This window comes from Sciurus vulgaris, assembly GCF_902686455.1.
Source record: "Sciurus vulgaris genome assembly, chromosome: 11".
Taxonomy (NCBI): domain Eukaryota; kingdom Metazoa; phylum Chordata; class Mammalia; order Rodentia; family Sciuridae; genus Sciurus; species Sciurus vulgaris.
The window spans coordinates 73,882,044-74,018,244 of record NC_136472.1 but is presented as its reverse complement, the minus strand read 5'-3'; the positions used below and the strand labels follow the sequence as shown (position 1 = coordinate 74,018,244).

Genomic DNA, 136,201 nt, shown 5'->3' with positions numbered 1-136,201 from the left:
CCAGGGGCTCGGGAGGCTGAGGCGCAAGGGCCTGGATTCAATCCCCAGCACTTTACACACACACACACACACAAGTATGTGCGCACACATGGAAGAAAGGGAAGGGCTGGGTGCTCAGGGCTGTGCCACAAAGACTCAAGGGCTTCAAATCGCCTCTGAATGACCTCCCATCCACCATCACCCTGTTACCGTTGGCACCTGGGCCATTGCACTTAAGCCCCGCTGCTCATGGACCTGTGACTTGGGGGTACTCTTGGTAAGGTGAACCCTTTCTGGCCTGGTTACCCCAAAGGCTGCCTCCACAATGTGCTCCAGGATCAAGAGGTCCAACAGGAGGCCTGGGGAGCAGGGCCTTGCCCTGCCTTGCTGGCTGGTGGAGGCGGCAGACTTAGAGAGTGACTTGAGTCCCATTCAGAGGGACTTGAGTTTCAGTCTTGAATCTTGGCTATGCTCTGGTCTGCAGTGTGACACTCAGCAGTGCCTGCTCATCTCTAGCCTCAGTTTCCCCATCTATGAATCCAAGAGTGGCGTCAAGGGCCTTCAGCTCTGACATTACAGGGTCTGTGTGCACATGAGTGATTGACATGCGCTCCCTGTAGCTGTGCCACACAGACATGCAAGCTAAGGGCCTGGGTGGCTATGATGAGATTTGTCTCGGGGTAACCATGGGAGAGGAGGTGCCTGAGCAGACACTTAAAAAGTGCATTTCTTCCTCCCCTTCCCTCCCTTCCCTCCCTCCCTTCCTTCCCCTTTTTTTCCTGAACCTCATAAGTCCAGGTTCTGGGCCAAGGTGCTCCCAGGCTGGGGAGGGGGCTGTGTGTTCAGTGTCACAGGCACACAGTCAAGGTCTGCATAGGGCACCACTGATGGAGCTGGGGGCACAGTAAGGGCCCAGTCCCACTATCGGGAAAATCAATGAGCGATGTGGGCCTTGAGGAGTGACACCAGAGAGAGGAGGATAAAAGAGCCTTGGGCAGACGGAGCTGGGGGACAAAGGCCTGAGGGACGACCCAAAAGTCTGGTTGGTGTGGAGAACGGCACCCGATGGGAACAGCGAGAGCATGGCAGCCTACCAGGTGAGCAGGAGCCAGCACGACATGAGGAAGAGCCTTCGACCCCAGGTGGAGGAGTCTGGGCTTTCCCGGAGGACATTGATCAGAACCGTGAGTCCAAAAGAGGTCTCTGGCCACTGCGAGGAGGTTCCCAGCCAGGTGGGTGGGACGCTGGGAAGGCACGGGGCGGGGGGTGAACCCGATCAAGGGCAAGGGGCGGGGAAGGTCTCTTTCAGAGACAAAAGAATGGCCTTGGTAAGCAAGAGGTTGTCAGGGGAAGGGGGCAAGGGACAGATGTCCCCACGATGTCTAGCTGGCGAGAGCACAGAGTGGGTGATGTTACCCATCACCCATGGGTACCAGAGGGTGGTGAGTAGAACGGGGGTCAGGTGACGGGCTTTGTTTAGGACACAGCAAGTGTGGTTATATGGTGGCTGGATCCTGGGCTGAAGACCAGCAAAGCCAGGGCTTGACCCTGACTCTGGGACTGCAGGCTCCAGGTTGGGAATCAGGAAGGGGGTCTGGGGTGGAGAGAGGGCCAGAGGGGCTGTTATGGGGGAGTGTGGGGTGGGGTGACTAGGATAAGGAATGGGATGTTGGGAAAATGTCCAAGGTATCTGAAAAAGAGGCCCTGGGGTTGGGCAATAGAGACCTGATGACCATTTCCTGTCACCCATCTGTCCAGTGTCTGCAGGCTGGCCTGACCCTATAATGGGAGATCTAAGCTTTTATGGCTTCCGTTAGTGCACAGTGTGGAGGTTGGACCAGAAGCCCTCCTCCCTCCTCCCCATCTGACTTTCGATGACGTCCTCTGCCCCTTAGCAACTGTGTGACCTTAGGTAGGGCTCTGGCTCTCCAGGCTTCAGCCCCCTCTTCCAGCCTAGCACGAATATTACCTGGAATGAATGACTCTGAGTTTGCACAGGAAGACAGTGTCGGATCAACGAACAAGAACAGACTCCAGCTGCGGAGACCTCAGACTCTGCGCCTCTCCAGAGTCCACATGTCCTTCCTCACTGTGCAGTGAGTCAGCGCCAGGGCCATGGACGCAGCCTTCCAGCTCCCAGCTCCCTCCCTCCCTGACATCCCCAAGTGCCCAGGCACTAGGAAGGAGCGGCCCACAGGTCTGGGAGTCTTCCCCTCCAATCTCAGGATTAGAGCCAGCTCCATCTGCAGCAAACCCCATCAACCACAGAGCGGGGCTGCGGAGCCCTGCCCACACAGGCCCTGGAACCCAGAAAGAAGGAGCCTGTGTCAGAGACATCATGACCTTTGAACCTTTCTTCACAAAGCGCTGGACACACAGCCCCTCCTCTCCAGGGCCCTCTGAGGAAAGGAGAGCAGGGAGGGCCGACTGAGTACTCACAAAACCAGAGTTCTGTGAGAGAGAAAAGCATCTGCCAATCACACAGTGAACTGCAGAGCTGGCACCTGAACCTCCACAGAGACTTCTGACAATTCTTGATGCAATTAGTTCCTCCAGAACCCACTTCCTGTCCTGGGGTCCCCCAGGTAGGTAGGCAAAGCCAGAAAGAAGGAAGTGCAAGACAGCCCGAGAGGCAGAAGCAAGCTACACCCCTGTGAGAGTCCCACAGCGCTTGCCTGCTTCCATGCAGCCTTGCTGGGGTACTTAAGGCCAGGCCCTCGACAGCCAGCCTACTGACTCTCCAGCCTCTCCTCTTGCATTTTTTTCTTTTACCCTATTAGCTGCTGCCACATGGTCTCCTTTTCTTTTTTAAACATGCCAGGCTCCCAGTCACAGGGCCTTTGCACATATAGTTCCCTTAGTTTCTTCCATATCTATAGTTAATACATCTTCATCAATCCATTGTCTTATTATTTGGTTATTACACTACTGGGGATTGAACTCAGGGGTGTTCTCCCACCAAGTTACAACCCCAGCCCTATTTATTTTTCGATTTTGAGACCTGGTCTTGCTAAGTTGCCCAGGCTGGCCTCAAACTTGCAATTCTCCTGCCTCAACCTCCCAAGTAGCTGGGATTATAAACTTGTGCCACCAAACCCAGCTCATCCATATTTTAAAAATAACAACTTTATTATATAATTACTCTCTATTTCAAATGTACAATTCAATTATTTTTAGCATATTCACAAAGTTGGAAAAACATCATCACAATCAATTTTAGAATATTTGCCTCACCCCTCACCCAAACTCCATGCTCATTAGCGGTCATTCCCTGACCCCAAGTAGGCATCCATTAATCAAATATGGGTCTCTAAAGGTTTGTCTATTCTGGACATTTCATATAAATGGAATCATACAACATGTGGCCTTTTGTGACCAAGTTCTTTCACTTAGCATAATGTTCTCAGGGTCCATCCACATTGTAACCTGTACCAGTACCCCTTTATTCATATTGCCTAGTAATATTTTATTGCCTGATGACATCACATTTTATTTATTCATTCACTCAGTTGATGGCCTTTTGAGCTGTTTCCACATTTTAGTTGTTATGAATAATGGTGCTATGAATATTCATGTACAAGTTTTTATGTGGGCATATGTTTTCCTTTCTCTCAGGAAAATTCCTGGGAGTGGAATTGCTGGATCATATGATAATATCGTGTTTAAGCTTTTGAGGAACTGATGGATTATTTACCACAGAGACTGTGTCATTGTACTGTCACCACACTTGTGTTAGGGTTCCAATTTCCACACATCCTCATCAACCCTTTTTACTTTCTTTTTAGTTACAGTCATCACAGTGGGTGTGAGGGGTTATCTCATTGTGGTTTGAGTGGCATCTGTCGCATGCCACTCGAGTGGTGAGCATCTTGTACATGCTTATTGACCATTCGTACCATCTTTGGAGAAATGTTTTTCCAGATCCTTTGCTTACTTTTTAATGGGATTGTCTTTTGATTATTGAGTTGCAGGTGTTCTTTTTACATGTTAGATACAAGTCTCTTATCAGATACATGATTTTCAAGATTTTTTTCCCATTCTGTGGCTTCTGACTTCGCTCTCCTGATGGCTTTTATCTGAAGTACAGAAGTATCCAATATGTGTGTGTGTGTGTGTTATTAGGGATTGAACCCACAACTTCAAACATGCTAGGCCACTGAACCACTGAGCTACATCCCCAGCCCTTTTTATTTTATTTAATTTTGAGACATGGTCTCACTAATTTGTCCAGGTTGGCCTTGAACTTGCAATTCTTCTGCTTCATCCTGTGGAATAGCTAGGATTACAGGTATGTACCACCATGCCTGACACAGAGGTATTTAATTTTGATGAAGTCCGATGTATCTACTTTTCTTTTGTTGCTCGGGCTTTTGGTGTGATATTCAAGGTCATAAAGATTTGCAACTGTATTTTCTCCTAAGAGTATTATAGCTTTTGCCCTTATGTTGATATTTTTAATATATTTTGTGTTGATTTTGCATATGGTGTGAGGTAGGGGTTTGACTTCATTATTTCACATGTTTATCCAGTTGTCCCAGCAATATCTGTTGAGAAGACTACTGAATGACATTTGAAACACTTTAAAATCAGTTACTCACTTTAACTCAAGCATTCCTCAGGGAAGCCTTGGCCAACACCTCCACCCCCCTGATCTATCATTCCCAGTTTCCCCTGTGTATAAGTAAAACACATAGATAGACTATATTTATCTATAGTGGAATACAAACTAGCTTGAACTCTGGGACCAGGTAGTCAAGATTCAAATTCCCAGCTGTACTACTTACCAGCTGCCTGGCCCTAGGCACATTGCTTCACCCATTTTAACTTCGGTTTCCTGATCTATTCATTGGGGATTTAGTTACTGACCAGGGTTGTCATAAGAGTTGGTACATGTAAAATATATGGCACTTGGAAATAAGTGCTAACATGTGGACTGTTATGAATCATGTCATCCCTTAGACTTTAAGCTCTGTGGACAGGGATTCTGTCTATTTTGGCTCCCACCGAATCCTCCTGGTCACCACCATGCCTGGCACAGTGGGGACATTTGATGCATGCTTGTTGAATTGATCAGTGAACGAAGGCACACGCTAATGAGCCCAGCAGACAGGGCTCTACTCCCATCCTCCCACTGTCTGGCTTGTGACTTCTCCAGAACTCTGTAAAATGAGAACATGGGATACATGTGTGGTTTTTCTCCCTTTCTCTATTTGGATGCGGATTCCTCTCATCTCTTGAAATAAGAAGAATCCAATTTATAATGTAGATACAGGGAGCTGCTGTGAGAAAAGCCATAGTGAGGCCCAGAGCCCCCTCCTCCTGGGCACCCCAAAGTTCCCCAAAGCCTGCCGGACACGGCGTGAAAACCGCCCTCCAGGATGTGATCCCTGCATGCTCCCTGGGCTTGAGCAGCCTGTGATTCAGAGGCAGCTGACGTCTGACGCTCCTAATTCAGCCCAAATGCTGGAGGTCTGTGTCTTGCAGCATGGCTCAGAACAGGCAGAGGGGCACATTCCAAAGGAGAGCACTCGCTTTTCCTCCTGCCCCCAGGAAGGGAGCAAATCTCACTCAAGTTTCCTGTCCCCACACAGTTTCCTGTCTCTTGCTCCCATGCACTCCTTCCTTGGCTTCCTGACCCACCTGATGGACCTGGTCTCACGGGTCAGGCTTCCTTCTGCTCAGCCCTCCACCCCACCACTGACCTGGTTCGCTTCCAGTAAGGCCAGACGCGCCTGCTCGTGTCACCTCCACACCCTCCTTTCATCTGTGAGACAGTCTCCAGGAGGCCTAGACAACTGAGTAACCCAAGATCACTGAACAGCAAATAAGTGACAAAGTGAAGACCTGCATTTCAGGCTTCTTCCTCAGTGACAACTTCCACACATCCATGGAGCACCACAATCCCTGTGAGCAGGGGCAGGACCAGACCAGGAGGTGCAAAGGGCCTGCTCAGCTCTCTGTCCCCTGGAAGAGAGAAAGCCCTGGGGGAGGCTCCAGGCAAGTCCCTGACCAGAGACCTAGTGCTTCCCCCACACAGAGGTCCCCTGGCCATGGCGAAGGCCCTGCCCTTTGAAAGGAAGTGTGGGGAAGTCCTTGGTGAGTAGGTTAAGAGCATGAACTTTAGAGTTAGGTAGAGCTGTCCAGGTCATAGACAACTTCTCTATGCCGTCCCCTCCAGTCCCTCACCCAGTGATAGAGGACAATAGTACCATATTGCTGAGCTGTTGTGATGAAATGAGGCAAAACCTTAGCGCTTTATTTGTCATGGAGTTACTTGGTGACCATAGATGTCATTGCTGTCCTCATGCTAGGGAAGTTATCATCAGGGTCAACAGGCAGTGCTGAGAGGATCTGAGGAGAACCTGGATTTCCATATTCCTCCCAGGCCTTTGGTGTTTTGTTTTGGGAGACGTCTCTATCTGAAGTTTACAGTGCTGGTAGTTTCGAGAAAAGAACTCTGGAGAAACACTGATAACTTCAGGTTAATTTTTTTATTTTTTAAGCTCACCCTTGAGGACATTAACTTCATTTGACCTCAGGGAGACTATGGAAGTGGTTGCGTGGGAAGGGGCCTTCACATCTCGCTCAGAATCCTAGGTCTGCAAATTACTAGGGGCAAGTTATTAACTCTCCCTGAGCCACAGCCTCCTAGTCTGCAAAATAGAGGAAAAGATGACCACTGTGAAGCCCCCCACCCCAACCCACCCCACTGAGCTGGATTCTTATTTAGGACCTTTACAGGATGCCTACAAGGTGCTGAGGAAGGTCCCTTCCAGGTAAGCAACCCGGAGACACTTCCTAGGGGTAGTGACTGGGTCCAGAGGGACAGAGAGGGCAGCCCAGGTAGAGGGAGCAGTTTAGACCTAGACGGGGCACTGGGAAACGGGACCAGGCAAATGTTGGGATCTGGGACAGTAAGATTCAGGGTGAGAGGCCTGGGGAGGCAGTAAGCACGGTGCCCTGGCCAGGAAGCTCAGGTGACCTCCTCCGAGTGACCCAGAGGCAGAATGACTGAGGCGAGGTCCTCATCAGGCCCGCTGCCCGAGGGCTGCTTCTTGGAAGGCTCCTGTTCTATTCCCGGGGCTCCCGAGAGATGGGGAGGGCGAGGTGATTCAGGTCTGCCCTGCTGTTGACGCTGGGCTTCCTGACATTCAGTGGAGAGGCAGGTTCCTGGAAGGCGTGGCTCCCCCAAAGCCCCCCAATCTCTCCAGCCCGAAGGAGGGGTGAGGGAAGTGGGCGTGGCCCACGCCTAGGACTATTCATCACACTGCCCCAAAACCCAGCCGCCCACGTTGTCGGGGATAAAAATAACAATTCCTTAAATGTGATCAGAAGCACAGGAGCCAACTCTGTCGTGGGCCTATGAGGTCACTCTACACCGTGCCTCTACCAAGAAGGAAACTGAGACTCAGGGAGGGGAAGTGGCTCCCTGAGGCTATGCAGGCTGGTCGTTCTGAGACCAGCACCTTCAGCTGGGGGTTCCCTTCAGCTGGGGCAGCATTTGAGAGTGGCTAGGGTCCGGTGGGCACAGTAGGGAAGGGACTACTGCGTGGGGACATTAACCCCAGAGTGAAGGAGGCTTATTCATGGGTCCTGGGCCAGGACTTCTCACTGTCTTTAGTCACAGGTCCTGCAGCAGTGGGAGGTCACACTGGAGCCAGGGCCAGTAGGGTAAGACCAGCAAGCCTGTGGGAGGGAGTGTCCCCACAGACAGGACAGTGTCCTGGAGGTGGGGTGGTGGGAGGCCTGGCCTAGCAAGGCTTTGTGGGTAGGGCTGGTGACTGGGCAGGGTCAGGGAGGTGGGCTTAGAGGAGAAGATGGGACGAGGTCTCCTGGGCAACCTGCTGACAGACAGTGGGGAGACTGAGGCCCAGGAAGAGAGGGAGTTGTCTATCCTAGGGTACACTAGACTATGCAGCCCCATCTGAAGGGAGCGGCCTTTCCTCTGTGGATCTGAGTCGACCTGCAAAGGGATCTTGTGAAGTGGAAGTGCAGTGCGTGTCCTCCCCAAGGCAAGGGTAGGAGCCTCCCCAGGGGCTGCGGCTGAAGCATGTCTGCAAGGCTGAGTTCTAGTTGTACCCTGAAGTCCCATCTTACTTGACAGGCAGGGACCCTCCCCCCTCTGCCTGCCACACACACTGAGCGTAGGATCTGATTTGCCTGCCGCCACATCACAGCGTGTGAATACACCACGGAGTGATGGGGGAACAGGTCCCTGAGGGGAGCCTCTGCGGACCCGGCTCTTCCTGTTGACTGCTGATTTACCCCCACTGGCAGCCACTGCTCAGCCAGACAATGATCCATCCCTGGACCACTCCCAGGCGTGTCCAGATTTGGCCCGCCAGGCTTTCCAGGGCCAGAGGGGACATGATGACCCCTTCCTGCCTAGCTCTGACTAACAGACCCCTGGCTCTGGGAAGTATCATAACAGAGCCTGTTACCAGGGCAACCTGCAGACCTGGTGGCCTGGGACCTGAGACCTTGGCCGCCCCACGCAGACTGCTGGCACAAAGCATTGTGAGCAGCCCTCCCTGCTCAGCTGGGCTGTGAGGGGACAATTAGTCAGGAGGAGGCCATGTCTGGCCTTTGGGGACATTTTAACCCAAGGAGAGAGCAGAGAGGAATCAAGTCCCTGGCTGCTCTTGCTGACCTGGGGCCCTACTCTCTGATTTCTCCCACTTGGGAGGGACACCTAAAAATGAACTGCCCCAAACCTGCTCCTCCCCTTCTACTGCATCCCCCACTTTAGTAGGGACACTACCACCATCCTGAGACACGGGACAGTGTCTCAGCCAGCAGCAGGGCACCTCCCCAGTTCTCCCCAGTCCCTCGGCCCCTTGGTTGCCATAGCCTGCTCTTCTGCCTCCTGAGAAAACCCCCTGCGAAAACCCCCTGCAGCCCCCCACCACCTGCTCTCAGCCCAGCCCGGCTGAGCTCCTTCTGAGCCATGTCTGGATCATTGCCCACCCTCCCCTCCAGACTCCAGGCCTGCAGTTTCCAAAGCGGCCTCAAATGTTTACTGTCCTCCTCCCAAATTGCTCCCTAGCTTCCCATCGCTCTCAGCCAAGGAGGAATTCCATCCTCCTACCAGTAAAGAAGAAAGGAAGGAAGGAAGAAAAAGAAAGCAAGCTTGCATAGTGAACCCAATATACACATTCATTTATATAGAAATATAAACGTGTGCTGCCATGCAAATAGATATGTTGGATAAATTACCAAAAAAAAAAAAAAAAAAAAAAAGGCTATATGTGCCAAAATTGCCACTGAACACAGAAAGTTTTAACATTTTTAAAGTTTTGTTTTTATTTTATTTAATGGTATTAATAATCTTTTTGCTCTAATACTACTAAAAATAGTGATTAAGCATGTTGCTTTTTAAAATAAAATCTCAGTTTAAAGGTGTGGTGCACTCGTTTGAGAGTCTGGTACTAGATTCCATTTATCTTTTCACTTGGTGAAATGCCCACTCTAAGTGGGACAATGCCTCCCTAGTGGCCAGAGCACCACCTGGAAGACTGTGCTTCCAGCGGCACTTACTAAATCACAAAGGCAACTGTCAATTCCGGGCACAGGTTTTTTTTGTTGATACTTGATTCAACTGATGTCAATCAGTTGTCCCTGGAAACTAATCAGAAGATGTTACTTTTTGAATATTTTCAACCATCTTGTTCACAACACACCGAAACTCTCAGAAAATTTTTAAGTATAACATTTGATCTCCCTATTTTTCCACGTGCTGATGTGATACGTAGTGATACACACAGCTACGCCTGCAACATCATCATCCCCAAGCCTGGCTCTGCAGACCGCTCTCTCCATAACGTGGGCTTCTTTCCAAAAGCAGCACCTTTCTTCTTCAGTCTTAAAATGATGCCTTTACCTAGGTGCCATGTATTTATTTGCTTTAAGATCTGCTGGATAGAATCAACTGTCATCACAGAAAGAGCCAGCACAATTGTATAATTTGCCTTTTCATAAAAAGGTGTATCTCATTTCTAAGGTGGCTAAGTCTTTGAAGGTTTTGTTGTGAGATAACTTGTAAATCTCTGTATGATGCTGAAGATTTTTATGGCCACTGCTTCTGTCAATAATACATTTCATGGAGATTCTACCATTTGTTTTCATAAAAGTAAATGCCTTGATGACATCCTGTGGCAGGCTCAGGGGTGTCATGGTCAACCAAACCCACGTGGCTTTTCTCATGAGCCTGTGAGAGGGGACACATGACTTGCTATGGTGTGGACAAGGTACGACATCAATGTCCATCTATTTATTGGTGGAGCATAAATCTTTCTTTTTAAGAAAGTAAAAATAAATCTGACTTAAAGTTCCAGAATTTTCTCCCTGTAGGAATGGATCACATTTTACGCCCCATGTTAACACGTCCAGGCTACTCAACAGGGTCCTTGGTTGCATCCACAGCCCATGAGAGCTGTTCCAATCTTTCTTCCATTTTGGTTCTCACATCAACTAGACCCAGTGTTCCTACATGCACCACATATTGTTGTGTCTTTCAGTTATTTGCTTCTGATATTCATGTCCCCAGTGGACTGGTTCAGATTTCGGTCCTGTCTCCAAGAGCCAACCCCAGGCCACCTCTCCATAAAGCCTGTTCTGATGCTCTGGGTAAAGTTAATCATTCAGCTATTCAACAAATATTTACTGAGGACCTCCTGGAGGCAGGCACTGATCTAAGGGCTGCTGGGTTCATATCAGTACACTAGATATAATCCATCCCTCTGGGACCTTGCATTCCCACTGGGGAGACATGGATGTTCTGGAGTGAGTCATTCCAGTTACCCACGGGTCAGCCAGTGACAAACTTGTCTCCCAGAGAAAGCCATTTGCTCCTGAGAGCAGGGACCTCTGAGTCTCAGCCCCAAGCACAAGTTCCCAGAGGAGGGAACGATGGATAACAGTTGGAATTCAAGAATAACACAGGGGATAACATAAGCCTTGACCCCAGCCATAGACCAAGATCTAATGCCAAGTCCAGACTAAGGTCCTTTCAGCATCAGATCCAGCCCCAGGCTGGGCCCAGCACACGATCTCAGTCAGTCTCTCACACACGCTGTTCCGGAGAGCCTCATCCCGCCCCAAGAGAAGGAACTGGATGGCCCCCTATGGCTGGCAGGAACCACTTCCACCTCCAAGTGTCCTATATTTAGCCACCTGCTGTGACCCTGCAGCCCTCTCCTCCCCATGGCCAGCGGGACTTGCCCAGGCAGCTTTGAAGGACTGTTTTCCCAGGCCTTGCTCCTGTGTCCCAGCCCCCAGCCCCCAGCATTTCTGCAGGAGGCCACTCCACTGGAAACTTCTGCAACCCAAAGTAGCATTAGCACTTGGCAAGGAGATGCAGCCACCTGTATGTAGGGACGGTGCTGCCTGAGGCAGAGGGGGAGAGGGGTGACCCCCATCATGGGTGGGGTGGGGCTTGGATAGAAAGGTAGTGCTGGGAATAAGACCTTGGGCCTCACCTCCCCCTTGTCCAGGACCCTTACCCACCAGATCTGGATGGCCCACTTCTGAAACAGCTCCACCTCCCCTCCCCGCTCCACAAATGCTTTATCTGTTGAAATCTAACCAGTTGGTGTTAACAAAGAGTCCATGGAACGGCATCTTGGCCACAGAGGCCCTCCTCCTGCCTGGGCTCAAGTGAACGCCAGCCTCCAGCCTTTGTTCAGGATCGGCTCACCCACCCTGGGACTGCTGCTCAGTTTCAAATGCCCCAGACTGATGGCTGGCAGGGTGGGTTGTAGCCTCAGCTTACTGGGTAACTCTGGGGACGGTACTCATGTGTGTCCTCAGTGTCTCTGCCCTGGGAATGGAGGTGCTGTGCATGATCTCTATGGACTCTCCCAGCAATCTGAGCTTGATCTGCTCTTTGGGGGAACAAGAACATTTTGGTAGCGGGAACTTTCACTGACCCTCGAGCCATTGGGGTGGTCCTCTCCTTTGCCCTGCCCCACATCCACAGAGTTAGTCACTGCTGAGGCTGGCATGGGCCTCTGAGGGGTTCTCTGGCTGCCACCAAGGGGATGGGAGGCTATAGCAAGGCCAGATTCCAAACCAGAGGGGCAGCCTCCCAGGCAAAAAGCCTCCCTCTGGCCCGTGCCACCAACCATCTGGCTGGGGTGTCTCTGTTTTGCCTCAGCTGGAGCAATCAGTCCTGTCGACTGGAACAAACCGTCCCCACCACAGCAGCCCCATGCTTCTACCTCAGCAGGGCACAGGCCCAGAGTTCTGTGGCGACCACGAGGGTCCCAGCACGCCAGGAACTCCCAGGAGAGGTTCTGGAGCACGGAGAAGCCAATCCGTGATGGGGTTCTAACAAGCAGCAAAGACTCCAGAGAGTGCCATGGCCACGGAGCCCTGCAGACCCTCAGGGCTGCCCTCCCTCCTTCCCGTGGGTAGAGGCAGCCACTAGGAAAGTCACCAACTGCAAGAGGCCATCTAAGGCAGACTGCATTTTCCTTTAGGGCCAGGATGGTGCTGATTCATTAAGTGTCCACTGTGGGCCAAGCATGGTTCTAGGCACTGGACCACAGCAGTGAATAAAGCTGGCACCATCCCAGCACACAGAGCTGACATTCTGGTGGAAGGAAGTGGACAGATCAAGTGCCACAAAGAAAAATGAAGTTAAGCGAGTGAACTATAGGAAAACTGGGAGTGGGGGCTGTTTTAAACATGCCGGCCTGGAAGGCCTCTCTCTGGGGGTTGACATTTGAGTCAAGAAGTAAAGGAAGCGAAAGAGAGAGAGACATACAGATATCTGGAGGAGGAGTATTTTAGGCAGAATGATCAGCCAGAGCAAAGGCCCTGAGGCAGCCATGTGCCTGACGTGATAAAAGAACAGCAAGCAGGTTAGTAAATTTGCAGCAGAGTGAGAGTAAGAGATGAAGTAAGGAGGTCACAGGGTCTGGGGGCCACCCATGCTGAGCAGTACTTAATTTTTATTTATTTCAACTAATATATGAATTAGGTTTTATATTGCAATCTAAGTATAAATATCCATATAGAAAAATAAACTGAAATAAACTATATGTATGTATTGTATTTTATTCTGTTCAGTTTTTTAAAATAATGCTAGTAATGATCTTAAATTGATTTCCTGACCTACTAAATGGTCCTGACCCAGAGTTTGAAAAATGCTGACTTAGAGCCTCACAGCCATTCAGCAGGTCTGGAGGAATATTCTGATCTATTTCCTTTGTTGTTGCTGCATTTTTGAATTAACATATGGTTTATATGTAGTAAAACACACCTGGCTGGTGTCCAGTTCTTTGGGTTTTAACAAATGCGTGGTCACATAAACATTGTGTTTTGTTTTTGAAAAGGGTCTCACAGGAGCCTGGAGTGGGGACAACAGCAGCAGGGGCTCAGCAAGGGCTTTTGCAGCAGCCTGTGAAATGGAGACAGGATTCTGGGTGTATTTCTGAAGGCTGGGCCAAGAGAATCTGCTGACATTTTGGACGTGGCATTCGAGAGAAAGGCACAAGTCAGGGGTGCCTGCCAGACTCCTGGCCTGAGCAGTGGGCAGCTGGAGAGACAGTCACAGGCTCCCGTTAAGGATCGAGGTCCAAGAGAGAACAGGCTGGGTGTGAGGAGGAGTCGAGGGCGAGGCCCAGCTAGAGAGCGATATAGGGTTTTCAGGATCCCCACAACCTTGAGACCCTGGGCCTGCCCTGGGGCACAGCCACACTAAGGGTGGATGAGGAGGCACTCACAGCAGAAGAGCGAGGGGAAGCTGCAGGTGGAGCGGGCAGAGATGCAGGGCCCCCCATGTTTAAGAGGGAGCCCTAGCTGGACCAACTCGAATAAAGGTGAGGACAGAAAATTGGCCCCTAGAGCTTACTTCACTTCAGTAGGCAGTGGGGAGCCATGGCAGGTTTCTATGCTTTAGAAAGGTCAGTGATGATTATTCCACTATTCATTTATCCATCATTGATGAGACCCTCCCTCTGGCCAGGCCCTCTGTGTCAGAACTGGGAAGACCAGGCCTCCCGTCAGCTTGGAAGCAAATGCTCTGATTTACAGGCAAAGACACTAAGAAGTCCACTGACTTGCCCAAGGTCACACAACCAGCACATGGTGGAGCTGGCCTGGAAGCCAGACCATTCAGACTCCAGCCTTATGGCCTATTTCCTAGTCACTGATGACCTTGAGAAGGTCACTGGTGGGGTATGGAGATTTCAACCTGTAAATCAGGCCAGGAGGATTTGATTTCCAGAGGCCCTTGTCCACCATCTTTGGCTGCCCCTGATCTGTGTCCTGGGAGCCAGCCCCCTGGTGGGCCTCTCAGCTCAGGAGCAGAATAGTCCTAACTGCCACATAAGACGCTCCTGGTGGGTTTGTTCCCAGGGCAGCCCAGGGCCTCTCTGTCTTGGGCTGGCTCTGCCCTCTCCAGGGGCTCCCACTTCTTTGCCCAGTGTTCAGTTTCTTGAGGATCGGTTTCCATCTGGTCCCCGTGTGCTGCCTGTCGGCCTGTCTGGGGCCCTGGAGGATTCCTTTCTAGCCCAGAGTAATTGTTACCAGAGGTGGGCAGGACGGGCATGGGCGGAGAGGAGGGCAGGGCGGGTGCTGCCCAGAGCTGCCTGCTGGGGCCCTGGGGCCTTGGAAAGAGGGAGGACGGGACAGAGGCCGACAGAACGCCAGAGACAGAAGGTGACAGAGACAGGACATGAGCAAAGATGGGAGATGAATAAAAGCAAGAAGGGGACAGGGGCTGAGTGACCACAGGAGGCGGGGTCAGCCGGAATGGCATCCACTGAAAACAAGACAGGTACAAAGAGGCATTGAGAGAGGACCCGCAGCAAGAGGGCGAGCCTGCCAGAGAGGCCACAAGCCACAGCAGAGAGGAAGGAGAGATGGCAAAGGAGAAAGTGAGGGAGAGAACGGGGCTGAGAAATGCCAAGCCAGCAGGAGCTGGCCAGCCAGCAGAACAGAACGTGGGCAGCCTTGGAGCAGCTGAAACCCTCAGGGCCCAAATGGTTGGTCCCCTCTGCAGCCAGCAGTCTTGGGCAGCCACAGTCACATCAGAAGAAGAAATCAGCTCTCGCCCACTGGCCTGGGCCAGGCCTCAGCAGCCTCATCTCTGAGCGGGCCCAAGGCCCCTCAGAGTCCCTGGTCTCCTCTCCAGGGCCTGTCTCCAGTCACCCCCCCCCCTCCCCACACACACACACACCTGACTCTAGGAGACGGTTCTCTGAGCATGGTCTTGGGAAGTGGGAAGAGCACTGGACCAAGAGCAGGGGATGGAAGCCCAGCCGCACCCCTGCCTCTATCCTCCCCAACCTCATGCCTCCTCCCTCCCTCCCAGAGCTTGGTCTCCTCGTCTGTGGAAGGGCTGGGCTTGGAGAATACAGGGGGCCAGCCAGCTGCAATCCCCAAGCCAACCGCAGAACAAGGCTACGTGGAAGGTGGACTGCTCCCAACACGGCCCTGCCGCCCACCTTGGTCCCCCATCACTCTCTTACTCACTCACCACCTGCCCCTTCAGTGCCTCTCCCTTCCCCATTAAGTCCTCCCTCCCTTTCAGCCCTCCTGTCTCTTTTGTCTTTGTCTTACTCCCTTCCTTCTCGCCTAATGCTCTCCTACTCAGAGTACTCTCTTGGTAAGGTGGGTCCCACAGGATCCCTGGTCTGATGGGCCCAGCACAAGGCCTGGAAAGGTCAGCTTCATGCATGAACAGGCTGCCCAGGCAGCTGCTCCAGCTCATGCCACCCAATCCAATCCCCAGGCTACACACCCTGCTTTGGGCAATTCCACTCTAGGCACTGACTGCAAGATACACAGGCGAGCACCAGGGCTATGGTCTGAATGTTGGTGTCTCTCAAATTTCCTGTGCTAAAATTCTAATTCCCAAGGTGATGGATACCATTAGAAGGTGTGACCTTCAGGGGCGACTAGATTAGACTGGAATTAGTGCCCTTAAAAGAACCTGCAGAGCTCTAACTAACCCTTCCACCACCTGAAGCCACAGCCACAAGGCACTGTAATGGTTAATTTGAATTGTCAACTTGATTGGATTAAGAGATGCCCTCGATTAAGAGCTTTTGGGTGTGTCCATGAGGGCGTGTCTAGGAATGACTGGAACGTGGGACAGTGAACTCAGGTGGAGCCCCTCCCTAAGCATGGGCAGCACCGCCCAATAGGATGGGGAAGGGAAGAAAAGTTGGAACAACAAGGACGCAGATGCACATGCAAGCTCAGCTCTTCTTGAATGGGTTCTTGATTGCTGCTTCAATCACCTGAGGATATCGGACTCTTGTTTCTTCACTCTTCCAAAGCGGACTCTGCCAGTGATTCTCCAGGTAGTTTCCAGAAGCCTTGGTTTCAGAGTAGGGTAGTACTGTTTATCCCTCTTGTTCTGGGGCTTCCACCTCTTGGACTGCACAGCTGCTGGTTCTTCCAGCTCTCCAGCTGCATACGGCCATTGTGGACTATCCAGCTTCTGGTCATGTAAGCCAATCTAATAAATCCCCTTATTATAATAATACTTCCTGTTGATTCTGTTCCTCTAGAGAACCCTGACTAATACAGGCACCATCTATGAGAAATCACACCAGATTTCTCACACAATCAGACTCCAGATCTGCAGGCACCTTTATCTTGGATTTCCCAACCTCCAGAACTATGAGATAGAAATGTCCGTTGTTTATAAACCACCCAGATTATGGTATTTTATTATAATAGCCTGAGTGGACTGAGACTATTGGCATAATCAAACACTTCCCATGTCAAAGTCAATGGAGAGCAAAGAACCCAGAATGGAGTGGGGACTTGACGAAGGCCACACAGCCAATCAGCCTGACTCACTCTCTGGTTTGCCTCCTGGGGGCAGGAGGCTGTGTAAATCTCAGACCCACAGGGAGATTTCCCCACCAGGCCAGGGAAAGTCTTGTGATGGCCAGTCAGAATGAGCTCACTGATAGGATCCATGTGTCAGGCCTTGTCCCTAGACAGACCTCCTCACCCAGCCCCAGGGGGCCTGGGAGAGGCTTCAGTGCATCCTCCTGGCACTGTGCCCCGAAGTGATAAACCCTGGGGCTGAGACCACAGGAGAAAGTGCCCTGCCACCTCACATCTGCTGGCAGGGGAGGGCCCCAGGAGGAATAGGCCTCAGGCTGGGTGCTACCAGCTTGACGCTGATGGATGCTTAAGCTCTGCTCTGTGGCCTCAGGCAGGCCTGCACCCTGCTCCCCAGTGAGCCCGGACTCTGGTCACCAGCACCCTGACAACATCCCCACATACATTTTGTAGTGGTCAGTTCTGGGTCAGCTCAGCCTGGCCACCATCCTGCTATCAAATAAGGTGCTGTTATGCCCTTTCAGGCGTAGAATCCAAATCCGCAGACTCACATTATTCTAGACAACCCAAGTGGACCAGCTCTGGTACACAGGATTGAAGAGCAGAGCTGAGGTTCCCAAAGAGGAAGACCACTCGGCTTATGGGCAGCAGCTTCAGCTGGTGCCTGAGGGTCCCAGCCCGCCTTCCTAATGGCTGGTGCTTCAGCTTTTGGGTTTGTCTCACCAACCCCACTACCAGGCAAGCCAGGTCCTGGCAACACATCTCTTACCATAGGTTGACGGGTCGGCTCCCCTGGAGCAGCCCTGACGGCCATGCGCTCCACGGTGGAGCTAGTGTGCACGCACCACATTTTCCTTGACCTTCCTTTTCAAACATTCTTCTGCCTGTTGCAACCATCTTTGCTCTTGGCTGAAGAATAGTCTATCTTGTTGATGCACCATAATTTACTAAGCCAATCTCCTCTTGCTGGAGAGAGAGAGAGAGAGAGAAAGAGAGAGAGATGATTAGATAGATAGATAGATAGATAGATAGATAGATAGATAGATAGATAGATAGATAGATAATAGATTATAAATAGATTAGATGATAGATACATTATATATATGTATCTGTTATATATATTTGTTAAAACTGCAGTGATCACTGTTGGGCAGGTTGAATGTTTTCCTCAAGAGGAATCTCCGGGGGCCAGGCTGAGGCTGACCCTGTGGACACCCGCCCATAACAGCCCAGCTTCCAGCCTCAAGTCCCATCTCTTTAAAAAGGCTTCCTCTAGCACCAACAGCACATCACCCTGAGCAGGGACATGCCAAATGCTCAGCACCCCAGGGGCAGACCTCAGTTGCAAGGGTGGCCGTTGGAGGGGCAGCCAGCCTCCAGCTCCTGGGTTTTTGGGGCTCACTGTGCTCAGCGGGCACCAGGACTGAGCCCACCACCCACAGCAGAAGCCTGCTCAGGGAAGCTCAGCATTGTGGGGCTTCTCCCTCCCTGTCTCTCTTGTCCACTCTTTCCTGAGTTTCCTGGCATCACCTCCTGAGCAAACAACCTGCCTCCAGTCCTTGGCTTAGGGTCTGTTTGGGGACCCCCCAGTTTAGAACAGGTTTTGTGGACACTTTCTTTCAAAGGCTGGAAACCATCTCAAGTTTCTTCTCACACCATCCTGAATCCATTTCCTCTGGACACCCTCTCAGTCTTCTCGATAGTGTGGTGGAGAGAAGACAGGCCTCAGAGACAGACACCCCCCAAACCAACCCTTGGGGCTAGCCTTGGGCCTCTAAGAGACCTGTAAGAGGCCCCATCTGCTCGATGAAAAGCTGTTGGGCAATGTACAGCCCCAGGCCTCAGAGGGACCCGAGAGCCCACTGCCTCCTTCCCACCCAGTCCTGCTCCATTGGCACCTGCCTCTTCCCGGCTGGCCTGAGCAAGGCTGTGACCAAAAGCCACATCCCTCTCCTTCGGGTCCTTCAACAACTACCACCTACAAGCGCACTGTGCTAAGGGCCACCGCTCGATGATATCATTTAACACACTAAGCTCCATGAGGCAGAGGCAATAATCACACCCATTTCATAAGTGAGCAAACTGAGGTGCAGAGGGTAGGGGCTTCCCCAGCCGCAGGGCGGGTGTGCGGCAGACCCTGGATCCACACCGAGGTCTCTGAGTCTCTGAGTTCTGCCCATGGGCATTGTGGGCCAGCTGTCCCTACAGTCCCTCTCAAGAGGAGAGGGGATTCCTTGCAGCTGACTCAGGCCCTGGGGTGAGGAAGCCACCTCCCTAGAGTCAGCTGGGAGGGAGAAAGTGACACTGGAGAAATTCCCACACAGTCTTGAGTTCTTACCCGCTGGGAAGCTGGGCTTTGTAGGGGTCATGGGCTTCACTGGTGATACTCATGTTAGCCTGGGGGGTGGGGACAACAGCTCCAGGCTATATCTCAGTTTCCTGGGAGGCTGCATGCTGTGTGGCCAGCATGGGAAGCGAAGGCGAAGGCGGCCACTGGGAGCCAGTCTGCAGCCCCTGCAGCCCCAGAGAACACACATTCTCCAGTGGCTGCTGGAAATCCCAAGTGCCGCCTTTCCTGGGAGCCACCAGTAATGTGTCCCGAAAATGACCTCTCAGGTTCTCTAACTGCACCTCCCAATCACAGAATGTGGGATTTGTGTCCACGTTTCTATATTTCTCCAGCATCCACATTAAGGAAGCAGGTGGAACTTAATTTAATAATTTTTATTTAACTTTAGAACATCAAACAGTCTTTCAAGGGCTGGGGTTGTGGCTCAACGGTAGAGCTCTTGCCTGGCATGCATGAGGCACTGGGTTTGATCCTCAGCACCACACAAAAATGAACAAATAAAATAAAAGTATTATGTTTATCTACGAGTAAAAAAATATGTCAACATGCAATTAATTTTTTAAATTGTGAATGATGTATTTTACATTTTTTTTTTTTTTTTTTTGGAATTAGGTCTTGAGATTTTGTGTGTATTTTACACTTAGCCACATTTCAAACACTCCAAAGCCACATGTGGCTACTACATGACATAACACGGTTATAGAGGCTCTAGGGTGATCTGGTCTTCCCAGGAAGGCATGAAGCAGGTGAACCTCAGTGCCAGGTGCCACCTGGCCTGGAGGACCAGAGGTAACAAGAGGGTTCTCAGTACCCAGTGTCCTATGTCACTTAAACTCCCCATTATTATCACTTAGGCAGATGAAAGAGCCAGCTCAGGGCAGTCAAGAGACTCACAAAATCACACAGCAGGATGGGAATTTAGTTGTCACCCAACGCCAAGAGAATTTTGCAGCCCAGCCCACCCCAGGATTGCTGAACTTCCCCATCTCATTGGCCCCTACATTAGTGAGTGAGGGTGGCACACGCAGGGGGCCTCAGCCACCTGTCCCTCCAAGGAAGCAGGGTCTGAAGGTGGGGGGCTGGTGGGTGGCAGCAACAGCCTTCTCCTTCATCTTGCCCTGGGACAGATGGGAAGGTCCCCAGAAAGGCCAGAGCATTTGATGGACACAGAAGTGGAGGCAGACATGCAGAGCTTGGGCCCAACTGCGGGCTCTGAAGTTGGATGCAGCAGTGTCTGAGGTCAGGGTTTGTGCCACTGATTAGAAATGGCACTGAGTCTACTGTCACCAAGACAGGTAGCTGCCCCAAACTGGGATGCTGCTCCTGATCTGAGAGGGCCGCACCTTCAGCCCTTGTGAAGGGAGCACTCCCCACTCCCAGGGATGGATAGGGTGAGCAGCAGGGCTCGAAGGCATCTAGCTGCATCCAGGTTTCTGGCTTGAGAGTGAGTGGTGTGGGGGGGTGCCATTTCCTGGGGTGTGAGCAGATGGATGGAGCACTTGGGAGAGACTGCTGGATTGGGCAGGGCAAATCCCAGGAGAGAGAGACTGAGGGAGCACGGTCTGGGGAGGTCAGGGAGGGGGCTGTGGCCAGGGGGTCCCCATCCCACACCTGCCCTGTTTAAATCCATACCGCTCCATACATCTGGTCTCTTCCCTGATTGATTTTCTCTGTGGCACTTACATGAGTCCTGAGCCTCTAGCTCGCTCACCGGCCAGGGTGTGGGGTGGTACCTGCTGTTTGTTTTTCCTCTGGGCCCTTGAGCTTAGAGCATTACCTGCACCAAGGATGCTTGACTGGGTAAAAGGGGTGATCTGAGGGCCAGGGCACCAGCTGCCGAGGTCCTCTGTACCCTCATGGGAAAGTTGCTCACAGCTGGGGCTTTGCCCCTCTGTAGGAAGAAGGTGGATATCTCCCCTGGGGCTTCTCTGACAGAGCCCCTCAGACTGGGCGGCTTAGACACCAGAAATGTCTTGTCTCAGTCCCGGAGGCTGGAAGTCTAAGGCCAAGGTGCCCGCTGGATGGCTTCCTTCTGAGGGCTGTGAGGGAGAATCTGCTCAGCGCTCTCCCTCAGCCTCTGCTGGTTCCCTGGCTTGTAGGTGCCTCACCTCCGTCTCTGCCTCCTCTTCATATGGCATTTCTTCTGGGCACGTCTGTCCCCATGTTCCCTTTTTACAAGGACACTAGCCACACTGGATCAGGACCCACCCTAGTGACTTCGTTCTAACTTGATTACCTCTGTGAAGACCCCACTGCCAAATGAAGTCACATTCTGAGGTACTGGGGGTTAGAACTTCAAATATTAATTTTGGGGTGTGAGGCGGGTTGCAGATCCATGTGAATTACCGTCCAGGCCCAGCACCCCCACACTGCTGTTACCATGAGGGCCACATTGAGGCCCACTGGGATGGACCTGGCTAATGAGCTTTCATAAATACGGATGCTAGGGCTCCACTCCCAGAGATTCTGGTTTGCTTGGTCTAGAGTGGGCCCTGATTTTGAGATTGTTGATAAACTCCCAGGGGAAGCAGATGTGCAGTCGGGAGGAGAACTTGGTGGGGGTCTATGCATACACTGTCTCTGCCGCCTCACCAGCAAACCCACACTTGGTTGGCAAAGCTGCCATGAGTCTACTCCAAACCTTGGCTGCTCATGGTGGGGCCAGGTAGGGACAGACAGACAATGGAACAAAGAGGCTTTGTACCCAGCCCCACACCCCAGGGCGGTACCCAGGTACCTGGGCTATACCTGGGTTGTATCTGAGGAGGGCCTTCCAGGCTGTCGGTCTGGGAGGTGTGGGGATCTCCAAGTCACCACTTTCCCATGGATTGCACCAAGGAAGTCCCTGCCTGACAGCTTGTAACAGGGAAGGGATGGAGATTTCTGTCCTGTGGTTCTAAGGCAAAATCTGGAGGAGGTCAGAGAACAGGGTGTTGGAATGGGAACTGGGGAGAAGAGGTGCTCAGAAAGGGAGTGAGGCCGTGGAGCATGGTGGTGGCCTTCGTCACATGCAGAGAGTCAAATCCCGACCCTGCTGCCTACCAGCAGCATGATCTCAGGCAAGCAACACAACTTCTCTAAACCTCAGCTTCTACATCTGCACCATGTGAAGTGAGGGTGTGGCAATGTGAGAAGCAGCGTTAGAGCTGTCCTGCATGGCCCTTGACTTTGATTTCCATCCTTCCTTCCATGAGATGGAGTCAGTCTCTCTGCTGCACACCTCTGCAGCCCTGTTGGGGCCATGAGGTCTCCCACACAGGGCAGGCTGCTTGCAACTTCGCACCTGTCTCCTACCCCCTAGACAGAGGATCTGGAGGGAGGGGCCTGGGCATCATGCTCTGCGCCCCAGACCCAAGGTTCATGCTCAGCTGTGGGTCCCTTCTGAGAACCACAACTGAAGTGGAGATAAGCATCTCTAAGGCTTCTCAAGAAGTCCCTCGCAGAACAGAGCAGCTGACTTCTGTGTGAAGTATGCAATGCTGGGCCTGAAGCATGCTTTGTTCCAACAGGTGCTAGGAAGTGTGAGGCTGAGGGATGGACGGATTTCCCCATGGAGTCCACAAAAAAACAGCTCTGTGGGGTGTTCGTGAGCAGCATGAGCATTTCCTGAGTGAAGGAGCTCAGTTCTTTATCGGCAGCCTCTTTTGCCCCTCTTGACAAACTCACTCAACAAGCTGCTGTTATTCATCCCTGTTTCGCTAGGAGAGGAGGCTACTGGGGGTACACAGACCACTCCTCCCCCCCCGGAGGGCACGGGGCCTCATCGTCCTGGCAGGTCCAGCACTGTACCACCATCCCTGTGCCTGGTTCTGACCTCCCAGCAGACAGAGAGTCCCTGGAAGATGGCCCTGCGTCTCATGCATCTCTGTGGCCCCCACACTTGGCCCAGCACAGAGCTGGCACACACAGTGGTTCACTAAGTGTGAGTGAATGAGTGAAGGAGGGAATGAAGGAATGAATGAAAACGAGCCTCAAGGCCTTGTGACCTGGTGGATAAACACGTAATCGTGTTCAGGAAGTAGAAGTCCCTAGAAGAATCTGTCTCCCCATCCACACTCACGACTGAACCTGCCGGGCCTCTGTGGCCAGGTGAGGTAAGGAGGTAGGTTGGGGAAGGAGGAGAAGGGGCTCAGGGCACCGTGGAAACAAGGGTCCTTTGGGGAACTCCTTCTGTGGACCAGGAAGAAGCAGAGGCCCAGGAGGAGCAGAGGAGTTGGCCCAGGCCACACAGGTACCCAGGGTTGGAGCAGTCTTAGGGTCTGGGCATCCTGGCTTCCTGGCCAGCTGGAGTTCTCTCTCCTCGGCTTTGATGTTATGATTATAACCATCACTATGTTAAGGAAGTGAGGGAGGTGGTCTTGAGGAGCTGGGCTCTCCCAGCTTGGGAACAGAGCAGCTCTTGGCTGCGCCTCCCTGACCCAGGACACGGCTCCCACTCACTCCATTAAACTTCCAGCATGGAGGCCGGGTGCACACTCCCTGGCCTGGAAACCAGACTATGAGGCTCAGAGGAGGGGAGTTTACACACCTGAGGGCACATGGCCAAAGAAAGCCTGAGGGTTAGGGATGATAAAGAGTTGGGAGCCAGGTGGTGTCAATGGCTGCACCACCGTGTGAATGTCCTCAATGCCACATAATCAACTGTACACTCAAAAAGAACCACAGTGGTAAATTTTGTGATGCAAATTTTTATACACACACCACACCCATGGCCAGGTGGTGACACATACCTGGGACTACAGGGCAGCACACCCTATTTTCTTTGCCCTCTCCTCTTCTGCACAGGGAGACGTGTTGACCACAGGACATTCTGCTAACCCAGCCCCACTATGCCCCTTCCTTCTTCAGCAAGCTTTTTCCTGGCTCCTGATCTGAGCTGGACTGAGCTGGACTTAGCTGGGCACTGGGTACTGAAGCAGGCTGGGCACACCTTCCAGGGGCTCAGCACAGAGACCACCCAGCTCATTTTGGCTAAGGGTCCAGGAAACCAGCCAGCAGAGTCCTCCAGCCAGAGGCAGAATAGGGACACCCGTACCTGCAAATATCAGTCTAGGCTGGAAACAAAAGATGAACTCATCAAGGATGAATGAAGTGTTAGAAATTGCAGCAGTGCACATCCAAGCAGGGAGGACTATCTCGAAGGTGGACCCCAGAGGCCAGGACTCTGTGAGAAAGGACGTGGAGGGCCAGGCAGATGCCACACAACCTCCCTGGAAGATGAGGGGCATCCCACGAGCCTGGATTGGAACGTTCGCGTTCCACTCACCTGCACCGCATCACTTCCTCTCTGAGCCTCTGTTTCCACAGGGTAAGTCAGAAGGGGTGACAAGTTCAGCTCCAGGCTTCTGGGAACTTCAACCCTGTGCATAACAATGCCCAGCTCAGAGCTCTTTCTCCCCACTGGCCACCCTATGCCTCTTGAGCTCCCTGTGCCTCCATCCTGGATTCTTACCTCCAACTACCCTCTGAACAGAGGACAGTGTTTTAGCTGTGCTGGCCTCAGTCCATGCCCCAGGGCTGACCAAGTATGCTCTGTGGCTTGAGCTGGGCTCCTACTGGGGCCCCTTGGCTTTGCGTCTCGTCCTCTAGTGAGGTGGGGATTATTAATATTCCTTCAACAGAAAACAAACTTGGGCTCTGAGAGCCCTTTGCTCAAGGCTGTCTGGCTCCAGTACCTGTGCTCCTCCCCTCCTACCTTCCTGCTCAGGTTGTGTGCAGTGGACCCCAGACCCCAGGGCATCCACCCCTCCTGCCACACCCCATTCTGAGCACCGGGCTCTGAGCCCTATAGCTCAGCCTGCTGTTGGGCAGGGCCTGTGCACCGTGCAAGCTCCCCAAAGCCCTCCTTTTCTGATACTACGTGGCTGGACCCACCAAACACACACCTGCAGGTGTCCCAGCCACCCAATGCCACTGCCGGATCCTCTGCTCCTGCCCTGGCGAGTAAGCCTTGTTGAAGCTAGGGCTTGTCCACCTTGACCACACTGTGTCCCCAGTTCCTGACACACCTGTTCCAGGCTCCATAAATGTTTAAGAGAATAGGGAATGAATGACCCACTGAAATATCCCTGGCAGCAAGATCCAATGTAGCAGGGCAGGACCATCCACTTAAGAGGCTGAACCAGGGCCCCGAACTCAGAGGAGCCACCAGGATGGTGTCAAGGTGGTTCCACTTTCGGTGAAGAATGTGGAAACCTGGAGCAGGCTCAGAGAAGGGGCAGGAGGCAGTGTCAGAAAGGATGGTTGGGGGTACTTGGGTTTGGCAGGGTCTTATGCTGGAGTCAACTCCTGATTCACCAAATCACTCAACAGCTCCCTTGAGCAGTCTTCCCAGTCACACCTGGGACACTGCCATGAATCTGGCCCATACCTGCTCTGGAGAAGCTTCCAGAAGTGGGAGGCAGAGCTGTGGCCAGGCAAGAGCTTCTTCCATGCCGTTGTGAGTGAAGCTCCTGGGAGTCTGGAGACAGCTGGAGACAGGCAGGGAACACAGGGATGCCCTTGGTTCTGATGGCAACTGGCGGGCTGGAGCAAGGTGGAGAATTGGCAACTCCAGGACCACCGTGGGGGGAGGAGACCTCAGATCCTTTGGGACCTGTGGAAATCGAGGTACTGGTCAGACCGCCAGGAGACTTCCAGGCCAAGGACAGAGCCCTGGAAAGTGTCAGGATGGAGTTGGTGCTGATGCCCCAGGGCCACTGTGCATGCTGGGGAGTCATCGAGGGACGCAGAGTTGACCACCCTGGCCCAGAGGAAGCTCCTCCCCATGGGAGCCCAGGCCACTTCCGCCCTCTGCTTGGAGTTGGGTGGTGGATAGCAGCTGGCCTCGAGCCTTGAGGCAGTGGGGCCTTCCTGCTCAGCACACGGAGGAAGTAACTTTATTAGCTGGTGGATGAAAAACAGGAAATGTATGCTGTGACTCGAGCACCGGCCGCGTTTCACTCACATCTAGTTTCTAGGAAACAGTTGTGAGGTCTCAGACTAGGCTGGGGTTTTCTCAGCCAAGTCTTTCTGGAAATGCCATGCTTTTCTCAGGAAAAACCATGCCCCCCAGACTAGGGGGGAACAGTGACATACAGCCCGACCCCAAGAAGAAGCCCTACTTTCCTTCCCAGGCCCCCATCCCCAGCCTCCATGAGGCTCAGAGTTGGCAATAGCTCATTTCCTGAGTACCTACTATGTGCTTATGGTAGAAATAAATTATTTACATCAGTTTATCACAATAAGAAAATGAAGATTGTCAACTTAAGCAAACAATAATAATTCCAAGAACCCAGAAAAGTTGAAAGTTAAAAAAATGAAACAAAATACTCCAAATATTGACTAAAAGAAATTTGATATTAATAACCAGACTTAAAGATATAAACATTATTATAATATTTATGGAAAGTGGTCATTAAAGATTCAATTAAGAAAAATAAAATTGCTTAATTCATGTATACATAATAGCATGACATTATATAAATAGTGGAAGGTATATCAGAATCCGAATAAACAAAAATCATCAGTGAGCTGCCAGGCATGGTGGTGCACACCTGTAATCCCGTCTCCAGAGGCTGAGACGGGAGAATTGCAAGTTTGAGGCCAGCCTCACCATCTTAGTGAGATCTCATCTCAAAATAAAAATAGCTGGCTGAGGATGTACGTAGCTCAGTGGTAGAGCACCCCTGGGTTCAATTCCCAGCACTTCAAATTAATTAATTAATTAAAATAAAATAAAAATAATCAGTAAGACTTTAGCAACCCCAACAAGAAGGGGCTTAATGCATATATATATAGAACCCCACAACCAATGACTAGAAAACATACCCAATTCTAAACACACAGGGGCCTCCTTTACACGTTAATAATGAACTAAGCTACGGGTCAAGTCTCAACAAATTCCAAAGACTCACATTCATACAAACCATATTCTCTGACCAGAGAATTTAACATTCAAAAAATTGATAAATTAACTGTTTTTATTAACAAAATGAAATTTTAAAAATCCATAGAATTATTTCAAAAGATACTTTTGAAATTTTGATAAAATGTTATACCCATTCATGATTAAAAAATAAAACTCTTAGCAAAGAAATAATATAAAGAAACTTTCTAACTCTGATCTCTAACCTTGCCCCCACCAAAAGCCTGTAGCAAACATCTCACTAAATTCTGAAACTTGAAAGTACCTTTTAAAATAAAAAATAAGACAAATATTGCCATATTTCTTCAACATCATATTTGAAGTTCCAGAAAAGAAAAATTAAGAAAAATCAATGAAAAGTTAAAAGGATTTCAAAGAAAGAAATAAGGCTGTCATATTTCTGAGATGGTATGACTTTCTACATAAGAAAACAAAGTAGTCTATAAATTATTAGACTTAGTAAGAGAGTTTAGCAATTTAATATAAAATTAATATACAAAGGTCAATTGCACTTCTAAACCCTATTGCTTTTTTCATCAGAAAATGTACTTTTAAAAGGACATGATTTTTATTAGAAATAAAAATACACAGTATCTTGGAACAAATCAAAAAAAAAAGATGTGCAAAATCTTGAATAAAAGGTCACTGAAAGACATTAAAGGAGTCCAGATAAACAGGGATGTATACCACGTCCATGAACAGGAAGGTCCACAACCTCAAAGATATCAGTTCTCCCCAAATTGACCTGTGAAGTCAATGCAACCCCAGATGAAATTCTCAGTGGTGTTTTTATTGGGAAAAATTCAGTGTGGGTTTGTTCCCTTGTGATTCATATGTATTATGGTTTGGATCTGGAATGTCCCCCCACCCTGCCAAAGCTCATGTACTAGCAAAGCAGTAATGTTCAGAGGTGAAATGATTGGATCATGTGAGTTACAACCTCTACCATTTGGTAGATTAATAATCTGAGTGGACTATTGGGTGGTAACTATAGGCAGGTGAGGCCTGGAGAAAGTAGGCCATGGGGGTGTGACCTTGGAGATTACATCTGTCCTTGGCCCCTTCATGTCTCTCTCTCTCTCTCTCTGTCTCTGCTTCTTGACTGCCATAAGCTGAGCAGCTCTCCTCCGCCACACTTTGCTGCCATGATGTTCTGTCTCACTCAGGCCCAGAGAGATGGAGTCAGGCAGTCATGGACTGAGATCGCTGACACTGTGAGTCAAAATAAATGTTTCCTCCTCTAAGTTATTCCTTGTCAGGAATTTCAGTCACAACAACAAAAAGCTGATTAACATAAGATGGAAGAGTAAAGTTGGAACAGGCTCCCACTGGTCAAAGATGGGACAATTTGAACACTGATAGAAATAATGGCAAATTGACATACATAAAATTAATAAGTTTATAATAATGTTAAAATTACCTTACTGATCACCTTCAGAGAAGGCTAGAAAACCACTTATTATCATGAAAAATGAGGAGTGAAAGGAACGACTCATTTGTCCTGACTTCTATTTAAACTGCACCTCAAGGAAATGAACTAGTGTAGTTGATGAAAGGAAGTTGTTATTGTTGTTTTAAACAAAGGAACTCTAGCTAATAAATAGAGAACAGTACAGTTAGAATATCACAATTTTGCCTTTCCTTAGAGAATGCCTGATTATAGGATAGGGACAGGAAAAATATAAAATCAACATGGGACATCTTATAATGCCAGAAAGTAAGGACATGCTCAAAGAACGATAGGGGTTTCTCAAAAGGAAGCAGGAACCAGCATGAAGGGATTCCCAGTGGCCAAGCTGCAGACATCTCGAACATCAAAATGAATAATGATAGCAAGAGACCACAACCCACTGAATCAAACAGTGGGTTATTATTTTCTGAATAAAACAGAAAACTATAAATCCAAACTCTAAAACAATGAATAAATTGAAGGTTTGTAGAGGAAAGAGATTCACATAGTTTCAAAGTATCTCTTTAGAGAATCACAAAGGAGCTGGGTATGGTGGTGCATGCCTATAATCCCAGCATCTCAGGAGTCTGAGGTAGGAGGATCGCAAGTTAAAACCCAACCTCAGCAATTTAGTGAGGCCCTAAGTGACTTAGTGTCTCTAAATAAAAAGGGCTGGGGGTGTGGGTCAATGGCTACGCATCTCTGAGTTCAATCCCCAGTACAAAAAAAAAAAGAAAAAAGAAGAAAGAAAAGAAAAGAGAATCACAAAGGAGAAAACAGTAACTTCACAGTGGAGAAGACTAGCAGATATCACCTTTATCATCCTCAGCAGGCAAACCCATCAAAATCACACAGCACCCAATAAGATGCAATGAGGAAAACCCAAGATAAGGTATATGCACTTGGACTGGGTCCTTGGACTGTAGGAGGCGCCGTAGGGACAACCAGCAAGACTCGAGAGGGCTGAGGAGTGGATGACCGCAACAAACCCACACTGCTCTCCTGGAGTGGCTAGCTGCGTGGTTGGTATAGAGCAAACTGTCCTTATCTGTAGGATGCATTAAAGATTTGCGGGGTGAGGAGGAACCAGGTCTGTAACTCACTCTCAAGTGGTTCCGTGTGCGATTATTTAAAAACAGTATTTTTAGTTTTAAGAGACTGATTATGTCTGGCTCTTATTTTGGATCTTATTCAAGTAAATTATTTTTGTTTTTTGTTTTAAATCAGCAAGTAAAATATATAAATTCACCATGTATGACGTGATGTTCTGATCTACATGTATGTCATGAAATGGTCACATCTCATACACTTTTTTTTTTTTTTTTTGAGGTGAGAACACTACAAATTTCACTCTCATGGAACATAATTCCTCCTGTCTAACTGAAATCTGCAAACTTTGACCAACCTTTCCCTAATCCCATAAACAAATTTTAAGAAAAAGACAACCAGGGAAATTGATTATATTAGAAAATCCTTAATTGTTTCAGTTGTGAAAGAGTATCTTTTGGAGAGACTTGCTGAAGTATTTATAGATGAAATGATACGATGTCTGGTGGAAATAATTCAGGGCTGGGGGTCTAGATGGAACATGACTAGGAACTGATACCTGCTGAAGTTAAGTGATGAGTGCATAATGATTTCTTACCCCATCCGGTCTGCTTTTAAATGTAATATAAACCAAATGTAATATAAGCTGCTGTAGTAACGGTGAGAAACATAGATGGTGGATACACAATGTCTATTACATCCTTTGCTCCATCTTACTTTATCTGTTTAGTTATTTTCTTAAAAAACACCCTGTGTTGATGCCCATCTGATCTCAAAGGCAGCATGATATAAAGCCAGTGGGATGCAGTGCAATCTTCCAGAATGGCAATTTGTTAATGAAAGCAAAGTCGATTTAAAAACTAAGCTACAGGAAACAACACAAAAGTATCTGATGAGGAATTGGTCGACTGTTATTAGAGTTCTTCCCCAAAATGGGATACTCTGCAAATAAGGCAGTTCTCTCTTTCCACGGCGAGAATATATCTAAGACCTATTTGTGAAAAAGTTAAAGTCAGACAGCAAAAGAAGAGTGATTTCGTCATACTGCATACTGTACACACAAATGCATTGTATATGTCTTGGTATATATACTGAAATTTTTCTAGAAGAATGTGTACCAAAATATTGAGCTTTCACTGCCTCTTTATATAAGTTTTAAAGTAAATAATTCAAAATCATAGTGACATCAGCACTATTTTAAGAGAACGTTTATATAAATGAAAATCTTCAGACGACTGTTAAAGATACAATTAGAGCACAAAGATATTCCAGAGGAAGTTGGGAGAATTTGCTCTACCTACTGTCAAGACTGACAAAGTAAGTTGGGCACAGTGGCAATCCCATTGACTCGGGAGGCTGAGGCAGGAGGATCACAAGTTCAAAGCCACCCTCAGCAAAAGCAAGGCACTAAGCAACTCAGTGAGATCCTGTCTCTAAATAAAATATCATGAATAGCTGGAGATGTAGCTCAGTGGGTAAGCACCCCTGGGTTCAATCTCTGGTACCAAATAAATAAGTAAATAAATAAAAAGTGACAAAACCAAATGCAGTAAAATGACTAAAACTCTAGAAGTTAAGACTATAGGGTGCTGAGCAAGGACAGACGCCAGGACTAAGATGGCACTGAAGATCAAGTAATGATGCTGACACAGATGTTAATGTATGCTTTAAAATGAAAAATAGAGCTCTTTCTCATACCCTACACTAAAATCAATGCCAAATTAATAAAAGATGTTTTGAGAGGCATTTAACTTTTTTAGAAAAATATAAGAGCATTTCTTATGACCTCAGGGTGCAAAAGGGTTTTTAAAAGCAGACAACAAAAGTTCAGAGCATAAAGAACAAGGATGGATAAATTTGATGACATTAAAATGAAGAACTGCTGTTCATCAAAAGACACCATAAAGAATGTGAAAAGACAAGTCCTAAACTAGGAAGCATATTTGCAACATACATAATAAGCTCATTACCCAATAGGCTAATGCATGTCTTTATACATTTTTATCTACGTATGCAGTTATAAATTCTCAAAAATCAATAAGAAGGAGACAATCATCCAACACCTCCACCAGATAGCTAGGCACTCCTTCATCCATACACCCCAGAAGCCACTTCTGCTCTAAGGACCCCTCTGACCCAGAGGAAGACCATTCCCTCATGGAGCTCAGAACAGAGCCCCGCTCCCTATGCCTCTCCTGGGTTCCAGTTCTCCTTGCTTCCTGAGAGGCAGCTAGGCCCATGCCAGTTGTAAGGGCTTCTAAGAGCTATGGTAAAGTTTGTGGTAAAGTACACAGTTGTGACTTTACAACAACAAAAACGTATTCTTTCCTCCTCTTATGAGAATGCCAGTCATCGTTGGGAATGGTGGGGCACACATTTAATCCCAGCAACTTGGGAGGCTGAGGCAGGAGGATTGCATGTTTGAGGTCAGTCTCAGCAAATTAAGGAGGCCCTCAGCAACTTAGTGAGACACTGTCTCACAAAATAAATAAATAAAAATAAAAAAGGACTGGATGGTAAAGCAACTGTGAGTTAAATCCCCAATACCAAAAAAAGAAAAAAGAATAATAGTCATGTTAGATTAGGACCTGTACCAATTAACTTCTTTTAACTTGATTACATCTGCAAAGATTTATTTCCAAATAAGATCACATTCATAAGCATCAGGAGTTAGGACTTCAGCATATGTTTTGGGGGGACAAAATTCAGTCCACAACCCCAGGCTCACTTCTGCCTGCCTAATCAGTTCCAGGACCTGGGGTTACCCCAATCCAAGGGAAGAGAGGGAATTTTGTGCACAAGTGACTCTTGGGCTCATTGAACCCACTGGCCAGCCTCCAACGGGGCCCTCCCAAAGCCTGCACAATGCCATGCGTGGCTTAAAGCCAAGTGTGTAAAATTAAGTCCTGATTATGAAACCTTCAACAGGCCATGCCTGTTCCAAGCCTCAGTTTCTTCATCTGTAAAATGGGAAGTGATTCTAGATACCTCCAAGGCTTGTTGTAAGGGTCAAATGGGATGATGTTTGTGGAAGTGCCTGGTGTGTGCCACGCACTTAATTGGCTCTCAGTAAGACTCCTCCCCTCCAGTCTCCAGCTATACCTCCAGGTGGCTAGCGAGACCCTGGGGGGCAGAGGTGTGTCATGAGCTCCCGACTCCCCCATGCATCCCTGCAGCTGTTTCATCAGCGTCACCATGTCTGAGGCATGTGACCCGAGGGAAAGGGCAGCATGACACCAAGAGCAAGCCAGGGGCCCCTGGGAAAGCAGTGGGAGTCTCCACACTCATGTCAGGAAGCAAAGTCTTGACCCCAAGAAAAGAACGAAAAGGACAAAACCGGACTTCTCAGTGGGCGGCCAGCCATGTCCTCGTTCCCCTTTGCTCGGCCCGGAGTCTGGCCCCATTGAGATTTAGGGATGTTTATTTTGTGTGTGGGGTGTGGGGGGAGAACAGAGTGGGTCACAGTCTTTCCTTGCGTCTGGCAGGCTATTTTGAGCCTGGTGATGCATTCGGTGATGGACACGGCTGACCCAGCAGGGCGCTGCCTTCAGGCCTCTCTCCCTCCCAGGACCCAGAGTTCTGACAGCAACACAGCCTATGGGTGTCTGGGTTCCGATCCCAGCCCCGCGGCTCGACCTGGGGTGGTCTGGGAGAGCCTTTGATGCTCCCTGGACCTTATCTCCCAAGGGGGAGCTGAGGTTTGTGCTGCCCCCTGCTGGTGATTTTCACAGGCGAGGTCAGAGAATGGCTATTTTGCTGTGGTGATATTTAAGGTTCTGACAAAACAACAAGATTGTCACACAGCCTGCTCAGCCCACATCCCAGAGCTGAAGGAACCCCAACGAGGAGTCCCTGTGACCCCCACCAGCCACCTCCCCTCCATTCCCATTCAGGAGCCGCTCTGGACCATCTGATTCAACCCCAAGCTCCCCACCCCTTTGCCAGTCCCACACTGTCCTCCAGAGAAGTCAACCCCTCTGGTGGTTTGCAGGGCTCCCTGAGCTGGACACCCGCTTCCAGCCCCCAGCCTCTTTTTATTATTATTATTTTTTAATGTGAATCCAGGCTGGCCTCCGTCCACTCCTCATACTGCTGACGAGCCACCCAGGAGTTTCACATGCTTCATCTTATTTCATCACCAGAATGACACTTAAAGACAAGCTACCTTAGACAAGGGTTGGCCAGAAGTGCTGTTTTCGAATGTGCCTGCCTGCCACACAATAAGATCTAAATAAATGTTGGTTTCTTCCTTCCTCACGAACACACACCCTCTTTTCTTTACAAAACCCCCATGGCATACACACAAATCTTACTCCAGCAGCTGCTGGTGTTGGGTGGGCACGGAGGGAGGGGCAGGAAAGCGAAATAAGCGAGCTGCTGGATGGGGAGACCTCCTGCGTCAGGCTTGCGCATCCCCAGCGCCTGCGCCATGGAGCCTGGAAGCTGCCCTGAGCTCCCTGCATCCTTTGTAGAGATGGGGCTTCAGCTCCTACAAAAAGCGAGAGGAGGGCCATCCCACAGGCAGGGAGAAAGGAGCAGCCAGAGACTTCCTGGCCCTGAAGTTGAGGCAGGAGGGGGGAGAGTCCCTGAGAAGGGAATACACCCTCCCAGGGAGCAGTTTCAGGAACCTCAGTACAGTCCACTGGCGGGATGCAGGAGGGAGGTATCTTGGAGCCCCAGGAGCCCTCAAATATCTGACTTGGAAGCCCTTAGGTCTCTTCCAGGCCCTTACTCTTAAAATCTGATCCCAGGACCAGATGCATCAGCAGATCCTGGAAGCTCATTGGAAATGCAGACTCTCAGACCCAGTCCCAGACCTGCTAAGTCAGAATTTGCCTATAAACAAGGTCCCAGGAATTTGCAAGCACATTAAAGTTGGAGAAGCTCTGCTGTCAGACTCCTCCACTTTACAATAAAGGAACCAAGTCCCTGAAAAGGAAATCCTCTGCTCAGTTTCCTGCAGCGAGTCAGTGATGGTGCTAAGCCTGGAGACCAGGATGCCAGGGCTCCATCCTGGGGTCCTTGAACTAGTTCCGCCCCAGCATGGCTCCCAAGGAAGGAAGCCATCCTCCTTCCTGTGTGTTTTGAGCCAGAAAGAGACTGAAGCTGGGGTAGAAGGGTCCTGGCTGGGGAGGGAGGAGACCTGGAGGTCAACTTGAGGTATGACTTGTGCTCTGGGAGCCTCAGTTTCCCCTGTGATTCTTTGAGATGGGCTGAGGCAGGCAATGTAAACAGGCAGTGCAATCAATCACATTTATTTATTCCCACCTGCTTGGTGAGGCAGAGATCCAAGAGATATCATCCATATTCTATTGATGGGGAAACTGAGGACTGCCAGGCAGTGGCTTATCTGAGGTTGCCAGACCCAGCTGCCTTACACCGTCTGCACAAACCAAGTCACTCTGCAATTTGTCCCTCAACCCAGCTTTCTTCTCTCCATGGTCTGTCAGCTCCTGTCAGTTACCAGGGGCCCTGGCTCGGCTGACAGCCAGGGAGCCTGTCTTGCTGGTGCTTGGATGCCCACATTCCTGGGCTGTGACGGGTGTACACCCAGGACCCACGCTGGAGGCACCCAGAGAGGATCCGCTTGGCTGAAAGCCCTGGGGCCTGCTTGTCTGGGTAATGTCAGGAAGCAAAGAACTTTCTCTCCTCACTGATGGGGCAGAGGAGATGTCTCCAGTTGCTGGTGTGGTGGGACTGGAGAGAGGATAGATTGAGCCGGGCCTTAAGCTGGGAGACTGGGAGGAAGAGACTGGCAGGGAAGAGCTCAGAGCCCAGCCGATCAGGGGAGACCTGACCAAAAAGCAAGACTGAAAAACCTCAGGCTAGGAAGTCAAGCCTAGCTGGGTTTTTATCCAAGTTCTGTCACTTTTTAGCTATGTGATTGGGGGCAAGAAACCTGCCATCCCTGACCTCAGATTCCTTCCTTCCTTCTTTCTTTTTGTATGTTTGTTTGATCTGGGCCTCTGACATTCTACCACTAAGCTACATTTCCAGCCCCCAATTATAACTTCTCTTGAATCAGAGCTCTGAGGTCAGAGGATAACGAAATACCCTAAATCCCAAAGAGGGGCAGGTACCTTTGAGGAGAGACAAAACTCTGACAGAACACAGGAGGATGAGGCCCTGGCCACCAGACAAGCAAATAAGAAGAAAACAACTTAATGCTTAACAAGCTGCTAAACACAGCATTGGCTAGCATGGCAGCTTGAAGCCCCACACTCCAGAGGAGTTTTAACATACTTTTAATCTCTTTTCTTGGAACAGACATTGGAGGAAGGGTGAATGAGGCCCACAGAACAGAATACCTGTCTTGGAGCATCTGTGTGGGGTGGTTTTCAGAAGTAACTAGCACGGCCTGGTCCTCCTGCCAAGACCCTTCCTTCTCTCATATGAACACAAACTTTAAGCTGCCTGGGGACAGGTAGCAAACCTGTTGCTCCAAGGGCACAGGCAAAATCCTCTTGCTGATAGCAGGGTGTGGTGGGGAGGGATAGAGGAAAAGAAAACTGTCCCAGACACCACCGGGAATCTCTTATTAAGGGAGGAGTGTGGAAAATCCTATCCAGCACAAGAACTACCATTGATGTAAGGCAGAAACTAGTTTGTATTCAAAGAAGGTGCAGGAATGCTGAGAAAGCCCCTCCCCATCCCTGAGCCAAGGACTGAGGGTGAAACATAACAAAGCAAACCTGCCTGGACCCCACTAGAAGCCTGCAAGCACCTGGCAGCAAGCAGCATCAGCCCACCATGGAAGAACATGGAGAGAGCCCCTCTGTGGTACAGGAGTGCAGGGATCACTGAGAGACTGGCAGGGGTCACTAAGATAGGTCCTTCAGCTCCCAGATCCAGCTCTAACCCAGAAGTCATTCTAGAGGAATCTGAAGCCTGTGATGCACTGAAGAAGACCATAAACCAACAAACCCAAACCCAATTCAATTCCTGATACTGACTCCTCTTCATGTATTCATAGCCTGATAGGATAGGAGACACACCTATTTCCAGATGTAAGTACTATTTATTTCAGTCTCCATACTGTTCTATAGACAGTATCTGATATCCAATCAAAAATAAAAGACACACCCAAAATTCAAGAAACAATCTATTGTAGAGACAAGGTAATCAATAAATCCAGAGTCAGAGATGATCCAGATGTTGGAATTTCCACAAAGGGGCTTTTAAACAACTGTATTTTCATAACTGGAACAAAACACCTGAGAAAAACAACTTAGAGGAGGAAAGACTTATTTAGGCTCATGGTTTGAGAGGTTTCAGCTCATGTCTGCTGTCTCCAATTGCTTTGGGCCTAAGGTGAGATAGAACATCATGGTGGCAGGGCATGATGGAGGAAAACTGCTCAGCTCAGGAAGCAGAGAGCGGTAGGAAGGAGCTGAGTGTTAGGGGTCGCTGGCTCAGTTGTGGCTCGCGGATAGCTCCCAGAAAAAACGCTCCACAGACATGAGATCTCACGCAAAAGACTTTATTTGTGCAGGACAGATAAGGTCCACTCGGGGTAGAAAAAAGAAAAAAGAAGAAGAAATGGCATGGCTTCTCCCAGATATTGGAATTTCGGGGGCTGGGAGGAACCAAACTTGGTGGAGAATTCTTGCAGACTGACTGATGGACCAATAACATGTTAGGTCATATTGTGGGAGACAGGAAGAGGACGCAGCTTAAGCCGGAAATTCCTATAACGTAAGAGGCGGGCAGAACTCAGACTGACAGGTGATGGGGAGGCCGGAAATTCCTGTAAGGGAAGAGGCAGGCGGAGTGCAGATTGACAGGCGGTGGGGAGGCCAGAAATTCCTATAACGGGAAGAGACGGGTGGCTTTATACCTTACACTGAGGACAAGAGATACTTGTCCAGGGCACACCCCTAGTGACATACTTTGTCCAACCAGGCCCCATCTCCTACAGTTTCTACCACCTCCTGATAATGCCATCAAATTAATAATCTATCAAATGTATTGACCCATTAATGAGGTCAGAGTCCTATGATCTAATCACTTCCCAAGAGCCCAGCCTCTGAATACCGCTGCACTGAAAGCCAAACCTTCAACACACCTTTTAAGGGACATTCTATATCTAAACCATAACAATAACAAAGAAGAATATGTTACAGAATTTAGTGGAAAAGGTGGATGATATGCAAGAACAGCTTAAGTTAAGAGATACAAAATTATATATAATATTGAGTCAAACTGAAGACCCAGAAACAAAAATCACAATGAATCCCTTTAATAACTTTTCAGAAGACTCAAAATAGCTGAAGAATAAATCAGTGGGCTTGAAGATTGGTCAGTAGAAATTATTCAACCCAAAAAAGAGAAAACAAGAGTAAAAACAAAACAAAATAAAAAACAAGCAGAGAATCCAAGAGTGGGACGATACCAAACAGTCTAAATAAGTGTACTTGGAGCTGCAGAAGAAGAGTATGGTGAACAAGAATGATAAAGAGCTACTGACTGAGACTTTTCCAGCATAATGAAAAATACACATACATCAAACCACAGATCTAAGAAGTCAAGAGAATCCCAAGACAAATACATATAAATAAAAAGAAAAACAAGCCCCCAAACCTAGATACTTCATATGTATATATGTACACACACACACACACACACACACACACTCACACACACACATAAAGAGAAAATCATGAAGATCAACAAATGAAAAAAGAAGATACAATACTGTGAGAGAAGCTAAGCTAAGGTATTGTACCAGACTACTTGTTATAACCATACAAACCTGAAGACAATTGCATGGTATCTTCAAAGCACTGAAAGAGAAAACCGCAGCAACAGCAAGGATTGCCACCCAAAAGCCTATTCTCAGTAACGTAAATAAATATATTTTCAGACAAAAAATGCTGAGAGACACCATTGCTAGAAGACCTAGACTACAAGAAATGCTAGAAATTCAGACAGAAGGAAAATACTATTGCTATATATTGCTATATATATTACTAATTTGGATATGAAATGTCCACAACGGTCCAGGTGCTAAGGACTTAACCCTCAGCATGGCTATGTGTTCTAAGTTCCGTTTATTGCTTGAGAAGAAAGAGGTAGATACTGACTACATTGGATTTTGGTAAACTCAGGAGAATCTTTTAATTTCTAAAGAAACCACAAGAAGATACAGTAGAAGGAAAAGGAAAGATAGAAAGGAAGGATTTTCTTCCACTTTTTCCAGTAGAAGGAAAAATTGAAAATACAAAATAGTCCAAAGGAAGGTAAGAAAGGGAGAGCAAGAAATAAAGCAGATGGACTAAATTGGAAGCACAAAATAACAATAAATACATAACATAAATATCCAGGATATCCATATTTAAATGCAATGTAAATAGAGCAAATGCTCTAGTTCAAGAACAGATTTTTCCATTCATTGAAGGGCATTAAAACGAGTGAAAACCAAGTCACAAAGTAAGGGAAAGCATTTGCAATACACAGCATCAAAAGAAAAAAAAAAACTTATACCCAGAATACATAAAGAAATAATAAACAGCCCAGTATGGCGGCACACGCCTGTAATCCTAGCAGCTTGGGAGGCAGAGGCAGGAGAATCGCAAGTTCAAAGCCATCCTCAGCAACTTAGCAAGGCCTAAGCAACTTAGCAAGACCCTGTCACAAAATAAAAGATAAAAAGGGCTGAATGTGGCTCAGTGGCAAAGCACCCCTGGATTCAATCCCTAGTAATGAATACATAATTAAGAAAATAAGAATCATATGGAAAAATGGACAAAATCTCGAACAGGTATTTTATAAAAAGAAACATCAAATGGCCAATAAATACATGAACATAAAATCTACTTTTATAATAATGAGCAAAATTAAAAATACAATTAAGGGCTGGGGTTGTGGCTTGGTTGTAGAGCACTTGCCTAGCATGTGTGAGGCACTGGGTTCAATTCTCAACACTGCATATAAATAAATAAATTAAATAAAGATCCATTGACAACTAAAAAAAAATACAATTACACTCAAAATCATTTGTCATTAGAGAAAATGCAAATTCAAACAATGAGGTTCTACTGCATGTGTATTAGAATGCATAAAATCAAAAAACCTGACAACAAATACTGATGAGAATGTGGAGGAACAGGAACAGTCACCAGTGCTGGTGGGCATGCAAAACAGAGTTTGGCAGTTTCTCATAAACACATATTTACAATACTACCCAGCATCACACTCCTAGTTATTTATTGAAGTGAACCAAACACTTAAGTAAATACAAAATCGTGAGCATGAAATTTTCTAGCTTCTAAGTGATTGGATGAGGCCACGCACATAATAAGGTGATTTAAAATCAACTGATCATAGATGTAAACCACATCTACAAAATACTTTCACAGCAACACCTACATTAGTGTTGAATTAAATAACTGGGCCTATTGCTTAACTAAGTTGATACTGTCACATTGTGGTACAATAGAACACTATGCAGTGGTAAAAAGGTGAAGTCATTAATTAATGGAAAAATTGTGAATCTGAAAGAGGCTACATATTGTATGAATATCGGTATGTGTATATTTATTTTTTCCTGAAAAAGAAAATTGATAGGGATGGAAAACAGTTCAGTGGTTGACGGAAGTTTGGGGAGAGGAATTGACTATAGAGGGGAAGGAGAGGGGAATTTTTAATGATTGAGCTACTCTGTATGGTTCTGGAGAGGTGTGTATGTAACATTATGCAATTGTCAAACCCTATCAAAATTTACAACAAAGTGAACTTTAATATGTGTAAATTTTGAAAATCAATCAACCAGAAGGTCAAGGGCTCTCAGATGGAATGCAGACGGCGACAAAAGAAGCTAACTGTATTACAAAGTGTGAAACAACATTTGAAGGGGGTAAAGAAAAAAAGGAGCTGAGTTAAGTAACTTTTTGAAAAAAATGTTTGAAACTGTAAAGGATAAAGACAGAAGGGAATTATTCACAGACAATTTTCTCTAGTTGGTAAAGTTTCTCGCAGGGATATGGGTTCACAATTGTGCATGTATACTGAGGTTGAACAAATAGATAAATGGATGGTGGATGATGGGAGCAGATTTCTCACTGTTGGGGCAGGAAGTTACATCTAAGCAAGGGGGAAGGCCAGAAGAGGCATCAGCATAGTTAAGATAGATGGACATATACAGAAATGATTAGAGATGTGTGTATCCATGAATCAGTGTATTTCTCAGCTCAGGCCTGAAAGCAGTGACACCCCAGTAGTAGTGATCACACTCCTCACTCAGATCTTGGTTTCTAATACCACTCTCCATTAAAAGGAACCAGGGCTACCTGAAGAAATGACTGCTTCTAGAGCAGGGAGAGAAAACATGCAAGATGAGCCTGGAGAAGTTAGTAGTGCCAGGAAATAAGGAAGTATTACAAAAACAAAAGTATGGGGGACATGCCAAGGGACAAAGTTGCCAATCTGAAAGTGTCCAATGATCAAAGTTAAAACAACAAAATAATGTGATAGTATATTATAGTTCAAAGTATAAAAAAATTCAAGTCATATTGATATAAATAAATTATTTGCTACAGTTGAAAAATAGGGAAAGGAGACAAATATCTCATACAGAAGAATTCCAAATAACTTATGTAGATATGCCGTGTCTCCCGAAGTGGAGCATAATATTCTCCCACTTTGAGTGAAAGGATGGGGTGTGTGAAATTTTCTTCCAAAGAGTATGGAAGGGTCATCAGCAGTGATGAATCACACTGATAGCAGGTACACTCAATCAAATATGATGATAATTTTGTTTCTCTGGTACTCTTCCCCCAAATTCATAACCCAAGTCTAACCATGAGAAAAACATCAGACAACACAGACTGAGAAACAACCTTCAAAATAACTGACCAATATGCTCCAAAATTATCAAGGTCATGAAAAACCAAAAAGACTGAGAAACTGCCATAGATAAGAGATGACTAAGGAGACATAAATGGAGTGTAGTATCCTGGACGGAATCCTGGAACAGGAAAAAGAACATCAGTTGAAAAATTAACAAAACCCAAATAGAGTGTACGATTTAGTTAATAGTTGGTTTCTCAGTTATAATAAACCAACCATGGTAATGTCAGATGCTAGCAATAGAGAAAACTGTTTTATAACATTTCTCTCCTATCTTGGCAATTTTTCTCTAAATCTACTCTAAAATTTTTTTTTGCATATGATCACCACCAATAAATGGAACTTAGAACACATAGCCATGCTGAGGGTCAAGTCCTTACCACCTGGGCCTTTGTGGGACATTTCATCATATTGCAAAATATAATTCATGTAAAAGCATTCAATTTTGCACAAGATGGGGAACATAGTTTGCTGCTAGGATTGTAAACTAATCAACCACCTAACAAAAATTATTTGGTATTATTTAGTAAGGCTGAATCAATTTATGTAAATCCCTGAGCCTAGTAAAATTGCACATGAAAAAAAAAAGATTTCTAGCATAATTTTCATAATAGAAACCCTAGAAACATCCACCTACAGTAGACTGGAAAATAAATTGTGGTATATCTATTAAAAAGAACAATATATATATACAATAGCAATAATAAACAGCCATATCCACCCATGCACGAGTATCTTATGAATATAATGTCAAATGAAAAAAGCAAATCATGGAAGAATACATTCAGCATACACAAAGTTCAAACATTTGATTAATATATTATTTAAATATGTACAAGTAAGTAGATGGCAAAGTATTTTTTAAAAGCAAGGGTATTATAACAGAAACCAAGAGGGTGGTTTTGTCTTAAGAAGACAGGAGGAATGGCACCAAGGAAGAGCACACGGACTTATGCAGGAGCTGATAATGTCTGTATTAGTCAACTTTGCATCACAGTGACCAAAATACCTGATAAGAACAACTTTGATGAGGAAATATTTATTTTGGCTCACAGTTTGAAAGGTCTCAGTCCATGGTTGACCAATTCCATTGCTCCAGGTCTGTCACTGTTTAATGTACTGTGTATACAGCAAAAAGCAAGACAAGAAACCACTTTCTGGACAAGTTAACATGATGAACATGATCAAAAGATCATGACTGTGATAATGATTGCTAGTCTTATGAGTGTGAAGTTGCGTATTATTGTGGATTTGAGTTGCATTTTCCTGATGGTTAACATGCTTAATTGGCTTTCTGTATATCGATTTTAGAGAAATGTTTATTCAAATCCTTCGCCAGTTTTTAAACTGGGTTACCTTTTTATTATTGTGTTCTAAGAGTTCTTTATATATTTTGGATACTATGTCTTCATCAAATATTCGATTTGTAAATATTCTCTCCCATTCTCTGGTTGTTTTCTCACCTTTGTTTTTGCAGGGGCGGGGGTGCAGATACTGAGGATTGAACCCAGGGCCTTATGCATGCTGAGCTACATCCCCAGCCCTTACTTTCTTGATAGTGTCCATTGATGCAAAAAAGTTTCTTAGTTTTGATGAAGTTCAATTTATCAAATTCTTTCTTTTAGATTTTGTTTTTGTTTTTATCACCTAATTCAATATGACAAGTTTAAGCCTTTTTATTTTATTTTTTTAGGAGTTTCATGGTTTTAGCTCTTATATACCGCTTTTAATTCATTTTTTAAAACGTTTTTTGTTACTGGAGTTGAACATAGGGCACCTTTCACTGACTCACATACCCATCCCCTTTTTTAAAATTTTGAGACAAGGTCTCACTAAATTATTGAGACTGTCCTTGAACTTGTGATCCTCCTGCCTCAGTTTCCTAAATTGCTGGGATTACAGGTGTACACCACTGTGCCAGCTGCTTTTGAATCCATTTTGAGTTAATTTTTGTATATGGTGTGAGGTACTGGTCCAAATTCACTCTTTTGGGAGTGGATATCCAGTTATCTTACCATGATTTGTTGAAAAGAGCAATTGAGTTTATATAATTCATCTTGTATTCTACAAGTTCAAAAAACTAGTTCTTGTAATTTATTTGTAGTTTTCAATGGATTTTCTACAAAAATGTTTATGTCATTTGTGAATACAGTTTTACTTCTTTTTAAATGTGAATGCATTTTATATCCTTTTCTTGACTTATTGCATTAACTGTAACCTCCAGTGTCGTGTTAAGTAAAATCGACAAGAGCAAACATCCTGTATTTGTTCCTGATCTAATGGGAAAACTATTCAGTCTTTCACCATTAAATATTATGTCCTTTATCAGGTATAGGAATTTCCTTTCTGTTTGTAGTCTTCTCAGAGATTTTATTGGGCATGCATGTTGGATTTTGTAAATTTTTTTCATACACCAATTCAGAAATATATCATTCCTTTTAAATTTAATTTTAATTGTATTGATTGTTTTTCAAGTGTTAAGTAAACCTTGGAATAAATTCCACTAGGTCGTGATGTTTTTGTCTTTTTAAATTAGATTTGGTTTGCTAAAATTTTGTTTGGAATTTTTACAACTATGTTTATGAGTAAGATTAGATTATGGTTTTCATTCTTGTAGTGTGTTTGTTTTGGGTATTAAGGAAGCACTATTTCATAGAATGAGTTGGGAAGTATTTCCTTCTTTTCCATTTTGTGTAATGGTTTGCATAGAATTTGCCTTATTTTTTTCTCAAATGTTTGGTACAATTCACTACTGAGCTCATCTAGGACTGGCCTAATCTACGTGGGAAGCTTTTAAACTACAAATTCAATTTGCCATTTCTCCATGCAGTTCTATCAAATTTCTCTTTGATAGACGTTGAAATTCTATTATTAGGCTCATACAGTTCTAGAACTATGTTCTCTTGATTAATTGATCTTTTCTTGCTGTGAAATAATGTTCTTTATCCCTGATGACATTCTTTGCTCTAAAATCTACTTTATCTGACATTCATATAGTCACTGCAACTTTCTTATTGTTAGTATGGGATATATTTTAATACATTTACTTTTACTTATTCATGTCTATTTTGAAAATGTGTCTCTTGTAGACAGCATATAATTGAATCCTTCTTTTAAATCTAATTAAGGATCAATGCCTTCTTATTAGGAAGACACCATTTATATTTAATGTGATTTAAGTTCACCATCTTGATCTTGGATGTCTCTCTTCTTTATTCCCACATATATACCCATCCACTTTCCCTTAATGACAACATCCTATATAATAGTGTATTATCAAAATCATCTCTAGTTTTGGAAGATATTTTCAGTGAACATAGAATTCTGGTATGGATTTATTTTAGTGCTTTATAGATACTGTTCTGTCTTCTTGCTTGAATTATTTGTGAAAGGAAATCTAATTCTTATCTTTGTTCCTTTGTATGTAACATGTTTTCTCCCCATAGACCTTGTTGCCCTTAAGACTTTCTCTCTACCATCAATTTTGAGCAATTCAACTATAATATATCTTGGCTTAATTTCCTTCATGTTTCTTGTGCTTGGAGTTTATTGCACTACTTAGATATATGGGTTTATAGTTTTCATCAAACTTGGGGAAATTTTCAGACATTATTTTCAAGCACTTTTTCTGTCCCATATTCTTTATTTCCCAAGGCATCCACTTAATGCATATATTAAACTGCTTGAAGTTGTCTCCCAATTAACTAAAGCTCTCTTCATTTTAAAAATTATTCTTAGTACTCTTGGAGTCTCATTTTGGGTAGTTTTTATTATTATGTCTTTAAATTTACTAGTCTTTCTATTCAGTATATTTATTTGAAGTTCAAACATTATAGTTGTAATCTCTGGAAGTTTGATTTGGGTCTATTTTATGTTGTTCATATCTCCTTAACTTGTGAATATATTGAACTGGGCAGTTGTGATAACGGTTTCAGTGTTCTTGTCTGCTGGTTTTCAAATTTATGTTAATCCTTGGTCAGTTTTGATTGAGTTTTCTCATTATGGATTGTATTTTCCTCCTTCTTTGCAAGCCTAGTACTTTTTATTCACTCTAACATTATGAATATTACCTTGAGAATTGGACGTTTTTATATATATAAATATATTCTTGAACTTTGTCCTGGGATGCAGTTAAGTTACTTGGAAACAATTTGGTTCATTTGGTATTTCTTTTAAACTTTGTTAGAACTAGAGTAGCATTTAGTGTAGTGCTGGCTATTTCCTGCTACTGAAGCAAGACCCTGCTGAGTACTCTACCCAATGTTTTGTTAGGCATGAAGTTTTCCAGACTGGACTGGTGGGAAAAGGCACCATTCCTGGCCAGCTATTATTTACACTAATTCTCTCTGGTGCATCTCTCCTTGGCTTTGGATAGTTTCTTCGTATGCATGCACAGGTCTATTCTGAATACTTGGGGTGTTGCTCTGCAGGTGCACTGCACATTCTTGCTACCTTGGTCTTTCTGGACTCAGCTATCTGCTCAATCCATGGAGTCCACCAGGATTCTTCTCCCTTTGCTAGGGGCAATCACAGGTTTCCCCTTACTTGTTTCCCATCTCTCAAGAATTCTGGCCTTTTTTGCTTGATGTCCAGTGCCTTGAAAACCATTGTGTCATATATTATTGTTTCAGGCAGAAAAGATAATCCAGTCACTCTTATTCCATATGGCCAGAATTAAAAGTCTATGACCTGAGAGGTCATATTGAGGTATGTTTGCAAGTTAGAAAGATCTAAGAGGGAGAGGGGGGAAGAAAAAGGGAAGAGGGGGTGGGGGTTGGAAGGGGAAAGAAGAGAAAGAGGAGGAGATGAGGATTATGTTGCATAGACAGGGGGCAATGTGAGGAGGAAAATCCTTGAGAAGCCAGGTCCTTGGTGGAGGATGTGACCTCACCAAGGAACTGGAACACTTCTCCACTGTGACTAAAGTCAGGTGTGTGGGCTCAGATGTAAGTAGGTCAGTAGAAACAGTGGAGTGATTGGGAGAAATGGGTTCCCCAGTAGACTTGGAGATAAGTTATTGGGTGTAAATCACTTGTTCAGGAAGAGATCCAGGAACCCAGATAATGGGAAAGAGGAAGTGAAGGAGGGAGAAGGCAGCAAATACAGGAAACACACTCAAGCAAGTTGGCACTGTGAGTGAGCCTCACCAGAGTTGAAAACACTTCAGAGTGGACCCAGCTTAAGACAGTGGGGTTAATTTTACTCCAGCTTCCATTAGCCCTTGGTTGAATGAAGGCCATACATTTCCCCAGCACTTCAGTGCTTTGCACAGGGCAAGATGGCCCTTGTGGCCAGAGAAAACCCTTAGGCAGAGAAGCAGATGCTGGCAGGTCAAGCCTGACCAGCCTGCCCCAAGGTGGCTGTGGCACCAACAGCATCTCAGCAAGTGCTACAGGTGGGCTTCCCTGCTACTTGCAATGACGTATAAAATATGAGGCAAGGACACCATCTGGGGTGGAAATTCAAGCAGAGAGGAAATGCCAGTCCCAGGGTATCCCAGGTGAGACTGCGTAGGCCCCAGGTGCTAGGGCTGCTGCTGGTGATCAGTCTTTCGCGCTAGCAGAGGTACACACGTGTGCACAGGCAGCCTTGGCCCCATGTTCCCACCATGCTGACAGTCCACAGTCTGTCTATGCAGTCAGCACAGATAGGCCAGGAAACAACCAAAACCAGTGACACAGCACTGAGGAGGAGCCCTGATTCTGCACCTGGTGAGTTGCATCAGGTAGGGACTTGGTTTCCCAGTTGGTAAGTACTGCTAACCAAACTTCCAGGAGCAATAGGAGAGTGAAGGGAAACAGGAACTTTGTAAACTTGAGAGCAGGCGCACGTGGAGGAATTGTTACTACTGGTGGTGTGTGTAGATGCCTCAGAAGCAAACCCTAAAGATCAGCCTCCCAGTAAAGTCCACCCAAGATCACAAGAAAACTCCAGAGGTCAACTTAAGATTTGATACCAAAAGTGCAGTCTGTGGTCTCACAGCACTAGCCTGGCCTGGGACCTTGTTTAAAGTGCAGAAATCAGATCCCAGCCCAGGATCAAATCCAGATCTATTGAATCAAAATATGCATTTCAGCCAAAATCCCAAGGTGACTCAAAGGCGCACTGAAGCCAGGGATTCAGGGCCCCTGTGTTTGGAGTCAGGACCAGCCTTTCCCTCACTTGCTCCTTTGATTTCTGGGGCAGCTCAACTATCTCCACCTTAGACTCTGGCCTATATCCAGATTCTGCTCCAGGGAGAGACTGAGCTGCCTCCCAGGTGATAGCACGAAATTACCCCTCCTCCTCGTCCTCCTCCAGTAAGTCTCTGCATACTCATTGCTGGCCTGGAAAATTATTAGAACTATGTTCATTATGATTCTGAAGACATAAGAGCTGGTAGGATCATGGTCAGGAAAGTATGATAATGCATGTCTGAAATTTACCATCTAAAATGGTTAAAATTAACAACAACAAAAACAACAACAATGTCCTGTTGCTTAATTTATTTGAACTGCAGCAATCCGGAAAAGTCGTCAATGCAAAATGAGTCATTCACTGAAGGTTCTGAATAAGATTCTAAAATCACCACCCGTGGTTTTCCTGTACTTTGAAGTAACAGAACAAATGACAGCAGAGATGGGCACTGTCCCCCGAGTCCAGAATGAATGATACAAAAACATCTCACAACAATAACATCCTCATCTAAAAACAACCTGAAATAAGGATGTTATTTCTTCAATTTGCTTGTGCATTTCAGTTAGTAAGCATCTGTGCACCTGTGTGCAGGGAGACCTAAAACCAGGATGGCTTGTAGGTTTTTTTTGTTTTTTTTTTTTGTTTTTTTTTTTTTTTTGTACAATCAACAAACTTGGTGAGGCTTCCTCCATGCAGACCCCTGGCTAAGGACAGAAATGAATTCAACTCTCAGTGTGAAATGCTCATGGAGGAAGAACTGGGACTTCAGGTGAGAAAGGCCAAAAAGAGGTGTCAGTGAGGAGGCTAACGAAGAGGGAGTCTGGCAATTGTCCCAGGAAGTGATTTTGAAGATGGTCAAGAGGAGTTTGATGAACAATTAGAGGTAAATCACCATATGAGGGAGGAGCAGTCTGTGCCAGGTCCAGAGGGGGAAAGGGCTTGTCAGGGTTCTCCCAGCAAGATGACAATCCAGTGCTACGCTGGAAAATTCAAGCAGCTCTTAGGATCATGTAACAAATAATGGGTAACTCTACAGATCCTGACAAAGCTTTGTTGTGTGATGGCTTCTAGGTGACTGCTCCCTGGTCACCCTACACCCAGCCCGTTCCCCACCTCACCTTTGGGGACTCCATCCACACCATTCTTCCACATCTGAACCCATGTAGTAAATGTCTACTCATCCTCCAGCCTCAGCTCTGGGTTGCCTTTTCCTCAAGGTCTCCTCCTTGCTCAGAACACTGACATCAGAACACTCGTCAGGATGGGAGGCCATGGACAGGTGGTAACAGCAGAGAGCTAGAAAGGAAGGAGTGGATCTTGGTTTGGAACTTAAAGCTGGAATACTTTTAGGAAATCTAGTCACGGGTGTCCCAAGGTTTTGACTCAAGGAAGCGGTAGCAGTTGTAGATATGGATTTGGCAGTCAACAGAAATGGAAGCAAATGCATCTGTCCACCTACCAGCTTCTATCCCCACACACCACCTTTTTCCCATCACCCCTACCAGACTTCATCCGCTCTCATTATTCAAGGACAGTCACCAGTAATTCTCTTTCCTGCATCATGAACTTGACATTTCCTCTCCATTGGATTAATTCTACCAGGAATCCCAATTCCTCACATTAAAACAAAACAAAACTCTTTAGTCCCAGCTACTTAGGAGGCTGAAAGAAAAGAAAATTAAACAAATGAACAAACAAGCTACGACAAAAACACTTCTTGATCCTATCTGCCCTTCTAGCAACTCTCATTTCCCTGCTCCTCTGTACTCAGTCTCCAATTCTCTTCCCATTCCTACTTAGTTTTTGCTCCCAATTCCATCAGAACTCATTTTCCCAAGGTCACCAATGACTTCCATGTGGCCAACTCCATGAACCTTCTGATTTGAATTAGCTGCAGACACTCTATAATAAAGACACCACAATCTGCAGCTTCACCTCCCACCCTTCTGGTTACTCCTTCTCAGTCTCTTTCCAAGTTCTGTCTGATTTTCTGGACCTGATGTGTTATCCTACCTCAGGACTCTGTCCTTGGACCTCTTTTCTTCTCTGTCTACCTGCATTCTTTATTTGATGTCTAGTAGGCATCTTGAATTGGATATATCCAAAACTGAACCCTTGATATTCTTCCTCCAAATAAAATCTTCTCACAATCTTTCCCATTTTTGCTAATGACCATTCTACTCTTCCAAGGTGTTCAGGAATAAAACCTTGCTGTTGGGCAATGTCAGTAAAATGGCAGAGTAGGCAGCTCCAAGCTCCCATCACTGCCAAAAGAATCATTAATAAACTGAATAAATGTCAGAACCAACTGTCAGATTTCAAAAAACAGTCAATGGTTCACAGCAACATCCAAACACTGAATCAAGAAGAAAAACAAATTCAAACTAGATTTTGGTTACCAGGAACAACTGGGGCAGGCAGGAATGGAGAATTAACATTTAATGAGTACAGAGTTTCAGTTTGGGTTGGTGAAAAAGTTCTGGAAATGAATAGTAGTGATGGATGCACAACACTGAACATACTTAATGTCACTGAAGTACCCATTTAAAAATAGTTAAATGGTAATTTTGCTACATATATGCAACATATATTGTGGTATATTTTCCCACAATAAAAAATGAAATGAGAAAATACTTTGTGACATTATTAATAGGCTTTGCTCAACTCCCAGATTCGACAGTCTTGAAGATGTTAGCCCAAGTTCACACTGCAGGACCATGGTTTTTAGTCTGGAAGAGCAGAACAGACTTTATTTACAAATCATTGTGCAGGTGTATTCTAACCTATCTCAGGGCTATTTGAAGGACAAGTGCAAGATGCTCATCTCTGTTTCATCTTAACTTCAACTCACCTAGATCAGAAAAGTACCAGATAGCATTCTAGGACACTGTAAGGCTGACAAAAAACTGGCAGATGCCTGAGGCAAAGGATTTTGGTTGGGATATGTAAAAGATCACCTAAGGCCAGAAAGGAAAAGTCAGGGAGTTTCCTTGGGAAATTAGGACATTTAAGAGCACCTTTGAGTAAGAGGGAATTTAGAAAGTCTCATCCCAGAAGACCTCAAACTTTCACCTCTGATTCAACCTAGGCTCATGAAGTCTGCGTAAAGTTAAAAGAGGTCCAGAGCACAGAGGCCATCTGCAAAGACTGGGAGAGGCATTTTTGTTTGTCTGTTTAGCTCCTGACATTCAAGATCTGTCAGTCACTAACTGAACACAAGCCAAAAAACAGAGATCTCAGGAACCACATTTGAAAAGAAATATATTCTATGAAAAAAAAAGAAGGAAAAGTCACTAGACAAACAAATTACTATAACCTCCAACAAAAGCAACAACAACAAAACCCCAGAAAAACCTGAAGCAGGGTCTAAAAGATGATTTACATGATTTAAAAGACAAATGCATTAAAAAATTCTTATAAATCTATGTTATTAGACACATAAAGATTACATCTACATATAAATAACAGAGATTTATAATTGGGGGGGGACAAAGTTATATAGCTTTTATAAGCTATTTAAGTTGTTATTGGTTCAAAGTGAACTGCAATAAATTTAGGATACTTGATATAATACCCATGGCAGCCACAAAGGAAGTACCTAAATATTTTAAAAATATACACAAAGAAAATGAAAAGGGAATCAAAACATCTGTGTGTGTGTGTGTGTGTGTGTGTGTGTGTGTGTGTGGCGCAGGTGGGGGGGGGAGAGAGAGATAGTAATAGAGGAAATGGATTTAAAAAGATTAAAAAGGTGTAAGACAAATAAACTGCAGAAGGAAGTCTTTCCAATCAGTAATACATTAAATGTAAATGAATTAAAATCTTCAATCCAAAAGCAGAGATAGCAGAATGAATTTTAAAATTGTGATCCAATATGCTATCCACATAGCATAGTCCCAAAGATACAAATATACTGTAAGTTAAAGGTGGAAAAGGATATTTCACACAAATTTTACCCAAAAACAAGTTGGGATGGCTGTAGTAATATGAGACAAAATAGACTTCAAGTCAAAATGGTTTCAAGAGACAAAGGACAATATATACTATTAAATGGATTGATTCATCAAGAAGAAATAACAATTATAAGTGAATATGCACCAAACAACAAAACCCCAAAATATATAAGACAAATATTAACAGAATCAAAGGGAGAAATAGTTCCATGATAATGGAAACTTCTGGAAATTTCAATAACTTCTCTCAATAATGTATAGAATGCCTACATAGAAGATCTATAAGGAAATAAAAGACAACCTTATAGACCAACTAGATGTAAAAAAGTACATATAGAACACTTCACCCTACATTAACAGCACACATCCTCACATGCGCATGCACACACTGTATCATTAGCCAATAGGCCATATATAGGCCACGAAGCAAGTCCCAGTAAGTTTGAAAAGACTGAAATCACACAAAATATCTCTTCTGACCACAATGGAATGAAGACAAAACAGAAAGAAAACTGGAAAATTCACAAATGCGGATATTAAACAAAACAGTGGGTCAAAGAAGAAATCATAAAAGAAATTAAAAAACACTTTGAGAGAATGAAAAAAGCACAACACACCAAAAGTTATAGGATGCAGTAAAAGCAGTACTTAGAGTAAAATTTAAAAATGGAAGTGGGGGCGCAGGCGCGAGCCGGCAAGATGGTCACGGCTGGAGCGGCCGTCTGGGGCGAGCTGCATCCGCCCTGCTGCTCCGGAGCCCACGCCTGCCTGCTCCGGAGCCCGCGCCTGCCTGCTCCGGAGCTGTCAGCTCCGGCCCGGCTCTATCACAAGAAGGTTGTGGATCATTATGAAAATCCTAGAAATGTAGGATCCCTTGACAAGACTTCAAAAAATGGTGGAACTGTATTGGTAGGTGCTCCAGCGTGTGGTGATGTCATGAATTTACAGATTCAAGTGGATGAAAAGGGGAAGATTGTGGACGCAGGTTTAAGACATTTGGTTGTGGCTCTGCGATCCCCTCCAGCTCGCTGGCTACTGACTGGGTGAAAGGGAAGACAGTGGAAGAGGCCTCGACCATCAAAAACACAGACATCGCCAAGGAGCTCCCCCCTCCCCGTGAAACTGCACTGCTCCATGCTGGCAGAAGATGCAGTCAAGGCTGCACTCGCCGATTACAAACTGAAACAAGAACCCAAGAAAGGAGAGGCAGAGAAGTCAGCCCTCGCGGCAGCTCCAGAGGCGCCTCAGCTGCTCACACCACTGCGTGCGCACCTGGAGATGTCAGAAGCCTCCCACATCCCAGGGAAGCCCTGTGAGGTCCGCACAGTATTTGCCATTCACATTGTGACTGATAAAAGCAAAATACACCCTTTAATTGTCCTGAGCCCTGTGATTTCTTTCAGCTCACTTTTGTTGCCTTAATGCACTTAAATGTCTATTTTAATTGCATGTATGGCCTCAGAACTGAAATCAGCAACGAAGTCTTAAGTTTTGAAGCCTGTGATACACATAAAATACCTAATTTTACCTAAATCTATTTTAGGGAAGATTTACCAATAGAATGCCTTGGTCTGATTATTTGATAGAAACAATTATACATAAAACAGATCTGCATGTGTAGACATGTGTGTGTGTAATAAAGACAAAGAATGAAAGAGTGAAAAAAAAAGATGGAAGTAGGAACATTACCACCAATCTTATAGAAGTAAAAAGGATTATAAAGATACTATGAGCCAGACACAGGGGAACACACCTGTAATCCTAGTGGCTCAGGAAGCTGAGGCAGGACTGCAAGTTCAAAGCCAGCCTCAGCAACTTAGCAAGGCCCTTAGCAACTTAATAAGATCCTGCCTCAAAAAAAAAAAAAAAAAAAAAAAAAAAAAAAAAAAAAAAAAAAAAAAAATAGTACATCAACAAATTTGATTGATAAGGGCCAGACATGGTGGCATACATCTGTGATCCCAATGACTCAGGAGGCTAAACCAAGAGGATCCCAAGTTTAAGAGCAGCTGAGGCAACTTAGCCAGATGCTGTCTCAACATGAAAAAATAAAAAGGGGTGGGGATGCAGCTCAGTGACAAAGCTCAATGTGTTCAATCCCTAGCACAACAAAAGAAGAGATTGAATGAGTAATCAAAAACCTCCTCCAAAAGAAAAGTCCAAGACCAGAAAGCATCACTGGCAAACTCCACCAAATATTTAAAGAATTGACACCAATCTTTCTCAAATTGTTTCCCCCAAAATAATAGAAGGAACACTTTCTACGTAGCTCATATTACCCTGACCCAAACCAGATGGACACCACATGGAAGGGAAGTTACAAACCAATATCCCTTATGAATATGTAAGCAAAAATCCCCACAAAAATAGCAAACTGAATCGAACAACATATTCAAAGGATTATGCACCATAACCAAGTGGGATTTTATCCCAGGAGTGAAAAGATGGTTCAACATAAAATCAACATAACACATAATAGAACAAAGGGGGCAACCCACATGATCATCTCCATTGATGCAAAAAAGCACTCGACAAAATCCAACACCCTTTCATGATGAAAACACTCAGAAAACTAGGAACCATATTTTTATATTGTGTGTACGTACGAATATATAACAAGTCCCACCATTACGTACGACTATAATACACCAATTAGAAAAATGGGGGGAAAAAACTAGGAAACAGCTCTCCTTCTCCCCTTATGTCCTTCTGTTCCCTCCCTCTCTCTTCAATCTAGTCCCCTTTATCCTCCCTTACCTTTTGTGCACACTCCGGGTGCATAACTGGGGGCCTCTGCGTTTGCCATTCCTGCACCTGAATGCTCCTCCCACAGACACCTGCATAGCTAGCATCTTTCAAAAAGGGTTGTCCTCCAAGCTTTTTCAAACCACTTTCTCAGTGAGGCTTTCCTTGTCCACTCTATCTAAACTTTCACACAGACCTTGGAATTTCATGTTCTCCTCCCCTACTTTATCTTTTTTTCTTCTTATTGTTAAGAGTCTATGCGTTTTAAACTTACATTTACTGCCTCTTTAGAATGTAAGTAACACAGGGTGGCATTTTTTGCCATTTTGTTTGCTACTATATCCCTAGGAACTAGAACAGTGCCTGGGACTCGGGCTGTCAATAAACACATTTGATGAATTAATCAATCAATTCATGTGTAGGTGGAAGTTGAAAGTCCCAGGAAAGGCCGAGAATCGAACTCGGTGCCTCACACATGCAGAGTGAGAAAGGATGAGCATAAACTCTGATGAACATCAGCCGCAATGCAAGAAAACAGGTGATCCTGTGCAGGACTAAATAGGAATGCAACTGAGTTGAATGTAAATGAATCTTAACAAGATTAATGATCTCACTAACAGTAAAAACTGAACACTGACCTAAGAAAAGAATTGAGAAATCTCAGGGCCTATCACTTCATGCTGAAAGAATTTTTTAGAATGACTCTCTATAATATTGTATTTCAAGGACTCTGAGAGGTATGTTGTGGGGGATTAAAAAGGAACACTCATATTGTTATGATGCACACCTAGAATTTCTTTCAGGTGTCGTATGAGGGGTTGGGTAACTTCAAAACATTTTTCCAAAATGTTTTAGTTGTCAATGGACCTTTATTTTATTTATTTATATGTGGTGCTGAGAATCAAACCCAGTGCCTCACAGGCCAGGCAAGCGCTCTACCACTGAGCCACAACCCCGGCCCTCAAAACATTTTTTTAAAGGCAATCCTCCCCTATTCAGAGAATCCTTGTGTACTGCAAGTCATTCACAGAAAGTAACTTGGGTAAGTGCTACGCAATCATGTGTTCCTCCCCAAATGCTAGAGGAACCCAGCAGTGGGGAGGGATGGTTCCTCACTGAAGAGATCTGGGCAGTCTTGCTAAAGGAGGGGAATTCAAGCTGAACTTTGAGGAATAAGTGAGACTCTCACTCATGCAGAGGATAAGGCATGTGTGGGTGGGGGGAGGTATGCAGTAGGCAGAGGTAGTGAAATGGGATATGAATCTAGAAATTCAAGTTGAGGCTTTGGCTCAGAGCCTTAAATGCCAGATTCATACTACTGTCTTAGGAAACTATTGAAGATGTTCCAAAAAATGACAAGGAAATAAAAATGACATCAAAAAAGACATGGCAATTTTTTTTCCTAACAAACCAACATGAATTAGTTCATTTTGACAGTTCCAATGGCTTAAACATTTCCAAGAAATTACCATTGTTCTTAAATAAAGGCACATCTTCCTGGCAGAGTGGTGCACACCTATGATTCCAGCACAGTGGGAGGCTGAGGCAGGAGGATCACAAATTCAACGCCAGTCTGAGTAACTTTACCCTGTCTCAAAATAAAAAATAAAATTAAGAGGGATGGAGATGTGGCTCAGTGGTAGAGCTTCTCTGGGTTCAATCCCCAGGACAGAAAAAAAACAAAACAAAACAAAAAACCAAAAAACAAACAAAACAACAACAAAAGAAAACAACGCACCTTTATCATAACCTGCAGGACTGTTTGGCTTCTGCTTTCTGCTTCTGCCATTCCCTTGCTCCTTGTGCTGCAGTTAACACAAGCCCACATGAGATTTTCTCCCACCAGGATTTTGAATCTGCTGTCCCCACTGCATGGACAATTTTCTCCCCTCCTCTTTGCCTAGTTAAATTCTGATTCTTCCTCTTCCTTCAGGTCTCACTCCTTCTTGAGACGCTCTCCCCAACCTCCCCATTCACATGTTATCATGGTACCAAGTATTTCCATCACGGCTCTTACCATGTAATACATTAAGCTGCCATTTTTGAATAATATGCCTCCTCAGTAGGCTTGAAACTCCCCTAGAGGCTTTTCGCCTGGCCAGTGTCTGCACACAGAAATTGCCCAACGACTCTTTGCTGCAAATGGTTCTGGGCAGAACCATTTGCAGGGAAGAATGCTTATCATCTATTTTAAGGAATCAGATAATGCAATGCTACTCTAATGCTACTCTAACCCCTGCTGTTTCAAGCTTTTTAGAGCTTGTCCAAGTTCACACAGATTGTCAGCATTCAAACCCAGGCTTCTCTGGTTAAAAAAAAAAAAAAAAGTATGTGTTTTCAGTTAGGGTTATTTATGAGCAGGGAAGAGGGAAGGAGGCAGAGTGAGCCTTCTCACAAGTACAAATCTGATCCTACTCTTTCAATTCTTCTTTTTCAATATATAGGTTGATGCCTCTAAAAGGCTTGCAAGTCTTCAAGCAGAGGCAGCAGACTGTTTTTTCACCATCTTTTCTGGGAAAGGTCTTTCTTATATGGTGCTTTTTCACTTCACTTTCTTTTACATGGGATTTGTGACACACAATTGAACACACACACACACACACCTGAACTGAGCACCTGTGTGAAGGCACTAAGGTCAATGAACAGACATGCTCTAGAGTGCCATACCAAGTTCCTCTATCCTTCCAATGACTAGTCTTCTTTGGTGGCACAAATGTGCCTTTCTAGAGACAGCACTAACTCAATGGTTCAGCATGATGCCATTTGCATTTAACCTGTGAGTTCTGGTAGTTTTTAACTTCTCTGAGTCCTTGTTTTCTGTTTATAAAATGGAAGTGGTATAACGAACTCCAAAAACAATCAAAAACCAAAAAACTGATACTTTTACATGCACGATTCACCTAGTCTTCACAATACTCCCATGGAGTCGGAAATACTTTGGGCTATAGGGAAACTAATGTGGGGAGGGAATGTGACTTGCTCAAGTTTACATAAGCAATAATCAGAGATGCCTAGGATTCAAATCCAGATCACCTAACCACTATTTCCTTTATACCATCTTCGATCCAAGGCAGGCGATTGTAAGAACCTTACAGAAAGAAATGCATTTTACAACTATAAAACTATGCCATTTAAGAACACTAAGTAATTTGTTACATTACAGAGGAAGAACTAGAACCTAACCTAATATTTTAAGGATGAAAAAATTACCAAAGAACAGATAAGAGACATTTCTTATACTTCAAAAATTCTCAATTTAAAAAGAAAGAAAATAATTTGATCAAAAAACGGGCAAACGGTCTGAATAGGTAATTTCTCCAAAGACATACCAATGTCTAAGAGGCACCTGAAAAGATATCCATCATTAGTCATCAAGGAAATATAAATCAGAACCACAATGGGGGACCACTCTATATACTATGATAGCTATAATGAAAAAGACAGCAGCAAGTGTCAGCAAGGATGTGGAGAAAGTGGAACTCTATACTGCTAGTGGAATGGAAAGCAGGCAGTCTCTGTGGAAAACAGTCTGGCAGTTCCTCAAAAGGTTAAACAGTTACTGTATGACCCAACAACCCCACTCTTAGGTATACACCCATAAGAATAGAAGACATCAGTAAAATTCATACATGAGTGTTCACAGCAATATTACTCATAACAGCCAAAAAGTGGAAACAATGTATGTGCCCATCAACTGATGAATGGATTTTTTTAAAAAGTGTCATATTCACATGATGGAATGGTCATAAAAAGTCACTGGTACTGCAATATAACATGGGTGAGTCTTGACAATATTATGCTAAGTGAAAGAAGTTAGTTACAAAAGACCATATAGCGTATGATTCTATTTATATGAAATGTCCATAAGAGGCAAATCCACAGGCAGAAAGTGAAGTACCACTAATGGGCTGGAGTTGAGTTTCTTTGGGGGTTGTTGAAAATATTCTAAAACTTGATTATGGCAATAATTAGTACTCTGGAAATGTACTAAAACCCACTGAACTGTTCACTTTAAAAGGGTGTGTATATGGCATATGAGTATCTCAAAAAAGCTGTTTTTTTTTTCCTTTAAGTTCTCTAAATTCACCATAAGCACCATCAGCAGTACTAGGCACTTATTAAAATATACTTTAAACCACATGGCTTTATTTTAAACAAAATGGACTTTTCTTATCACTGCTTAAAAGTTCTCAGAATTCTAATAACTGGGTAGAATTGATCATAATCTCTGAATATCCTTCACAGAGATGACTTAGAATTAAATTTATGAACATAAACAAGAAATACTAATAGACACAATGCTAAGACTTTCAGTAAAAAAATGTCTGGAGATCCAGATATGGCATCACCATCAATCATTCAAGAAACCTCAGACTCATTCTGGTTTTCTCCTTCCTTCAGTCCTCACAGTCATTTCATCAGCTGGAAGCCCTGTCTATGAACTTCTATAAGGATAGGGTTTTAGGTTTGCTTACTATGGTATCCCTGCTTAGAACAGTATCTGGCACACAGAAGAGGCCTAATTAACATTTGTTGATAAATTAAGTTGATGGTCTACTAGGAATTAGCACCTTTGAAAGAAAAAAATCTTGAATCTCTTATTTGATTTTATATATAAATATAGACTATAGCAATTTCATTTGCCATTTCAGTTGCTGAAACATATTAAGGCTAAATTCTCAAAGGGACACAGGTATGCTATGCTGTTAGAATATTCAGAACATAACTTTATTAAAGTTTGCTCTTATCTAACCCATGAATATTTAAAAGATTTTATTTTATAAAAATTTACATCTGTAAGTAATGGACTGACCACAAGAGAGGGCTTAACCTGGAATACATGGATACGGTTAGGGATCCAAGCGTCCCTAAAATTGTCTGTGAAATCTAACATGTATATTGGCATGTGTATCTTTTTGGTGAGAGAGTTCATAGTTTAATCAGATTTTCAAAGAAGTCTATAACCCAAGAGAAGTTAAAAAATTACTTAACTAGAAACAGTCACAAAGTTTTTTGAACATGAATTTGTACAACGAAATGATATCCAACAGCTCCATCTATGGGTAAGTCATTATCACCTAGTAGAAATATTGACAACCACCATAAACCAGTGCATCTATTTATGAATGCTTGTGTTGAAACCTTCAGTGTCATTCTAGGGAGAATTTATTAACTACAGTATCACAGCTTTTTTTCTTTCCTGATGTCAACGCAAAAATTAGGAGACTATAGATGAATTCTACTTACAGTACTTCAGCACCAAAAAATTGGGCAGTTATGCTGATTTATGTATGTACAGTTCAACATTTGTCAGTCTTAAAATGCTTATTTATAATGAAATCTATATAAAACCGTTAAAAACTTTTCTATTTACATTTTTTTTAAAAAAATGAAGTTTCCTTTGCCACAACTTGTCCAAATTGATTCTTACCCACTACCCCTTGAACCCTCACTCTACTTGTGACAGTGACCACAAGACTTTGCTTAAACAAACTGTGTCCTAAAAAGGTAGAAGACTTAAAATCATTACATTTAGAACTATAGATGAACTTTTTATACATTTCAAAGGGATTTAAACAAAAGTATGTAAAAATTATTTTCAAAGTCTCAGTCCAACATGAATGTGCAATTTCAACATTAAGAAAGCATCATATGATTGAATAATTTGTTTTCCTTAACATAACTGAACATTTCCTTTGGGCCAGAAAATGTTTCTTTTCCTCTGTTTCACAATGAAACATTTTCTAATAAATTTTCTTAAAGCAGGGAGTCAAGGGAGGATGGGAGGTGGAAAGGGTAGACAGTTCTGGTTTACAAGAAATGTGTCAGAGGGAATATGGTCTGCTTTGAAAGGTTTACACTTAAATAAATAGAAGGCAGTGTGCCACCTAGAGCACAAAGGAACAACACAATAAATTAGCATACAACAGATGAGAACGTACAAGCTACCCAAAAAGCACTTCTCACTGGTTAGGGATCTGGTTTCTACCATCCAACAAGGATTCTTTAATGCCAATATTTTCCTAGATATTTATAAACTAATTATGAACTGAGCAAATGTAAAACATTAACCAATTCAACACTTCCAGGGATTTTCAAAAGCATACAAGGTTTTTTAAAAAATTGCTCCTGACACATCATTCCAAAATACAAACTATTCACGTTCTCTTTTTTTGATGGTATTTTTTATGACATTTTGCTCAGTGGAAACCAGTTGAGAAACATTCACAGGAAAAGTCTCTTTCCACTGCAACACAAAACTTTTCCATTGGCCATGGTCCAACAGAAAAAGAATATCAAGTCTGAAGTCTCTGTAGATGTGCATCTTTTTCTTTTTTTTTTTTTCTATATTTTTTTTTTTTTTAAAAAGTACATTCCCCTGTGAGTTTTATCTTGTTAAAATACTGCTCCTGCAGCAATATCTTGTTGAAACACTGCTGTTTCAGGGTCCACAGCTTAAGTACGGGCAAAGTGCTTTTTTAGACATCAAAATACAAGTTTCCCTGGACACTTGGTAACCAAGCAGGTTTTAAAGTGCACTCCTGTGTCCAAAACACTAGGACCGTTCGGCAGAACTCTGAGAGGGGCTGGGCTCAGTTCCATCCTCCGTGCTACTGTCTATGTCCTGCTCCATTGCTGTCTCATCATCATCCAGCTGCTGACTGGTGAAGTTGTTTAGCTCCAGAAGCCCACTGGGCTCCACGACCACATTGGAGCTGGAGTGGCAAGGAATAGCATACTGGGGAATAGCCTGGAAGAGAAGACGCAGGAGAGAATCTTTATGGTAAGAAAACGTGACAAGGATTTCCCTAACAACACCAAGGAAAGAAAAAAGAAAACTGACATCTTGGCATCAACATGCAAGGCACTGTGCTAGGTGCTTTCATATATGATATTTTATTACATCCCTATAACAACATTATAAGGAAATTATTATTCTCATTTTACAAATGAGGAAACTGAGAGGATAAGAGAGACTTAATCAGTCACACGGCTGTCAGGGTTAATGCCAGGATTCAAACCCAAGTCTTGTACAACTCAAAGTAATCTTTCCTCTTTTTTATGGCACTTCTTCTAACAAAGGAAGTTAAAGTATACTGACAAATTCAGGAAACGGACTTCAAAGGATACTTTCATTTGATCATTAAGTCAAATCTTAAGTCTTTTATTATCTGAAAGATAAATAATTGCTAACTCCACAATATATTTCAAGCCTCTTGGGCAGTTCAAAGGGAAATAATTTGTTTGGGATAAGGATCTTTATTGAAAATAAAAGTAGTGAAAGCATTCAGGTACAAGAGAGGCCAAAACTTGCCTTTTAAACAATAAAACACTGGTAGATGAACACCCTGGCTATAGGTCTCTGGGTAAGTAAATATACACACATTACCTTGTCATATTATTTTTTCTCACCTTTATCAGATAACTTTTAAGAGGATTATCAGTTCACATTCTATTCCTGCTAAAAAACTCTGTAATCATTACCTTTGGTATGGCTCACCATGGCTCCAGCCTCTGGTCAAACTCACTTTACCTTAGAATTTTGTACTAGCTCTTCCCCACTTCCTGGAATTCTTTCCATCAAAAACTCCAAAAGGTTAGCTATTCTGTTATCTGCATCTTAGCTCAAAGGTTTAGAGAAAGGCCTCACTTTCATGACCATTGACCACTTAACCAAAAGTAATGTGCTGATATCCCTGCCAACTCAGCTCTCTTAAATTTGGTTACATTTTGTTTATTGCATTTATCACTTATTACATTGATCCTCACCCTTGAAATGTGACTCCGAAAGCACGGATGTTGCACAGACTTGACTATCTTATTAACTTCTAGATGCCCTGGCCCTGACCTTTGGCACATATTAGATGCTCAATAAACATCTGACAAATTAATAACATTATTCACATTAAAAACCCCAGAGCAAAATTGAATATCACCACTTTACAAATATGCCTGACCAAAACAACTTTCTGTTTGGGAAATGTAAATTTAATTTTAACACTATCAAGAAAATAATGCAAGAGGCGTAGATATTAGATCCAGGTAGTGGAATTTTGGTTTTTTCCCTCCATTCCATATAATTAATCACTGTTAAAAGGTATTAGACGGGGTCAGATGTAGATTTCAGTTCAGAAGCTCTGGCTATCTTCCTGTGTGACTCTGAGTAAGTCACTCCACTTCCTTGAGCCTTAATCTTATATAAAGTATGATGGCTGGAAGATATATTCTCTAAAGATCCTTGCAGTTCTGAGAGTCTATGAACTCCACATATAGATTTCTTTGTGAAAGATGATATATCCATCTTGTTTATTGATTTATTCTCAGCACGTAGCACATGGCTTATAAACACAGTGGTTAAATAATACATGTGGAATGAACCAATGAATGAAGGAAATCAAGATTGTCTACAAAGAACAATCCTTTTCATTCAAACATTCAGTACCAAAAATGCTGAATTTTAAATGAGCATTCTTCAAGGAATCAAAGAACTTCAGACTTTCTTCTCTCCTCCCCACAGATATTACTGAATCAGTAAAATTAGTTCTTTAGGCTAAAGCTAAGCATAATCAGATTTGAAATGTGTTAACAATATATTAATGATGAAAATAATAACAGAAGCTAACTTTATTGAGCATTGCTCTGTATCAAATACTTGACCGGTGCTTTATAGCTTTTTTTTTTCCCCCATTTAATCCTCAAAACGACCCCTATGAGGTAATCTTAACTGTCTCCATTACACAGGTAAAGAAACTGAGGTACAGAGGTTAACTCAGTTGTCCAAAGCCACAGTGCTATTATGTAATGAGTAGAGGTGGAAATCAAATCTGGGGAACTCTGGCTCCAAAAGTGTGCTTCTTAATCATTCTGCTGCCTGTCCTTATGACACAGAATACCTGGCACAAGAGACATGCTATAAGTTAAGTGCAAGTTCTCTAGAGAACCTACTCATTAGCTATCATCCTTGATGTGAAAAAAATTATATTTTCATTCCTGTTCATAAAGTGAGAAAAATAATTTCCAAATAAGTTATCCAAAATGAATTTCAATCTAAACCTCCCAGTAGCCAACAGTAAATTTTAGTAAAATTGATAACAGTTACCATCTGTTGGATATTAACTATGAGTCAAGTACTAGGCTAGGTTCTGAATTTTGTGTAATCTTTATGTCAATTCTATAATGCGGGCATTACTTATCCCTATTCCTAATAAGGAAACCAAGGTGGAGTGTTTAAGTAGCACTGCCCAAGGGGTGAAAGGTGAAGGCACCAAATCATCCCTTTTCCACTGTCCCCTTCCTCTTCAAGAAAACATTTTTAAAAAATCACAATAAAACCTTTTGTCAATAATTAACTCCCTGAATTTGTTTTTAAAGAAACAAATTATTTGAATATTAAATGGCTATTTCTACTCACCTTAATTATTATTAAGACCCCCATACTTAATTATGTCTCAATTAGTTTAACAGTGGTTGATTTGCATTCTCTCACAGCTTGGCATCACAAATAGGAGCAAGTTTACTACAACTTCCAAGTCACATAACAGTGAATCTATGGTAAATCTTAAAGCTACATGTCAATAAATCCAAATTCTCAATTAACTAAAATGTGCTGCTCTGATAACTTCCAAGCTATACAGCAGTTTAGCAAAAAATGACAAATGTCAAGAAGACAACCTAATACCTTGCAAAGAGAGAGGGAAATAATAAAACACAACTTCTAAGGGCTAGCTAGTCTGGACTCAGTAATTCTTCAGTCTTGATCTGCTATGCAGGATGATAGATGCATGATTTTTAGAATGAAGAAAATGTGAAGTATAGGAAGCTATACTATCAACAAATAATTCTATGATGTTAATTTACCAATGCATGACAATAACAAGATTATTAGAATAAACTGATTAAAATAAAAAACAAAGTTTATGGTTAATTTCAAATTAGATAAAAAGTATATTAGAAAAATCTCTGCACATGTTTCTCCAGCTATTCCAGTTAATTGGGTTTTCTTTGTCCTAAGAAACATAAATTAGATCAAGAACAAGAACAGTTTTTTCAAGGAAAAACAGTCCCTAAAATGAACTTGAATAGAAGTATCATTTAGTTAAATTTCAGGATTTTCTGAACAAATATTGGGATCCCAAAATGTGAACCCAGGACACTACTGATATTCTGGGTTGATTTGCTGAATTAACACACTAGCAAGGATGGCCATAAAATCAAGCTGACAAACAGGCTTGGGGCCCTTCACTGTCTCTATGTGTCTTTTGTGGCAATATCCATCAATTTTCTATGATTCTCTCCCAGAAAATAAATATAAATTTGTAATTTATAATAAGTAGTAAATGAAATTTGTCAAATACCACTTCAAAGATAATCTCTGTCTTCTGGCCATCTTGGCTTGACTCTTTTCTGTAATATCCCCCAAATGCACCAAACCCACAACCTCCCATCTACCCAAGATTTCTCATTTTCCTTCCAATTCTTACCTGGATGATAATTTCTGCTGGGCTCTCTTCAGCTTTCTTTTGGCCTACATTCTGAATACGCATGAATTGGCCTGCCGTAGGCACTCCTGGTGCATCGATTTTCCTGGCCGTTAGGGGAGGGCCAACAGCAGATGGACTTGAACAGGACTCTCTACATTTCTGTTGCTGGGGAGTGGAATTCGCCATCCCTGCCACCACCATGTGGGTGGAGGGTAATGATCCTGCTTCACCAGTGAGCATACTAGTGGCAAGAGCCTTCTTTGGGGGATCCACTACCATATGCTCTACATTTGTATCAATCTGAGCTTCCATCAAAGACATTTTCAAAATGTCTGACACTGCTGTCTTCTCAGAGGCCTGAATGGGAGATATGCTTGTAACTGGTGATGTCAGCTTAGGCACAGAACTGCCACCAGTTATCTTTGTAACTGTGGGAGGCTGGCGCCCCTCAAAAGTTATCTTTGTAACAGAGGATCCTTGAGTTATAATTGGCTGCTCCACCTGAAAATAAATTGGGGTTGTGTGTGTTACAGCTACATCTCTTTGAGAAAAACTAATCAAACACCCCAGACAATATGGCAAAAGAAACATTCGTGCGGTATACTAGGAAGACATTTTGAAGCTCAGTGTTTTAGTAAGAAGGCTGGATGGGAAGGATCTGGTTACTTTTAAGGAACCTAGGGAAAGAGGAGGGGTTGAAAGAATTTTTGTTCAGCCAGCCAAAGTTTATAGTAGTAAAGGAAAAAAAAAAAAAAAAAGTAACAGCAGCCTAGTTTTCCTTTGGGATTTACATCCCTAAATAGTACACTTCCAACCTGGCTCAAATTAATTCATATAGTTTTCAGTTTTTTAAAATTAAAAAAAGGTAAGCATTTTTTTTTTCCAATCTTTTGCCTCAAGAAACATTTATACAAACATATTCTATTTTTATATATATATATATGTATATATACACACACACACACACACACACATATATATATATATATATACATACACACACTTATACACACACATGTATCATTCCAGGGCCACTGATTTTTCCTAATAAAATTTTTCTTTTGATTATCCACAAATAATTCCTCTGCAACCTAGAACATAAATCTAGAAGATAAATTTATTAACTAGATGGTGGTGATGTAAACTACACAGGAAGATGTTCTGTTTAAGGTAAAGTTCCTTAAAATACTGCAATTTACTTAGTGGTATTACCATAGAAATAGGAGTTTACAGGCATGGAGATAAGTTTTTATATCTAAAAAATAGAAATAATTTTGGGATACCGCTTCTATGCACTGTTGATCATTGCTGAAGAGATTTCATTAAAAACTGCCTGGAAAATCAAGTTCTGAGTGCTATGCTTTCTTTTTTTTTTTCTTCCTATGTTAATGAGTGCATTTCTTTCCTAATGTCAACCTTCTGACGGGCAAAGTAATACCAGCGTAATGAGGCTTTTGGTTTCCTCTTGTCAGGAGAAAGCACTGCTATCATGATAGGGTCCTGATGTTCTCATTTTTTTCCGGAAACAGAGAAGTAACTTTGCATGCTATCAATATTCCGTTACCTGGCTTGCCGGCTGTTTCTCTGACGAGGCAGGGAGCGACATTTGGCTCTGGGGGGTTTGGGGTTGCACGTAGATTTTTGGTTGGTTCGGAGCCTGCTGCAGTTTAGGGAGCTGCTGCGTGGTTTTCACTGCAAGCACCTGTACTACAGTTTGCGGGGGCTGTGCCATTAAAGTAGGAAGCTGCCTGTCTTTGGCCACCATGGGATGCTGTGTGTGCTGTACATCTGGCTTGGGCTGTGCTTGTTCTTGCTGGAGAGGGGTGAGTTTTTGATGCCTGATGGAAAGCTGGGGCATTTGCGGGAGTTTGTGCTGGAGCTGGTCTGCCTGCAGGTGGATGGTCTGCTTCTGTTTAGTCTGGAAGCACTGCAGAGTTTTCACTTGCAGCTGAGTCTGTTCCAGCTGGGACTGGCTAAGTTTCTGCTGTTTAGCTGACTGTGACTGAGTCAGGGCAGATCGGTAAAACAGACCTGTCTGAGGGTCTAAAGTGTCCATCTCTTCAACCTCGCCCTCCTCAGTTCCAAGTTCCTCGCTGTGTTTGGTAAAAGCAGTGTGACTGCTTAATGCCTAAGTAAAAGAGGTACAAAGTAAGAATAAGGAAAACACCTACATTGCTACATTTTCCTTGAACTGGAGAAGTCTTATGAGATTCATTCAAAAATTTTCACAAGAGCCTAAAAAAACCAAGAAACCTCAGGGGCTTTAGATTGAAACTCTTGTCATCTGAATTCTCACACATTAAGTACTTCAAAATCTAGTTTGCCCACTGCTTCAGGAAAACTCCTAGGGGGCCCAGAACTTATAGATCAGAATTAGAAGAATAAAGTGACCCCATAAGCACAGCCCCAAAATAAGACAGGCTCCCTGACTTAGCAAACAGCTCTGTGGCCTAACCATGAGAGACACTCACCTGTCTAAGGACAGAATATAGTAACTAAGGAGTGAGGTGTCCAGAGAAAAGCTACTCTGAAAAGCCCACTCTGGCCACCTGCATGTCCAGTGCTGTGCAGGTCAGGGATGTTGCCTGAGACATTCACAAAGAGGGCCTCCCTGAGGAGGATGGAGATGGCCCAGCAGGCTTCCCCAGGGTCTGCATGTGCTCAGATTTCAGACCTACTAGGCAACAGCTTCCTAGTGATCTGGCTCCCAGGAGGGAGGGAAATGGGAAGGGGACAGGAGCACTGCTGTCAGTGGAAAGGGAGACTGCCTGGTATAAGTTATAATTGTGCTGGTAAGAGATACCATCTTGAGTGACATGTTTAGGGACAGTCTGACTGACCTCTAAGTGCCTTGAGAAAGGTCAATGCCAGGACCTGCAGGGAGAGGGCCAGACTGAGATGTGCCACTGAGCAAAACCTCTGGCCAGCTGGCTTCCCTCTGGGACACAAGATCCACACTGGTCCCATCCTTCCCACTGCCTTGTCATATACTATACCTCTACTCTAAATTTTAAAACAGATTCAACTGGAACTCTTTCCTATATCATAATGACTTGACACATAGAAGCTTTCAATTCAACATCTACTCAATGCCTTTTAAGTAGTGTGCCTACAATTAGGTTCAACTGCTACCAGCTGAGTGATAAAAGATTCAGGTGACTATAGAAAAGTCATGCTTAAAGCTGATATCCATAATATAACTATGTAACAGAGGCAGTTCACTTCGAGTTTAAATCCTGGCTCTGCCACCCGGGGTAAGTTACTTAACTTCTGTGAGCACGAGTTTCCTCACTTGTAAAAGAGGGATAATTCATCTTACATTACACAATCATGGTTGAGAATCAAACAAATGAATGTACTTAAAGCTCAAAGCACAGTGTCTGATTCAAATCAACTTATCAACATATTTTTCCTTTTCCCATAATCCTTATTATCAGATGTTTCTGTTTAATATCAGATTACTCTCCTTCCAGTTGAGTCTCTTCCTTCTTAATTGATCACATATAAAGAGGTCAAATATTTATCTTCCTACTTGTTCATGTTTCCATGAGGATTCATTATACAAGTATAAAATAGAACAAACAAAACAAACTATAGCAAACAGCTAAACAAGTCAAATACTATTTCATTTGAAAATCTTATTTACCTTGGTGATAAATGCTTCCATAACAGTAAGACACACATAAATAGTGACAATACTGATACTGTAGATTCATCTAGACTGCCAACCCTTCTGATAAGCTAAGAGTTCACACAAGGTTCAAAAATACTGTTTCCTATTTTCTGGTGTTAAGAGCCCCCCAATTCAGTTTCTCTATTCACTCCTCACAGATGAAAGAATTATACAACAGTCTACAATTCAGTTATTTCTCCTTCTAAGGAGATGAAATTGAACCTTATTTCAGGATTGAGGCAGTTACAGAAATAGGAAGAAAAAGAAGATATACAACCTGCTGCATAATGTGGGTGATTGCTCCTGGGGAAGATGCTGGGATGGACTTCACCACCACCGAAGTCTGCGTTGCAGTCTGTGACTGAGCGACATGTTGGAGCAGGGTCCGCTGGGGCTGGGAGGGCTGTTGGGGCTGGGATCGATGGCTGACTGAAAATAGAGGAGGTGATGATATTTCTCCAGAAATCACCACAGCATCTGTAACCAGTAGTCATTTTAAACAAATGTCTGTGAGCTTGGATCACAGAGAAAGAGAGTGGTATTTCGAACTAAGAGGCAGAAGAGCAGAATTTGCCCATCTATGAGCAGTGTAACTCTAAGAAAGTCTCTTATCTTCTCTGACACTCTGTTTCCTCATCTGTAAAATGGGAATAACAGAGTTATTGTAAGGATGAGAGAAGAAAAGTATACAGAAGTGCTGTGAAAACTATTATTGCCAAGGAGGAACAAATTCCTTAAAGTTATATCCTCCTGGGAACTGTCTCACTTTCTCCAATGACTGTTTTCTCATTAAGGGAACAAAGCAATGAGTTTTTGTAATCCCAGACACATCTTTAAGGAAAGTAAGGCAATATAAGTTCTTTAATCTCTTGGTTCCAATTCCAAATGCAATCTGAGCATCAGAAACATTTGACTACATGATGTGACAATATCTCATAGCCTTATAGTTTCTAAAAATTTAAGAGGTCGGGGGTAATGCAGAAAGAAAATTAGACAAAGGGTCACACTGGGATTCTGTCCTACAATGTCACCAACCATTCATGTGAATCTGAAGAATTCACTTTCCTCTATCAACCTCTAAAAACCCTGAGGTTTTGTTTGATTCCCCCCCTCAATCCCCGGTGCTGGGAATTGAACCCAGGGTCTCACTAATGCTAGACAAGTACCCTGAGCTACACCCCTAGTCCTATTTGATGTTTTTAAAATAGGATAATAAGAACTTATTATTTCTATACAGAAGATATCAAACCAAGTAATGGACTGAAAAATGACCCTTAAGAAGATATAGAAAAATCTGTCACTTCAGATTTAGCTCATCTGACACAAATGGGTTGAGAATGCAGTATAGGAAAACACTCCACTTCTTATTCTCTTGCTGAAAAGGTCCCAGAGAATAACCAAAATTGTGTCTATATAGGTGCCAATCTATCATCTTTAACCTGCCTCAATTTGAATTTTTAAACAGTATAACATCTGTCAATTCCAAATCTACAGTTTTAAAAATGACTTATGATTCAAACCAACTCTTTGACTCGGGAACAGATAAAGTAAAATAAATCTGTAAATTAGCTAAGGATTTTGAGATTATCAAAACTCAATAATCCATGATTATACTGTTCATATACCTTTAAGTAGCACTGGTCCCATGCTTAGAAAACAGTGAAGTGTCTACTAGTAAACTGGTCACTAAAGGAATTGATGTAAACATGCCATTTATGTCCTAAAAGACAGAACTTTAAAGCTCTGTAGTAAAACATAAATAAGCTCAATTATTGGTGACCCTTTCTACCTATATTCACAAATGTACTGTTTCTCCTGTGCTACACATATGATATGAAATTACAGGTAGTATTTTTATAAATGTACTGCAGTACCTTACTATAGTTCACAGCATGCTTTATTTGTATATTTTAAATTCTATGTGTTAATAAAATCTTCCATTTGTGCTTAACAGAATTGCAAAAAAAGGGAATCAGGGTCTGCATTAAAACAACTACTGAAAATAAATTATAATGTGACTGAATAGAAGAAAAAACAAATTATGGAAGTATCTAAGCAGGCAAGTTATTTTTAATGGAAACATCATTGGAAATGCATGGCATTTGAAAAATAGTGAGTTTCTGATGAAATTATCAGATTGTATGAAACATTTCTGCTACCCATACTAATCTTCATAACTATTTTTTAAATAAAAAATGAATTAATAAAGTAACTATTTAAAAATAATCTCCTTCAAGACATTGTAAACTTCTTCATAGCAAGTCCCCAGAGATTAGGAAACTGAAGTTTAAGAGAGAAAAAAACTAAACATCCTCTACAGAATTATATGGCAGGCCAGGGCAGCAGCCTTTAAAGTCAAAGCAAATGTTCAGTATGGCTGCTTGTATGATGGATGGAGATATTGTGGAAGGTGGCCTCAGAATGAACACTTGGAAATCAGATGAAGTGACCTTAATTGGGCCATAGAAACACCACAAAACAATTATTTATTTATTTCAACTTATTCTAATTTTTCCAGCATCAAATTGCTCATTTCTGAGAAAGGATCTTGTTATTCTGCAAAAGGAAAATTTCTCTCCCTTTCACTAAGTGGAGCTTACCTTTCCTCTACCAGATCAGAGTAGAGCGCATCCATTTAAGTGCTCACCCCACCCTCCAAGCAATCATCTTTACCTTCAATTACACTACAAATGGATGCACACCACTTACCTAGAAGGGGAAAAGCAACCTCTGTTCCCTCATCAGTGCGTTCTGAAAAGGATAAGTAAGGGAAGAAATCATAGGTCTTTTCATCTACTTTACAATTTGACAAATCTAGACTACCCCAGAGGTTAATACTCAGTTTCCCAACATACTGGCCTCTGCATTAATTAGCTTTCTGCTAAGTAACTCTAAAGTTTCTACATGGCTTTCCATACTATCAACTGGATTTTCCTTTTGGGCAATTTTAACCCATTAGCCCTAATATATTCCCTAAATGATGCCAAAGAATTCCCTTTCCTCTATGGTATTTATATCCTTCAAATACTTGTAACTTTATGTTCTCCTTTAATCTCTCCTTATGAAAACTTAAGACAGGAATTCTCTACATATTGCCTCGTAAGTCATCTCTCCTAACCTTTAATTATTCATATGACTCTCTAAACTATTTCAAATCTTAAGGTAATGAAGTGTTCAAAACAGAAAGCAGTATTCCAGGTGTGGTCTTGCCAGAATATGAGAAAAAGAATCTATTATCCTTCCTATTTAACTTCTCCATATGTGCCATCCCAAAATCTCATTAGTGTTTTGCTGCCAGACCACATTTTAAACAAATATCTAATCTGCTTTCCACCAGAACTCATAGAGATTTAAGGTTTTCCACATTTTTTTCTTTATATAAAAAACAAAAGCAGGACTGGATTTTTTATCTTCTTTCTTTCCTGACCAAATCCCCAGCCCCAAACTAAAAAATCCAAATACATAAAAATATTTATTCTTAGACAAAAGATATTTTATCCTCTTCTGACCAGTGTTGCTCTATATTCACAAATATTATTTATGGCCAACTTGCAGTTTTATATTACTTGCAATCTTTCTACACTCTATGAATATTTTTTCCACTAAAGGCAGACAAAATCCCAAGGATGATGTGAATTTGCTCTGAAAACGAACAGGAAAAGACCTAGAAATATAAATAATATATTCTTTCCCAAATGACCATCCCATGAAATCCAGAAAGGTAGCTTTCCTACCTTAGTACTACGTTTTAAGAAGACACCTACCAGTAGTGATGTATTCAGCAACTAGTTCTGACTCTACCACAGCAATTGATGGACTCTCAGGAGAATGTCTCTTTTCCTGGGTCATCTGAATAGGCACTGCCATTTGACTCAAGTCAATAGTGGGTTGTCTTGGTTTAGATTCCAATTTTTCCTTTACTGCATAAAAAAGTCAGGGGAAAAGTTAACTTTTATTACAAACACGTACTAAAACCAGAGTTGTCCACAGGAATAATGAACCAGACCTCTGGGGTGCCACACTGGCCGCAACTACAGAGATAATGAATTGAAAACAGCGGACTGCTATGTATGGCTATCTAGTGCATAACTTACATAACCATATCCAGCAGCCTAGCAAGGGCTCAGATGCAATCACCCCCCCCCCCCCCGCCCCATATCTCTAGGTCAAACAGCTGTTTCTTTTGCTTCTATTCACTCCCTTCAGGGTATTTCCTTTACCCTTCAAGGTCCCTGGAGTTCTCCAACCTAAAAATAAGGGGTAAATAAGCAGCACACAGCATGATTTGCTCTAGGGCACATCTACTCAGAAGAGTACAATCCACTGACTGATTTAATTAGATCTATTAAAAATTTATGATTTCTCCAAAGAAATGTTACTAGGTCTTTAATGACAAAGAATAAAAACTTTCATTGATAGGAAAAATGAACTGTTAAAGCAAAAATGTCTCATAGAATAGTCTGGAGTCAAGTATGGTTTCTGAGTATAGAATCCCTTTCTATTATCACTTTTTCTACAAAATCTATTCATTTAAAGTTCCTACCTCTAGAAACATTAACGGAAATGGCTGAATTTGTCAAAGATAAGCATCTATAAGGCCAAAAATAACACCAAAAGAAGAATTAAACTAAGATGTACATTAGATGCTAGTATTCTTCAGGTAATACACACTCAAAGTTGTAATAAACAGTAACCAATTACTAAGTCCACTGAAAGATTATTCCCTGCAAAGGACATGTGACAAAATTAAAAAGTCATTTTAAATAAATAAAGAAAGCAAAACAAAACAAAGTGAATACAAAAGTCACCCATAAGCAGAGAGGGACTTTGAACTAGTAATCAAAAGATGTGGTGTCTCATTCTGTAACTAACCAATTGGGTAAACTCTTGTGCTCAGCTTACTTATCCATACAATAAAAGATTATATGAGGTCATTGTTCTGGTCCCTTAAATATGCTGATAATCTTTGACTTATATTATAATAGAACACTCAGTATCACTTATATAGTTTTGTCCTAGAGCTTATTAAAAATATTTAGTGACTAGAAATAATGATAGAATCTTGTTATATAAATCTAGCTTTGCATGGAAATACAAGTGGATAAACCATACAAAGAGATCTGAAAATAAAATTAAAAAAACACATTAGAATGTTAGCAAGAGCATTAATGGTGTTTTATGAAAGCAAAACTGTATTACCAAAATTAAAGAAGATAGGAGGGGGTCCTTCCATCTGCCTCCTGCTACTCTTAAATGTAAGTGGCAACCATACTCATCTATCCTTGTGCTTAGAAGTGACAGACCTACTTTCTGGTGGCAAGAGGACTGTCCATTTTAAGCAGGAGATGGAGAAGACAGTTCTGCCAACTTCTTCCCCTTTCTACTGACTAAAGTCCATCTGTGCTCCAGTATTCCTATGCACACCTTAAGAACTAACAAGTAAACAGACTGTACCAATGGTTATAGACAAGTCCAGAGGGGGAAAATGTGCTCAAATAATAGCAAATAATATATAACAGTGATAGTATTTTAGTACAACCTGTCTCCAGAAAAAACATGCTTCACTCAATTGAGCATGTGAATTCATACCTGTTGTCTGTTGGAGTTCTAAAAGAGCTTTGATTGTTGAAGTAGCTGATTGTGATTCACTGGATACATCCTGATATATTATGGTGGGGCTAGTCTCCATTGCAATCTCATGCTCTGACCAATCCTGACGCCGGGAAGCAATTACATGAACTACAGGCTGGGAATCTGTTTTGTATTAGTTAAAAAAAAACAAACCCTATAAACAAAGTTTGTCTTTAAAATAAAACAATTTGTTTGTTTTTTGCTTTATCTTTGTATTTACTGTAAAGTTCATGCTTTATCTCCCCAAGAAGACTGTAAGCCCCCAAAGAATTCCTTGGAATTTCACTTCTGAATTGCTTATTCTTTCATTCATTTATATCATAAACTGGACAGCTATGTGTAAGAATCTATATTTGGCACTGATGATATAAAGAAGCTTACAGAATTATCAGAGGATGCTCAAGAAGTACACAATCTAGTTGTGAAAATGAACACGTAAAAAGACAAAGTACAATTCAATGTGATTATTGTGATATAAATAAGTGTGCATTTGCACAGGTGAGGGTGTGTTTGGGCATAGTAAGAACAAAATGTTGTAGGAGTCTTATTTTCCCCAATGTACCTGAAAATGTATTTTTTATTACAGCTGAGCATTCAGTCAACACTCATTAAATGGTTGAATTAATGAAAGGAAATCCTGTCCATTGATAACAAAAAAAGATAGATGTTCTGGAAGCAGCATGATTTAACAGGACAGGTACAACATTTAAAAGTCAGTCTTGGGGTATAGCCCCAACTCTACCAATTATAAACGAGTTGATTCTTCGGGTCTTAGCCTCACTATTTCTAAAATGGGAACAATAAAATTACCTACTTCAGGATTTCTGAGGATGTGATAAAATGATATATGGTCACATGTCACTTAACAACAGGGGTATGTTATGAGAAATGCCTTGTTAGGCAATTCTGTCACTATGTGAACTTCATAGAATATACTTAGACAAACAGATGACAGAGTTTACTACAATATAGGCTATATAGTAGAGCCAGTTGTTCCACTATCATATATGTAAGCCATGATGTCTAAGTCAAAATATGATGCAGAGCATGACTGTATGTAAACAAGCTTTATAAACTATAAAGAACAAATGAAATACTATTGTTGTCATTGTGATCTAGAAGCTCTCAATTCTAAGACTTTTTGTTAGTTTCAAAATAAATTAACACCCTAATCCAAAGGTTTATTATATTCACAGTATAAAGGTACACATATAAATACTAAATGTGTATCAAATCAAGTAACAAATTACTGAGTTTTCTAGCTATAAACTAAGCAGGCTGGATTAGACCATGATTTCCTGAACTCCTCTATGCAACATACCACACAGGAAACTGAAAAGATATAAAGACATGACCCTACTCTCAAATTTAGATTTTGTAAGGAGCAAAACATAAAGTAAATGGTTTTGTATCTCAAGGAAAATATCAGATTTTTAGGGCAAACAAGATAAATATATATGGAGAAACTACTTTGATTTGAAATAGTCAAATGAAAGCATTATAGAAGAACAAAAAGAATTTAAATAGCCCCAAAACCAAGAATAAACATAACAAAAGTTCAACACTCTAAGAGCTCCACATTTTTGAAAGTCACAAAGTTGTCCAAATGTTGGGGTAAAGGGAACAACTCTTCAAACAAAACAGTCTTCCTGAGGAAAACAAAATTAATATTTGACAAATTTAGAATTTTTAAATAACATTAACCAACAGTATTTCCCCCCATAAAATACTGAGTGAATATATACCACATCAGGGATATAAAATTTCCACTAAACTTCAAACAACAAAAACAGTAACAAACCCAAATGATTTAAGGACACTATCCTGTAAGACCAAATGCTGGACAAAGCATTTAACAGTTTTTCTTTACTCATTCTAAACCGATATGCAGAATTTAAACTTAAGATAACTGATGATATTAGAGTATTATTACTTTCATATAACTTAAGCTCTCAAATTTAAGAAATTATCACAATGATACAAAGAATGACTTTGCAACCCAACTCTGTGAGACACACTGAATATTCAGAAGGAGGCAGGAATTTGTAGAGATATGGTAGAGATAGACAAAGGGCAACAAATTTCTAAACAGGCAACAGAGACCATCATCCCAAATAATCACCCTATAGGGACTTGGAAATTGCACCATCTCTTTCTGTCCATACTCAGAAACAGGAGTTGACCCTCACTAAGTATCACAGCAGCAACTCCAACAGCTGTGACACAAAATTAAAGTGTGACTGTAAATAAAAATCATTGCTTGAATGATTCTCCACCCTACTTTTGGCTTGTGGCCTGAGCTCAATAGTATCATCTGTTTATGCAGCATGCATCCAACTAGACTTCCCTGCCTCTCCTGAGGATGGTGCCTGCTGCCCCCTACCCCCAGATTCTTTCCCCATAGCTCATTTAACAAATATTAATTGTACATCTACACATTAGGTAGTATTATATCCAAAGGGAGACTCGGGCACCTCTATGGGAGAATACCTCCTATGTCATTATTACAAAAGGTCTATATGCACTTTCATATAATGTAAGATCTCCGTTAGAAGGAATCTTAAAGTTTGTTGAATGCTATCATCAATCCTATCTCCAGTCTGTGAACTCCAGCACCACAGAACCTACTTGCTGCACAGCTATGAAGCTTAGAAAGTTTTCTTATACTTTTACTCAAGTAAAAAACAGGTCTTCCAGTGGTTTCTACTCAATGGTTCCAGTGTCTGTCCATGTATCAATTAAGACCGAATTCTTTTTCCTCTTCTACATCATAATCCTCAAAATAACTGACAATAGCTCCCATGTTCCTGCCAGCTCACTCCCATTTTCTCTTCTCTATGACAAATCTCCTGTCTCCAACCACTCCTCACATAAAATGATTCCCACAGCCAGGCATGGTGGTGCAGGCCTATTAACCCAGCAACTTGGAAGGCTGAGGCAGAAGGAATCCAATTTCAAGGCCAGCCTGAGCAACTTAGGCCCTAAGCAAAGCAAGACCCTGTCTCAAAATAAAAAATAAAAGGGGTTAGGGACTTAACTCAGTGGTAAAGTACCCCTGAGTTCAATGCCCAGTACCCAAAAAAAAAAAAAAAAAAAATTCCAGATGCCTTACCTACCTAAACCATCTCTTCTAAACTAGACTTAAGATGTCTACATTTTAGAATATCATGCTAAGTGAGATAAGCCAATCTCAAAAAGCCAAAGGACGAATGATATCGCTAATAAGTGGATAATGACACATAATGGGGGGAGGGAAGGGTTAGTGTTAGGGTTAGAGTTAGGATTAGGGAGGGGGGCCAGTATGGAGGAAGGAAGGACTGTATAGAGGGAAAAGAGGGGTGGGAGGGGTGGGGAGAAGGGAAAAAATAACAGAAAGAATCAAACAACATTACTCCTATGTAAATTTATGATTACACAAATGGTATGCCTTTACGCCATGTACAAACAGAGAAACAACATGTATCCCATTTGTTTACAAAAAAAAGATGTCTACATTCCCTTAATGACATACTAGGTCCCTTTCTTCTGAAGCACTGTTACAAAGCTCAAGGCCTTCACAGTATTTGATTGCCTAGGCAGCAATGCCCAAAATATTTCATTCGAGTATATTATTTTCTTAAGATGTTCTGCAAAAGAAGGGTTTCATGTTCAAAAAAGTTGGGGAACAGCTTATATTCTTCACTCTTTATCTCTCACAACACAAATGAGCACATAATGGTTCTGAAAGAGCCTACAAAAAGTATATTAGCAGTTAACCTGAATTTAATCCCCACCTTCATTCTGACCTACCAAGACCATGAATCTTTAGGAAAAAAGAGTTATGACTTACTCCAAGCAATGTTTTTACATTATTTTTGTATTTGCTTCATGCAATGCTCCATTTTAAAATTCTACCCTTGATTTTGTCTCCTTGTTCTCTTCCATTGACTTAATATAATCTTCTATTTAACCCACTTTATAAACCTTTTGGGAATAAGGCTGAATATAGATGAAGAAATCTTTAAAACTTTGGAAAAAAATCTAGAACCCAATAAGGTTGGCCCATTCCCAAGGGAAAAAGGGAAAAACAGAAGAGCTACTTGGGGAGGAAATAAAGCACAGGTCCTATAGGAAGCACATGATCCAATCTTCAGTAAGTGACCCAGCCAAGTAAGGCCTTGATCCTTTAGACTTGGTCATCTAGCTATTTATCATTATCTCAGCAAGAGTCCAAGAATTATACCACTTAAAAAACCCACCCATGAAGTTAGGGGGAGCAACACAAAGTAAATGTTTTGAGTTTAAGGCTGCAGTTTAACCTATGCCACAGTCAATTATGTGTGCTCTTCAACTGTTTGTTCATTCTGAGAAACTTTTATTGGGCACCTACTCAGTGGTACCTAATTTCTTTGCCAAATACTAGATACACAGAGATGAATATGATCCTTACTTGCCCTTGAGAAGGTGGTAGACTAGTAGAGAAGAAAAAATTAAAATAAACCCAACGAAAGGTAGAGTGGTCAATGATAAAACAGCTGGCAGAACAAAGCAATACTGGAAACATAAAAATGTAGAAAGAGTGATAAATCAACCTAGATGATCAAGGCAAGCCTCACATCAGGGTAATGATGAAGCTTTTATTCTAGCCTGTGAGGAGACAGTTCAGGAATAAAACATGAGGCCTAAACTTCTCTTTGGGGAGAAGTATAGGAACCACAAGTGAAATTGAAGTCATTTCTTTGGCATAAGATATTCTTATAGGACTCAATTGTGTAGGGTCCCCAGAAAACAATATCTGAAGTCAAGAAAAGGTTGTTTTCCTTGGACTAGAATGTCAACCATCAAATGTATACCATCCCCCTTCTGGAAAATGGACTTTAGAAAATCATCTGTGGATGTTAAGACTACTGGATAAGCAGTTTAACTTCAAAATGGTGAAAACTGTAAGACATCATCTTAAGTGATTAATGTCAATATCACTAATACTGGGACAAACTGACATCATGTGTCTCCTGATAAAACTGAGGATACGATATCTATCTGCGGAATTCCTACTCAATCTAATCAATGGAACATCAGAAAAAACCAAATTGAAGAATATTCTACATGGTAACTAACCTACACTATTCAAAAATGTCAAGGTCAAAAAATACAAAGAAAGGCTAAAAGAATATTCCAGGCTACAGGAGAATAAAGAACAAAAGACAGTTACATGTAGCTATATGCAATGCATGATCCTGAATTGGAATGTGAACAGGGTAAAAGCTACAAAGAACATTATTGGATAATTGGTAATATTTGAATATGGATTATAAACTAGATGATATTATTATGATGACATTAAATTCTTGATTATAATTGTATCTTAATTAAAAAGAGAATAACCTGTAAGAAATACAGACCTACAAATATGTTTAGGGTTAAAAAAAATACCTATAATTTACTCCAAAATGATTATGAAATTTTAAAATTACATACAATGGAAGAGAAAAGCAGAGAGAAAGTAAACTATAAAGCAGGCTGGAGGTATAGAGTGTAGAGAGTGTATTTAGCATTCGTAAGGTCTTGGGTTCAATATCCAGTAAGCCCCATCCTCCAAAAAAGCAAATAGGGAAAAATGTAAACAAACAGTGGCTCTAGATAAAGAATATACACTATACACAGGAGTCTGTTTTACTATTTTTGGAACTTTTCTGTGAGTATGAAATCATATCAAAAGAAAAGGTGACCAGGCACATGCCTGTGATCCCAGCATCTTCGAAGGCTGAAGGAAGATTCCAAGTTCAAGAAGAGCCTCAGCAACTTAATGAGACCCCATTTCAAAAGCAAGGGTGGCATGGGGGCTGGAATTATAGGTCAGTGGTCAATTCCTAGTATTCAAACAAACAACAACAAGAAAAGGTGGCTAACAACGTTGAAAGCAGCAATGTAGTGGGAAAATGGTTACTATATAGTACTAACATTCCCAATAGGCATGGCCCTCCTATACTTTAAAAGTCAGGATGATTCTTGAGTGATTAAAACCTTAATCCCTTTCTTTTTAAATCACAGCATATATATTCCCAGCCCTTGCCTGTGTGAGAATGTATTCAAGGGATTATATAAGGCAAAGGGGAGAGGGGCAAACAAGAGTATTAAAAACTGGCTTTATAGTCAACTCTAAAACATACACTTATTCTAAATTGTGAAAACTTTCTACTACAAAATACTTTCAAAAGAATTAATATGCAATGAAAGATATGGAACAAATAAAAATATATGAGGCCAAAGTGAAGACTCAACTAAGGGAATGGCATATTTGGGAAGTACTAACTGTCCTACAGCTCCCTCAGGAAAAGACTAGCAATTTCAAAGGATAACCTGTATAGAAACATCTACTATTCATGTTCCTCTTTCAGCACCAACTCACAAACTAAGTATTTTACCTGCCTTCTATGAAAAATTTCTTATGGGGGAAAAAAAAAGGACCAGTATCACTCAAAGAACTACCTGAAGCCTTAAAAGAGGAAAAAGCAGTTGATTGATTAAAAGGATAGAATCTGTAAATACCAATTAGGAGGCACAAAAGAAATGACTAGAGAATAAACATCTCTCCACAATAACTAGTATATACAGTGATTTATAATCAATACAGAATGATAGAGTGAATCAGAGCACTGATTCACAACTACTATCTTTGATAATATGCTGAAAGAAACCATATACTTTCTAAAATGAGTATCATACTCTGTTAAAATCAACATTTGCATTTATTTTTAATCTATGAGTTTTCAAAGACTGTTTCAAATGCTACCTCCTTCACGAAGCTTTCTCATCCTCTCCTCATTGGGGTATGCACTTTCAGTCTTTGGCATTTTTTTGTTGTTGCTTATTAATAAAACTGTTATACTGGAGTTGTTTGTGTATTTTCTTTTTTAACCTCCTCTTCTAGATTTTAAGCTCCTGGAGGGCAAGAACTATATTTTACTCAACCTCTACAGGATCTATCACAATGCTTAGTACACAGTATACTAATAATTATCAAATTGAATTAATAAAATAATCTACAAAGTAAACCATATAAAACTAATTTGTGAATAGTGCAATAAAGAGTTAAAATATTCAAGTGTTACAGGCATGACGAAACATGCTCATAATCCCAGCTACCCAGGAGGCTGAGGTTGCAGAATCACAAGGTTGAGCCTAGCATGGGCAATACAGTGAGACTGCAACTCAAAATAATGATGATGACAAAGATAAAATGTTGGCACAATGTGAAGAATATATATTAGAAAAGTGATGATGCTAGGAAAGCATGCTAACACATATAATGGGGAGGCAGAAAGAAGAAATGGAACAAGGAAAGAACAAGAGGAAAAACAAACAGCTTTGCTTAGATGCATCAAAATGCAGAGGTACACAGGCTGAACAATCCTAATCCTAATGAAACTTTTTGAGCACTGACAAAGCATCACTGGTGGAAAATTCCACACCTGATCTTAATGGTCCCAGTCAAAATGCAGGTACACTAAAAATAATGTATAAAATTATTCTCAAGCTAAATATATAGATGTATATGAAATGTAAATAAATTTTATGCTTAGACTTGGGTTCCATCTCCAAGATATCTCATTATGTATATGTATTATTCCAAAATCTGATAACTCCAAAATCCAAAACATTTCCGATTTCCAAGCATTTAGGATAAGGGCTACTCAACCCATATGATCTGACAAAAAGGGCAGTTAAGATAACTGAGTGATCTGTGGAAAGTCTCAAAGCTATGACATGAGTTTGTTTCAAGAGACTTCCTAGAAAAGTAACACACTTAAAAGAGCACTGAGGACAAAGAGCCTCTGGGTTGTGGAGCCCAGTTTCAAAGTTTCTTCCTTAAAATTAGGACAACCATAGTATTATCACCTGGGATTCTTTTGACAGTGAAAGGAAGCATTATTAATTATGCTAAAAAACCAACATAAACTAGGTCTTATCCCATGCAAACTGAAATGTAAAAGAACCCCACTTAATAGTTCACCTCTGAACATCTCTGATTCTTTTTCAAGGCTCATCAATAACCATTTCAAAAGGTATATTCAGTTTCTCACATACTTATTCTCCTACATACCCAAACCAAATAGTAGAATATGAAAATTACCATTTAGGAATCAGAATCTAACATTACCTACCTGATGAAATTATCATCTAAAGTTTACCAATTATTTGATGAATATATGCATGTAGGAAAGAATGGTAAGCTTTACTAAAACTAAAATTTCAGCCTACTGATACTGATTAAACATCAAACAAAAGAAACTAAAATCAAAAGAACTGACATACTGAAGTGTACAAATGTGGTTTGAAATCTCTGAAGTAATGCCTATTTTGGAACTAGGGTATTATGTCAGGTAGTACTCACATAAATCAGAAGTAAAATGGATCTTACCTTGGGAACTTTGAGAGGACTCTGTGGAAGAGGAACTACTATCTGTATAACTCTGTGGTTCTTCTTTTCCTTCCTGAATAGATGAATTACCAGCCTCTGCTACCCTGGATGCTTGCTGTAATGTTTCTGTTACCAGCTGTCTTGTTTGTTCACTAACAACTGTGGCTTGAAATGTTACTGGTTTAGGCTTAATAAGAACCTAGAGGAAAAGCAGAAACAGATAAAATTTTAGAGCACTATTTAAAATGCTAAATTTCTAGATTATGAACTAACATTTTTCCTGATATGGAAAACATCATTTATTATGCTTTGGGCACAGCATTGCTCATCAAAGACGAATTCAATTCATGGACAAAATTAAGAGTTGAACCATGTACATAAAGTAGTACATGCCAGACTTCAACAGTCATGATTATGACAAGAGCTTTTGTGTCTATTTTTTCTCATCTATTATGATTTCAGAAGTCATTTTATAACCAGCAGGCTTATAGTAGAATAATGGCCACAAGCTAAAGGTAGTAGAACATAAAGACACAAATAGCCTAAATTCCCAAAGAAATTTTTGAACTATAACATCAATCTAGGATTCCTCTCTCTCAATTTTTAATAATATAATAAAAATTAAACCTTAACTTGTTTATTATTATTAATTTTTCTTGTAGTTATAGGTGGACACCTTTATTTTAATTAATTTATTTTTTGTGGTGCTGAGGATCAAACCCAGTGCCTTAACATGCCTGGTAGGTGGGGGCTCTACTGATGAGCCATAACCCCAGACCCAAAACCCTAACTTGTTGAAGCCACTATTTTTAAAGTTTCTTTTCATTAGGAAGTAAATGAAATTCTTAACTAACACACCCTTACAAAGTAAATTTCTTAAACCTAAGTAATCTTTGAAGAAACCCCAGAGAAACACTGATTTAAACAACTATCAGAAGCAACATGGAAAGTATGATGGGTTAACTCCTGGCAAAAGTAAAAACAGAAATACTGAAACAAATGAAGTGGGGAAAAAAAATTTCAAACTGGACCATTTCACTTCAAAATAATATTGTTACTGTTGAACTCAGTGGGCAAATTTGAATTTACCATAAAATTAATTTTTTAAGGTATGTAAACAATTTGGCTACAATCTGAGGGAATAGATCCTAAAGGCAAATTATGAGTTTATAAATCAACTAATATCTTTTATAAAAATTCTACCAGCATTTCTCTACCAAAGTCAATATGGCTTCCTTTGTAGTCTCAGAAAAGCAATTAAATTATCTACAAAATAAACACTAGCCCAGCAACAGAAGAGTCTTAAATTCCTAGGCAAATTTTCAGACAAGTTCCTGTATCTTCTACTAGTATCTCTGCTATAAAGGGTTCAAGTAAAGCAAATTATACAACAAGCAATGTTAGCATAAAGAAAGTCTTTGCAGTCGGCACAGCGGCACATGTCTGTAATCCCAGTGGCTCGGGAAGCTGAGGCAGGAGGATTGTGAGTTCAAACCAGCCTCAGCAAAAGTGAGGTGCTAAGCAACTCAGTGAGACCCTGTCTCTAAATAAATTTACAATGTGGGGATGTGGCTCAGTGATCAAGTGTCCCTGAGTTCACTCCCTGGTACCCCCACAAAAAAGTCTTTGAGACATTCTGCACAGCTACCATCCTTCCTCAACCACCAATCCCTCAAATTGCAACATAAACCTCTGTTAAATTTTATTCCAAAGGGATTCTTTCCCCTAGTCTTTGCTCATGACCGAAATATGCAGATATCTAAAAAAGAGTATTAAAGGGAAAAAAAAAAAACAGGTTTTGAGATCAGATTAATAATTACACACTTTAGTCCAAACTTTTCACAATTTTTTTTCTTTTTTTTTAAAAGACTATTAATCTTTTCCTTCTAATTTCTAACTGGGAATTTTAGGAATTTAGGAGCAAAGAAAAAAAAAATCACTGTATCTTATAGCATACCTGTGTTTTCCCTTGCTGCCCATAAACAATTTTTGTTGGGATAATTTTAGCTGCTGGTTGAACTGTGGAACCTATTCCTTTTGGCTGAGTTACAATCATTTTGGTGATGGGTCTTGTAGCAGTGATGATAGCTGGCTTTGCTCCTGTTGGCACTGTCTGAATTGTCTTTTCTCCCTAAGTTGAAATCAATAGTTATATAAGAGATTTATATGCATTTAAATGATAAAAACTGTCCTCTTATGAAAAAGCACAGAAAGATTTTAGCAGGATAATGGGAAAAGGACTGTAGATTATATAACAAAGTACAAAGTTTCTATGCAATTAAAAATCCCAGACCTAAATGAAATGATCTTAGAAGTCATCTGAACAACTTTTTACCAAAGAAAAAAATTATAATTATTTCCTGATGTGTGAATTTTTTAAAATTATGACATCTAAAAATACTTATTATACTATCCCATTCACAAAATGTACATATTAAAATAGAGCTAGAAAATTCTGGAAGAATATATGCTAATATGTTAACATGTGAGTTGGGATCATATGTCTCATTCCCACATTCATCTTTACCTTTCCATGTATCTGAAATATTTATGAAATTTAAAAATACTGTGCAATATACTATAAGTAAATATACAAATACAAAATAAACTCCCCTAAATTCTACGTATATGAAATCATAAGAGTATACAGCAGAATATCTATGTGAAAAAGTATGGGCAATGGATGAAAGGAACAAAGATATTAAAATTCTTTCTAAGGTTATATAGCAAAAAGAAAAAAAACAAAAAACAAAAAAACAAGGTATTGCCTAGGTCTTATTAGTAGTAAGTTACTAATATCACTTATTACACTAGATAAGGTCCATTAACTTTTCATCATTTTTTACATTTTCATTTACCTTATTTTTAAGTATCATGTTCCTGTCATTCATGATTTCAACATCTTTTTACTTCAAGTTAGCTAAGTTAATTTCAAATACAGTAATTTTACTATTATCAAAAATTTTTAAATTAAGTTGGACTCAGTGGTGTATACAGTAGTCCCAGCTACTTAGAAGGTTAAGGTGGGAGGATTACTTGAACCCATGAGTTCGAGACCAGCCTAGGCAATACAATAAGACTCTATCTCAAAAAATTTTTTAAAAAGTTTTAAAATTACATCCATGAACTAAAAAGAAAATAAAAGAACCTGACAATTTTTACCTTATCAGTTTTTCTTAATTTCTAACCATCATTATCTAGATGTTAGGCCTTCCAAACTTAGCAGCCAATAAAAATACAGTGCCCCTGAAGTCACTCTGTGAATTCAGAGCTAAATATATTTGCATTACAAAAAAGGTTAAGTTTAACTTCTGTGATAATTATATAAGGGAAATAAAGTGTCTGCCAATTGTCTGATTACTTATTTCAACACACATATATCCTCGATAGCATCTCTCTAAAGTAGCTAATATCCGCTAGATTGCAAGTGGGCAAGCCTACCTATTCAACAGCTTGATGGTTCCTGTCTAAGTACAAAAATGTGAACAAAACCAACTAGCAGACTTTTTAAGAAAAGCTATTCTAATGTGTGTTGTGGGCACAGGTGAGCAAGTGGTGAGTGCAAGCGCATGTTCCTATGTGGGGAAGATGTTCTTATATGTTGATCTGCTTGTTTTATTAGCATTGCCGACATCGAACTGTTGCTCAGGTATATCTAGTAGATAGCACTCACCCAGGACTCAGATCTCTGACCACACAGGACCTATAGTATTTGGCATCCCCATTTATATATGAAATACTATCAAACTATAAACTGCAATGAAAAGGATTCAGAAAATCTGAATTCTTTTGCTGGCTCTATTTTTGGCTTATTATGTGAATTCAATCTAGAAGCAATCTGATTTCCCACATGTTGAAAGTCTGCTGCTAGGCCTCTTCCAACATTCCAAAGACCATGATGCCTAAGAAGCTTTTATTAGATCTACTTAAATGGAGGACAGCATTCCATTTTCTAGAAAAGCCAGGAAAGGTAAGGACATTACCAACTCTAAATGGTTAAATACCAAGAGTAGTAACAATAAAAACAAAACCAAAGATTGATGTCATCCCATGTGCTAGACACTGTTTTAAGCATTTTTAAAATAGCTACCATTATCCCCAATGTACAAATGAGGAAATAAAAATTTGAGAAGCTGAATAAGTCACCCAAGATCAAACAAGCACAATATTGAGACACAAGATCAGATCTAAGTATGAACCTCTTAACAACTGCCTTCAGAACTATAAATAGTTATTTGACTTTTTGAAAACTAGGTCAAAGAGGTAAAAATGAAAAAAAATTAAAGTAACATATCCCCATAAATTAATTTCATCTTACACCCAAACATTTCTCTCTGCCTAGTCTACACCAAACACTAATCTGATATCTAATGGCCATAAGCAGGAATAAATTGTGTTCCAAAAGAAGTCTTTCTGCAGTTAAGCCAATGGAATTCTCCATCTGGACCATGCTAAGCATATAAATCATGGTCACAAGCAACTAGCTATGAGCAAATATGAGCAGTATGCTTTAGAAATTATTGTGAAAAATGGCATCAGCTGGTGATGTTTTAACAGTTATTATATTACAGTAGTGGTAAATCAAGCTGTTCTGGCCATTGTAGAGTTCAGAAGTCCTTAGGCAAATATTAGTACAGCTAATCTTTAAAATCTTCAGTGGATTATTGAATCTGCAGTTCAAGCTCTTACTTACTCCAGCATTTAGTAATGTTGTGACAACATTTTTGCCAGGGAGGCCTTGAATAGTCGTTCCTTTTCCTGTCGTCTTTTGCACAACAATCACATTAGGCTTGGAAGTCATTGGGATTGTAGTGATTTTGGTAGTTGTTCCTTAGAAAAGGGGGAAGAAAAGAGGCCTGAGTTAAGAACTAGTGATGGTTATTTCTATTTATGTTGTACACAATTAATACATGTAGTCAATGTTATCTCTAGATGGTGTGAACACTGTCATGAAGAAGTTATAAGTCATCCCAGAGAAAAGAATATTAAGAACTGACTCTTAAATCAGACATCTTTTCAGAATCTATACACCAAACTCAGAATCTAAAAACACCACTGTTTTGTCAATATTTCTGACTGGTTAAATCAAACAAATCAAAGTCTCTGTTCTATGACATATTATTTTCCTCAAACCCAGTATTATGCGACCAGCATGATTGGAAAATTCTTCAAAAAATATTATGGTCGGTTCAGTGTGGTGGCACATGCCTGTAATCCCAGTGACTCAGGAGGCTGAGGCAAGAGGATAGCAAATTCAAAGCCAGTGTGGGAAACTTAAAGACCCTGTCTGAAAATAAAAAATAAAAAAGGGGCTGGGGATTTAGTTCAGTAATAAAGCACCGCAGGGTTCAATCTCAAAACAAACAAAAAAAAAAGTAAATATCAAAATTCACACAACACTAGAAAAAATTTATTGAAAGAAATGTCATTAAAAAAGGCAAACAAACACAGACACATAGACCAAGCTGCAGATTCAACATGTACTTTTCTAATCTGCAGAACTCTAGAGTGTAAGAATGAACTTCTGATTTATACTGTATATTTATATAGGTAAATTTTTATTTTTAACCATTAAGATCTACTGATACAAACATAGTATCACCTTGCCCTCTTCCCTACATTCTTCCATGATATGCTTCTCATCAACCTATCAAATCTAACCACCTATCAAACTTATGCTCTATATTCTAACTGTCCAAGTTGAAAATTCTTTTGTAAATCCTTGATTCATGCCTTGTCTTGACTCTGCACCTGCTAACAAAATGAGAGCCCATGAGCTATGCACTCTTTATGTCACTGATTCCTTCAGTGCTTAGCACAGTGGGATGCCATTACTTTTTAACAGTTGTCCATTAAATATGTCAATGAACTCATTTTATTGGCAAAGTCTTCTTTTAAAATGTTATCAATGTTAGTTCAATAGGCAGGCCCTCATCTTTTCTGATTTCCATATCGTCTCCCTATTTCAAGTTTCTCTATAATAGAAACAGCTCTGGTGCTCCCTGACATATCCAACATCCTAAAAAATACTAATTTTGTCATGTCAAGAATCTGGAACATATTAAGTTGGTTAAAAACCTCCCTAATCTCCATTGTATCTAGTTCTAACTTCCTCTCTTGGGTTTCAAAATCCAACATGATCTGGTCCTACTAATTCTACTAATATGATCTCATTAGTCCCAACTCCCTGGTAAATACCATAAATTCTAGGCTAACAAGTAATATTTTTGTTATGATTTTCTACAACCTACCACACAAAGCTCCAAACTCCTCAGCTAGCTTTCAAGGTTCTGTCAGATTTTAATTATTGGGTTATCTAACATGTATCTCTCCTTCAGTGCTGGTTTCCATGGTGAGCACACCAACTGCAATGCTACTTTTGCTCCTGTAATTCTCTCTAAGAAAGCAGGCATGTCATATTCTTCTAAAGGTCTATACATTACTTATCAGATGACGAAGTACAGAATAGGTACTTAATAAAAACATGACTCTTATTCTTGAAAAGAAAAATTAAACAAAATTTTATTATTTTCCACTGGAAAAAACAGTAGCAATCTTTACCAGAGTTTTAGAAATAAAATTATACTAAGAATAGAAATATTCTAGTTGTTTTTATTAAGAATTATTAATATTCTATTAATTTTGTCAATTTTGATATAAAAATACCTTTATAACATACTTGCCATTATCTAAGATTTCATCAGTTTAAGGTAACACATTCAGTGAGTATATTAAAAAGCACTTTTATCCACAGACTAGCTTCACAACAGTTTTTCCCTTTATCTGCAGTCTGAATAAGCAAGCTGTTACAAGCCACAAAAACCAAGCTACCCATTAAAGTTAAAGTTAAACCAACTTTAATTTTTAAGTCCAGTCCCTCATATGTAATTAACTGTGAAGACCTCTTTGGACACTGAGGTCTCACCAAATTTTGATAATGAAAAAATGTAACAAAGTAAGACTAACATTTACTTCAACGAAATGTAAACCATGCTTCTAGCTCTACACCAAAACACAAGGACAATTTTTTGACAAAACTTGCTTAACCAGTGAATTTTATTTGTCTATCTCTTCCATTTCAAAGATCTGTCAGTTTATGAGAATAGTTGCAAGCCATGTCCACCAGCTTAACCAAAATGGGGAGGGTAGGGAAGAATGTTAGAAAATCAAAGAAAAAGGATTAGTATAAGGAAAAGCAAGTTCAACATTATATTAAAATAGAATATAATTTTTGTTTATAATGATCAATTATAATATGTCTGAAATTCCAGGGAGTGTGTTTCTGTATCTCAGGAAATACCTACGTTGTATTGAAGAAAGGAAGCATTACTCATTACTCATCACACACACACACACACACACACACACACACCGAGAAAATGAGGGAGATCACCTTCTATGCTTTTATCGTAATGAGTTTATAGTAGTTCTCATGATACAAAAGAATGTATCCCAAGTCATTTGTTTAGCATTCTTCAGGGCAGCGAATGAAACTCATGTATGAGTCTAAGTACCACAGCACCTAGCTCATAACAAATCAGAGAACCAACTCATATAGTCTGTACTTAAAAGTAAAGGCATAATGGGTGCAAATAACCGTGAATCACATTTAGTTCATAATGGGCTATGATTCTGATGCATTCCAATGATTCTTATTTTTAAAAAAGACACTTGGAAAAATTTGCACATTATGGTAGCTTGGCTTAAAAGGAACACAAATTTACTGGCTTATATTTTACTATTCACAGATTCTTAAAACCCAGACAATCTTGGTCTTTTAGGTAATGTTTTATGTTGTTTTTTTCAAAGAATAAACAATGAATAAATGAAAAAAGCATATAAACAAGAGCTCCTTGTCTGGACATTTTAGTAAAGATTTAAGAGAATCATAATCAAGTCTTGCCATTGTCACAGGTTCTTATAATGCTCTCAGAGTCAAGATAAAGTATTCATCTTGGAAGGATTCAAACTTCTGCATAAAACAGGTATGTTTCTTCAACCAACACTCAACAAGGCTCACAAAAAAAAGCTTGCAAATCTGATAGTTATCACATACATATAAATATTTGATTAATATATGAATTAAATGGCTGTAAGAATAATCATTGCTTCCATTTAATTTCTTATTCTAGTAAAAAGAAAAACATGACCTTTCTAGAAAGTACTGTAGAAGCATTAACTTGCCTTCTAGGGTATTATAAAAAAAGGAATAAAGAATTCACAAATAATTTATGTATAATAATACTCATCTCGGATTATTTATAACACCCGTAAGCAACCAAAAACATCCAACAATTTTAAAAAATGGTTAAATTATGGCACATCACATGAGAGAATATTATGTGGCAATCGGGAGAGATATTAAAATATATTTACTAGGCATGCAGAAATAATCAACATATTTTATGAAACAAGAATAAAAATTATGTCCTAATTTTCAAAAATATACATTCACAAAAACAAATGAGTAAAAAAGGAATGAAAATACACTTCAATTTTAACATTTCCATGACTGGCAAAAATTATATGATTTATCTTTGTACATTTCCCCCACAACGAAAGGGAAAGTTTGTTGTTGTTAAGTCTTCTATTCTTTTTTTTGTGTGTGGTGCTGGGGATCGAACCCAGGGCTTTGTGCTTGCAAGACAAGCACTCTACCAACTGAGCTATCTCCCCAGCCCAAGTCTTCTATTCTTACAGCTAAATGTCTGAGTGTATTTTAGGAAAAGTATTTTTTAGCGGGGGAGGGAATTTTATTTATTTTTCATTTTTTATTGGTGCATTATAGTCATAGTACATAACGGTGGATTTGTTGTTATATTCATACATGCACACAATTTAGCCATATGATTTGGCCAATATCGTTCCCCGGTATTTCTCCTTTCCCTTGGAGGGAGAGAATTTTGGAACCTATATCTGCTCATGGATGAAGGCAGAAAACAATAACTTCACTCAACCAGGCTACTAGTTTATGATAAATAGATAAAAGGGATTTAAATAATACTAATAAACTGATCTAAATCCTAATATCATGGACTAATGAGAATATTACAAAAGAGAACTGCCTTTATAAAGACTAGTGGTAGTGTAAATATAGGATCCATTTAGAACAATAAAGAATGAGAAAAGTTCTTTGGAATATATATGTCAACAGTGAAGGAAACATACAGACATCATAATCTTCATGCAATGAATAAAGTTGCATGTATACCAAGTAAGTATGTGCTATGTATACCAACGTATTTGAAATACCAACTAACTGAGTGGTTTTATATTAATATGAAGGTGGATAATATATATAAGATATAGATCTTAGATCACATCTCTGCTTCTAGGAAAATATGCTTGTGTATATTACTCTAACCTAGTACAAAGTAACTACATCATGAATAAGGCCTATAAAAAAGGCCTCATGACATCTAAACATTCCTTCAAGCTATATGGTATCATAAATTCATATATAAGTTTAAAAAAAAAAACCTAAGGTCATAAAAAGCTACCTACCAATGAAAAACACAATCACTTTTTGAAAAATGTTTAATTGAATAAGTGTTCTATACTATTTGAAGATATTGTCAAAAAATAAATTATAATTTGAGTTCTAACTGTGTTATTTAAATATCCTCTTAAAAGTTAAGAGTAGAATGATTCTTTCCCTACTGGTTTCACCCTCCTCAGTTTGGCAAATACTGAATTTTCTCACTTACACTTAAAGGTAGTGCCAAAATTAACAGCTTTAAATATAGTACTTGATGCCAATACCATGCTTTGCTTTGCTTTCTTTCATTCCCTGAGTTATCAGCAACATCAAATTACTGTCAGGAACTTTAGTCCCTTGCTTTTAAAATGTTAGAACAACTCACCTGGGGCATACAAAATACGTCTAGTCTACAAAAATGGTAGCAGTTAAAATCATAAGGCTTGCTTAATCAGATTATTTCGATCATTTTAATTAAAAAATAATAATCAGTGAAAACAGATGCCATGTTAACATTCTACTTCAGGGTCCACAACCCAAATATTGTAGGCCAATAAAAAACCAGGTAAAATTCCAAAGTACTAATAAAAAGGCAGATGGTTAACCTTCATTATCTGAGTAAAAAAAATTTTTTTTTTTTTTTTTTTTTTCGGTGCTGGGGATCAAACCCAGGGTCCTGTGCTTGCAAGGCAAGCACTTTACCAACTGAGCTATCTCCCCAGCCCAGTAAAATGTTTTAAAAAGCGAACAGTTAACATAAATGGTGAAAAGCAAATAAAGTATTCAAATATATTTATTTTAATAGGCTAAAGTGACATTAGTAATTGAAATGATGAGATATGTTCCTTCAACATAGTTCAATGTATTAATCTAGTTCTTCCACTGCTCTAGCTTGTACAACCATGGATAGGTCACTTTGACCCCTCTAAACCTAAATCTGTCTTCATTTGTAAAATGGGCATAATACCAACTACCTCAAGAGTTATTATAAAGTCTGACTGGGTTGATAAATGGGAGACTATTTTGTAAATTAAAAATCTCTATGCAAATAGAAACCATAATCTTTGCACTATGATTAAAAACAACTAAATTTGTTCTTTTAATTTTAGAATTATCAAAAATTTTTGATAATGTAAATGTTTAATGCTAAAACTAAGAAATATTCAATCACTAAACACAAGAACTGAAAACAAAGCTTTAGATTTCTAAGCAGAAAACTAAGATCAAACAATCCTTCAATGGTGAAAAGTTTTCCTCTCACTATAGGACACCTACACTTTTAATATATTTCAGATATACCTACCAGAAACTATATTACTGCTAATTATCTTGCCCCCCAAAGTAGCTAATGATTTGGGTACTACTGTAATGATGCTACCACTGGTAGTTTTCACATAGGTTGCAGCTCCAGGGGTTGCAGCCATCCGACCTATGGATGGGCTCACTGTTGGCCGGGTATAGGTTGCCTGTGTACCTATAAAAGGGAAAAAGCCAAAAGAAAAACTCATCATTACTTATAGAACAATGATAGCTTGTTTAACCATAATTCAATGTAACCTACATTGCTTTAACTTGAAAATGGAATTTTCAGGTGTCAAGACATTAATTTAGAGTTTTACAGTCAGTCTTCAATGCACATAGCAAGAACCAATGCCAAGTCAATTTGAACTAATTTTACACATAAAATTTTGTGATGTGTTGCATCAAATTACTAACTCAAGAAAAGGTAGAGCTAACCCTGGTTCCCTTCCTCCACTACCCTTCTTCCACTAGTTTTATGCCAAAAGAAACTTAAAATTTAATCATCTTTCCTGCCAGAGCATTTTAGATATTTCTGTTACAGATTTTAAGGTATCTGCATCTGTTTTATGCTGTCTCAGTGCCAAACCCAATGTCAGCACTCAGCAAATAAAGCAGTATTATTTGTTTAAAATTTTATAAACTTTTACTGTTTTATACTCTAGTGCCCTCTAAATATATTTCCATATTTTAAAGAGTTATTCCATCATTTTACTAGAGATTAAAGATGAAGCTGCCAAGAATTGCCAGGAATATTTCTCTGTAACTAAAAATTTTCTCTGCTTACATATTTCCTCAACTTTAACTGACCTACTAGGATATTTTTTCTTTATGTCTCTCAAAGGATTTTATATCCTTTCCCCCTATTTTTGGGACTTTTCTCTTTACCAAACAGGAATTAAAAACTAACCAGATGTACTTTCATTGTTTCTTACAAAGCCAATAGGATTATTATAGTATAGTCTCAGAAAGACTATCCCTGAACGAAAAACTATTACCCTTAGGGAAAACGGAAGAACAAAACAAAACAAAACGAAACAAAAACAAAAACAACAACTAAGATAACACCTTTTTCAACTAAGAATTTTTTTCATGATAATAATAATTCGATTCAAAGGCTACTCTGAAAACCATTTTTATATCCCCAACCTCGAAAAAGTTATTTTAGTAATTTATTCACCTTTTAAAAACACGACCACTACTCAAAAAAGGAAGGAGCAAAGAAATATTTAGTAGAATCAGTTTCAATGGGTTAAAAACATACATCTGAATTTAAAAAGCAATGACAAAAAATCTTAGTAGAAAGTATGGAACAGGAACAAAAAATTTGAATATTATGAATCATATAATCAATTTTGGCTTTTGTTTTAAAAAAGGAACTACTTATTCTAATATAGACAAACACTGGCACAGTATTATTTTTTACTGTCCTTCCCTAACATGAAGAATCATACATGTATATAATAGTATCTTTGGAGAAGAGTTTGGGCTAAGTATGATATATTTAACATGAGAATAACAGTGTTTAAAATAGAAACAAAAAGTAAAATGGTAGTTGCCAAGTGTGGTTGCCAAGATCTGTAGGAAAAGGGGAAATAGAGAGTTGTTATATAATGGGTACAGAGGTTCAGTGTGGGAAGAGGAAAAAGTTGTGGAGATAGATGGTACCCAATGGTTGTACAATTGACAAGTACTTAATGCCAATGAAATGTATATTTGATACATTTCATGTTACGTATATTTTACCAAACATTTAAAAAAAAAATAAAAGCACAAGTTTTAGAATCAAACAGATATATATGGGTTCAAATCTCAGTTCTCCTCTGCAAACTGCTTAAATGCAAATCACTGAAAATGGAAATAATAAAGTCTAAAGGAGATTAAATATAATGTTTGTACAGAGCTTTACATTCTGGTCGATAAAGTACAGCTTATAACACTTCAAATAGCATTTTATACTACTTAGATTGTGACATCTAAATACTGGCCCTCCTCAAAAAGTTTAGTTAAGAGTAATAGATGCTTGGGCCAGGGGTGTAGCTCAGCAATTGGAGTACCTGCCTAGAATTCATGAGGCCAAGTTTAATTGCCAGCACCACCACCAAAAAAAAAAAAAGTTATAAGACACTTAAAATATTAGTAATAGCTAACTCTAATATTAATAGTAACTGCTATGAGCACCATACTGAGGACTTTTTATACACTTGATTTCATTTAATACTTACAATAATCTATGACTTAGATATTGCTCTTCCCTTGAAATTAGACAAAGGAAAAGATTTAGAAAATTAAGTAACCTGGTAAAGGTCACAAAGGATAGTACTATTTACAAGGTCCTATAATATCACTTCCTCAAACACAGGCTAATTTCCTACTCTTTGGGCATCATAGCATCCTGTACTTCCCTCGGCCTCACTAACTATCCTGTAATGTAACAGATTCGTGATCTCATCAGAGTAAGATCCTTGTGGGTTGGCATTGCTTTCTTCTGCTCAACAAATCCTGACTAAGCTCCTATTTACAGGCCAACTCTCTACATACGGTGAATAAATATACATGATCCCTTACCCTCAGTGAGCTTATGATCTAATAGGAGGAAAATAAATCAACCACTAGCTAAGTAATTAGAAATTGTGGTAAGTTGTATAAAGGAAAAGAACAGAGGACCATGAGAAAGAATAGTAAGAGAGAACCAATTTTAAGGAGGTAGGTAGAAGGGACTCAAGAAAGGTCTCTGAAGAATTATCTCATTAATCTCTAGATCCCCATTGTAGAGGATATCACTGATACTGAGATTCTGATTGATAAATATATGAATGAATGGACTGATGCTCATAAGACTTACCTGTAGGAGTGGTTACCAGTTTAGTTGTCATAATTGCACCATTACTGCTAACCACCATAATAGGGGAATTGCTACTGGTGGGAAGAGTTGCAGTCACTGGTTTGGGTAAGATTTTACTTGGTTGGACCTGTTGTGTGATGATTTTAACACCTTTGAAAAAAGAAAGACAAATCTCAGTACAAATTATTTTTTAAAACATGTCCCTTGTACCAAACCAAGAGGGCAGTAGTCACATTCATTTACTCAGTCTCTAAAGAGAGGTTTTTTTCATATTGCTGAGACTCTTTCAACTTTTAGCCTCATATCCCTGTCTTTCCTAATTTTTTTTTAATTTCAGGAATGAAACTAAAACATTAACAAAGTTCATAAAGAAAAATAAATCTTGACTTTTTGTCTATGTTGGGAACATATAAGAGCTTTTAAATCAAAGTTAGCAAATGAACTTTTACAAGCAAATAATCTGTTCCACACAAATACTTGGGATGAAAGGAACAGCATAAGAAGTCAAAAACAAGTCACAGTACTATTTTCACCAAATAATTCACAAGACAAAATATTTTGCTACAGACAACCACCAAGGATTATTACTTTTTTGGATGGTGACTTAGGTTGAGGCATTAGGAAGGAAACAGGTCTATGTATTTAACAGCCTTCATAATTAAATAATTCTTAATAACTTAATTCTGAAATAATACTAAAAATTTCTTATAGTCAATAAAAAAAGTTAAATTATGGTATCTAGGCATAATTAGGCAAGTTACTTAATCTCCATGACTTAGTTTCCTCATTTATGAAGTAAAATTAATGTTAGTTTATACCTCATTTGGCTGTTGTGAAGATTAAATAAATTCAAATTATAAACTCCCTAATGTGACAAGACTTCAATAACTGTTATTGTGAAAATAAACTTTGATTATAAGTTGTAAACACTGACGCTATGAGATAAAAAATGGTTTCTATTTCATTAATGACTTATAATTAATCACATATAAAAAGAAGCCACTAAAGAAATAACCACAGACACAGAAAAAATTAAGAGAATCATAAGAGATAATTCTATTCAATCCTATGCAAATAAATTGAAGATATAGAATGGCTAACATTCTAGGAAAATATTCTTTATTAAAATTGACCCTGGAGGGCTGGGGTTATGGCTCAGTGGTAGAGCACTTGCCTAGCACATTTGAGGCACTGGGTTCAATCCTCAGCACCACACAAAAATAAATAAATAAAAGTTATTGTGTCCATCTATAACCAAAAAAAAAATTTTTTTTAAAGTGACCCTGGAAAAGAAAGTAAACCAAAATAGACAAATTTACATAGAAGAAAAATTTTAAGACCTCTACCCCCTACCAGATAGTAAGAGACCCAGATACTTACACTGGACAATTCTATAGTCCTTTAAAAACTAGTAATTCCAAGTACTTAAAACCATTCCAGAGATACATTTCTGGTAAGACAGCATGAAGACCTAACCCAACCTATTAATCCAGTGAAAGTGGTGAAAATTATGAAACAATAATTATTAAAAGGTTCTGGAAATGGTTCCTAGGTCAAATAGCAAATGAAAAAAAAAAAAAAACCTACTCAAGAAAATCCACAAAAAGTTCATAAGAAAGGCAACATCTGTGATATCTGAACCAAGATAGTTCCTTCCATCCCCTCTTTCAGTTTCAGACTGTTGTAGTCAAGGGCACAAGGTTCCTCAGCTCCCAGCTCCAGTTGGAGGGCCTTCTTCTTAGAAAGAACAGGACTTCAGTTATCTCATTCTGCCCCTAGCTATTTGTTGTTAAAGCTAAATTCTGAGCAAGTGCAGTTGAGTGATGGGTGCTTCCTTCTCTGTCCAGCCCCCAATTCATGGACAAATGCTCTAACTCAGGTGGGGCATCACTAAGAATACTGAAGTACTGACCACCCTCAGCCTAACTTATGAGGCAGTGGCTCTACCACCAGAAGAGGCAAGCTTAAAGGACCTCACACTGCTCTCTAACTCCAACCTTCTCTGAGCACATAGAGCCTAAAGCATGTAGAGAGCGGCATGCCATTGACCCCACTCCCCTAGTTCCAGAGCCGTGGCTCAGAGACTATGCCTGAAAATAGAAATAAATCATAAAAACACATAGCTCCTCTTCTCTTCCCAAAGGAACTGACTTCATTTCTACCAGATCATAGAGAAATTCAAGCTTTGAGCATTCTCAAGAACACTGGAGCATGTGGTGAAAGGTAACTGGAAAGATATTCAAGAACTTAATGAAGATATAGTCTAGTTACAGGCTGGTTTATAGAAGAGAACTGGGGAGTAAGAAAACTGAAAGGAGCCCTCTTGGGGTCAGAACAAGTATCAAAAATGAACCCCAGAAACCATTCTGTCAAAGGAGTGAAAATCTGGATTACTGTATAGAACAATTTATGTCCCAGGGCATTCTTCAAAACAATAGAGAAATCATTCAGCAGTTAGTGGAGTTTAACAGCTGGATGTGGTCAGGGGAAAGAGCCATATTAATACCAATATTACTGTCATCCCAAAGTTTCCTGAGGAGCAGTATCAGAGTTAACATAGTAGGGGAGTCAGGGGAAGGGAGGGGGAATGGGAATGGGAGAGACAGTAGAATGAATTGGACATAACTTTCCTGTGTTCATATATGAATACATGACCAGTGTAACTCCACATAATGTACAACCACAAGAATGGGAAGTTATACTCCACGTATGTATATGTCAAAATACATTCTACTGTCATGTATAACTAAAAAGAACAAATAAAAAAAAATTAAACAACAACAATAAAAAGAAAAAACAAAACTGGAAGGGATCTCCTCACTGAAAATGGGGAGACCAAGGCCTACTCATCACTTACAAAGAACTGCAATGAGGTTATCAGTTTACTTCTCAGCAGAAAAAAAAACAGAAGTCAGCAGGGAGCAGGACAAAATAGTGTTCAAAGAAAAAACTAAATGGAAAATCCTACATCAGCAAAGCTATCTCAAAATGAAGGTAAAATAAAGTCTTTATCAAACAAACAAAAACCGAAAGAATGTGTTACCAGTACATCTACCTCACAAGAGACACTACAGGAAGTTCTACAACTAAAAGGAATAAGGACTAATAGAATAACGTCTGTTCTTCTCTGCTTTGTTCAATATTATACTAGAGGTTCTAGTCAGGAAAATCAAGCAAGAAAAAATAAATAAAAAAGTACTCAGATTGGAACAGAAGAAACTATCTTTATTTGCAGATGACATAATCTTTTATTTAGAAAAACCAAAGGAATTCACTAGAAACGGTAAGTTTGTTCTCTCTCTCTCTCTTTCTCCTTCCTCTTCCTCTTCTGCCCTCCCCTCCCCTCCCCTTCCCCTCCCCTGCTCTCTCTCTCTCTCTCTCTCTCTCTCTCTCTCTCTCTCTCTCTCCTGAAATCCTGATCTCAAGCAATCAACCTGCCTCATTTCCCCCCGCACCCCCTACTAACTGGGACTACAGGCACACACCAATCTACCAGGTTAGGAAACTCTAGATTATGGGAAAATATATCATGTTCACAAATCAAAAAATTTAATATTAAATGATAATATTCCTCAAATTAATCTACAGATTCAATCTAATCCCTATCAGAATCTCAGCTGGCTTTTTTGTAGAAATTGACAGGTGAATTCCAAATATCATATGGAATCACAAGGGATCCAGAATAGCTAAGAAAATCGTTAAAAAAGAGAACAAGAGAATCCACACTTTCAGATTTCAAAACTTACAAAAACCAATGGCAATCAAACCAGTGTAGGACTGGCATAACAGACAGATATAGACCAATGGAACACAACTGCGCCAAGAAATAAATTAATACACCTATCGTCAGCTAATTTTTTACAAAGTTGCCAGGATGATTCAATGGGAAAAAGTTTTTTCCAACAAATTGTGCTGGGATAATTAGATAGTACATGCAGAACAATGAAATAGGACCTTGTATTTGTCTGTTTTTCATTACTATAACAAAATCCCTGAGACAGGCTAATTTTATAAAGAGGTTTATTTAGCTCGCAGTTTTGGAGCATGAAAATCTAAGATCCGTTGGTCCTACTGATTTAGTGGTGAGAGCATTGTGGCAGAAGGGTAAGCAAGAACAAAAACATTACCAAAGAACAATTCAGGGGTTGAACTCAATTGTGTGTGTGTGTGCGCCTATGTGTGCGTGTGTGCATGTGCTAGGGACCAGATTCAGGACCTTGCACATACTAATGCTTTAACACTGCATTATATACCAATCCTGGGCTGTCTTATAACATATTCTCACAAGAACTCAGGGGTACCTACCACAAGAGCTTCTGAGGATAGCTGCTCCAATGACCTAAGGCTCTCCCACTAGACCCATCTCTTAAGGTTCACACCACCTCTCACATTACCACACTGTGGACCAAGCTTCTCACACATAAACCCTTATAGAATACACTCAAACCATATCCAAATAGCACTCTTCTACCTCACACCTATACAAAATTAAGTCAAAAATGATCAAAGACACCAAAGAGGTAAAACTATCAAATTCTTAGAAGAGAGGGTAAAAACTTTATGATCTTGGTCTTGGCAAAGAATTATTAAATATAACACTAAAAACACAAGCAACAAAAGAAAATGATATAAACTAGACATCATGAAAATTTTAAAAAACTTGTACTTTAAAGGCTATCAATAAGAAACTGAAGAAACAACTAAGAATGGGAGAAATGTATCATATTACATATGGTAAGAGTTTAATACAGATATAGAAATCCATACAATTCAATAACAAAAAGACAAACAATCCAATTTAAAAATGAGCAAAGAATCTAGGAAGATATGTGAAAGGTCCAATAGGTACATAAAAAGATACTCAATATCCTTAGTCATCAGATAAAAGCAAATCAATACCATAATGAAATACCACTTGATAGAGACTAGGATGGCTAGAATCAAAAGTAGTAGAACAACAAGTGTTGGCAAAAACACAGAGTATTTAGAATCTTCATGCATTCATTGCTGGTGGGAATGTAAAAATGGTGCAGTTCTTTGGAAAATAATATGGCGGTTTCTCAAGCAATTAAACCTTACAACCCAGCAATTCTACTACTATATAAACACACACACAAGAGAACTGAATACTCAAAAACTCACACACAGGGCTGGGGTTTGGTTCAGTGGTAGAGCATTTGCCTAGCACTCGTGAGGCCCTGGGTTTGACCCTCAGCACCCCATAAAAATAAAATAAAGGTATTGTGTCCACCTACAACTAAACTATGTATTTAAAAAAAGAAAAAAAAACCTCACACACAAATGTTTTTAGCAGCATTATTCATAATAGCCAGTAGGTAAAAACCATCCAAATAGAGGCTGGGGCTGTAGCTCAGTAGTACAGTGTTTGCCTCCCATGTGTGAGGCACTGGGTTTGATCCTGAACACCACACAAAAATAAATAAATATATTTTTAAAAATGCATCCAAATATATACAAATGTAAATTCAAATGAACAAACATATGAGGAGCACATACCCATGTTTCCAGCAGCACAACCCACAACAGCCAAACTAGGGATCCAGCCATTGTGTCCATGAACAGATGAATGGGCAAAGAAAATGTGGCATATGTTCACAATGGAGTTTCAGTCATAAAGAAAAATGAAATTATGTTATTGTAGGAAAATGGATAGAATTTAAGAACATTATGCCAAACAAAGTGAGCCAAAGGTCAAGGGTTGAATGGAAATTTTCTCTCATGTGTGGAAGTTAGACAGGAAAAAGGAAAAGAAAGTTGGATCAGGAATCTTATGAAAATCTAAGGGAAATCAGGAGAGTAGAGGAAAAGGTCCAGGGGGAGGGAGGAAGGGAGGGAAAGGGGAAAAACTGGGGAATGATACTGGCCAAATTATATTATGTGCATGTACAAACATGCAACAACAGATCCCACTACAATACATCGATAAAAATGAAGTACTAATATATGCAACATAGATAAACCCTGAAAACATGTTAAGTAAATGAAGCCAGACACAAAAGATCACATATTATATAATTTAATTCATATCAAAGCAGAGGTTATGAAAATCTAGAAATCAAAAGTAATAGGGAGCCAGGCAAGGTGGCTCACACCTGAAATCCCAGCAACTGGGAAAACTGAGGCAGGAAGATTGTGAGTTCAAAACCAGCCACAGCAAATCAGCAAGGCCCTAAGCAACTCAGCAATACCCTGTCTCATAATGAAAAATAAAAAGGGCTAAGGATTTGGCTCAATGGTTAAGCAACCCTGGGTGGTTCAATCCCTAGTACACATCCACAAAAAAAAAAAAAAAAAAAAAAAAACCATAATAGGGGATGCTTCTGGATGGGTACAGGGAGTAGGAGGCAATAGCTAGCTAAAGGTTATAAGGTTTCTTTTTGAGGTGATGGAAAATCATAGGTAGTAAGAGATGATCTGTGAAAGTATTAAACACCATTGAATTATAAGCGTTTAATGAATTAATTGAATGCTTTCAGAAATAATCTCAAGAAAACTGATTTTATTTTTAATCCACACAATAAAAGGAAATTTTAAAAATGATTTCTAGAAAGCACAGATAACATGAAAACAAAAACCTGACAAAGACTTCCACAAAAAAGAAAGACAACAGATAAATGTCCAAAAAATAAAGTAACTGAATCACAAACAAAAATGTAACCAAAAGACCTCAGAAACTAGAAGACTGCAAAAATAGGAAATACTGTATGTACATATAATAAAATCTCCTTTTTACCAAAAAGATAAAATTATTTCAAATACAGAGTAATATGCAGTGAAAAAAATTAATAATGATAAATTTTTTCAGTATGATATCAAATTATACTAAACAAACACTAAGGAAACAAAACAATATACTAAAAAATATTACAACTAAATCTTAATGTGATCTTAAAAAATTTTCAAACAAGCTAGAGGAAGACAGAAAACAGAAACAGAAAAACAAGCAATAGCAAACAAATAATAAAATAGCACTTAAGCTCTACCACATTAACAATTACCTTAAATGAAAGTGATCTAAATACAGCATTTACATGACAAGGACTGGCAGAGTGGATTTAAAAAACCCAACCACGCTATGTTCTGTCTATAAGAAACTCATTGCAAACACAATGCACGTAGGTTGAAAATAAGATGATGAAAAACGATATATTGTGTGATCATGAATTAGATGAAAACAGGAGTAGCTATCTTAATTATAGATAAAGTAGATTTTAAAAGGCAATACAATTCACTGTGTCCAGTCAACATGATACCTGGCGTATCCAAAATCACGTTAGTTTTCTACTACATAGACTAAATATATTAATGTGGGTTTGATATAATCATTTTGTAGTTTATGTGGCAAGCTCTCCAAATTGAAATTGGAATGAAATTTTAAGAGTAGAATAAAATGAAATATGGAGTCTGTTTTTTTTTTTTTTTAAAGAAAAGTGGACTTCAGAGCAAAGAAAATTACTGAAGAAAAAAAGGAATACTAAATAATGAAAAAGAACCAATCTACTAAGAAACATAACATTTCTAAATATTTATGCATCAAACATTAGATGCATTAAAATACATGAAGCAAAAATAAATAATTTTGGGGTGAAATACTACAAATATAGTTGCAGACTTTAACATCACACTCTAACCAGTGATAGAATTACTAACTATATAGGAAGTTTAACAAGATTACAGGATAACTGCCAGGCTTGGTGGTGCATGCCTGTAATCCCAGCAGCTCAGGAGGCTGAGGTGGGAGGATCACATGTTCAAAGCCAGCCTCAGCAACTTAGTGAGGCCCTAAGCAACTCTGCAAGATCATGCCTCAAAATAAAAGAAAGGGCTGGGGGTGGGGCTCAGTGGTAAAGGGCCCCCGGGTTCAATCCCCAGTATCAAAAAAAAAGAGAAAAATACAAGATAACTGAACAACATGAACAAGATCTGACTGATACATGTACAAGACTGCACCCAATATCAGTATATTTTTAAGCACCGTGGAACATTCACCAATCAATATTGAAAAGATCACAGAAAAATCTCCAACCATTTAGAAATAAAATAAAACACGTCTACATAATACAGGGGTCAAAAAGGAGGTCTCTATTGCTGAATAATATTCCATTGTGTATATATACCACAGTTTCTTTACCCATTCCTCTGCTGAAGGGTTGGTTCCACAATCTAGCTATTGTGAATTGCGCTGCTATAAACATTGATGTGGCTGCATTGCTGTATATAATGGGGGTGGGGAGTGAGAGAAGAAGGGAGGAACTTTAGATTATGTAGAAGGAAATGAGAGGGAGGGGGTATGAAAAACCATGGAATGAGACAGACATCATTACCCTATGTACACATATGATTACACGAATGGTATGTATCTACATTGTGCACAACCATAGAAATGAAATGATGGTACCCCATTTGTGTACAATGAATCAAAATGCAGACTGTAAAATATAAAAAAATTTTAAACAGGAGGTCTCAGAAGAAATTTTAAAACACACAAAATTGAATGAAAATGAAAATACAACATATCAAAACATGAGATAATGCTAAAGCATGGCTGAGAGAAATTTATCACAAACATATTTATAGAGATGTAGACATAAATGTTAAATGCGTAGAAAACGTCTTAAATCAATAATCTAAGTTTGAATTTCAAGAAAGGAAAAGAGCAAATAAATCCAATAAAGTAAAAGGAAGGATATAATAATGAAATTGAAAACAGAAAAATGATGGGAATGAGCAATGAAACAAAGATCTACTTCTTAAAAAACAAGCAAAAAACTTCAGGCTGGGAATAGGGCTCAGATGTAGAGTGGGCTCAATCCCCATTACCACCCACACAAAACCCTCAATAAAATTGGTAAACCTCCAGCAAATCTGACAAAGAAAAAGACACAACACCACCAAAATAAGAAATTAAACAAGGAACATTAATATAGATCCTGTTGCCACTTAAAGGATAATAAGGAACCACTACTAACGAATACACACTCACAAATTTTGACAACTTAGAAGAAATGGACCGAAAATCATAAACTATCAAAACTCAACCAAAATGAAACAGATAATAAAAATAGTCCTCTCACGAAATAAACTGAATTCATAATTTAAAGTCTCCCAAAACAGAAATCTCCAGGGCCTGGTGGTTTTATTTAAAGAATTAATGCTAATCTTATACAATCTTTTCCAGAAAATAGAGAAACACTTCCAAACTCATTTTATGAAGTCAAGCAAACTGAAGATAGTACAAAATAAGAAAACAACAGATCAGTATTTCCGTAGAATGGAAACAAAAATTGAAGCCAGCAATGTGTAAAAAAGAATTATACACCACAGCTAAGTAGGGTTTATTTCAGAAATGCAAGGTTGGTGCAACAAAAAATCAATCAATGTAATCCAGCATATCTACAGACTAAACAAGAAAAAACATGATCATATCCATTGAACAGAGAAAAAGTATTCAACAAAATCCAACATCTATCCATAACAAACTTCCAGAAAAATAGGAGGGGTACTTCCTCAACTTATAAAAAGCATCTTCAAGAAATCTATAGCTGACTTCATACTTAACGATGAAAGTGAATGCTCTCTCCTTAAGATTAAGAGAAGGTAAGGATGTCAGTTCTTACCAATCATTTAACAACATCATACTGGAAGTTATAGCCAGTGGGATAAGGTGGGGACAAGGCAGGAGGGCAGGGAGGCAGAGGCACGGAGGGAAAGGAAAAGAAAAGGAAAAAAGGAAGAAAAGGAAGGAAAGGAAAGAGAGAAAGAATGAAAGGAAGGCAGGCAGGCAAAAAGCGTTCTCTATTTATAGATTACATAATTAAAAAATTATTCTAGGCCCACATGCCTATAATCCCAGCTATGTAAAAGGCTGATGCAGGAGGATCCTAAGTTCAAGGCCAGTCTCAGCAACGTAGTGAGACCCTGTGTCATAATAAAAAATAAAAAAGGACTGGGTATGTAGCTCAGTGATAAAGTACTTTTGGGTTCCATTCCCAGTAACAAAAAAGAAGATAAAGGAAATTTATTCTATCTACATAGAAAATCTCAAGGAATTTACATAAATCTTCCTAGCTATAAGAGAGTTCAACAAGGTTTAAGAACACAAATTTAATACCATTTTTATACATCAATGAAAACTCAAAAACTGACATTAAAGTCACAATCCCATTTATAATAACTCCAGGAAAATGAAATACTTGGATATAAATCTAACAATTTATGTACAGCATCTGCATGCTGAAGTCAAAGAAGATCTAAATAGATAGACATACCATGTTTATGAACTGGAGGACTCAGAGAACTGATGATTAGGGAAGAAGTAGCATATCTTGTAAAAATTTTCCAGTTACCTGACTCCTGTTTGATTTGGATGGTAGGTTTGATACCAGGTGGCAAAGGGGACTGCTGAGGCTGTTGTTGATGAGATACTGGAGAAGGCTGGGCCACTTGTTGCTGTGTCTGTTGTTGCACTTGATGTAACTGCTGCTTAGGAGATTGTTGATGCTGTTTAGGAAACTGTGCAAGAATCTGGGTTGGAGCACTCACTAAGCTTTTGGGGGAAGGAAGTCTTGTTGATGCCATTTTGATTGCTGATGTAGATACACCTATAGAGAGGTAAAGAGAATTTGATAGGAAAGCATAATTAAAATTACTTTGGATTATTACAGTAGATAATAAAGTCCAGGAACATCAACAAAAACTATGATTAATGGAGCACCCTGTGTCAGATATAATATATGGGGCTATATATTTGATGCCTAGTCCTGAAACTGCAAGGAAGGCATTATTGCTCTCAAAAATAATGAACTGATTTTCTGTAGGTGAAAAGTTGAAAGAAACAATAACAGATAAAAAGTTTGCAGAAAGATCTCTCTATAGAAAGTAAATTAATTAATTAGTTTAATCTCATATGTAATACATATTTATAATACTACTTTTTAAGTTATCGTCATCCACTTTAAATATGGCATCAGATAAAATAACTCACACTTAACCATTTGTCTTCTGAATTATTCAGCATGGCAAAGTAGCTTTCTACATTTCATCTCCAATAATCTATAAATTTAATTTCTTGAGAATTCTTTTTTTTTTTTTGCGGTGCTGGGGATTGAACCCAGGGCCTTGAGCTTGCCAGGCAAGCACTCTACCAACTGAGCTATCTCCCCCGCCCTTCTTGAGAACTCTTATCTTGGTCATTAAATAGTCTTGTGAAGTTATAAGTGTGCATATGAAATATATTCACAGCTAAAAATTCTGGTGATATAGGTTCTTTCCAAAACTATACTGGTATTAGCAAGCACACATAGATAAAGCGTACTCATTATTTCCTCTAAATATGTATGAGTTTGAAAAGTTCTTCCCTCTCTCAGAATTTTCATTTGTAATATTCTTTTTATTTTTTTTTGGGGGGGGGGGCGTTACCTGAGATTGAACTCAAGGGCACTCGGTCATTGATCCACACCCCCAGTCCTATTTTGTATTTTATTTAGAGATAGGATCTCATTGAGTTGCTTAGATCCTCTCCGTGCTGAGGCTAGCTTTGAATGCAATCCTATCTCAGCCTACGGAGCTGCTGGGATTACAGGCATATGCCACTGTGCCCAGCCCATCTGTAATATTCTTGTAACTTATCAACTACTCAACTGGACATTGTTTGTCTGTGAGTTAATATTCCTAGCAGGAACAACCTAGAATGTAACTCACCATATTAATTTTTTAAGTAATGCGGAAACAATAAAAGGAAAACATAAACAGCTTAATACTCAAGTACTGGGGATGTTATTTCACACCTTCCCCTATCACATTTCCACCATGACAAATGCACTGCATTACAAAATAATAATAATATAAATAATAATAACAACAACCTTATTATTATCACATTCTCTTTTCATGCAGGGGATGAGTAGGCAATCTTCTTTTGGGAGGGATTGAATCCAGGGCATCCAGCAGGCTAGGCAAGTACTCTACCACTGAACTACATTCTCAGTCCTAATATTACAGTCTTAGGTAAATGTCTCTTGAGAATATTAAGGACGGAGAAGGATAAACCTTGAGAAGTCAGCCACTATAGGCTCAGTGTCCTCAAGTGTTATAATTTTCCTTTCCTTACAATTCTGCAAGAGTTATTGTGTGGATTATGTAAAACCACAGACTGAGAAACATTTCCCCATCTCCTTCACTCTCACCCATTTCTTGAAATCAGCTTGTAGGAGCAGAAAAGGAATGCAAGTGGCAGGTTCTCATTTAATTCAAAGAAAGGACATTGGGAATTGTCCCCCATTACAGCACCAGGTTCACATTCTTCATTATGGTCCATTAGGGCCAGTGTTCATTATGTAAGGAGTCATTTTTATGGCATATGATTTGTATACTGCTTAATCATATTGAACTAGACTATCTCTGGAGCCCCTTTTGGTGTCAACATGCAACATTTTACAACTCAATGAGTATAAAGGATTATACAAGTGAAAGATTATTTTAAAACTATTTAACCTCTATATTACATACATGATGTTTGGTCTTACATTGAAGTTAATTGTGAACATGGGTAACTTCCTAACTAAACTATGATCTCCATATACTTTTTTTTTTTTTTAAAAAGGACAATTTCCTTTTATAATAAGAAAAATGAATAGAACTTACCTATAAAAGTTTTACAAATCTTAAGTATTGTCAGACAAGATAACCAGTAAACCTCTGTGAGGTAGAAAGATTTTAACTCCATATACTTTCTTTTTTTAATTGTAGACAGGCACACTATCTTTATTTCATTTATTCATTTTTATGTGGTACTAAGGATCAAACCTAGTACCTCACATGTGATAGGTAAGCACTCTACCATGATCTACAACCCCAGCCCTCCATAGACTTCTGTATAGGCAAAGTTTCAGATGTAAAAGCACTCAGGGTTACTTAAGAATCAGAGAATTATATTTAAATCATACCTTCAACACATAAACCCATAATAGCCTGTGACCGGAATGATGTACTTAGACTCTGAATATTTATTCATTCAGTAATAACTCATTGAACACAAAGAAAAAAAAAGGAAATGGCAAATACAACATATACATATTTACTTCTTTGTTTAAAAATGGAAATGATTATCAGAGAAGGACAAGACAGAATGTAGGAGTCTGACATTCTCAAACTGAGGGAAGTGGAACAGTAAGTAATCACGTATCTAACAGCAGAGACCTTCACACCCAAAGCAGAAAAAATACCCACAGTATTCTTCGAATTTCCATACACCAACAAAGACAAAAATAAATAGTAAATCACCACTCACCTTGTGCTACTGTTGACATGACTACAGATGGTGTGGAGGATACCACAGCTGTTACTGCAACTGTATTAGGAATAGGTGATGGCGTAGAACTGCTGCTGCCACTGCTGCTACTACTGACCAGAGAGGACTGTGAAGCAGTTATAACAACCGGTGGCTTCTGAGTTGTGGAAGCAATGACTGATGTTGGTACAAGCTTAGTAACTGCTGCATAATTATGGGATTTGGAGAGAATGTTGGGCACGAAGGTTGAACTTGGTGATGTGGTCACTATAATTACCTAAAGAAGGAAAAATAAGTTATTTTCATGTATCTACTATACTGTTAATATTTAGACTCACAGTTATATACCATTTAAAAATAGATTATAAACCATTAAAAATAGAGAGAAATATACAACTAAAAATATATGAAAACTCTACTAGTAATCATCAAAATTATTTAAAAGTAACAATTTTTGCTAAATATTTTAAAAGGTAATATTCAGTAAGATATAGTTAACATTTCAATATACCCTTAGGGAATATAAATTAGCACCATCTTTCTAAAAAGTAATTTGGACATTCATTCATTTGTAAATACGTATTGAGCATCTACTATGTGCCAGGCATGGTTCTAGATTGTCGGGGGTTGAAGAATGAACAAAACAAAGTTCATACTTTCATGGAGTTTACATTCTAGTACAGAGAGAGAAAATATAAATAAATATTGTCATGAAGAGACAAATTGAAGGAATAATAAAGCAAGGTAAAGAAATGAAGCATCATGGGAATGCTGGATGGTATTTTATAAAGTATTCAGTGAAGACCTCTCTTTAAGATGAAATTTGAACAGAAAGCAGAAGGAGGTAGGTGTATGAACCTAGAAGAGTGTCTGATGGCACAGGAACAGCAAACACAAAATCCTTAGGGCAGAAATGAGCTTTGTATGTTCAAGAAACTTTAAGAACCTAATGAATATGATTGGAATTTATAAGCAGTAGGAGACAACTACAAAGAGATGATAGTGGATTAGGTCATGTAAGACCATGATGACTATTTATACCTTTAATAGGTTGAGATGAAAGTGGCACTTTCTGTGGTCTTCCTTCCCAAGCCCATAACCCTAGTCTAATAATGAGAAAAACATCAGACAAATCCTAATATGGGGCATCCTATAACAAAACCTGAATGATACTCTTTAAAACTATCAAAGTCATCTAAAACAAGGAAAGTCTGAAAAACTCCAAGAAGACCTGACAAGAAAATACAATTAGCAATCCTGGATGGAATCCTGGAACAGAAAAGGGCAATAAGTAAAAACCAAAGAACTCTAAATAAACCATGGATTTTGGTTAATATTAAAGCATTAACATTATTCATTATTCATTAAAACAATGTATCCTATTAATGAAAAATATTAAGAATAGGGGAAACAGTATAAGGTATATGAGAGCTCTCTGAATCATCTTCTCAACTTTTCTATAACTCTAAAACTGTTCTAACATATAAGATTTTGTTGCTTTCTTTTAAGTGTCACTCTGTCTGCTAGGTGGAAGGTACAGTAGGGCAGTGAAAGTAGAAACAGAGACAAATGAGGAAGCTTTTGTAATAAACCATGCAGAAATGATGGTGACCAAAGTGTTTATGGTGGAAGTCATGAAAAGTGAACAGATTCTGAATAGTTTTTAAAGATAAAACCAACAGAATTTGTGCACAGGTTGGTATGGAAAAAGGAAAAAAGAGAGGCAGGAAAAAGATGTCAAGGTTTACAGCCTATATGGGTAGAAAATTGTAGATTGCTTTGGGACAATGCATTTCAAACAAAGAGAATAACATTGAATAAAAAACCTAAGGTCAGAATTAGCAATGTTTTTAAACACAGAAATAAAGGCAATATAATAAAAGCATATAGGGCAAGGAGGGATTAAAAAAAGTAAGCAGAGGCCAGATCAAATTTGAAAGCTACAATAAAGAATTTAGATTTTATACTAAGAATAATGAGAAATTATGGGAGTATTTTAAATAAAGAAACAACAAAACAGGATTTATATTTAAAAAATTACTCTAGCTGCTATGTGGTGAGAGGCAAGAATGGAAGCAGTGAGACCGGTTAAGAAGCTACTGCAGTACATCAGGCAAGAAGTGACACAGGCTATTTGGACTGAGTTTTTAGTAGTAGGAAAAAAAAAAAAAAAAAAGAAAAAAGAAAAGAAATAATCAAATTCATATTAGAATTCTGAGAAGCAGAGAAAATAAAACTTGTTGATGAATGGGAATGGCAAGATGAAGAAAAAAACTGAATAAAGAATACCTCCTAGAGCTAATAAATACTGTTTTTTTTAAATGTGCCAACAATCCTATGATGCAGACACTATTATTATCCCCATTGTATATTTGAAAACCCCAAAACTATTCACAAATCTGTAGTATCACAGTTTTACTCTGGGGTAAAAAAAAATACTGCTTTAGCAATGCCCAAAACAGAACAAGAGTATCTTCCTCTTCTTTCACTGAAATTATGTGTACCTATCAAGCACAGGGAAAAAAAAAAAAAAAGTTTTGAAAAATCCAAAGAATTTAAGGAAGAAATTATTCTTCATTTTTATACTGGTCCTAAAGAAAGCCTGAAGTTAAAAATCAGTCAAAATGTGCTAAATAAGCCTATACTTGCATCTTAAAGAAGCTTCAACTATAATAGTGTTATTTATTTTCAGTGTTATAAAGAATTGCAGGATAAAAGTACTTGTCCATTACAAGTAATTATTTGAGGAGTTAAGAAAGAAAGATCTTGAACAGCAAGCACCTTTATAGAGTTGGCCAGCATATTTACATATAGACCGAATCGGCAAATACCTATAGAGTATGAAAAAACAACCAAGAAACTATCATACAAATTGAGAAGATGACCAATAAGGTAATAGGACTACAAAATGGAAGAAACAAATGAACCTGGGCTTAGATCCTGCCTCTGCCACTTACAAATGGCAGGCCCCTAGATGATAAAATCTCTGGCCTCCAGTTTTCATCTATAAAACGGGGATAATAATGCCCACCTTGCAAAATCATTACAAGGGTTAGGAAAAAAAAAAAAAAATCATGCAAAGCATCTACTAGGCACATAGCAGGTGGTCAATATTTGGCAGTTAACAAAGAGTACTTATTAGTAGACATTAAAGGGTTATCGGTAAAGGCATATACCAAATCAATCTGGAAATGTATTTTAATGTGCTTCATTTTTGTTTCATTAAAAATATTTTCTTCATCTTCACTCGAAATTCTACTACCTCTTAAAATCCAACAAACTCATAGCTACTACTACAACCAAACTCTTTAGAGTAGCAATAGTCATTTAGGTTTCACTTTTGCCAATTCTAAACCAGTAGTAGTAGTATCTTTCTGAAGACACAATGTTTATAATGACTGTGATACAGAAGAGGATTTAACCACAGTGTGGAAGAAAAGTATGTCTTGGTTAATTAGCAATGTCTGTCAAGGGCAAGGGAAAAGGAAGAGATGACTTGAATTACATATTGCAATTTTAGAACAAGAGTATGCATGTAGACTTATAACATTAAGACAACAAAAATTTCAGCAAAATAAATCTAGAGTCTTTAAGAGCACATTTTAGGTTATAGACACAAATGATCAAGCATATTTTGAGATTTCAGTATGCAAGATAATTTCTGATCTGTACAGGGGCTACCCAAAATTAGAGATCCACCACGGAGAAATATACTTGCACTTTAAAGTTACTTATTACAATAGGGAAGTAAAGGGATTTTGAAATCAAGTGAATCAAACAGTGTTTATTCAGGCCATAATTCAAATTACTGACCTTCTAGCACTCACAAAAACTCCTTAAGAGTGCTGGGACTTGCACCCTAAGGACAAAATGAAAAATATCAATCAAGCACATGAAAGCATAAAGCTATATTCTGCTGCTTTGTTTATATCAGTGCTGTACCAATGTTATATTTAAAATGAAGGCACCACATTAACATAGGTGGAGATTTGTCTACTCTGAAAATGAATAAATTATTTGAATTTGAATAAAGTTCACAAATTAATAAATAATTATACTTAATGTAAAGGTCACTTTACCTAAAAATAATGCCTAAGTCGACTTACACAGGATTTGTAAGAAATTCAAGGCAAATGCAGTAATGACAATAGCCTTGGGTAGATTTCAAGAAAATTCAATTACCCAGCAAAAGGAAAACAAAAGAACAAAACAGCCACAGAATATTTAGTAGTCCTACCCATACTCCACTCATCCAAGAAATAATAAAACTGATGGCACTGAGTACACATGAAGTAGAAGAGTTTTACCTCTGGAACTTAGTAGATGCTCAATAATAATTTGTGGAATAAATGAGTCAGGTCTTCTAGTTAATTTGCTTTAAATGTTTATTTTTTAAACAAGTAAGATAAATCTAAGATGTTGAATCTGAAATTTCATGGTATGGCTCATAAATGACTTTGGAGATAAATGTGCCCTCTTAAAAGTACCTCAAGTCTGACAACCTTAACTATCCATTCTCAATTTAAAATTCAAAAGAAGAAAATAAACATATAGTAAAATCAATGAATCAAAAGAAAATTAGTTCACAGACTTCACTTACAGGTGAACCCCAGCTATTATAAGCATTTTTACAAAAGTAAAAGACTGGAAAGTTAATAATGTTTAGGTGACACTTTATGTACAATATTAAGTATTTTCTGAGAATCATCCCTTTTAATTCTCCTAATAACTCTTAAGAAGTATCATTATTATCTTTATTTCACAAGGAAACAGAGGCTCAAGAGAAGTAGCAGAGCTAGTACAGGAACCAGATCTATTTATTCATATATTAATTCATTCACTCATTCAACAAATATTAATTAGCAAACTAGCACATACCAAGCACTATTCTAGACACTAGAGAATACAGTGATGAAGAGGACAAAGTTACCCTTAGCAGTGAATATTATATAGAAGAAATAGAAAATGAGCAAGTTTGAAATATAATATCTCGTTTTATTCATAAGTATAATGAATAAAAATAAAACACAGTAAGGGAGCAAAAGGATATGGATCAGAGATAGGTGCTCTTTTAGCTAAGGCTTACTATGCTATTCTCAGATACAAAACTTTTAAAACTAGAGGACAGGAAGAGAGAATTACTACTGATAAAATAAGATCCAGTAATGAAGGCAATAAGCAGCCTTAATAATTCAAACTATAGCAGACTGACACTACCTAATCTAGGACCAGCTCAGAAAACAAGAACTATAATGCTATATAAAAAGTAACATTCAGAAGGATTATCTGAGTCCTCAAATAAAATATAAAAATTATGTTCAGTATGACATTTAAGGAGTCATCAAAATAGTTAATTTTAACACATTAAGGCATAAGCTTTGGAAACTGATTAATTCACTTATTTGGAACAATTCCTTACAAAACACTACTTTCCATAAAATACCTAGAAGGAAAAGAAGCTGATATTTTTTTAGTACATACTTTACCGTTACACTTTTACTACCCAATCTCATTTAATCCTCACAAACACCTTCTAAGACTACTCTCATCTCAAAGATTACACTCATTTCATTACATTACTCTCAAAGATGAGGAAAAAAATTCAAAAGACTATTTTATCTGAATTCATGCTAGAAAACTGGATTTCTAACCCAAGACTCATGAACTACAAATTTTTTTGCTTGATTTTAATACTAGACTATATAACCTCTTATCCTCAGGTTGAAAATCAGTTCATTATCACTTCTAGTCATTAAGAATAATTTTTATACATTATGTAATGATATCTTTTCGGAAAACTCAAGGAGATTCTTTAACTGAAAGTTATCATGAAATTGAAGATTCAAAAGTGGAAATACCATGAATTAAACAGAATTTATGTCTATTCCTTCCCCATAATCCCTCTAAAACAGTATGAATTTTCACGCCCCCTCCCCCCTTAAGGGGAAAAGACACATAACCTTGTAGAATTAGAACAAAAAATGGCCAGACATGGAGGCACATGCCTGGAATCCCAGCTAAACGGGAGGCTGAGGCAGGGGGATCATTTTTGCCCACAAGTTCAAGGACAGCCTAGGCAACATAGTGAGGTCATCTTAAAAGAAAGAGAGACACAACAGCTACAAAGTTTTGGAAACTGGAAAACAGACTAGTAACGAATCAAGCATACCCAAGAAAGCAGGAACCTATGACAGCAAACAGAAGAGCAATAAAAAAGAATACTTGAATATCCCAGAAAGAGTCAGGAATTAAGAACACCAGATACTTCTGAAGTGAGAGTAAAAGTGGGGATAAAGAGAGGAAAATTAGTTAAAAATCTCAAGGAAGACTAGGACTTCATTGTCTTGAGAGAAGAACTAAATCTGAAGGAATGTGATGACACCAGGTACAGCAGAGGTGGGCAGGTGTTATACTGAATACAGATTAAGTAAAGTCAATATAATGAGGTTATCCAGACCTCTTCCTCCAGTTAATCTCAAATATTGGCAGCCAGATTTATACTGCTCAAGGCAGGAGACTGGAAGATTTTTCTCTGAGGAATCTGACCAGTTCAAGAAAAAGCCCTAAAAGACAGTGACAAGTGCTGGAGATAGAGGTAGTGTTTCTTAACAAAACAGTCACTAGGAAAATTCACAAAAGGGTTATCAGTCAACATGACCCACTCATACACAGAGATTTCTGTCTTTAGTTACCACTTTCTTATATAAAAAAACAGCCAGACGCTTAAGAAAATTTTGAAATGAAAGATCAAAACTAATAGATAAAAAAAACTTACAGGTAAGATAGAGAACATGAAAGAAGAAAACATGGAAAAATTATCATGAATATCACCAAATAAAAGAATACAATGATTCTAAGCTTTCATAGAATCTTTAGCAAGATGCTATGTCATGAAAAAAAAAGGAAACTTTCAGAGAAAACAAGAATTACTAGAGGGGGCTGGGGTTGTGGCTCAGTGGTAGAGAACTTGCCTAATACGCGTGAGGCACTGGGTTCGATTCTCAGCAGCACATACGGATAAATGAATAAAATAATTAAAAAAAAAGAATAGAAATTAAAAAAAAAACAACTCCATACAAGTAGTGAATGAAAAGGTTAAAGGATACAGAATACACTAATCATAGAGCATTTACTATATGCTAGGCTCTATTCAAATAGTTTTACATACATTATCTCTTTTATTTATACCCAAAAATCCTATAAAATACATTGTATTCTCTATTTCAGAGATAAGAAAACTTAGGTATAGAGTTCAGTTTTCCCACAGTTATATATCCAGTAAGTGGCAAAAGCCGGAATTTGAATCCATAAAGTCTAGTTCCAGAATCCAAACTTTTAATACTATGCAAGAGCGGGGGGGGGGGGGGGGGGGGGGGGGGGAATGGAAAATGGAAATGAGAAGAAATAAGAAAACTGCAGGATCAATTCAGGCAGTTCCACATGCTAAATAACAGATGATGCAAAATGAGGAAATGGGAAAAAAAATCAAAGAAATAACTCAAGACATTTCTGAGAATCGAAGGACACAAATGTCCAAAATGAAAAGGCCCACTGAGTATACAATCTAATGGATAAAATAAAGATCCAAACCAAAGAACATTACCTCAAATTTCAGAACTCTGAATGTTACTGAGAGTTTTCAAAGACAACAAGATTTGAAATTAGAATGGCATGGGGTTTCCAAAAAGCAATAAAGGAAGTCACAAGTCAATGGAACAATATCTTCAAAGCCTGCAAGAAAAAAAGACTTCCAACCTAGAATGCTTTACCTAACTAAACCATTAGGAAAGTGAGAGGGTAGGGAAAAAATACTGCACTCTACCACATAAGGTCTCGAGAAATTTCCTTGTCATCTATCCATACACCAGAAAACTACTGGAAAATATGCTCTAGAAAAATGAATAAACAAACTAAAATATAGGAAGATAAGAAAGATGGTAAAGGGAGATTCCAGAAATACAGGTGCACAATCCTACAAAGACATGAGTCCAGATTAGTGTGGGAAGACTGAGGTTCTAATAACATGAAATTGACAGAATACTGATGACTTAAACATACCTAGGAAAGAGCTTAGGAACACATTCAGGATAGCATTCAAAGAATAAAAGAGAAGGTAACAATTATTCACTTAATTATATTTCTTCATTTTCCTAAGAAACACCTAATTGTGACAGCTTTGTTACTTTGACAAAGAAAAAAAAAATGAGTTCCTAAAGGTAAGGTTATTAGAAGTTTTAAAAATGTTTTGTTTTAAATTTTTTCCATAAGGCATTACAATTATCAAATAGAGCACAAGTCTTAGAAAGTCTTAGAAGTAGATCTGCTCCCTATGTCACCTTTGGCATAATCATGCCACATCTAAGCCTCATCTGCAAAAAGTGAAATAATAATACATATCTCAAGTTTTACATGCAGACTTAAACAAGAGATGTGAACATTCCCAGCATAATGCCAAGCACATAGTAAGCACTCAGTGCAAGTTTGTTAAATCAGAATCATACTTCCTGAAAGAGATGGAAACAACAACTGGGAGACAGAGACTCCCTCCACCACATACCTTCTGTGTTGTTGTGTTTGTCGTTTGTGTTGATGGTTTGGTGAAGGTTATTTTCACAGGAGACATGTGGGGTGGTAAGGAGTTGGCAATACTTTGCATGATGTTGCTCATCTTGGGACTACCACTCACAGGCACGGTGATGGTCTTTGAGACTGGAACAACAGCCTTTGGAACTTCCTTTAGGACAACAGGAGAAGAGCTAGAGGAGTTTGTTCGCCTTCGTTTTCTGGGTTTTTCATCTTCGTCTGAACAGCTAACACCTGAAAGGCAATGATAATATCCTTCTATTTATACTGAACTAACACTGAATTTTATATTTTATCTTTAAAAACCTGTGTGTGATCAAGTCATCCTTGACTTTTCCTTTTGCCTTATGTCCAATCAGTCAGTAAGTCCTCAGATTTCTCCCTCTTTCCTTCTTTAAATCCTCTCCATGTCAAGTCTTCTTATTTTCTGCCTATATTTCAGCAATCACCTCCTAAAAGATATTGATGTTTCTGGTCTTTCCACCTCTAGTCTACCTTCCATTCCATTACCAGTTACAAAATTTCACATCTAATCACGACAATGTACTGCCTAAAAATTCTTTAGTAATTTCATCTCCCTATAAGATGTGGCACAAAATCATCACCATATCATTAAAGGACCCATATCTTTCCAAAAACATGATAATTCCTTGTGCACCTAATACTCTGCACCCTTATAATCTTGGCATGCTGAACTAACTACTCATCATTTCACAGAGATATTCAATCTCTGAATCTCTATGTAGTATTATTGTTCTTTGGGGAATCCCACCTACCACTAAAGACCTCTTCATCATCCTACAAACCACTTCCTCAGTGAAGCTTGCCCTTACTCCTCTGAGCAAAGGCAATCCACGTCTCCTCAGAACTTACAAAGCACTTTGTACATTCTCTTCTTTACCTCTTAGTACATGCCAATGTGACTATTTATGAGTATATATCCCATTATTAAGAGGCTCCCAGAAGGAAATGACTAGATCTTATTGGTTTGTTTCCCCAGTATAGTGCCTTGCACATACAAAGTTAGGTAAATCAACAACTGATTATATCCTAAACTAAAGTTGTTTAGTCTGATTTCTGAGTATGAAGCAATATACTTCTCATTATATAAAACTGCATGCTTTGTGAAATGGTTTCTTCATGTTGAGGTTCACTTTCGGTGTTTAAAAACGAATGATCAAAAAATGGGTTTCTAGAGATATTTTAAAAGACTACCTTGAAAAAATCCACAGAAATAAAGTATAAACTTATTAATAGTCTCAAATTCTCAGTTTGTTCTTTATGCACTAAAAACCTCAATTGGTTTTGTAGACTTCTTAAAAATCAAATGAGAAATATACATAGCCACCTACACAGGAAATATCCATAGGGCAGACATAGAAAAATTATACATTATAATTCATGGGTTGGTAATAAAATATAACTCCTTATGTCTTCAATGTTTAGACAAAACAAGGCAACAATGACCTAGAATTAGCTCTATCTAAAACAGTGAACTCCACATCTGAAAGTTAAAAACAAATCAACCTTGCATTAAGTAAAATGAATGGCATATACAAATGATTTCCAATTGATATCAAAAGCAAAACAAAAAAAACAAAGCAATTTTTAAATAAAATAATTTTTTACCATATCATTAAAGCCCCATATCTTTGACACACAAATCACAAATATAAAAACTTTTTTTAAAGTTATAGCCAAATAGAAATATAAGATTCTATAGAATGCTTCACTGAATCTAACAGTCGAATAATATTTTATATGAAATATAAGACACTACAAAGATTACAATTATAGGAGTAGACATTGAATAAATCATATAAGCACATTCTTTCCATTTCTATTCCATGACAATCAAAATAAGTGAAACTTGAAGGATAGCACTGTTCAAAGCAGATTCCCCACAGAAAACAAAAAAGAAGTGATTTCTCAAACCCCAGAACAGATTTGAAAGCAATATATTCCTGGTCACATGTACACAAAGGAATTCTTTAGAACCTTCAAAAACTAACCACTGCTAATAGTGGCCTGATGATTTATTCCAGGAAGGCAGATCTAATCGGAACCTATGCTGCAGTATTTAGCCAAGATGGCCCTGATAACACTGAGAGTATCACTTACTTTTGACATAAACAGTACTTCCACTTGGCAAGACAACTACATTGGAGGCAGGACTGGCAGGTCTTGGAGACTTAACCGTTGCTATGCTGCCACTTGGAACAGGGGTAGAGGTTGGGGTTGACGTGGTACTTGTGTAGGAATAGCAAACCACTACTGAAGGAACGATAAAAAAGTTTGCTGTTAACTTTTACCAAAACTGTCCAGGCATACAGAAAAATTATTTTTATTGCAGGCCAATTTTATCATTTTCATGTGATCAGAGATTAGAGACCAATACTAAGTATTAGGTCCATGGGTTAAAAATATATCAATAAGCTTTCCTGAAAACCATCACTTAAAGGGATTTTCCCCAAATATATAACAATTTATCTGTAGGTGACTTTGCCAATGGAGGACACAGCTACAAAGAAATCAAATTCAAAGCTAGACTAAGAAAAAAATGAAAATCATTTTTCATTCATGGCAAGAGGCAGACAATGGTATATATTTGTATTCCCTTTTAACACTAACGGCATCAAAGATGGGTGATGGATAATTCTTCCCTAACCACAGAAATTTCTGATGTGGCTACTAGAGAAGAACCAAGATAAGGTTCTTTTATATAAACCAAATCACTAGTCATTTATCAACCAAGTGAGGCAACAATAACTCAACTAAAATAATGACAATATCAAATTTCAACCTCTTTGTCATTCAGTGAAGGGACTCAGCTCAACAACAGCAAGAATAGCTCATAGGCACCATTTACTGGGTACCATATACTATATACCAAATCCTCTCCATATATTACCACTAATTTTCACACCACATCCTCATTTTAAAGGGGATCCAAGGCTCACAGATACTAAGACTTGCTGCCAGTCACAAAACTAGGAAACAGCAGATTCAAATACAGATTTGACTATTGGAAATCCTACATTCTTTCCACTCTACCACAGTTGGTAGGTGGAAAAGGCCAAAGTGGGAAGAGAAGAAAGATGCCTCTCCAACAACAGAGAAATCTGGGACCAAATGGAGGCTAAGTTTTGTACACTAATAACTGCTTCCATGCAAACAGAGCTTCCTTGAGAGCCTGGAATGCATAAAGTATCTCATTCTGCCCCATAGCCCATGGGTAGGAAAGAAAAAGAATTCCTTGTAGTCTGACAAATGCATTGTTTTCAGGGTTGCTGTCTTACAAAACCAGCCTACACTACTGGAGTCAATTCAAGTATGGTCTCAAATTTAATATTACTCTTAGTGGCCTCAAGAGAATTCAAGAATTCTTAAAGCATGTGTCAATTACTAGATTGAACAATAAGAAAGTATTTCCATCTGCCAGGTAATGAATTCAGCACATTGACTAGAACAGATCAGAGGCATATACCATTGATTCCAGAAGACCAAAAAAAAAGCTCTTTTTTAAAGTTATCAGTTCAGCATCTTTATTCCAGTAGCGAAATAACTTCTGTCATCTTATTTATTTTCTAATGCTATCCATTAAAGCCGCCTATTCACTTCTAACAAGATATACTGATGTCAAAAATTTATTCCAAGAAGACTTCTACAATTTTATATTAACATAATTCACACGTTCAACAAAAGGAAGATTTAATTTGGGTTTAGGCTAAAAACTTGGCAGTTTTTAGTTTCAGAAGAGTTACCCACTATGTTTCATAACTTTTAAATACTGGGACAAAATAGATGAAGAATGAGATAACTTTTATCGAAAATTCCAAGAAAAGTAATCACTAACACAGAATTATTTTTCTACTCACCTTCTTTGCTTCCTGTTTCTGCAGGCACTGGAAGGGATGCATTGTGCTGGATAGCTGCATTCGCAACAGCATTAGCTGTTACAGTGAAGGCGGTTTGGGGAACTAGCCGGGGCATCAATGGTACCAACCGACGACCTTCAATGGACCATTCTGAGGAGCTATTAGGTCCAGACATACTAAACAAAAGAGAAAATGCTGCTACAAGGGTTCTCATTTATTAAAAATGAATCAAATAAATATAACTTTTTAAATTACAAAAAGAACTCTTAATGAATAGGAGAGGCTTTATTTTAAGCAAGCGAGATCAAACTTATGAATACAAGGAATGTCACACACTTAGATTCTTATAACTTAGGTTCTTATACTCTCAATCTTATAATGAACATAATTGATAATATGAAAATTTTCTAAGGCTTCTAAATAAATATTTTATTTTCATTAATTTAAATGTTTTCCCTAATGAAAACTTGTTATTTCTACTCTTAGAACTTAATTTTATAATTAAACCAAGAAAGTAAAAAGCACTCATAAAAAAAATCAGATTTTCTTTAGTAATTAAAGATGGAATTCACTGAACTTCTGTAGAATTATCTAACTGCCTGAATGGCCAGAGGTTCTAAAGGCTTTCAAACAAGGGAAACTGAGGCAGTAAACGAAGGGAACTAGGTAGTAAAGGAAGAAGAGAGCTGTATATGACAGCATATGTCACTGTCAATGTTCATTACATTATTATATTAAACTTCCTATTAAAAATAGACCAGATATAAGAATGGTAAAAGAAATCTGCTACTATTGTATTTTTTTTATTTATACCACCCTTCACTCTAAGAGGGATTTGAGGCAATTTGACTGTCTCTAAGCAGATTCCACTCTAAGTTTTTCTACCCTAAATTTCTTGAACAAGTTTTATTCCAGGAATCTGACCAGAGATTGCAATATCAAAAGACAATTATCAGTTCTTTTGATATGGCTCCATGAAAGACCCTAATTATTTACCCAGAAACAATCTCTTCACTAAATCAGAAATATTTCTGGACTTTTTTTGAAACCACAGATTATACAACCTAACCTAGAGTTTAAGACTCAGTATATTCACTGATTCTTTAGATTTAGATAGACTACAAAAAAGCCCTTATTATTGGGCAGTGGAATTATGACAATGATGATGATAACTATGATGGCAGTAATGATAATTAAAATCAATTAAGGACTTACTATATGTCAGGCATTATTCTAGACATTTTATATGTATTAACTCATGTAGGTTCTCTCAATAGCCTATGAAGTTGATAGTCTTATTAGCTCCATTTTATAGATGAAGAAACTGAATTACAGAGCAGTGCAATAACTTGCCTAAGGTCCCACAACTAATAAATGTCTCCTTCAACAAGCACACATCATGCTACTGAAATTATTTGCTTACATCAGTAGAAAGTATAAAATTTTCCAAATGGCTCTTACGTCTAACTTTTGCCCTTGATTTACACCAATTTGTGCACTATTATCTAATGACTACCAACTTTCACTATGAACAAATCACTTCACAGCTTAAGAAGGACATCAGTTCAGAAAAGACTTTCTAGAAGCTGATTAGTCGACTTGGGCTACTGTGGAAAATCTATAAATTCCCTTATACTTTAACACAGTCCTATCCTAGACAAGGAAAAGAGGAGTTCCTGAAATCCTGATAACCCTCACAAATTTATTACATAAACTCCATATTGATGCTAGTTGGAAAAGAAAAAGTGGCATGAACAAGAAAGACACAAAAGAGTATAGCTAACTGTTAAAGAAAAAATTTCTAAAAGCTACTTAGTATTTTATTGGCTTACTTCTATTTTGCTAACATTTTATTAGAGTATCACTAATAAACTTCCTTGGTGTGAGTTACCACGCAAAGTGATGTCTACACTTACCTGATTCATTCTTTAAATGGTGGCAGAAATTATGGAAGATTAATAATCTGAAGCACATGAATATATGCTATTGAAAAGACAAAACTTACAGTGCAAAAGGCACAACTGCAACTTTTAGATCTATAAATCTTCCAAATTTCCACTCATGCAAGCATGCTCAAACTTTTTAAGTGAGTGAAAAATTAAATACTGTGTTAGAATTAGATCAAAATTCCTATTTGCTTAGTAATTAGGGTGTAAATATGCATTAGTTACACAAGTCAACTAAACTGAATTTACAAACTCTAAATATCTTACTGAAGGGCTTCAGTGGGATACCAGTGTAGATACAAGCATGCCTCTCTATTTATACTAAGTAGGACAAAGGAGGGTGGAAACCTTGCTCCAGCCCTTATTCTAAGAAATCTAAAATGATACTAATGAAACTACCTTGTCCCACCCCCATCCATCCTTTGGCGTGCCGGGTACCACCAATAAAAAATTCTCATCCTCACACAGAAACACAGTATCCTGGGAATATTTGACTGATGGTGAAAGGATTAAAGAGGGCATAAATTCCAGAGAGCCACTTTATTCTTACTGTAGAGACAAAGCAGGCAAGAGTGGCCCAACAAAAAAAATCTGAGACTTTAATATTCTGTTCTAATTCAAAACTGAATTACAGTATCAAACTTAGTAAGTGGCCTGGTGCCAAGCAATAAACACGTGCTATATGCATCAAGCCACAAGCATGGCTTCGCTTTGATCCCACACACCCCACTCCTTTTGTTCTCCTTCCTTTGTGCTCATTCTCTTCTGGGCTTTCTCATCACCTTTCAACCACATTCTTTCTGGCCTAAACTGCAGTATTGAGTGGGGGAGGGAAAAGAGAGGAGAAAGGGAATGCAGGCAGTTCAGATGCATTCCTCTAGTTGTTTTTACAAATTCAGAGTATGAAGCCCTCCCATAGATAATCTTTGGAACTAGGCTCTGTTGCTACTTCTGTGGGGAAGAAGGCAGTCATCGGTCCCCACTCACTGACCCCTGGGCTCAACAAATAAATACAACATCTGGTCAAACTAAAACCACAATGTAAAATATTAAAACAGGAATATAGAAAGACCTAAGAAGCTTAAAATTATACACTGAAGTAAACTCTTTTTTCAAAAAATGAAATTCATATATTAAAGAAATCAGAAAGGAGAGAAAAAAGAGGAAACACAGGCAGATAAAAGCCAACTCTCAATTATCCATGCTAATGGAGAGAGGAGGGAAAGGGAGAGGTCACATAGATTAAAGAAACCCATATATTATCCAAAAATATTTTGGCAAATACTAGTAAATTCTTCCACCAAATCTTTTCCAAGACAACTAACATGTAATAAAATGACTAATTAAAATTTTCACCTCCTCTCCCTTCCCACCCTCTGACTAGAGGTACTCCCAAGCAGCAAAATGGCTAAAGGGTGGGCAGTATTAGGAAGGGGAGGAGGGGAAGAGAAGGAAAAGCAAGGGGCATGGTTAATTCATAAATGGAATGATGTGCCCCTGAATAATTGAGAGCTTCAATTTGGAAATAAATACAAGAAAAAGCCTGAAATAATAATAACCTATTTGCATACCTGTAACTTGGTCTTTCACCCAAATATAAGGATAAATTCATTCTTTAAAGGGGAAAAAAGGAAAAGGAGACTAAATAAATGTTATCCTTTAAGTATGACACTGATGCATCAACTTACAACTAGTTGCCCACAATACTGTTCCAATGCTTCTAAAGTACTAATTTTGTCTCTAAGTGCCTCTGAACACAAGCTACTGTTTTCTGTTATTATCTAACACATAAGTTTCCTAATACCAGTTCTCAAAATAGAATCTAAGGTCAGTTATCATTATTATTTTTAGAGCATCCCAATTCAGAAGTTTGGAACAAATTAAGGAAGGAACACATCAATATTTGAATGTTTCAATCATGTTACCCTAACAACTAAATCCTAAATGTCTAACGGAAAATTTCCAAAATTTCTACAGTGCATACCTCCCACTTTAGAATCTCAAAATTGCAGGATAAACAGCTCAACTTTCAAACTATGCTGTTAAAAAGACAGCACCCCATTTTATGTGTTAAGTAAAATGAGGGACAGTGAAGCACAACACAAAGTTAAAGGATCTTTAAGGTCAATTCAAATTCTGCCAATTGATTTAAATACATAGTTTAAGTTATCGCATTATGGAAATGCATTGAATTTTTTCCTTTAGTTTATTTAATGTTAAAACATAAAAATAAAAAAACAAATGAATTATACTGTAACATTTTATGAAATGTTTCTATCTTATACTAACGATGAAAGGATCATTTTGTTCCTTTCTATTCTTTAGGAGGCACTGTCTCCATACAACTCAATTAATACTTGATTCCTGCCCTCAGTCCTCTACTACCCTCCACCCCATCTGTCAGTTCTAATGATCTAAAAACAATTTGATAAGAATCCGTTATCATTTTATTTAGTTAGCTTTTTAAGGTAAATTAAGATATACTCATATTTCTTAAAAGTAGAACATACATTTTAGTCTTATTTTCTGAATCTCAAAATACATGAAATAATTAGAGCCAGATATGAAAGAGTTATAATGCCTATTTGTTAAGTAATATACATATCAAAAATCATTACAAAGAACCTCTAGGACTTTCAATTTGAGGAGGCATATTATTTTGTTATTTAGCTGTAAGTAACTGAATCATCTGCTAACCTGAAGTGATCTTTGGTTAAACAGAGATTACCTTGTAACAGGGCTTGACCTGAGTACTTTGCCTAACAAAATGCAAAAAACATAACCAATTGAATAAACAGTTACCACTATAGTCAGGGTCCCTGAGTATAAAGATATTGTTATTAAGATAAAGGACTCAGGAATCTGCTACACAATAGGAAGACTGTTTCAAAACTATGTTATACTACATCATAAAAAATCAGGGTGGTATAACTAATGGCTTACTTATGTGCAATTGTTGTTAACCGTTCATCGTTTACTGCTCTCCGAACTTCAGCACGATGGCGTTCTGTTGAGATGCTATGAAAAAAAATAGCCATTATAGAACTCTGCCAAGCAGGCAGTTCTCTTCTATACTTTCATTAATGGTTAAGTCAACATTTTGTTGGGCGTAGGAGACAAGACTGCTTTGTGAAAAGATATAGACAGGAGCCTAATATATATCTCCAAATGCTTCAAAGTCTTAGAAAAGGGATTCATACTGATTCCGTGTAAATGCAGAAAAAAATTAGCTATAAATTAGAAATCATAGACAGAAAAATCAGCCTGATATCAAGGTATTACTTCCAAATCTCAGAAATCTTCAGAATTGGACAAGATTAGCAGAGCTTCTGTTTATCTAAATATGCAAACAGACATTCAATGACCTCCTAATCATGACTGCTGACTGCTGACTGACCAATGCATGAAAAGAGGATTTGGGCACTTAGAACAAAATCTTCTAAAGTCTTTTCTAAAGCTTAAGTGTCCATAATTTCATGTTTAGTGAATATAATAAAGAAACAACAGTGGCAAGATAATGCTGTGTGCTATGAAACTTGACACCAGAGCAATAATCTTTTTATTACTCATTATTTCAGCTGTCTTCTACATTATTTTATGTTACCAGTGGTAAAAATGTGCTTATATTGATCCTTTGCCTACAGTGAATACATATAAAGTTAATATTAAACAATTTTTTAAAAAAGGCTAAACCCATTCTATTCATAAATAATAAAATGAATACCACACTTCCAATTGGACTTTTACTAATTAAAGCCAGAGGTATACCATGGACCAAAACATTTAAAGGGCTAAAAAGCAGAATTTATAAGGAAACATAAACAACATAACAATAAGACTGAGAATTTGGCTCAACAATACCCCTATATTAATGTGAAATAGGAAAAGTCTCTTCCATATTTCCACTTAAAAAAAAAAAATAGGACAAGATGGGTTTAAATGCAGAAAGCAAACTTCAATTTAAAAAACATTTTCTAAAAAAGCTCAAGATGTTAGTTAGAATGGATCAAAACAAAGTACCAAGGAAATTCCTTTCATCAGAATATTTTATTGGATTCAAGGACCACTCTAGTGAAGCTAAAGGGACAGTTTGCTTAATGTTATGACTGTATAACCACCATCCAATTACATGTTAGATATTTTCCTTGCATCCCTTCCTTCCCTCCAACAAATGCCACTCTAGATCTTATATTCATTTGCTGTCACCTCTTCTTTCCTTTACCTATGTCTTCCTTTCCCAAGAAGTCCAAAATTAAAACAGCCTGCTTTATACCCTTTCTGAATGGATTACAAAATAAAGGGTAAGTTGCACAATTTTCTCTAATAGAGCAAACAACTGAAATAGGATCTCTAAACACCAACAATTTGAATAACTCTGTTCTTCGACTTTAGAGTGAAAAGTAATGAACCCCCACAAAAAGAAATGTCTAGAGTCATATCACCCAAACTTTTATGATAATTTACCTAAGAACTTTTGAGAGTTCTCCAAGAAGATCTTTCTTTTCCTTGGTGAGATCCCCCTGTGCCCGAAGTGCACTGATAACTCCAGCATATGCCTCCAATTCTAGAAAAAGAAAATTATTTTATCAAGATACGCCTTAATATTTTAATACTATGACTATGCATAGTTAAAATTTCAGGGCTAGAAACCTAAAATCAGTTAAATGCAAATATTTTCAAAATTCCTTTCAGAAATTGAATCTAATAAGATTAAAATGTGGCTTTTATAATTTATATCATTTATTTCCTATTGTCTCACATCAATCATATATGTAAAAGGTTTTGGTATAAAAATCTCACATACCATCCCTGAAGAGCCTTTAACTCACATGCTACTAACAACTTGGAGTAAGTTTCACCTTATGTAATAAGGATGATAAGAGAAGTTCTTAGCATTATTGAAAGGTACCTTTACTGATGAACCCTTGAAATAATTCCTTAAGCATGCCTAAGAATTTAAACTATACTCCACCTGACTTCTGGGTAATTTAGAGTACTGTAAGTACCATGCAACTGAAATAAGGAACCAAAATACTGGCTTCAGCACTCCTGCTTACTAGTTATGTGATCTTGGACAAGTCCTTTCTCATCTCTGAACCTGTTTCCTTACCTAAAAAATACTTTGTAGGTACATTCCAGATCTAAGATCCTCTTTACCTACAAAAACTATAATCAAAATGTCTAGTAAGGAAACAAAATGTTCTTACCAAGAAAAGGGACATAATGTACTGAATTCTAATACCAAACAGCTTCATTTCACTCTTTATATAGAAACTCTTTACATTTCACTCTTTACATCATTCCATTATGAAATGAAACCATCAGTCCCCAGTACTGGTTAAAATATAAAAGTAAAAGTTTTCAAGGGCCCTCAATGAAACATGACTGCCTCCTTATGTAGATTTTGTACAGCCCCTCCCACACTGACTCTAGGCTCACTGACTTGCTTTTACCCATGGAATATGAGAAAACAGGATGCAAACAGAGGCTTGCAAAGCATTTGCACTTGAAGTCTTGTTCTCTTGGAACTCTAAGATCATCAATCTGTGAAGAAGCCCAGAATAAAAGGCCACATGAAGAGGTCCTATCATCTTAGCTATACCTAGTCCCCAACTAAGTTCAGCTAAGTAAAGCCATTTGAAAGAGCTCAGACAACACCAGCAATTTATAGAATGGAAAGAAATAATATTTGTTGCTTTCAGCCATCAAGACTATGAAACAGGTATGTTTGAACAAAATAGAATGGTGGGACATAAATATCCAGATTAGAGAAATTTGCTACAAGTATTTACCATTTGCTAATGCCTGACACAATAGACAATAAATGTGGGACAAATGAATATGGGCATGCCTACATACTAGATGCTGTACCAATAATAAACCAATAGCCTCATTCAGCTCTTATCATTCACAATTCTGTCAAAAGAAGCTTTATATAGAAGAGCAGTCCAATTACATTAGACAGAAATGTCGGGTCCAACTGAATTACCCTAAGTGTGACCATCCTGAATGTTCAATCTATACTAGATACTATAGACATTTATAGTTTCTCTTGAAGGACAAGGCTCTGCTGCTCTGAAGTAGTAAAAGAAATACTTAGTTCAAGGAAAATGGACCCAGAATAGAGTACAGAAAGGCACTGAAGGTAACCACACTATATTCTAAATGTTAATGCTCCCATTTATAGAATATACAACAAATCAATAAAGATACATGCCAGATAGTGGGTTAAGCCATGCCCTCAAGGAGTTAACTGTCGGATACAGCTACAGTGAAACAAGTCATCAGGCAATTATGATACAGTTTACATACAGTGGTAAAGGCACAGAAGAGAAACACATCCTCTAGTCTGGAAACACAAGCTTTAATCAGAAAAAGAACTGTGCTCCAAGTAGGGAGGGGAGGATGCAAATGTGCAAAAATAGAGAGGGTAGAAGAGTAGGTAGCATTTTGTACTACTTCAGTTAATGTCCAAAAACAGTTAGTAACTTATATTTGAGAGTTTTACACTAAAGAAAGGTAAAATATCTGTCTTGGATAGTCGCTAATTCAAATCAAACTACTAATTGAATATTACTACTACAAGGTGCCACGACAAATACTTGTAGGACCGAAAGTCCCTCTTGTTGATTAAAATCCAACAAGGGAGCTAATAAATACATAAAAACAACTATTATAAAGGTTTTATTCACACATGTAAGGTAATAAAGAAAGATAAAAATGGAAAAGTAGTTTGTAGCCAGGCTAAGAAAACTTTCTAATTCCTGCCTAAAAAGTTTTATTTACTAGGACAAAGTAACTAACTGATTGTGGAAGTAATGGCAGAAGAAAAAAAAGTCAAGTTTTACAGTTTGCAAAGTATTAAGAATGGCAATGCCATAAAAAGAAAAGAGAGATCAGAGGGAGGAGGCGGTTAGAGGAAAAAGAAAAAGAAATTCCCTTTCAACCTATGGAAATTAGGGTGATCAAGACACTATTTCAAAGAAAACAAAATATGGCAAACATTTAAGTCTCTCTCTCTCTCTCTCTCTCTCTGTTTGGTACTGGGGATTGAACCAAGGGGCACTTTGCCACTAAGCTACATCTGAGTTCTTTTATTTTTTTTTATTGTTAGACAGGTTGCTGAGGGTCTCACTAAATTGCTGAGGCTGACCGCAAACTTGGATCCTTCTATTAGCCTCCTAAATTGCTGGCATTGCAGGTCAGCATCACTGTACCTGGCTCAAGTCTCATTTTAAATCTAACTAAAATGTTGTACACAAACTTAGGAGGTAGTAACCTCACACAAACAAAACCAGGACTCTGACCAGTTATCACAGCTGGGCAATCCACAGCACTTCCTCCAGAAATTCACTCACTGTAATGAACCCTTTCTAGCATCCCAATTTTTCTTCACATTTGTTGACAATCATTTTTATGGATCTTATCAAATCCTGATATATTTTAAACTTGGTTGCATTTCTAGCATTTTTTAAATTTTTTTTATTTTTATTTTATAGTTGTAGATGAACACAATAATACCTTTGTTTTATTCATTTATTTTTATGTGGTGCTGAGGATCGAACCCACAGCCTCACACACACCAGGCAAGCACTCTACCACTGGGCCACAACCCCAGCCTCTCTGGTATTATATAGCGTTAATGCCAACACAGTAAGTATAATGACATGATAAATGAGAACACCTCAAAAACCAAAGATTAGTCATACCATTTTTATAAGGCCCTCAAGCCACCATTTAAACAAATCAGCTATTCAATTATACTAATCCATAAAGCCTCATGTTAGTGTTATAGCTCAGGAGTATTCTTAAAATTAGGGCAAGGGAGAGGCAGCACAGAAAGTAAAAAGCATCTACGTATCACTGGTACATTCAGTGCATCATAAATTCTCTATCCCAATTTCCTGATAATTAAGTAAAATTTTTTAGTATCTTACATTAAAATGGTTTATAACTATCATAACTATTTTTAAAAGGACAAAACTAATCTTAAAACTGTTTTAAATCAATTTTTAAATAAGGTATCTTCTCTAAACTTTGGACCTACAGCTAGCATTTGAAGGCAATTCAAAGGTTCCTTGTTATGATAATGAGCCAACAGGTGGGGAGGAAGTGTTTTGGCAAATCACTAAGAAGGCTCACTTCCCAAAGTGTCATTGAAGATATCACCATGTAGGGTGGCTGTTTTCTTTTGTATAGAAACAGTTCTATTGCAGCATTACCCACACAGCTCTAAAATTTTTGTTTGTTTGTTTGCATTTATTTATGATGAATTCACTTCTGTACTGGACGTTTTTGTTTCTTCAGTTTCTCCTGTGCTACATTTTTCTTCCACTCAACCTTCTTTTGTGGTTTAGGAACAACTGTTCCTTTTCATTAAGGATCATCTTGGTGTGCGAGGGGGAGCTCATGAATGGGTTAATCTGATCCTAACACCTGTAAGTACCATGGCTCATCTTGGGTGATTTGTTCACCTTGATATGCTCTAAGACCAGAGAATCTACACATAAACCTAAAAGTTCAGCATTATTTACTGTATTTTAAAGCATGTGCATCAAAAATTCAGCATTCTTTTTAGGATACTAATCCTGTGTCCAGCCCCTGTTTGATCTGGGCAAATTTCCTAACTCCATCATTGTAATGACAGAATGATAAGTATCACATCTACAAAGTGACACCTTTGATACTTCTCGGCTTTTCAGGTAGAATACCCTTACTGGTCTGGGCAGCTTCACTGGTATGCTTAAAATGAACATGAAGATTTTAATCTCTTGATTTTGTGGGGTTTTCTTGGTCACTGAATACCAAACCATTTTATAGATCACCTCAGGCCATTTATGAGAAGAGCGAGGGATAAATTTCGACTTAACAGTTACCAGGTTACCGTTTTTATATTTAAATATAATATCTTGATTTAAGGCCCCAAAACCCAGAAACCCCAATCCAATCTATTCTCTGTTCCTCTGTAACAACTTCAGCTATGAAATGAGTCTCACTTATAATCAAAGATAGCAAGTTATGCTAATTGCTAGTGTATAGAAAACTATCTTCAAATTAGTACTAAAAGTTTGGATATATGGTACAATTTTAAAAAGAGATGGATGATTGACATCTTCCAGCACATCCCCAGAAAAAAATAACTCTCTTCAACTTGCTAAAATATTAGGAAGCGGTTTGAAATCCTCAGAGTAGCCTGAGGGGAATAAAAAGGGCAAGAGTTATTAGTAGGCAGGGTCAGAGTAGTTATGATTCTATCTGATTTAAATACAGAAATTCCCAACAAAGATTTCCATTGAAGCAAAGATTTAACTGCAAATAAATTTTGCCTGAAAGTAGCTGCTTAAAACACTACACATTCAGATGTCAGGAATTATCACCGGTCCTTTATCTAAGTAGTTGAGGCCCACTGCCAAAACATTTGCTCTCCTTTTTCAAGTTATTTTTCACTTATTTCATTTATTGTACTAACCTGAGATTTCAGTGATAAATAAGGTCCCTAGAGTCTAAGACAGCATTTCTCAACCATGGATCTTCATATGAATCACAGAACACAGAAAACAATTTGGGTAACTTTTTCTCAATTTTTACCAAGGATGGCACACAAATTATACCATTCTAGATGTATGGGAGAAGTCAGTCCATTATATATGATAGATACTTTGACATTAGGACTTAATTCTCTCCCTAAATGCCAGTTGAGAAAGGTTGCTGTAAGGAAAAACAAGCACTAAATTGTATACTCTAAAGGTAAAGTGTGTTTTATTACTGACAGTAATAAAATATAATTTAGAAAAGGCATAGCTTGCATTAAGTGAGAATACAGAAATAGTATGTACACATACATTCATGAAGGTTTAGAATATGCTAAAGTGTGACTGAAAATCATATTCCCTAGGTCAAATACTGACTCCAAACTTATTGTCAGCATTCCCTTGGGTTCCAACCTTCATCTTTAAGATATAGGACCAAACAAACCCAAAAAACAAAACCCCCACCTTTTAGGTTTAAGTGAGAATTATGTGAGATATTGAGTGTAATGGATCCAGAATAGTCAAACAATTCTCAATGAGTCTTGGCTACTCTTATGGTGATTATATCATAATATGATAATATTATCATAATATGATATTATGATGATTCATGTACCTCCTATGTACAAATCACCATCTTAAGCACTGGAAAAACAATATCACCAAAGGACCTGTAGTGTAGCAGGAGATATTACATCATACAAACAACCATGATCCAAATAAAAAGGGAAACCATCACAGAATGAAATAATGAAACATAATTTCATTTCATCAAAAATGAAAATCATACCCAATTTTCGAAGAATCCTTTTGCATTCATCCCTGCTGAGATCCAAAAGGGTTGGCCACACAACAGGCATTGCTGTTTCTGTTTGGTAGCCCCAAAGAGCTTGTCCTCCCTATCAGAAGTAAAAACAAAATAGTAAAAACAGTAAGATATCTCACAATAACGTTTTACCACCACATTTTCCAACTTCTGACAAGTGAAAAATTAAATTATCATTGAACAGTTTACTATCCAGCCTATCACTGGAAAGACCACAACAACCTTTAGAGTCAGACACCTCTAGTTCCTAGTTCCAACTTACTGGTTGTGTGATCCTGGGCAAACTGGCCTCTCTGAACCTACACACATTTATTAAAACAGAGGTAATACCACCCAGTTTGTTATAAGTATTCAAGAACACTGTATGTCAAGTTCTTTCATTGTGGCTGACATGTAATTTGAAAATGGACGCGTCTACCTGTGCAACCTTGAGCATGTTAGTTGACTTCCCTCAACTTCCTCTTGAATTACATGAGATAAAATAAGTAAGGCTCCTAGCATGTCACTTGGGTTAATGGAACTCAATAAAGAACTCTCCCCTCAAGTCTTAGTCATGAAATATTAACTTAGACCCTGTAGTCATTAAACCACCACTTGCAAAAGTTTAGATGCCAGGAACTTATTTCCTATTGGGAATTCTCTAGTCTAGAAGACAAAAAGTACAGCTCTGGGGATATACCCAATACGTGCTTAGCACATTGTAGATCCCTGTAAATATCTGTAAAACAGATAAAAAGAATGGTTTGCAGGAGAATAAAATGAATGAATGAATGAATGAGCGAGCGAGCTCACTATCTAGCCTAGGAGTCCAAGACTAAACAGAAATAACTGCTGTATCCAGTTCCAGGCGCTGGGGCTGCTAACTCCAACTCTGCGCCCGAAGTTAAGCCCCCTCCCCCTACTTCCCATAGTCCTCTCAGCTCAGAACTAACCCAGAGCTAGCAGAACTGGACTGCGCGCCCCAGCTGGCAGGATGACATAAAGAAAAGGGGTGGGGAGGAGGAAGAAGGGGCAGAGCCAAAGGAATCCTCTCCCTCCACAAGCCTGTCCCCGCCTCCCGATAGGATCTTGGAGGCGGACGGTGGCCGCCGGAATCGAGCACCACGTCACGGCATCCCAACGCGTCCCCGCCAGCAGAAACCACCGCCCGGCCGCAGCGCATCAGAAACCTGGGCAGTAGTTGCCGGAGCCCGCTCTCGGAACACCGACCTCGTAGAATCCTCCCCCACTCAAGTGTCAAGGAGGCAAGCCCGCCCCGCCCCCTCTGCAAACACGCACTCTCTCGCAGCACCACAACAGGAGCAGCCCGCCCAGGCTCCGCGCCCGCGCCTCTCAGCGCCGATCCCAATGTCAAGCCCGCGCGACCCAAGTCCCTCCGGCCAGCAGCGGGTGTCAGGGGCTCCAGTCGGCATCCGCGCTTCGCTCCCTCCTCAGCGGAGAGGACAACGGAGAAAGAGTAGGCGTGCGGACAGCCAGCCTGAGCGGGACTCGCCAGGAGGCTGCCAGAGCCCGACCCCTGGCATCCCAGCACCAGGCCTGCCGGAGCTCCCCTCAGTCCACCTCCGGGAGCCCCACGATCCCGTTAGGAAACAACGGAGGATGGGGCTGGACGCCCCAAGCCGGGCTCCGAATGCCTGGCTCGGCGCTCCTTTGCCCTGGCTGCCTGCCAGCTCTTCCCAGGACCCTGCCTGAGAGTCACCCACCTGCCCGGCCTTTCGGGGCTCATCTAAAATGCTCCTCCGCCAAGACTAGGAGACACCAGGAATTGGGTTTGTTTGCGGTGCCTCAGAAGGGGCAAGATGGCGACAGGTACCAGGGCGCAGGCGCAGCCGCGCGCTGCTGGTCGGGAGGTGTAGTTCGCCTTTCCCGCCTTTCGAAGAACGGGCACCAAAAGGCCCTCCATTCATCCTGTCCCTCTTTTCCTTCGCGTGTTGAAAGGGCGGACATCGCGTGGGCTGCTGGGAGTTGTGGTCCGAATCCAAACTCCATCCTCTTTCGCTCCCCTTTGCCGGCGCACGCGCAAGGAAGGCTGGGATTGTAGTTCCCTTGGCTTTGGCT

At 39.7% G+C, this 136,201-nt stretch overlaps 1 protein-coding gene and 1 pseudogene across 15 annotated transcripts; one reads left to right on the top strand and one right to left on the bottom strand.

Moving 5' to 3' along the window:
- Positions 1-52,217: 52,217 nt before the first annotated feature.
- LOC306640723 (iron-sulfur cluster assembly enzyme ISCU-like) lies at positions 52,218-53,151 on the top strand (annotated as a pseudogene). Its single transcript has one exon. The product of its transcript is annotated as an iron-sulfur cluster assembly enzyme ISCU-like (transcript).
- A 7,438-nt stretch (positions 53,152-60,589) lies between these two features.
- EMSY (EMSY transcriptional repressor, BRCA2 interacting) lies at positions 60,590-135,972 on the bottom strand. 14 transcript variants are annotated; one of them, XM_079105171.1, is made up of 22 exons: positions 135,847-135,972; positions 134,108-134,216; positions 128,252-128,351; positions 126,731-126,805; positions 125,359-125,400; positions 121,842-122,017; positions 120,085-120,237; positions 117,938-118,197; positions 109,381-109,657; positions 106,439-106,693; positions 96,072-96,221; positions 93,231-93,401; positions 87,143-87,279; positions 84,407-84,580; positions 82,450-82,648; positions 74,007-74,171; positions 72,182-72,337; positions 71,127-71,168; positions 68,695-68,894; positions 66,309-66,872; positions 64,745-65,245; positions 60,590-61,014 (listed from the first exon to the last, which is right to left on the bottom strand). In XM_079105171.1, the coding sequence occupies exons 2-22, from the start codon at positions 134,175-134,177 to the stop codon at positions 60,820-60,822; spliced, it is 4,062 nt and encodes a 1,353-aa protein (XP_078961297.1). In that variant the 5' UTR covers positions 134,178-134,216; positions 135,847-135,972; the 3' UTR covers positions 60,590-60,819. The 14 variants fall into 14 exon arrangements, with proteins under 14 accessions (XP_078961297.1, XP_078961305.1, XP_078961303.1 ...); XM_079105179.1 differs by having other exon boundaries at positions 68,695-68,846; XM_079105177.1 differs by having other exon boundaries at positions 120,085-120,234.
- Positions 135,973-136,201: the final 229 nt, after the last annotated feature.

What these genes read in the sequence shown, in the direction of transcription:
- EMSY (XM_079105171.1), bottom strand. Translation starts at nt 134,177, where the DNA reads ATGCCTGTTGTGTGGCCAACCCTTTTGGATCTCAGCAGGGATGAATGC. An exon ending in AAGGATTCTTCGAAAATTGG is followed by an intron (nt 128,352 to 134,107) that starts GTATGATTTTCA and finishes TTCTTTTTCTAG; the next exon opens with AATTGGAGGCATATGCTGGA. An exon ending in GTCCTCTCAAAGTTCCCAAG is followed by an intron (nt 74,172 to 82,449) that starts GTAAGATCCATT and finishes AATACAAAACAG; the next exon opens with ATTCCCAGCCTGTAGTTCAT.